This window comes from Babylonia areolata, chromosome 1 (assembly GCF_041734735.1).
Source record: "Babylonia areolata isolate BAREFJ2019XMU chromosome 1, ASM4173473v1, whole genome shotgun sequence".
In the NCBI taxonomy this organism is placed as follows: domain Eukaryota; kingdom Metazoa; phylum Mollusca; class Gastropoda; order Neogastropoda; family Buccinidae; genus Babylonia; species Babylonia areolata.
Genome location: NC_134876.1, coordinates 89965082 through 90067581, shown reverse-complemented (window position 1 = coordinate 90067581; position 102500 = coordinate 89965082). Strand labels below are relative to the sequence as shown.

The 102500-nt window shown below is 43.6% G+C and overlaps 2 protein-coding genes across 8 annotated transcripts; one reads left to right on the top strand and one right to left on the bottom strand.

Moving 5' to 3' along the window:
• The first annotated feature begins 39172 nt into the window (after positions 1-39172).
• LOC143289011 (axin-1-like) lies at positions 39173-75389 on the top strand. Of its 6 annotated transcripts, none has more exons than XM_076597795.1 (11): positions 39173-39358; positions 55919-56957; positions 58786-58932; positions 62746-62851; positions 63426-63572; positions 65157-65827; positions 66231-66368; positions 66777-66995; positions 67393-67521; positions 67823-67990; positions 68447-75389. In XM_076597795.1, exons 2-11 carry the CDS (start codon positions 55993-55995, stop codon positions 68571-68573), a joined length of 2817 nt encoding a protein of 938 aa, XP_076453910.1. In that variant the 5' UTR covers positions 39173-39358; positions 55919-55992; the 3' UTR covers positions 68574-75389. The 6 variants fall into 6 exon arrangements, with proteins under 6 accessions (XP_076453910.1, XP_076453919.1, XP_076453901.1 ...); XM_076597804.1 differs by lacking the exon at positions 39173-39358 and adding an exon at positions 44746-44966; XM_076597786.1 differs by lacking the exon at positions 39173-39358 and adding an exon at positions 46878-47013.
• Positions 75390-82601: 7212 nt separating this feature from the next.
• LOC143294078 (uncharacterized) lies at positions 82602-100288 on the bottom strand. Of its 2 annotated transcripts, none has more exons than XM_076605503.1 (6): positions 100112-100288; positions 91864-92094; positions 85924-86039; positions 85356-85492; positions 83358-83542; positions 82602-82907 (listed from the first exon to the last, which is right to left on the bottom strand). In XM_076605503.1, exons 2-6 carry the CDS (start codon positions 92026-92028, stop codon positions 82812-82814), a joined length of 699 nt encoding a protein of 232 aa, XP_076461618.1. In that variant the 5' UTR covers positions 92029-92094; positions 100112-100288; the 3' UTR covers positions 82602-82811. The 2 variants fall into 2 exon arrangements, with proteins under 2 accessions (XP_076461618.1, XP_076461626.1); XM_076605511.1 differs by having other exon boundaries at positions 91864-92045.
• Between the last annotated feature and the right edge of the window lie 2212 nt (positions 100289-102500).

Genomic DNA, 102500 nt, shown 5'->3' with positions numbered 1-102500 from the left:
ACACACACACACACACACACACACACACACACACACGGCACACACACACACACACACACACACACAAACTCATGACCCCTACAGCCTCCTGCTTTCTGTCCCCCCCACCCGGCACACCCACCCCCTTCCCTTGCCCGCAAATTCCTCCAATGCCCCCCCCCCCCCCCAAAAAAAAGATACCTTTCCCCCTTCCTGGCATCATCTATATTCACCCACCCTACCCAACTATCTAATAAGCTTGCTCGGTGCCGGTGAGCAGCTGTTACTTATTATCGAGCAACCATCACTTTCAAGAGAACATCACTTCTTCCTGGGGAGCACAAGTATGCGAGTATGAATTGTAGCGCGTGTGGCACTAAAGCGAGCCAGCGCTCTCGACTAAAAAAAAAAAAGATGTGAACTTTATTACAGTGAGTGAGTGACTGAAACATAACGAAACCGAAACGCGTTGGTTTTGTGTGGAGGAAGGAACACAGAAGCTCTCTCTCTCTCTCTCTCTCTCTCTCTCCTCTCTCTCTCTCTCCACGGTACTCCCTATCTCTACCCCTTTTGTCTCTCCCTCCACCCTTTTGTCTCTCTCCCATCTCTCGCCCAATCATTCCCGTACTATATCCCCCCCCCCTCTCTCTCTCTCTCTCTCTCACTTCGTCTCTCTGTCTGGCCCTCCTATCTTTCTCACTCACCCCCTCACTGTCTATTTTTTCTTCTTCTTTTTTTTTTTTTCTCTTCATATTCATTCTAGTTCTTTTTGTTATGTTGTCTGCTTTCAATGCTTTTTTTGTTTGTTTGTTTTTTTGAAAAAAAAAGCCTGTATGTGGCTTATTCTTTTACCCTGAATAAAGCATTCGAGTTCTCGTTCTCTCACGCCCCCCCCCCCCCCACACACACACCCCTTTTTCCCCCACCCTCCACCATTCTCGCTTCCCCCTCCCTGCTGTCTCCCTCTTCCGCTCAGTTTATTTATTTATTTATTTTTTTTTTACTTTCTCTCAATCCCCTTCCCCCCACCCCCACCCCTTCTCTTCAATCCCCCTCCTACTGTCTCTCTCTCTCACTCACTCCCTCTCTCAGTTTCACCCGCTCTGACCCTCTTCCTCCCACCAACCCCCTACCCCACCCCACCCTCTCACTCTCTCTCTCTCTTTGCCGAGTTTCTTTGATTCTCTCTTTTCCTCCTCCTCCCCCTCCTCTTCCTCCTTTTCCTCCGTGTAGCGGAGAAAAGCAAGGGCCCCCGTCTCTTGTGACGAAGTTTGCGTCACGTGCCGAGATGCAGAAGATCCGACTTCAAAAGCATCGCTACCTTTCAGCAAAAAAGGGACGGGACGATGGGGGTGGGGGTAGGGGGGGGGATGGGTGGGAGGAGGGGGGTAGGGAGGGGATGGGAAGGGGTGGGGGGGAGGTGAGAGGAAGGGGTGGGGGTGGGGGCAGCGGCTGGATGGAAGCGGGCGCTGCAAAAGGGGTGATAACTGGTGTTCATCTCTCACTCTCTCTGTGCATCTCTCACACCGCACCACTACACATCCCCCACTACACTCTCACCGTCCCCCTACGCCCATCACCACACACCACACCACCACCACCACCATCATCACTACCACCACCACCCATCACCACCACTGCAGCTCTGCTACTACCACCAGCAGCACCCCTATTCCTCCTGCCAGGCTCCTGACTAGTAGGCTCTTGGGCTGGCATCAAACGCTTCCTCTTCTCGCAGCCCTATCGTTTTCCCCGCGCCGCTTTGAAGTCGACTTGTTAAAGTCAGGAGCAAGGGAAGTGTGTGCCTGTGTGGAAAGGGAAAGCGCCTTGTTTCCAAATCGCCGCCAGCTTTTTTTTCTCTCTCTCTCTCTCTCTGTTCTTCTTCCATATCGCCCGCCTGCCTGCTGTCTGTCTTTTCTCTATTGCTTCTTCTTTGGTCAGCTGTGCAGGGCTTTTCTTTTGTGCTTGCCCGGCTAGTTGTTTAATTTTGAAGAGGAGATGGTCCGGGGGCGGAAGGGGGGGAGGGGGGGGGGGGGGGGGGGGGGGGGGGGGGGGCGGAGGGAGAGGGGGCGTGTGGGTGGGGAGAGGGTGGAGTGGTGGAGGAAGGAGGAGAGTAGAGAGGAGGAGGAGGAGTGAGAGAGAGAGAGAGAGTGGGGAGATGTGTATGCTGCGGAGAGTGAGGGGGCGTGAGATAGGAAGAGAGATATAGAACGAGAGAAAGACGGGACGGATGAGATTGATCTACACATGTAGCGATAGATATACCTAGAATGGCTAGATAGTAAAATGCGAAGACATGGCTGGGGGTGGTGGGGGTGAGGGTTACAGGGGGTATGGGTGTGGGAGAGAAGAGAGAGAATGAGGAGGTGGGGTGAGGGTGGGAGGAGAGAGGGGGCGTACAGGTTGTCTCTCCTGTGTGTGTGTGTGTGTGTGTGTGTGTGTGTGTGTGTGTGTGTGTGTGTGTGTGTGTGTGTGTGTGTGTCAGTGCGTGCGTGTGTGGAATCGAGAGAGACGCAGGCAGGTAGGCAGACTGACAGACAAGCAGACAGAGAGATCCAGAAACAAAGAGAGACACGGACTATGGATTGATCTGAACTGAGTTTTCATTTCAACAACCATTGAAGACAGAGTGAGAGAGAGAGAGACAGAGACAGAGAGACACAGAGGGTGGGTAGAAGGTTACACGGACACGGACACGGACGGACACAGATCATACGCTAGGGTTGGCCATTGCACCTCATGAACGGGTAGGGACCCTACAACAATCATCTCTCTGCACGCAAATAGTTCACAATCATTTCAAGTTATTATAATAATCACATTGAGAGACAGGTGGGGAGAGAGAGAGGAGGAGGGGGGGGGACGGTGGGGAGAGGAGGCGCTGAGAGAGAGTGGGGGTGGAGAGAGAGAGAGAGAGAGAGAGAGAAACTGAAATAGAGAGGAGGAGAAAGGAGGTGGGGTTGAGAGAGAGAGGGACGGGGTGCCGTGGGGTGGGGTGGGGAGATGGAGAGAAGGAGAGAAAAGGAGAAAGAGAGAGGTGGGGAGAGAGATAAAGAACGAGAGAGAGAGATATTGGGAGAGGGACAGAGAGGTGGGGAGAGAGAGAGAGAGAGAGAGAGAGAGAGAGTGGGGGAGAGAGAGAACCAAACGCAGCAAACAAACAAAGAGTTTGAGACATACAGATCATGAAGTGATGTTCCCTCATTCTGACAATTGCAAAGCCAATACCATTCAACCAGAGACAGACAGACAGACATTGACAGGAACGGAAACAGGGAGATAACAGACAGACAACAGACTGAGAGAGATAGTCACAGAGAGTGAGAGATAGACAGGCAGACATTGACAGGAACGGAAACAGGGAGATAACAGACAGACAACAGACTGAGAGAGATAGTCAGAGAGAGAGAGAGAGAGAGAGAGAGAGAGAGACAGAGACAGAGACAGACATTGACAGGGGCGGAAAAAGGGAGATAAAAGACAGACAACATACTGAGATAGATAGTCAGAGAGACAGACGGATATTGACAGGGGCGGAAACAGGGAGAGAACAGACAGACAACAGACTGAGATAGTCACACAGAGAGAGACAGACAGACAGACAGACAGACGGAGAGAAGACAGACAACACAGAGAGAGAGAGGAGGGGGAGAGAGAGAGAGACAAACAGACAGACAGAAAAGCAGGCAGACAGACTGAGGGACTGACAAACAGACACACACACACACACAGACAGACAGAGAGAGACAGGCAGCGACAACGCACACGTCAGGCACGGGCAAACCGAGAACAGAGGTGTCAAATAACAGGACGTTAATGATGAATAGAAAGCACTCCCCACCATCAATACCGGACCCACGTTCTCCCCTTCTCGTTTAAACATCACGTTTTAATGCTCAGCCGGTCGGGGGCTTCGCGCAATGGCAGGTGCAAATGAAAAGCGGATTTTAAAAATTCACACACGTAGATTAAAGCTGAATTTCAAACGAACGCTTCTAATATTACTCCACTTTAAACATCAATGGGTTTTTTGTTTTGGGTATTTTTGTGTTTTTTGTGTTGTTATTCTGTTGTTGTTTTTTTTTTCCCGCCTCTGCAATCTCGAATATACTGGCTGGGAGGGCTGTAAAGATAATGAAATGGAAAAGATGAAACGACGATAGCCGCTCTGTGATATGATCAGGCAGACAAAGGTAACAGGATAAATAAGGGAGAGACAAAAGGAATTCAGACAAAAAGACAAATCGAATTAATGTGTGTGCTTAATTTATCTCTTCCCCTACCCCCTTTCCCTGTCTATGTCTCTGTCTCTCTCAGTCTCTGTCTCTCCATCTGTCTGTATCTACGTCCATCTGTTTATCTATCAAGTTTTATCTGTAGACATGTGCATGCTTTATGTGCGTGCATGTGTGTTTGCGACCAGGGTACAAAGCACAGACTGTATACATCTCTTGGAAAACTGACCAAAGCCTTCGACACTGTCAGGAAGAGACCCGTGGGCAGTGATGAGAAAGATGAGTTGTCCAAACAAACTAGTCAGCATCATCAGAAATATCCATCCACGGACTGAGGTCGAGAGTCACCGACATTAGCTGTGTATCATATCCCTGCTCAGTCACCAGTGGAGTGAAGCAAGGATGTGTGCTAGCATACACACTTTTTCAGCCTGCATGGTGTCCGCGTTGATTCTGCGCGAAACTTCCTCGCAGACCAGTGCAGGTATCACCACCCACTACAAAACAGGTCACTGGTTTGATTTCTTGTGCCTAAAAGCCAAGACCAAAGTTCTGAAGGCACTCATTCGTGATTTTCTGTCAGCAGATGCCTGTGGATCGGCACCCTCCAACAGGATGAGCTGCAAGAAATCAGCGCAGATATATCCGAAGGCATTCAGCTTTGCAACAAGTCCTGGGGTGTTGCTCCAACCTGCACCCGATCTCCCACCCAGCACCATCCTTCTTCTCGCTTACACAATACATTATACAGCTTCACATAATCTCCAGCTGTATCTCCTTGAAAGGTAGCTTCAACGAAAAAGGATTTCTTACTCCCTGTTGCAAGCAACACACACACACACACACACACACACACACACACACACACACACACACACACACACACACACACACACACAGAGAGAGAGAGAGAGAGAGAGAGAGAGAGAGAATGATGATTTAACATTTGCCCGCGACAGTGATCGAATGAACAGTCTTCGCCGATGTAGGCTTTCAAAGAAGGAAAGTGCATAGGCCATTTACATCCGCTTTTCGTTGTCCACAACACTGCACATTACAGCGTCCACGTCCAAGCTCTGTTAACAGATGTAGGCTTTAAACAGAAGGCAATCGCCAGAGCGACAGAAGCTAGCAATAGAAAAGTTGCTTTTAGAGGAGGGAAGAAAGAAACTATTTGAAAATAGAGGAAAATGAGAGGATCGGCTCCGCTCCTGCCCCCAAAACAAACGATCCATTTCAGATCAGAGGGAAAGACGGATGTCTGTAAATTACAGCTGGAACTATGCAGACAAGAAAAATAACCAGTACCAAACATACGGGAAACACTCCCCTGGTTCTGCGTTCTTTGAAACGACATCTGATTAAAGCAAACAGCAATAACAGCATAATTATTTAATTTGTCATCTCCGGTTTTCAGGTGTGAGACTATCATTATATCCCAGGGGCTATGAACACTTCCTCAAAGCAATCACTGGCTGCTGTATCGCTGTGAAAATTTCATTGGATTTAATCCCTTAATGGAGCAATCGGCCCAGTCCAGATTTTTTCGGAAGTCCGAAGGACCTCGGAACTGGTCAGCGTGTAAAAATATAGGCTCGAAATGTGAGTGTGCATCATGGTCTATGACAAGTTGGCATGCAGACAGACAGACAGATCGACAGACAGACGACACACTGACCAACACAGAAACGTTCTTTAAAAAAAAAGGGGGGGGGGGATGAGTGAAACGACTCTTGCAAGCAGTGACATGAGAGCAAACATTGATAAAGTTCGGCCTTTGCGACTACTGGCTCTTTTCCTGTAACGCCCACTTCGTTTTATAACAAGGGATGTAATGGCTGGCTACACGGAGAGAGAGAGAGAGAGAGAGAGAGAGAGAGAGAGAGAGAGAGAAGAGTCGCGTGTGGAATTCATAACACATCCATACATCAAAGAGCCGATCCATTTCTCATTCTGTTTCAAGGCAATGATCACACACGACTCAGTACAAAGCGCGACAGTCGATCACTGTGATCACTCAGCCGAGCCCATCCACGCCTCAAATGAAGCATAGTTAATGAAGACGAGCCACTGCCAAAGCTGATAGGAGCCCACTGCGAAGAAAATAAGGCAGCAAAGAGAATTTCAAAAAGCCCCGATGAGCATCAGTATCGGGCAGACTGCCCGCTGGGCCAGGAGACACCAAAGACAACTACTGGCGTTTCCTCTCGGACCCCCCCAGGGGGTCGGGGGCTGGGGTGTGGGCGGTGGGGGTGGGGGCACGGAGGACAGGTATTAATTACTGCTACACGAGTGACGGTCACGCTGACGGCCTGGGCTACTGTCCAGCTCCCGTGTCCTCCCCTTCCTTCCCAACCACCCCCTCCCCACACACACACACCCATCTCCCCTTCAGCTGCTTAATCTATTAGTAATCTCTGATGGGGGACCGTACGGGAGCACCCGCGGCTGTAATTAAACAGACACTAAAAAGCAATCAAGCGATGGGGACGTCTCTCGCTCTCTCGTTACCACATCAAAAGGATTCTAAAAGCGCTTTGATCAGGCCAGCTGTTAAAAAAAAAGAAGAAAAAAAAAGAAGAAGCGGGGACCAGGAGATATCGACAGACAGAAAGAAAGAAACGACCCTCTAGTCTTTCATGGTCGCAGTAGTTAGCTGTAACAATTGACGCGGTAGCCAGACAAGTCAGTGTCCGAGGCAGACGTGGATGAAAGGGAATAATACATCAGAGGGCCAGTACTCATCAACCACAGGTGTCCTTATCGCCAGTTGCTGCTGCTGCTGCTGCAGAGACACCCACCCTAACCCCACCCCCACCCCCACCTTTCGACAGTCATATAGACAGATCAAGTGTATTATATCGGGAGAGTATCATAAGCTCCATCATGGATACGTGCGATGTAATAAAGCATTTTATTAATTTTATTTTTCGTCACAAAACAAAAAGAAAGAAAGAAAAGAAACAAAAAGGTGGGGGTGGGGAGTGCAGTGGGGGAGACGGGGGGGGGGGGGGGGGTTACCACTCCAACTCGTCGTTTCCATTCCTCTGAACAGCATGCGACCTAGAAACGCGATGATATCCAGGTGGAAAAATAATAAAGAGCTTATCATTTATTCACGCACTGTCGTTATTAATTGGCGCATCAGTTCAGCTTGTCAGATCAAAGACTTTCCTCACAAAAGGACTTTGCCTGCAATAAAGGTATGGCAGAGTTCTCCTCGTGTGGTGCGTGCCTGTGATGAGAAAGCGTTGCCTTCAAAACCTTTGAAAAATGCAAGGCTATTTACTTAGTCACCCATTCATACTTAAGAGGCAGTCTTGTTGTTGGTTTCAGATCTAGGGATGGCATATTTTGTTTAAACTTGAACTGCTCTGGGTTTCAAAAATCCATAAACCATCTCAGTGGTGTTACAAGTCTTCGGTGTCACATGTCGACGTTTTGCTAGCGAGGAGGATGCACGAAACGAGGTGATACAATTACATGGTCTACAATTTTGTTTTTCGTTGTTGTTGTTCTTGTTGTCATTGTTTTAATTCATGTTTTAAGGAAAGTATACAAAAAGGGTTAAATATAAGGGCTATATGATCATGATCGTTTGTTTATACAGTATGTGCCAAGGTTTGAATTCGAGGGGTTCAACGTCTGTGAACACAAATTCATGACACAAAGAATATAGTGCGCACAATGTACAAAGGACGCATCCAGTGTTTCCAGTTCTGTGAAATCTTTCCTTTCTTTACACGCCCCGTTCATGAAGAGACGTGTACAGGAATCGATTTGTATGTATGTCTGTTTGTAGTCCAGTGTGATGCACGTTCACAGTCAGTCTTAGCCAACCATAGGAAGGACTGACATAGAAAAAAAGTATTATGAAGTCTACCTCAGTGACCAAACATGATGTCTTCAACACATACTCCAGGCAAATGTTTAGTGGAGTAGTTGTTTATTTAAGACGTTACATAGCTAACTGAAGTTCAGGACACATGCACTGAACAACGTGATCGAAGGACCGGAAGCCAACAGGTCGTTCATCACAACTTCGGCAATCGGCATGAAGTGAACTCCGATGTATTCTACAAACCGTTGCTGTGTAATGCAGTGAGGAACGTTTTCGCCATCATAAGCTCCTGTCAGAACAGTCTTCATCCTTATTAAACGGAGAAAAACTCCGAAGATTTAGTGTGGCTGTCCACCTGAAGAAGTAATGATAAAACGGCCATGCACACAATCCTCTCACAAGGAAGGCAAGTGGTGACCTTGTGTTTTGATTGTTAGAGTGTATAAGTCAGGCGAACCCTAAAAATTTTCATATATACTACGATCTGCACAACGCGAACAACATCGAGAACTACGACAACAACAGCTGCCACTGAAAAAAAAAAAAAAAAAAAAAAAGTAGAAAAACAAAACAAAAAAACAAAAAACAAAACAAAACCAAACCCCCCACTGCCCCCCCCCCCCCCCCCCCCAAACACCCTTCAAAGACTTATAACAAAACTGCTGCCACGCACACATGGATTTCTGTCCATACCAGGGACACATCTCTCCCAGTGGGCAAACCAGTGACCCGTCCACAGCTGTCTGGGCCCGATCCGCCAGCAGCACTAACACGGTTATGTGAGCAGGACGGTTCAGCCCAGTTCAAGGCTCACAGACCTCCCCACCGGTGCAGGCCACTGGTGCAGGCGAATGGAACCATCATCGCTCCAAATATATAGACACCAGCGGTGCAAGGCACATTGAAACCATCCTCGCTTTGATTCTATTTCCAGGAGATTTTTTTTCTTCTCCTGATGGGTTTCTGGTTGATGGTGATTTAGTTTGCTACTGTCCCATTTAAAAGCAAAACATGTAACATATTTTGTTGTTGCGTGCCAGGTTTCGTAAAAATCGATTCAGAAAGAAGCTATATTGTGAGAGTGAATACTCTTCAGTAGAAGTGTAGAATTGTCCGTGTATCCATGTTAGTTATGTTTCACCGTGAGCTCTAATTTCTAGCCCGGATATCTCTGCATATAAGGCTTCTTCAATTGTCCCATGTTCCCTCTTTATGTCTTGCTTCGTCATGAACTCTTGAACTGTCTGTGTGTCCTTGTATTGCATCACGAACTCTAGAACTCTCCATTTGGTACCTTTGTTTTTATGTTTCACCACTAACTCTAGCATTGTCTATCTCTACGTCTGTATGTTATGCTTCTTCAAAACTGTCCATGCACCTTCAAATGTTTTTATATTTAATCACAAACTCTAGAACTGTCCATGAAAATATGTGTTTCGCTTCATCGCGAACTCCAGAATTGTTTACACACCTGTGTATGTTATGCCGACTCAGTCACAAACAACAGAGTTCTCCATGGAAATTTATGTTATGCCTCAGTCACAGAGCACAGAAATGTCCATCTTTTCCTCTGTAGATCATATTCCTTCACGAACTCTGGAATTTGTCATACATGTATCCCTTTATGCCATGTTTCATCATACTCTTTTGAACTGCCAATGTACCCTTGTCTTTGAATTACATATATCCGGTGTCCCCAAAAAAGTTAACCGTTTTTTGAGAAGTATTTTCTCTATGATAGAGAAACCGAATTCATTGAAAATTTTCACACAGTAACCTTAGGGTATCATCAACAAGTTTGCAAAATATCTAAAAGTTCGGACGCAAATTATGCGAGTATTGTCAAATTCAAAACAGCATGTCAAAAAATCCAATACCAGAGCTGTGCAATGGGACCTTCATCATGTTTATGCCAGGTGTTGGCATCTGTCAATCAGTGTCAGTCTAAAAATAGTCTGTCTAGGTGTCAAGTCTATTAATTTTTTTTTAATTGTCGTCTATATCCAAAATCAGTTCTGTCCAAAGTTTCAGTTTGGAAGGATCAACCATGCCTTTCAAAGAGAAAGGCTGGGGTGGAAGAAGGATCGTAAAGGAATTTCCAGGCAAGGGGTGGAGTCATGTCTGTAAATAGACTTACCGCTAAAATACGCACGACAGGGTCAGTAGCACGTAAAATTGGCAATGGGAGACCCAGGACAGCATGTCCGAACAAGGACCATGTTGAGGAACCGATTCAATCCCAGGAGGAGAACCCAGGGACCCACAAATCTCTTAGAGAAGCTGCAAGCAATTTACAAGTGAGCAAGTCTTCTGTGCAAAGAATGGCGAAAGAACTGGAGCTGAAGCCCTTCAAGAGGATACAGTTTTCAAGGAGGGACCAAACTGCTAGAGGGAAAAGAAAAACTCGCTGCTGTAACTTGAATGACTGCTACTCGGCCACTAACGTGAAAAGGATCATTTTCTCAGACGAGAAAGACTTTACATTGGAGATAGCTAAAAATCGCCAAAACGATCGCGTTTGTGGGAAACGGAAACGAGAAATTCAGCCATCTCGCCTCTTTCATGAGACTTCTAGATTTTCAAAAAAGATAATGGTTTCAGATGGAGTATCCTGGCAAGGAAAAACAATCATTCATTTTACTGACACTGAAAGAGCCAAGGTTAATAGTGAAAGCTACATTCAGTTATTGGATGACAATCTTCTCCCAGATTGTTGGCGTCTTTATCCTAGAAACAATTACGTATTTCATCAAGATGGGGCTCCTTCACACACAAGTTGGGTAACCCAGGCCCATCTGGAAGAGGCTACACCAGAATTCATCAAGAAGGATGAATGGCCTCCACGAAGTCCTGACTGTAACCCAATGGATTATGCCATATGGGACTCTTGAAGGAGAAAGTTTACCCAGGAGTGAGAGACAAATTGACCGAGCAGGCGTTAAAAGACAGGATAATTATGTCATGGGAGGAGATATCAGTGGAAGAAATACGTAAAAGCATTTCTGCTTGGAAGAAACGGCTTCGTTTAGTCGTAGAGAAAGATGGAGGCCACATTGAGCATAAACTGAAATAAGTGAGTTTTCCTCTGACATTGAATTTTTTGACATACTGTTTTGAATTAGACAATACTCGCACAATTTGATATTTTAGATATTTTGCAGACTTGTTGATGATATCCTGACGTTACTGTATGAAAATTTTCAATGAATTCGGTTTCCCTATCACTGAGAAAATACTTGTCAAAAAGTGGTTCACTTTTTTGGGGACACCCGATATATATAATAGTCGTGTACCCGAGTGGCATTATTATAGAAGGGGACGGTACAAAAGAATTACTGATTTACTGAATTAAAGGATAGGAAAGATCCACGCACTGGCCCCTGGACATATAGACGACCAGTCACAAAAAAGGTTTTCTATTGTTCTGTTTTACAATAGTTATAAGAAAAGAAGAGAATAAAGAGAAGACAATGCCTGAATAGACATAAACAAGAACATGTCAGGAATGCAAGTGGACAGAAAGCACATGTATACATATTACATGGAAAGACTACCACTCAGCTTTGCATAAGCAAAAACATAACATAAGATAATGCATATGTGTGAAGACCAAATACTGACATCAAATGTAATTTCTAATACATTTAAACAGTGTAGATAAAGTGGTTAAAGCTAAGCTGATTTAGTGAAAGTACACTGACAGAGTAGATTTAAGTAAAGATCATACTGTGTCAAAGTGACTCAAATGAATCAGTTATTATGTAGCACTATACTGCAGTAAACCGTACAGGAGACAGTATAATTGCTAAATTACAATTAACAGACTGTGATACATATCAGATGGTTTTAACCAATAACTGATACTAATTCAACACTATCTTGCAATGACCCCATCAGAATACTACACACAATAAAGAGTCCTGACTAAGCACACTGTAGCAGCAGAACTGATATCAGCATGTGAAATAATACATGAATAATAAACAATAGAATAAGTGGCTTTGATAAAATACTGGCAGACTGAAGGACCAGACAGTAATCAGTGCTCAATACAATGATTTGAAAACTATCATGGCTTAACCATTAAGTGCTGAATTAACTTACACAATTAATCCGTTGTATCAAAGCCAAATATCAACATAGCTAAGCTTGTGCTCAACATTTAAATCTCTTCCACTGAAGCTGGATAAGTAACCTAACCTTCATCAGTGACAGCAAATGAGAAAGAACATGTCATTCACTAGAACATTCTGGAACAGAGGAATAAACTGTCAGTGGACAAAGACGCCATCGATAGTGACGTTCAAAAAGAATCAAATCTACCTACAGCATATTAATTTAGGAACAGCAGATAGCACCTCAAGTCAAACAGAAATCCTTTAATGCACCAACATCATTCTGTGACTGAGGAAGCAACAGCCTAAATCAGAAACATACAGTCTAACACATCATGATAATACACATAAGTTTGAAGGCAATCATTGGTCAAATAGCACAATAAACATCCTAGCACAATGGATACTTAGTGATATGTAGTGAGACACTGTTCGTTGTGGCAACACACACTGTGTGTGACACACAGTCAGTGGTCAGCTGGCTGGCTATCACCGCAAAATGGCTCAGGTGAAAGTGACCAGTGATCACCCACCCCATCTAATTATGCAAGTTATGCGAACTGCAAAGACGCTCGCGTGTGCTGCGAAGCAAATCGGCTCAAATCGGGCCAAATTTGATAAAAATTGTGTTTGTTACGAGGTGTTCAGTGATAGATTTCTAAATGATTCCTGAACCGATTTACGTCGGATTGGTCGCAAAAGAAACAGTTCAACACCTACTTTGTAATGAGTATAAAATGAAGTGTTGATTATTTAAGATGAATTTATAATCTTAATTTAAGTCACCTGAAAAGGTAGTTTTTAACACGTTAGTCACTGAAAATTACAAACTGCGTTAAATCAATTTAACGTACGCAAACACAAATGGAATAGATTTAAACACGGAATTGCGACGATTCTGCCAGTATATAATACTTGTCGTTTACTGATCCGACAAAAGAGATATTTAATTAAGTAGGGATTTCACCTCAGTCAAAGTCGTCCAGTGATGCTAGTTGTGCAGTGAATGTCGTAAAGTGTCGACAATGAAAATCGGCTTTGTAATTTCTAAATACCTGAACTATTCTCATCCAAACACTATAATGGTGTGGTTTTGGTTTCCAACAACAGTCACATACAGAACTGTAAACTGTAGCATTATATGTGAAATCAAATACGCTTCTAACTGACTAAGGTGTATGTGTAAACACAACAAATATAATATTGCAGTGAACGATACAGAGACTTGATTTAATAGATGTTTAGGAGCAGTTGTTTAAAAGGGGCTTAGCAATTACAGTTCCAATGGCGCCACATTCTGCACGAACCGTTGAAGACCGGCAGGTTAGTTGCGAAAAAAGCGTATGCTATACAGCTCGTGTGTGAACAATTTTTCAAGCCAACTGAGCGCTTGGCCACATCTGTCTATCTATCTAACTATAATATATATATATATATATGTGTGTGTGTGTGTGTGTGTGTGTGTGTGTGTGTGTGTGTGTGTGTGTGTGTGTGTGTGTGTAGAGAGAGATAGATAGATAGATAGACACACAGATAGATAGATAGATAGATAGATAGATAGATAGATAGATAGATAGATAGATAGATAGATAGATAGATAGACAGTATGATAAAGAACAGGTATACACATTACATCAGTAGATAAACTTAGTTCAGTCTTTTAAAGGCATTTTAAACGAAACGATCGACAAGTTTCGTACTAAAGTGTCGACGCAGATTTAAAAGGGAACAGGTTCTCACATCAGATACAGTACAGAAAGTTCTGTAAATATTAAATCTCTCACTATGACGAGTGCACGAGAGAGAGAGAGAGAGAGAGAGAGAGAGAGGGGGGGGGAGGGAGGGGGAGGAGAGGGAGGGGGGAGCTTTTTTCCTGAGCTATCAACACACAGACAGACACACACACACACACACACGCGCGCGCGCGCGCGCGCGCGTACACTACACACACCACGAGATGAAACAACATCATTACCAATTTATACGCCGTCCAACCCACCCCTCGCCCCCACCCTCTCTCTCTCTCTCTTGTTTTCGTTATTCTCTTAACAAAGACGTGCGATGTTACGCTTGTCTGAACAAGCGTATGACATTTTCATACTCCCTCCATCTCACCCCTTATTCACCCTGTACTACCCCCCCCCCCCCGTCCCCCCCCTCCCGGCCCCACGCCTTCCCCCTCCTCCAACACCCCTTACGTCCTCCCCCTCCCTCTCTCTCTCTAAATGCTTGCCCCCTCACCCCCACTTCCCTCCTGCATGCATGTCACTCTGTTGGGGTTTTTTTTGTTTTGCTTCACTCCCACATAGGATGTGTCACAGAGAACTTAGCGAAAGATGAGACAGACAGACAGACAGACAGACAGGAAGAGACAGAGAAGGAGGGGGATGTGTCACAAAGAACATAGCGAAAGATGATACAGACATACAGACAGACAGACAGACAGGAAGAGACAGAGAAGGAGGGGGATGTGTCACAGAGAACTTAGCGAAAGATGAGACAGACAGACAGACAGACAGACAGACAGACAGACAGACAGGAAGAGACAGAGAGGGAGGGGGATGTGTCACAGAGAACATAGCGAAAGATGAGACAGATATACAGACAGACAGAGAGGAAGAGACAGAGAGGGAGGGGGGGGGGGGGGTGTCACAAAAAACTTAGCGAAAGATGAGACAGACATACAGACAGACAGAGAGGAAGAGACAGAGAGGGAGGAGGATGTGTCACAAAGAACTTAGCGAAAGATGATACAGACAGACATACAGACAGACAGACAGGAAGAGACAGAGAAGGAGGGGGATGTGTCACAAAGAACTTAGCGAAAGATGAGACAGACATACAGACAGACGGACAGACAGGAAGAGACAGAGAAGGAGGGGGATGTGTCACAGAGAACATAGCGAAAGATGAGACAGACATACAGACAGACAGACAGACAGACAGAGAGGGAGGGGGATGTGTCACAGAGAACATAGCGAAAGATGAGACAGACATACAGACAGACATACAGACAGACAGAGAGGGAGGGGGATGTGTCACAGAGAACATAGCGAAAGATGAGACAGACATACAGACAGACATACAGACAGACAGAGAGGGAGGGGGATGTGTCACAGAGAACATAGCGAAAGATGAGACAGACATACAGACAGACAGACAGGAAGAGACAGAGAGGGAGGGGGATGTGTCACAGAGAACATAGCGAAAGATGAGACAGACAGACAGACAGACAGACAGACAGGAAGAGACAGAGAGGGAGGGGGATGTGTCACAGAGAACATAGCGAAAGATGAGACAGACATACAGACAGACATACAGACAGACAGAGAGGGAGGGGGATGTGTCACAGAGAACATAGCGAAAGATGAGACAGACATACAGACAGATAGAGAGGAAGAGACAGAGAAGGAGGGGGATGTGTCATAGAGAACTTAGCGAAAGATGAGACAGACATACAGACAGACAGACAGACAGGAAGAGACAGAGAGGGAGGGGGGGGGGTGTCACAAAGAACATAGCGAAAGATGAGACAGACATACAGACAGATAGAGAGGAAGAGACAGAGAAGGAGGGGGATGTGTCACAAAGAACTTAGCGAAAGATGAGACAGACAGACAGACAGACAGACAGGAAGAGACAGAGAAGGAGGGGGATGTGTCACAGAGAACTTAGCGAAAGATGAGACAGACAGACAGACAGACAGACAGACAGGAAGAGACAGAGAGGGAGGGGGGGGGGGGTGTCACAAAGAACATAGCGAAAGATGAGACAGACATACAGACAGACAGACAGAGAGGAAGAGACAGAGAGGGAGGGGGATGTGTCATAGAGAACTTAGCGAAAGATGAGACAGACATACAGACAGACAGACAGGAAGAGACAGAGAAGGAGGGGGATGTGTCACAGAGAACTTAGCGAAAGATGAGACAGACATACAGACAGACAGACAGGAAGAGACAGAGAGGGAGGGGGATGTGTCACAGAGAACTTAGCGAAAGATGAGACAGACATACAGACAAACGGACAGGGAGAGACAGAGAGGATGAAGGGGAAGGCACTGGTCTATGGGTGCTCAGAGATGAAAGAAAGAAAGACGTTTCGATTAGTGAGCCCGCTTGATGCATCATGTAATTGATCAAAGGAGAGATGCTGAAAAACGAATCACTCACCGTGCCTCCTTTGTCTGTCTTTCTGTCTGTCTCTGTCTCTCTGTCTCTCTCTCCCCTTTCCCATTGACGCATTCAGCGAAGATCAAAAGACCAGGTTGCACGTGTCTCGCCAGTGCAGGTGAACCGACCTAGCCAAAGCGATCGGTTCACATCAGTGGACATAAATGTCGCCATATCCCAAACTAATGAGACGTTGCGATGACTGACATCTTAAATCATTAATTTTCTGAACCCGAATTCAGCTTTGAGAAAAAGCATGTAGGATGATATAACGTTACCGCTGACGTTTAAAGGTCACGTATTCCGAATGCAGGTTTACGTTGTGCAAGATGAATTATTAAAATAAAAAAAGAAAGAAAAAAATGGGGTGGTGGGAGGGGAACACGATTTTTTTCTCGCGGGTCTGTCTGTGCGGGTTGCAACGGGACTTGTTTTCCGACACAGATGCTAATTCGTGGTTCACAAAAGCGACTGATGTTTATATCTTGCCAGGTTGTACTGCCTTACTTGCTGCTACGGTTGTTGTACCTACTACTAAGCAATGTTATCATTACGACTACTTTTATGACTACTGCTACTTCTCTCTCTCTCTCTCTCTCTCTCTCTATATATATATATATATATATATATATATATATATATATATATATATATATATATATATATATATATATATATATATCAGTTGTTATTGTTGGGTTTTTGTTGTTGCTGTTTTTGTTTGTACTGATACTACTGTTCTTTTACTTCCACTATTACTACTGCTACAACAACAACAACAATCATAATATCATTATTGATGACGATGATGATGATAAGAGTAATAATAACAATAATGATGATAATATGATATATCACCCATCACCATAAAGGGACCGCAGCTGCCGTTATAAATACAATAGCACCTGTCCTGCAATTGCTATTACTCTCGCTCTCGCTCTCTCTCACGCACATACACGCACACACAGACACTCAGACACACACACACACACACACACACACACACACACGTATGCGCCTGCGCGTGTGCGCTTCTGTTATTACGATTGCCGAGCGTAATGGTCAGCGTTGGACGTTTAATCTGAGAATCCGGAGTTTTCTCCCAGTGATGAGTTCAGGGTCGGGGGGTAAGTCTTTTCCGGTCTCCCAGGTCAACAGGTGTGGAGACCTGCAAGTGCCTTTGCCCCATTCGTGTGTATATATACATATGCAGAAGGCCAAGTACGCACTTTAAAGATCCCGAAATCCATATCAGAGTTCAGTGGGTTATGGATATATTCACGAGTTGTGGGTTGAGTTGTGGAAGCAAACGTGAAAGCGACTGATGATGACAAAATGCCTGGAGGGGAAGCTACAACTGCTGTTAAACGTGCCGTTGTTGCTACTACTTCTAACACAGCCACAGCTGCCAGTATAGCAGCAGTTGTTTTAACAGCTGCTACAACTATTGTTACACGCTGCTGTTGCTGCTACTACTACTCCTGCTCAGACAGCAACGTCAACTTGGAAAAAAAGGCCTATTATGACCTTTCACTGCCGCTGGTATCCATGGTACTGGGGCTGCTTCCTTCTGCTGCTGTTGCCACTGGCGGCTACAATACCACCGCCGCTTTGGCCACTCAAAGTCAGAAGATTAATGACCAATTGACATTCGACCTTAAGGTCAAACTGGTCACAGGTTGAGCCCTGAGCCGAGCTGTATACCGCCACGGTGCGTGACCTCGGCCATGAACTCTTTAGTGCCACACACGATATGACGCGTATATATGAACTTACAGCAGAAGAAAAGAATAAACCACACACGATATGACGCGTATATATGAACTTACAGCAGAAGAATAGAAAAAACATGGATGACCGATGTACTCTTGTTAAACGCTATTTCTTTTTGGTCCTCTTGATTCCAGTATTATTGCTGCTGCTGCTGCTTCACCACCACTCTTCATTAACTCTCCTACAGTTCTACTGCTAAGGCCGTCACTGTTTTTACAGCGGTTCAACTTAGTTAACATCGGGAGATGGAATTTAAAAGAAAATAAAACTGTTGGACAAGTGCCGCCTGAACATAATGTGGAAAAGATTTCGACGTTAAAAAAAAGCATGCATTCTGCCTGGTAAAGAATGTCCTCTCTCTCTCTCCCTATCGCTTTATCTATCTGTCTGTCTATCTATCTATCTATCTATTCAGGTAAAATACTGTATAGATTCAATGGTAGAGGGTACGACTTCAGCTTCTCGATTTACTTCAGGTCGTCCAAGTAGTTCATACATGCACACAGAAACACAGACAGACACAGACAGACGGACACACACACACACACACACACACACACACACACACACATATATATATATATATATATGTGTGTGTGTGTGTGTGTGTGTGTGTGTACGTACATTCACAACATGTAGTCAGTGATGCTATTTATTCCATTTCTGCTCCAGCAGACAGCACTGAAGAGACTGTCACAGTCTCCATACTCCCGTTACTGTCCCTAAGTAGTACAATCGGCTACTGCATTCACTACTTTAGCTCAGTACTGCTATAATTATTGGGGAAACGGCAACGGACTCCACACTCTCCTTGCTGTCCCTGATGCTGCAATATTTGCAGGAGACTGTCACAGACTTGCGTACTCCCTTTACTGTTCTTCCGTGTGAACGCACTGGATTGAGCTGTTGTAATGTTTTTATGTTGTGTTTTATAACATTCTAGCTCGACCATGTAAGCCGCTTTGAGCAGCATTAGTACTGGATATCGCGCCATAGAAAAGTTATGAATTCTTCTTCTTATTATTATTATTATGTAGTAGTAGTACAACTACTGCTTGTTCTACTGCTGCCTATGCACGACAGGAGACTTAGCAGAATACATTTTTTTTTGGCTGCCCCATCATTTCAGTGGCATTACTCCCACGCCGCTCATTTTAGATTCCCCCATACACGGCCACACCCGGTTTCGTCCGTCACAGTTCCACCGTCGGCAGTCCGCAGGGAACCATCGATATTAGGTCGTCAGGAGGCCACACACCAGAGGAGACCCTGCACTGCTGCTGAGTCACTTCGGTGGTGTTCAGTGGTGCCTGCTCTGATTCAACGTACTTAGGACACCACCTACTAAGCCCCCTACTAACGACAATAATGGCTTAGTCGCGGAGCCAGACTGAGTGAGCGTCCCTCTACAGACTACATACTTCTGCTTCTGTATCCGTCATTCATGGCACAACAGCAACAGCAACTTCTACAATCATGTTCTTCTTCTCCTCCTGCACCTATTAGACAGCGGGACAGAGACAGTTACAGACTCCTTACACTACTGTCCCCGCGTTGTACAACTACTTTACTCTTTCTACTTCTGCTCCTTTACTAGGGGACTGCCTACAAGCCAAGAACTATCAGATCCCCCTCCGAAAGTCCATTCATTGTGGGGAAAGGGGGGGGGGGGGGGAGAAAAGAGCGAGGGGGTGGGAGGAGAACAATAAAGTGGGACAGCCAACAAGCGACCCGGCGTGTCCTCTTATCAAGTAGGCGTTGTCGGCCCGCACTTCAAAGGGCCCCCACGGTGGCCGTCGGGAGCTGCCGGCTTGCTTTGATTGTCAACTCACTCGTACTATCTACCTACTATACTTACTGCTGCTGGCCCACCAGTGACTATACTACCACACTACACCACCTACCTCTCCCCGTCTACCAACTCCCCAGCCCCCCCCCATCTTCCCCCCCTCCTCCCACCACTCCCGCTTCCCGCTTGGCGCTTGCTACCACCACCTCCGCCACCGCCACACACACATTCACCCCCCACCCCCTCCAGCTACTATCCTTTCTTTTCCACGTTAACCCTTTCCTTCTCAGCCACTCATTCTCACACACACACGGACACACACACGGTCACACACACACACACACACACACACACACACAACACACACACAAGAACACACACGCACGCACGCAGATGTTTACATTCACTCACACACACGCATCGCAAAATGGCCCCTTCTTTTTCTGGACAGTAAAACTTGCTTCATAAGATGTAACCCATAGTCACCCCCACCCCTCTTCTACATCAACCTACATACACCACCTGACCCCCTCCGGTCCTAAACCTCTTCCTTACTGAGCTCCCTCCACTCCACCCCCCATCTCCACACACAATGCACAAGAAAAAGCACCAAATAAGTGTTCCTCCTCCTCCTCCTTCTTATGATTATTGTGTTCATAAGTCCCACCCCCACCCCTACCCCTACACACCATTCTACCCTTTCCCTGACGCCTACACACGCATGTGCGCACGCATACACTCACAGACAGACACAGGCACAGACACACGCGCACACACACACACACACAGTCAGTGAAAACATGTTCCAGAATTTGCGCATGTATCCTCCGGGCTCCACCATTCTCCCCTTCCATCCCTTTTCCCTACACTGGCCACCACCATCCATCCATACCTCAATCGACACAGGCCTTGTAGTACCTGTATAGAAAAAAAAAAAACTGAAAAGGGAAAAAGTACCAGCAAGTTTTAACTCGCTAGGTTTCTTTGTCTCTTCTGTTTTTCATCACCTAAAGCTGTCCTGCCTTGCACCAGCACTACTTCTACTACTACAACTACTATTACTACTAATACAACTGGTTAGTAGGAGCAGAGAGGAGAGAGAAGGGTTTGAAACGTCAATATTGATAATGTCTCACCGTGGCCGAACACACCTTCAACAGTTTTATAGCCGCCTGATCCGACGGTTGGGGCAGCTCAACGGAGAACAAAGTGGTTGAAGGGAGTGTGTGTGTGTGTGTGTGTGTGTGTGTGTGTGTGTGTGTGCGCGCGCGCGTGTGTGTGTGCGTGTGTGTGTGTGAGGAGGGGGGGGGGGAGAGGAGTGGAGGAAGGGGAGGCCTGTGGAGTGGGGAATAGGAGAAGGAAGGTGGTTGTGGACAGGAGTAGTAGTAGTAGTAGTAGGAGGAGGTGGGAGAGGGGTCGGGGAGAGTGGTGTGGGGTGTCGGGTGGGGGTGGAGGAGGAGGAGGAGGAGTGGGGCGGTGGGGGGGGGGGGGAAGGGGGAGGAGACTTAAAGATAAAAGCGGCAGCCCTGGCTTTGATCTGCCAAGCGTGAAACACTGGCTGAAAGGAGTGCGCTGTAGCATCAAGGCAATCAGACGCAGGGTGGGCCAGGCTAGGCCGCGTGGCTTGTAGTTGTGCTGTTGTAGAAAAATACTGTTGGGCTGGCTGGTTGAGTTTAGTTTTAGGTGAAGTGGCTGGATTGAAGGCTAGGCCGGGAATAGAAGGGAAGGAAGGCTTGAGAACTGTTTTCCAATCACCCCAAACCACATACACACCTGCCATGCTCTCTTCCTGTCCTTTTCTTCTTAGTTGCTCAAGCCTGCTCAACTCTGAAAACCACAGCACGGTAGTTGTTGCAGTTGCAAAGAGCCTGGAAACACGTAGTGGTTAAAGACGTATGAATCTGGGTAGCAGTGAATGGAAGTTGTTGTTTTGTCGGTCGCGAAGATGGGAGAACGAAAGCAAAAGGAATCGCGCCAGCGAAACTGACATTTTCCAGCCCCCCCCCCCCCCTCCCCTCCACCGCACCCCCCCCCCTTCCCCACCTGCCGTGTTATGAAGTCGGGCTTTTCTTGCTCAAGCCTGCACAAAATAACAACAACAAAATAACAACAACAAAACACACACACACACAAAAAAAACAGCATTACAGCTGCTGAATGTATTATTTTTGTTGTGGTGAGTGGTAGCTGTAAGAAGGCGAGGAAAGGAACGGGAAGCTTTCGAACTGTTTTCCAATCACAATACCTGGCCACGTTCTCTCTCTCTCTCTGTCTGTCTCTCTCTCTCCCTCATTCTCTCTGTGCTCCTTTTCTTGCCGAGTCAAGCCTGCAATAAAAACCACAGCACTACGGCTGGTATAAGTAGTAGCAGTAGCAGTAGTAGTAGTGCGTGGTGGTTGTTTTAAAAACGAAGGTAAAAAAAAAAAAAAGCGAGTCTGTGTTATACTGAATGCTAAAAGAGTTACAGAAGGAAAGGAACGCCTGCGAACTGTTTTCCAATTACTATACAAGTGCCATGCTCTTCAGTTTACACTCCCTTTCCGTTTTCATGTCTGCTCTAAAACCACGTGCATCACTACAGCTAGTAGTAGTAGCAGTAGCAGCAGTAGTAGTAGGAGAAGTAGTAGTAGTAGCCGTAGTCAGTAGAAGTAGTAGTAGTAAGTGGTAGTTGAAGGGAAGGTGGGGAGAGAAAAGGAAAATTAGCGAGCTGTTTTCCAATCCGCATCACACCGGCCGTGTTCCAAGTCTGCTCTCCTTTCTTTTGTTCATGACTGCACTAAAACCACAGCACTACGTTGTCAGTAGTAGTAGTAGTAGTAGTAGTAGTAGTAGTAGTAGTAGTAGCAGCAGCAGTAGCAGTAGTAGTAGTAGTAGCAGCAGCAGCAGCAGTAGTAGTAAGCAGTAGTGGTGAGTGGTTGTAGTTGTCAGTGGAAACGGTGGCGAAGGTGAGAGAGCCAGTTAAATGCTCTTGCTTGCTTTTCTTTTTTTCATCTGTTGGTTTGTTATTATTATTATTTTTTTTTGTTGTTTTTGTGTGTTGCTGTTGTTTCAGTTGTCTATATGTACACACACACACACACACACACACACACACACACACACACACATATATATATATATATAACTGTTTGTCTATCGATCTCTCCAAGCGAGTTAGTGATAAATATACGCTGCATATCTATCTATCTGTCTGTCTGTCTGTCTCTCTAGGTCTTTCTTTCTTTCTTTTTGTCTCTCTCTTTCTCTCTCAGTCTCTCTCTCTGTCTCTCTCTGTCTCCCTCTGTCTCTCTCTCTCTCGATCGAGTTTCTCCAAGTGGGTTAGCACTATAAATACGCTCTTGTCTTCTCCTATTTCCTTCTAGTTTTCTAAGTGTTTTTTTTTTTTCTTCTTCTTCTGTAAGTCACTCTCTCAGTCTCTCCCTCTCTTCACTTTTATCACTGCTTTCGAACGAAACAGCTCGACGTCAGTTGTAAAATGTTCAACGTCTCCCTACTGACTTTTCCCCCTAGCTCCGACATTCACAAACCCACCGCTGTCACCCTCTTCTCCTCAGGCCCCTCACAGCATAAACTCATTGATGTTGGGTGAGAGTCATTTTTCAAAATTTCATTTGTTTTTATTATAATTTTGGGGGGTTCTTCTTCTTCTTCTGCGTTCGTGGGCTGCAACTCCCACGTTCACTCGTATGTGCACGAATGAGTTTTTACGTGTATGACCGTTTTCACTCCGCCATTTTGGCAGCCATACTCCGTTTTCGGGGGGGAGTATGCTGGGTATGTTCTTGTTCCCATAACCCACCGAACCCTAACATGGATTTACAGGATCTTTAACGTGCGTATTTGATCTTCTGCTTGCGTATACACACGAAGGGGGTTCAGGCACTGCTAGCAGGTCTGCACATAATATGTTGACCTGGGAGATCGGAAAAATCTCCACCCTTTACCCACCAGGCTCCGTTACCGAGATTCGAACCCGGGACCCTCAGGTTGAAAGTCCAACGCTTTAACTCACTCAGTACGGCCAGTCCTCTCTTCTCCTGTACACAGACCCCTGGATGTCCAGTGGGTGTCTGAATGACCGACCCAACCTTCAGCTTCCGTCGTCAGAATTGTGGTATTCTTTGTCAACATTCACGTCTTCAGTATAAGAGCCTTCCGCTTGCAATATTTTGATGATGGTAATTGGGGTGAAACGCTGTTAACGTCGTCTCTTTCGCCGTTCGTATGGAGAGAGTTAACCGTTCGGCTATTGTGCCCGTCTTTTTTTTTTTCCCCATGATGCGTCACAGTTTGTCTCTATGATGGAATCCTCGTATGTGCAAGCAGTGTGTGTTAAGTTTGTGTGTTTTGGGCGTTTTGTGGTATTTGTCTTCTTCGCCTGTTCCTTTGTGTCTCTTTATTTCATTTCGGTTTGGGGTTTGGTTTTTTTGTTTGTTTGTTTGTTTGTTCCTTTTTTGTTTTGTTTTGTTTTTTGTCTTGCTGTTATACTGAGGGCAGAACAGGGCTGGATGATTTGCAGCCGCAAAGCTGTGTTGGTGAGGTGATCTGCTTTTGTTCGCTTCGCGTGCTCTCTCTCTCTCTCTCTGTGTCTGTGTCTGTGTGTATCTCTGTGTATGTGTGTGCGGCGTTTGCGCACTCGCGCGCTCGCACGAGTGGTGTTTAATTGCACATACATAGATATATGTGTGTGTCTGTTGTTCGTGTGTGTGTGTGTGTGTGTGTGTGTGTGTGTGTGTGTGTGTGTGTGTGTACACAACTTTGACGTTGTTACTTAGCAGAACGTCGGAGTGTGTTGCTTTCACCCAACGATCAAACTCACATGTAATATGCTTTATATGTTGTAATTGCCGTGATGTCAGTACTGGTTATAGATGATAATTTGCTTTCTGATTCTCTCTCTGTCTCTGTCTCTCTCTCATCGGCTGAGTGCACGTGTGTGTCACGTTTCTGTGAGAGGGAGACAAACAGATCATGCCAAACACACGCGCGCGCGCGCGCGCGCGCACACACACACACACACACACGAGTAAATGCAAGGGGAGGGGGGAAGGGGGCGGGCAGAACAGAAAAGAGTGGTGTCCCTTCCATGATCAGTGCTTGTGGCTCAGATCATACAAACAGCAGCCATGCAGCCACCACCGCTCTATACACAACTTCTGACAGATGAGAATGTACTCAACAGCCGCTCCTCACATCAAAAGACTGGTTGGTTTCCCCCCTGCCCTCAAACGGGGGATTGGGAGTCAGGACCAGCTTGTCGACAGACCAACCAACTTCTTTCATCAATGGGCTGGAAACACAATCAACATCACTTGGGAGAGGGATTACAAGGGATTATTTGCCCCTTGCAGCATACGCTGAGCGACTGCTGACAACGGAAGTAGTTGCTGTGATGACACGTATTTTGTTTTTGCTGGAAACCGACTTTCGCAGCAAACTGTCATAGCACCCGAGAAGGAGTAGTTTGGGGAGGGAGGGGGGCGGGGGGTTGGGGGGGGGGGGGGGGGGGGGTGAGGAGGGGTGGAGTTGTGATCGAGTATAACAGATGTGAATTTAAGATGTCATTATTCTTTCGGTTGTTGGTTTAAATAATCTTTAATTATTCAACAATACACATGATTACAATGCAATGAATGACAAAAGAGCATCAACAAGCTTAAAGCTTATACTGTGCTCACAACGTTGCACTTCAATTTTATCATGACGGCTGATGAACCATATTATGACTTGTATCAAATAACATTCATAAACAGTAAGCAATGAAGTAAAACAAATAAACAAACAGTACATAATATAGTAAAATAATGCTAATATCAATATTAACATGAGATTAAATTTATTATCACCTAAGTAATTGGCCTAATAGAAGAAAAACACGAAGAAGAAGAAGAAAATTTAGAAGAATGGTGGGTAAGGTGGTGGGGGAGGGGGAACAGAGGGGAGAGGAGAAATTCTGACAGATCATTGGCCAATCCATTCAACTTTGAATATTTGGTCAGTCAAATAAATCCAACATATATTTTACGAATAGAATCATGTTGTACCCTTTCTTCACAATACTTTCTAAGCTAAAATCTATTTGAATCGAAGATAAAGTGGTTGTTTTATTTTGTCTTTCATTATAATTGTTTTCTTTTGTGTTCCGACTGTTTATCGCTGCCATATTGAATTTCAGAGACATTATTTCAAGGAGATGTGGGGTTTTGGTGTTTTTTTTCCATCTTTGAAACAGATATACTTAATGTCGACAGACGTTTTTCATTCTGATTGTATCAGTTTCACTGTAATGTACTGTACTGCATTGTAACTGTGTTATGTACTGTATTGAATAGTGTTGTACAGCCCTCTAGGCCTCCTTTTTTTTTCTTTTTTTTTCTGCTGCCCCATCATCTGCGCCGTTTCAGTGGCATTACTCCCACGCCGCTCATTTAGATTCCCCCATACACGGCCACACCCGGGTTCGTCCGTCGCAGTTCCAGCGTCGGCAGTCCACAGGGAATCATCGATGTTAGGTCGCCTGGAGGCCACACACCAGAGGAGACCCTGCACTGCTGCTGAGTCACTTCGGTGGTGTTCAGTGGTGCCTGTTCTGTTTTAACGTACTTAGGACACCACTCTAGGCCTCCATTTTGTTTTGTAACTTGTGTCCCTTATTACTTGTCGAGGAAATGAAGAGACTAAGTTGGTACAGAAAGACAGACAGGCAGACAGGCAAGAAGAGAGAGACTCAAGATGGACAGTTTGATTATTCACTGCAGACCAAGTCCTGATTATTCACTGCAGACCAAGTCCTGTTGGGTTTAAGCGAAGGTCAGACGTCTGCTCCTTAAAAAAAAAAAAAAAAAAATCCTCTCTCTGTCTCTGTCTGTCTGTCTGTCTCTCTCTCTCTCTCTCTCTCTCTGTCTTTCTCTCTTTCATTATTTTTAATTTTTAACAACAGATGTGGTATGGCGGCATATGTATAGGTCAGTCCGCTCGCTTCGATACCCCTTTGAAACTGAAACAAACTGCAGACATTGTCCCCTTGTGAAAGGGAATGATGATGATGATGATGATGATGATGATGATGATATGGATACTTGTATAGCACCTATCCTCGGTCGGAGATCAAGCTCTAAGCGCTTTACAAACTCGGGGTCATTTGCACAACAGGCTACCCACCTAGGTAGAGCCGACTGACGGCTGTCATTGGGCGCTCATCATTCGTTTCCATCAGTTCGGAATGAGAACAACACATGATGGATATCAGTTATGTTTAACTATGAACATGACGATTGAACGCAAAACAATCGTTGAGACGATAGCTACGCCATCGCTTAAGTAGAAAAAGAAGCAATTTCTTTGTCTTCAAAAGGCTACACATCTATCTCACAACACTGCCGCTGGATCATGATAATATATATATATATATGTGTGTGTGTGTGTGTGTGTGTGTGTGTGTGTGTGTGTGTGTGAGAGAGAGAGAGAGAGGCCTGGGGGGGACAGACCGACAGACAGACTGGTAAATAGACACAAACAACAGCGAAACGGGGAAAATGGGTTAAGAGGAGAAACACAAACACATAACGTGTGCCTTTTGTTCATTGAGACAAACACAAGACACATCGACGAAAGTTCAGAAAAACAGTTTTCTTTCGTTTTGTTTTTCCTTCTTCTTCTTTAAAAAAAAAATTACTTCAAGCAGAAATATATACTAGAGAGACAACACACACACACACACACACACACACACACACACACACAGTGAGATTCTGTAAAACGTCTGAACGTACGGTGTGCTTGTGTGTGTGTGTGTGAACAATACACGTGAGACACAGAATACGAACAGTAGTAGTTCCCCCCTCCCCACTCCAAATCCCCCCCCCTCCCCCCGACAACAAGCAGCTAGACGAGAAGAGCGCTTGCACGGACTTCAAAGACTCCCCACAGAGGGGGGGATCGGGTGACAAGCCTGTCGACAATTTCCTTTCATCAGTCTGCCGGAACTACAATAAACATCTCTTTGGGACTGGATTAAAGGGATTCCCCCCCCCCCCCCCCCCCCGGCGTATGCTGGAGACGTTTGAACTGCAGAAGATACGTATACATACATACATATATATATATATATATATATATATATATATGTGTGTGTGTGTGTGTGTGTGTGTGTGTGTGTGTGTGTGTGTGTGTGTGTGACATACAGACTTTAACTGAGACTATGGAAGTCAGCGCTTGAAATATTTCTTCTTTGCAGTGAACGATCCGTATTAGGTAATATGTGATTGTAAAACTTGTTCTGAAGGAGTAAAAGGCTATACAAAAACTTATACTTTCGCGACTGTGTTGGCAGAATTCCAGTAAAACACTTATTTTTCATTCATGAATTGTGTAATATCGAAATTTACTTTATCAAACTGATTATTTCATTTTCATACGCCTAACAGGACTTTTTTGTAATTCATGAATTCTGTAAAATCGAATTTTACTCTATCAAACGGACTTTTAGCTCGTGTCGTACTTTGACAGAAAAATCATGTTGTGGACGTAAACAGCTCACATGAACAAAATGAAATGTCTCAGCTTTTGTTGTTGTTTTTTTCAGTTATCGTTGAACCGTATGGAGAGAGAGAGAGAGAGAGAGAGAGAGAGAGTGTGCGTGCCGTGTTTGATGAGGGCGAAGAAAGGAAACTAGTATAGCAGAGGATGAGAATGGGAAGAAAAAAAAAGCAAAAGTGACTGTGAGTGTATGCGCGTGCTTGACTGCGTGTATGCGCCAATTCCTGCGACTTCGTGTGTGTGTGTGTGTGTGTGTGTGTGTGTGTGTGTGTGTGTGTGTGTATGCGCCAATTCCTGCGACTTCGTGTGTGTGTGTGTGTGTGTGTGTGTGTGTGTGTGTGTGTGTGTGTGTCTGCGTGTGTGCGCGTGCATATGTGTTTGTGCGTGCGCGTGTGTGTTTGTGCGTGCGCGCATGTGTCTGTGTGTGCGTACATACATGCGTGCGTGCATGTGTGTTTCTGTGTCTGTGTGTGCGCGCGCGTGCACGAATATCAGCACCACTGACGCGCACATTCGTAGACCTGTAGATCCTGCAAGCAGGGCGGCCCCGCCGGCGGCGCGTGCTTTGCGCGCCTTGTGATACGATCAGTGCATGTGACACAGATAACGCTATCACTGGTTAAGTCCTGATGAATGAGAACGGTGTGCACTCACTTCAAAGACTCCCCACCGAGGTGTGTGTGGCCGGCGTGTCGATACACTCCTTTCATCAGCGTGTTGGAAATACAATAAACACCAGGCGGGAACCGGATTAGCCCAGGCTTTGTACTTTTTATTCTCTATGCAAAGCGATGCAACAGCTGCATGCTAATGTCATAGATGGGGACGTTAGAAATGGGAGGAACGCGATAAACGATTTGACGTGTGCAAATTAGAAAGCCAGGTAGCTTGTTCTCCGTCAGTCGTGAAAAGAATAAAACAAAACAACAAAAAAACCAACAGCTAGTGCTAGCTCTGTTAGTCATATATATATATATATATATATATATATATATATATATATATTTATATATATATATATATATATATATATATATATATATATATTGATTTGCCCAGTTCACGAACTCTTGAAAAATTGCAGATCATTTGCATTTATTGAACTTTTGCTTTTTCTTCTTCTTTTTTTTTATAAGATTTTTTTTTTTATTGCACCACTGAATAATAAATCTCTGCTAAAACAAGATGACAAAATTGAAGAGAGAGAGACACAGAGAGAGAGGGAGATGTCTGTCACAGAGCCATAACATTCTTGTAAAGGAACTCTGCAATTAAACCCAGCATCAAAAGATTTTTTTTTCCTGCAGCAATAGAGGAAGAATAGAGACGTGAAAGAGATATACATGTATGCAAGAGCGTTCGTACGAGTTTGTGTTTTCGGTGGGGGGTGGCGGGGTGTGTGTGTGTGTGTGGGGGGGGGGGGGGGAGCGAGAGAGAGAGAGAGGGGGGGGGGGGCGTGATGGAAGAGAGAAGACAAAAAGACTGAACACATAAACACACGTGTGTATCTGTGCATCTGTTTGTGTGTATCTGTGTGTGTATCTGTCTCCGTCTGCGTCTGTGCTCTCGTGCGTCTGTCAGTGTGATCAGCCCTTGTGACACCGGCGGACAACACAAACAGTCGTCAGCTCTCATGACACATGATAATGTCACTGCTGCCCCCTTCAAAGACTCCCCGCTGTGACTGGCCCGTCCGCAACCCTCTTTCATCACACTGCCGCCAATACAATAAACATCGCCGGGGGACGGATTCAAGAGCTTGGAACAGTCAACCTATATGCCAGGCGACACAGGAGCTGACACTAGTTTACATGATCCAAACAAGAACTGAAGGAGTGCATGAGCAACGATAAGTCCGCGACTAAAACTTGTACTTGCCAGTGTTTATGCGAGCAGTTCTTCTCGCGACTAAAACTTGTACTTGCCAGTGTTTATGCGAGCAGTTCTTCTCGCGACTAAAACTTGTACTTGCCAGTGTTTATGCGAGCAGTTCTTCTTTGAGGCGCCAATATGACTCTGTATTGAGTTAAGGAAGAAGAAGAAGAATTGTGAAGTTAACTCTTAATCATTTAACTGAAGTTCGTATTTGACCATGAAGCTTTACAGCCGCTGTGGTGAAGTGATAAGCATTGCGGACTCACAACTGGGAGGACACAGGTCTGAGCACCATCAGAGTGAGATCCGTTGATCCGTTGATCCTCGGATGGTTCCTTTGCAGGTTGAAGTGTGCTATGGACTCAATTTAAAATGTAATGGGGTCAGTGGTACCACATTGTAGATGGTCATCTACTGCGTCAGTCTTTATCCTGACGAAAACTGCAGGTGTTTGCATCTCTTGGGCCTGGTTGACAATGTCGTGTATTATGGAAGGAAGCATAGCATACAGCCTTGTTACGTAGTCCTAAGCCTGAATAGAGGAAGGTGGCAGAATGGTAAAGACCAATACAGTGTCCGTGAGGGTCTTGGATCGATTCCCGCTCTCGCTCTTTTTCTCAAGTTTGACTAGAAAATAAAACTGAACGTCCAGTCATTGGGATGAGGCGATAAACCGAGGTCCCGTGTGCATCACGCGCTTGGAGCACTGAAAAAGAAACGATGGCAACAAAAGTTATGTCCTCTGGCAAAACTCTATAGTCAAGGCCTGACTAGCGTGTTGGGTTATATTGCTGTCAGACATCTGCCCGGCAGATGTGGTGTAGCATATATGGATTTGTCCGAATGTCGTGTGAAAAAAATGAGAAACTGAAACTAAATGGAGCTCCATAGCAGCAGCATAGTCATCGTTCATCATCAGATACAGAGAAAACAAAGGGTCAAATTATGTGGTCTTTCGTGCCCGGCTCTCATTATGACATCAGTTGTTTTTTTTTATCCAGTTAGATGCTTATGCTGGTGAATACCTGCCAAAGTCTTGATGGATACATAAGGACTGTCGTGGAGGGACGTAATGGCAGCTGGGGAGAGGGAGCTGGGGTCGCTCCTTGACTGAACAATCGTCAGTAGGGGGCATGGAAGGTGGTGTACTGTATATGCTGAATCAGAACAGGCACTACTGAACACCACCGAAGCGACGTAGAACAGTACATTAATTATCTCCTCTGGTGGTCTTGGTGGCCTCAAGACGATCCAACATTAACAGCAACCTGTGGACTGCTAGCACTGTGACCGTGGCAGACGAACCTGGGTTTGATCATAGACACCTATATCTAGTGTCTATGGTTTGATTGTGTATGAGGGACTCACGATGAGGGGCATGAGGATAAACTGAGCCAGAATAAAGAAGAAAGGTTTATCATGTTGTTGACGTTTTATTTGGCAATGAAGTTTGATTGTAATTCTGTGATTGAAGTTTGTATTTGGTTACGAATCCTGTTCCTAACTGAACAGGTTTTTGCTTCACTTAACTAGTTCGAAGAAATCCGATGAAACCTTATATATAGTTTCTTGAATGTGTATTGTTTGTTTAATCCCATTCAATTGTGTTTTTTTTGTGTGTTTTTTTGTGCTGCCCCATCATCTGCACCATTTCAGTGGCATTTCTCCCACGCCGCTCATTTAGATTCCCCCATACACGGCCACACCCGGGTTCGTCCGTCGCAGTTCCAGCGTCGGCAGTCCACAGGGAACCATCGATGTTAGGTCGCCCGGAGGCCACACACCAGAGGAGACCCTGCACTGCTGCTGAGTCACTTCGGTGGTGTTCAGTGGTGCCTGTTCTGATTTAACGTACTTAGGACACCACCTACTAAGCCCCCTACTAACGACAATAATGGCTTAGTCGCAGAGCCAGACTGAGTGAGCGTCTCTCCCAGAGTGGAGACCGCCACCACGTCCCTCAAACAACAGCCCCCCCATGATCCTGCCGACACTGACGACACTGACAGGACTCACCCCAAGCACGGAAGTGGAGGGGCATCGAAACTGAGGTCACCATGAGAGCAGGGCATGAAAGGCCACAGACTTTGAGACTATTTTGTTTATATTGATGACGATGAAGGAGAAGGAGGATGACGATGATGATGACGATGTTGCTATGGAGGTCCATTTTGGTTTGGGACTGCGTGACAAGGCTGTACTCTACGCTTCCTGTCATAATGATATCCCGGCGTTAACCAGGCCCGAGAAATACATACACTTGCAGTGTTGGTCAGGTAATTAGAGCAACACACCCAAAGACGCATCCTTGAAGTGGATGACACTCGACTGTGTGGTCCCAGTCTCCCCATTTAAGCCCACAGCACACTCAACTCTGGGTAGGAGCCGGCCACGGGCCGAAAAACCCACCTCCGCTGGGATTCGAACCCGCGTCCTCCCAGCCGTCAGTCCGCGACGCTAACCACTTCGCCACGGCGGCTGGTATATTGGTTTTTGTTTTGTATCTTTCGTCCATTCATTTACTAACAGTAAACATCTATTAAGGAAAAATACGAGAGATGAAGATAGACAGAGAGAGAGATGGGGGCGGGGTGAGGCAGTTCAGTATACTGCAAAATGGCAGTTGTATCTTTACTTATTTTGTGACAGTTTCACAGCAGAACATATTATTTTGACACAATAACAGATATACATTTTGTCTTGAGGATATAGATGGGATGGGGGTGGGTGGTGGGAGGGGTGGCAGAGAATGATTTTGAGATCATGTGATTGTGAATAGTTTATGTGAATAGTTTATTCCACGGAAGGGCATTGCTACATGTGAAGGGTTGTCTACATGTATCAGCAGTCTTTGAAACATTGCGATTTCTCATATTTCATATTTCAAAACGCTTATCACAAATAAAATCACAAGTTTCTGACAGTTTCGACATTTATGGCAGACACTAGTTGGTGATCTAAAGCTAAGGGCATTTGAGCATCGCAGAACTTACGAGACAGACAGAGAGAGAGACAGACAGACAGACAGACAGACAGACAGACAGACAAAGAGAGAGACAGAGACAGAGAGACAAAGCATAGCTGTATTCATTATGAGCATCATTTCAAAACGCTACACAACAAAACACAACAACCAACACAATGACAAACATTCATCATCATTCTCTCTTGTGTGCAAACACACACACAGACACACAGACACACACACACACACACACACAGACACACACACACACACACACACACACACACACACAGAGTAATACTCACATCAACACTAGCTCACACACACACACACACACACACACACACACAGAGAAAGAGTCGTGTGTGTGTGTGTGTGTGTGTGTGTGGGTGGATACGTGTGGACAGGAGCCAGGGGAGGAGTAGAGGGGTGAGGGAGAAAGACGGGGGACCAGACCTCACGCGCACGTCACTGTGCACATGATCATTCCATGTGACACAGATCATACAAACATCAGTCGGCTCTCGCGACAGATGAGGACAGCGCCTGCGCTGACTTCAAAGACTCCCCACTGGGCGATCATGTTGCCGGCATGTCGACAAACTTCTTTCATCAGCGGTGCTGGAAATACAATAAACATCACTTTGGGAGTGGATTAAAGGCCTTTGAACAACCAGCCTATCACAACTTGTAGCCGCCGATATGAGGATGTTGAAACGGGAGGTGCATGAGAAACGATATGCGTGCGGCAAACTTATTAACTTCTGGCTGTGAGAGCGAGAGTGTTTATTTCAGATCTGAAGATTAGCAAACAGGAAACACAAACAAAGATGAAGAGAGGGGCTAAAGAGGGAAGGGCCACAGAGAGACAGGCAGATAGAGAGAGACATAGACAGAGAGAGCACTCAGCCATTATGGTGCAACTACATGGGGCTGACGAAGACGTATTTTCGGGTGTGTGGAAAATATACCATGCATCATATTAACATATGCATCGAGTATTATTAGTGCACTTTTTTCTTTCTTTCTTCCTTTCTTTTTTTTTCCTTTTAAATTGTTGGCTTACTTTCAAACTGCTTGGACCAAAAGACACATAATCATTGAAACTGCCGGTTAGATGATCGATCATGACTTAACGTCACAGGTTATATCTGTCATATTTTCCCGTCGTCCAACGGTTGGTGTTGGACTTCTGATCTAGTGTTTGCCCGTGGACTTATGAACGGAACTATTAATAATTCATACCTGTAATACATTATGTTCAAAGTCCGTGGCGTTCACCAGTCAGCGATCACGGTCCGTGGTATCTTCTTCTTCTTTGTTCGTGGGCTGCAACTCCCACGTTCACTCGTATATACACGAGTTTGCTTTTACGTGTATGACCGTTTTTACCCCGCCATGTAGGCAGCCATACTCCGTTTTCGGGGGTGTGCATGCTGGGTATGTTCTTGTTTCCATAACCCACCGAACGCTGACATGGATTGCAGGATCTTTAACGTGCGTATTTGATCTTCTGCTTGCGTATACACACGAAGGGGGTTCAGGCACTAGCGGGTCTGCACATATGTTGACCTGGGAGATCGGAAAAATCTCCACCCTTTACCCACTAGGCGTCGTTACCGAAATTCAAACCTGGGACCCTCAGATTGAAAGTCCAACGCTTTAACCACTCGGCGATTGCGCCCGTCGTCCGTGGTATCTGACTTCAGTCGGAGAATAGGTTATTAAAAGTGGCGTGGGAAGAATATACAAGAAGATTGGGTCTCGCTTTCCTTTCCCGAGCAAAGAGAGTAACACAACGATTATGGATTCACTGTCCTTAAAGCCTTAGAAGGCTAAGATACAGCTAACTTTAAAAACAACAACAACAAACTATCGTTACTATCATAATATATCAACCTTTACGGTGCGAAATGAATTAATGTTAACCATTATCTTTCGTCGAATCATTTCCGAGAAAGTCTTAAACCAGTGCTGCATATGATTACGAGACAATTTTACCAACACCTTTGTTCATTTTGCCAGGTATTGGGCGGTTTTTTTTTGTTTTGTTTTGTTTTGTTGTTGTTGGGGGGGGGGGGGGGGGTTATTTTTTTACATACACTGTTTTTTTCTCTCGTTTGTGTAAAATACTCTGCTGAAATAAACTGCCATCAACAAAATAGCTGACACGGACGGGTTGAGAGAGAAACAGACACACTGAGACAGACAGACAGACAGACAGACAGACAGACAGACAGACAGTGGGGGAGAGAGATGGAAGGAGACAGGCAGTGAGGGAGAGAATGAGAGCAGGAGAAAGACAGACAGACAAAGGGGAAGGGGGGGGGGGGGTGACAGACAGACACTGACAAACAGATTAACAGAGACAGAAAGACACACAGCACATTTGCACACACACACACACACACACAGACACACACACACACACACACACACAGGCAGACAGACACAGACACATACATACATACATACAGACAGACAGACACACACACACACACACACACACACACACACACACACACAGAGTCTAAGGCGTTGTAGTATGGAAGGGTGTGTGTGTAGGGTGGGGTGGGGGAGGAGGGCGTTTGTAGTGGGAGGGTCGTAATGGACATTATCTCCGCGGTAATTCCCATCTGAGTAACAACACTGACTCAGTCATGACCCCCACCATTAAGACCCCACACTACAGCTCCCTCTCTCTCTCTCTCTCTCTCTCTCCGGCTTCTATTCACGTCAAAGCCAGATTTATCTTCCCACAGGCTGAGCCGGGAGGACGATAGTCGAAAAGCTCACCCGTTTTAAAAGCTGGGCTGATACTGGAGGTGCAGATGATGATAACGCCTTCTGACTGAAAAGTGTGGTGTTTTGAAGTCTTGGGGGTACGTTATATGTCACCGCGTTTGTCCGCCCGGGCAGGTTTTGGCAGGGGTAGTGGGAAAGTAAAGGACAAAATGACTCCAGTCTCCCCATGTGCTGAGTCAAAACGTTCGCCGGTTCCTCAGCGAGTGCGCCTGCACGCGCACGCAGTCACGTGTACTAGAATACCGTCAGTGTAGCGCAGCAATTACTTACATTCACGCACGCATGTGTGGTGCGGGTGGTCGTACGTCCACGCATATTCGTACATGCACGCACACACACACACACACACACACACACACACACACACACACCACTACTATTCCTGTCCACAACCACCTTCCTTCTCATTCCCCACTCCACAGGCCTCCCCTCCCTCCACCCCCCATCCTCTCACTCTCTCACACACACACACACACACACACACACACACACACACACACACACACACACACCTGAGGAGTACATCAGCCAATGCTGAGTTCCGGAATCCGAAGCTAATGCAATTGCTTTCTTTGTCCTCCTGCGGCAGGACATCCATTTCCTCTCTTCATTCATTTGTGTCTGTCTGTTGTCAGTGTTTCACTCTCTCTTTCTTTCCTTTATCTCTGATCTAGGGTGCACAAAAGGCATCTCCCTTTGGCGAATATCCAGGCAGACATCCTTAGAGGGTGAGAGAAGGGATTCTGGAGAATAGTGGAAGGAAGTCTGGAGAGTTGGAGAAGGAAACTAGGAAAGCGGGAGAATACATTTTGAAGAGACAGGAGACGGAACTTTGCAATCCATCGCATCCGTTGGCCGCAACACCCACGTTCACTCTTTTATGCCGTGTGCAGTCATTTTAGTCACCCCACACTCCATTTTCGGGAGTGACAGTATTCTGGGTGTGTGCGTCACTTTAGTACCGGAGTTATGCAGGCTGACGGTCATGGATGCCTACTCTGTGTCCGGACGCCTTTCCCCAACATGATTACCGTATGTCTTAGTGTCTCCCATGCCGGTTAACTACCAATTAACGAATTAATTTCCTTTAACGAAAGTACAAAAATGATTGATTGTTGTGTTAAAAATCTACTGTTCTGTGTTTTTGTTGTTTTCTTGTAGTATGGGGCACCAGTTAGTGAGAGCACTGGACATAATTCATTATTATCACTATTCTTTTTGTTTGCAAAATCTATATTTATCTTTTTGCGGAATTATGGATACTGGTACTTCAAGAAGACTGTGGGGAAACAACAAAAAAAAAAAAAACAAAAAAACAAACAAAAAAAAACAAAAACAGCAACAACAACAAAAGCCAGTCCGCAATAATTCCCAACGATGTGACAAAATCTCGAACGGTTGAAAAACTCACCCTGCGACAAAATAGGCTAATAACTGTAGTATTTTCTGCCTCCCACCCAACCCCAAACGGAAAAAGAAAGTCTACAGCCGAGTGTTAAACAAAGTACCATGAACAGCAAGGGAACAGAATAGAAGGTTCAAAGGTTCTGGAACAAAACGCGTAGGGCAGAAAATGGGTCCCAGGATCCGCCCTATTTGTGTAACACTCTCTTCACGCCGTTATTGTCGGGCGCGTTACGAAACACATAGGGAGGGTCAGGTTCAGATCTTTAAAGTCACCTTTGGTCGGTTTAGGTTGAGATTCCTATTGCCGACAATAGAAGAAAGATACTTCTGTGAGTTCTCACAGAGCTCGAGGAACATGTTTTGTGACAGGAGGAACATGCGTTGTACAGTAATATCATAATTAACAGTACAAACTTTTTCAGATAGGTCGTGTGTTTTTTTTGTTTGTTTTTTGTTTGTTTGTTTAGTTCTTTTTGCTTTTTTTATTATTTTTTTTTATTGTAACATAAGGGGCAGGGTACATATGGACCGTACCTGCCGAAACTACTGTTTTGTTGAATGGAGTGCGTGGACACGAAACGTGTGTGTGTGTGTTGGGGAGGGGGGGGGGAGGGAGAGCGCTTCCTGCACCAGGCACATCGTTCCAAAAAACGCAAGTTTCGACGCCGGCAGCCTCTGGGATAGACTAAAGAATAAGAAAGGTATTTATTGTGAGATGTGTAGATACGCCGGCAGCATCAGCGACAGGCTTAGAAGACGAAAGATATTCACTGTAAAACGTACAGATCATTGAAGAGATTTATCATCCGGCCAGTATTTGGAATAACTGTTTGCACAGTATGCCCGGGGCTTTGGGGGTGTTGATGGAAGGGTTTGGTAAGAATGTAGCCAACGCATAGGCAGGGACAAGAAGCAAGATGGATAATTTGTGGGATTTCCCGGCTTCCCTGGCTCTGCCTGGAGCGATCGAATTGCCAGTTCAAAGGACTGATGGATGACGTTGTTTTCATCTTCAAACGGTCGCGTTCAAACGCGGACTTTCAGTCGACTCATCCTCAAAACATACATGGCGAGCATCACGTTTACAGAAGACTTGTTCACCCTTTTTATCTCCAGCGTTTTATCAGGAAGGAGGCTGAAGAGGCGATAGGGAGGACCGGGCGCTCAACCAGGCGCAAAGGAAAAAGTCGGTTCATGTTCATGTCCTCAGCCCATTGACCATGTAGCTGATAAGGCCGAAATCACCGCCACAGGTGGACAAGAGCACCCCACGGCGTTCGCGGAGTCATTGAAGACCAGTTTTGATCGATAGCTCATTGAGGGGCGGCCCCTGATACAAGCTTGAAGTAGGCCTATCTCCACGTTGGAACGTCAACAAGTCATTATCAGACGCAAACTTCCCTTTGATTTCCCCAACACATTCTTTGCGGCTATTGATGGAGGTGTGGAGAGCCGTGCTGGGGTCTATCCCGAGAAGCTTGCCCTGTGGCCTGGCTGCTCTCTAACGAGGCCCACAGCCGACCCGGCCCACCGTCTGCGCATTGTTTGCTCGTGAGCGATAGTCTAGCCGTCGGGGAATCCGCCGCAGATTGGCTGAAAGTAGCGGATGATGAAGGAAACGGCTCTGCAGGCAAGCTCATCAGTCGGCCAAATTGAGCCCAGAGAGGTGACAGTTAAAACGTGTATTGCATCCCTGTCTTTCTTCGCCAGTGGAGCGAGGTTCCCGCGGAGGAAGGCCACTTATCCCCCCGTTGCTGGTGGTGAGGAGACTGTTGGAGAGAACGTGGACTTGCCGAAGATTAGGCTTAGGGCTCGCGCTGAAGAGACTGGCAAGCTGAGATTTCTTTCGTCTCAGTGTGTTTACGTAAGTCTCGCCCACTCGTTTCCCCTCCTTTCCACGGCTTCTCCTTGCGGTCTGTTTCTCTTCTTCCTGCTTGGTGCTGTTGTTTGTTTTGGATGGATTGATAGATTTAGATCTTCTCTTTCTCTTTTTTCTTCCTTTCTTTTCTTCTCTTCTTCTTCTGAAGCGAACACATAGTACGTGTTTCAGTCACAGACCATTTTTGTTTTGTTTTGTTTTGTTTTTGTTTTAATCTTTTCCAATGTCGTTCCAGTTTGTCTGTGGCCTTCCCCGTTTCGTCAGTGAACGTGACTGGTCGCTCCCAACACTTTCACCCAACCCCCCCTTGAAATAATGAAAGTTTTTGTCTCGGTTGACACATGTTCATCCCACCCCCGAGTCTCCCAACCAGCTTCCGCTCTCACTCCCTCTCCTGTTACTGTGTGCGTCCTCATCCTCATCTGTGTGTCCTCACCCTTTGAAGTCACTTATCTCCAACCTCAACTAAGATGAGCCCGGAGTCTTGGCAACACTATTGATGTTCAAAAGCAAATGATAGAAAAATAACGTAATTAATATATACCATCTTGAAAGCCTGTGTACCGAACTGGATGTCAAATCAGGAAGTATTTTACTGGTTGTCGATGCACCCTACTGATCGCCAGTATTACCAAATAAAATGGATGTTATGTCCTTACGGGATGACAATATACCCTGTTGAATGTCAGTGTTCTATATTGGGTATCAGTGTCCCTTACTGTATGCCCTTAGACCCTAACGAATGGTACCAGTGTCCTCTGTCGGATGTTCAGGCCCTTACTGGATGTTGACATCCCCTGAATGATACATGTTACCTATTTGATGTCACGTTAAGTCGCTTTCTGATGCCAGTATGCCCCATTAAATGCCAGTGGCCCCTACAGAATATCTCGTATTGAAGACACATGTCCCCTCTTGTGTGGTCACTGTATGAAATGTCTCTGTCCCTTACTGGGTACTTGACATGACTTTCAGTAAGGTCACCAACATGCTCCGTTGGATGTCAAAGTCCAATGCAAAACAACAAAAACAAAAACAGTACATCCCTGGGCTGTATTGGATGTCAGTATGGTAACCAATATCCCCTGTTGGGCGTCAGAGTCAAATTAACATTAAACGCTTTTGTCCTTATCCTCTGTGCTGGGTGTCAGCATGGTCACCAGTATCCCCTACTGCTGGATGTCAGAGTCCAACGTTAGAGGCCAGTATCCCTAGCTGTCACTTTTACTGACTGATTCCAAAGCATAAAACATTCCATTTTGAATGTCAGTGTCAGAGTCCAACGTTAAAAGCCAGTATCCCTAGCTGTCACTTTTACTGACTGATTCCAAAGCATAAAATATCCCATTTTGAATGTCAGTGATCTCTGCAGGGTGGAATTTATTACACATGGGGGATATTAAACAGAATGTCTTTTTTCCGAATCACAGTGTGCCTATGGGATGGAAGGTGTAGAAGATGTTAAACATATTGTTCTCAAACACAACTCCCTTGGCGAAATTAGGGATTTGTTTTTAATTGAGGCAGCTTTCGGAACGTAAAGCAATCCTGGCTGAATCACATCGCAACGCCAAACAGACTGATCTAAACATTTATGTGTTTGCAGACGCGCGCACTAACATAATCAACACTCGACCAACCTGCAGCATTGCTTTCTTTCTCTTAAAATAAAATTAAATGTGTGTGTGTGTGTGTGTGTGTGTGTGTGTGTGAGAGAGAGAGAGAGAGAGAGAGAGAGAGAGAGAGAGAGTGACAGTGACAGTGATAGAGGTGACAAAAACTACAAACGATATATGTGCTACACAGTCCGTTAAGTTTCCCACGGTCATCGCTTGATAGGGTTCGGGAAAAAATCGGGGACGCCGAGAACCATGATTGAAAATTAGCGAGGGACATAAAATTGTCTCCAATGTTTCTCGCCCTCGGCTATAGTGTAATCGGCGTGCATGACAATCACATCACATCAAACAAAGGCTTGAGGCTAGGAGAAGAAAAGAAAAAAAAGTAAAAAGAAAAAAAAGATTCATGTTCGGCATCTCATTGTTTAATCTTCTGTATGGTAATGCCGTTTGATTTTTAACAAAGCTTAGTGTCATTGTCAGCTAGAATGGGTTTAACAGGCTTATCTCTTGACACTCCCCCTCCCCCATCCCCACCCCTCAACCTCTGTTAGGACACAGCTTAGTTACAGCTTTTTGTCTTTTTTCCTTTTTAAAAATTCATCCGATCATAGGATTGAAGTGGGAATAAGCTCAAAAGTGTAGCATGTGATTTGAAACATCGGTAATGTCGGTGTCCGAAGCATTGATTTTGCTGAGTGACGGTAGGAACATACGTGGGGTAAAGAGTTAAAACAACAGTTTCCTTACCCACCCACCCCCTACCCACCCCCAGTCCCCCGGCTTCTAGACCCCTGCCCAACTTTAAAAAACAAAACAACCCCTCCCCCAAAAACAACAACAACAACAACAAAAAAACAACAAAACAACCAACAACAAAAAAACAAAACACCAAAAAACACAAGAAAAAACAACATAAAAAAATCAACAACAAAAAACAACAAACTATTATTCAAATTTTAAAACTTCTGGCATGGTTAAATTATTCAGTTAGAAGAGTAATATCTACAATAGAACATTTCGTAAAACAGTGATTCTGTGTGTGTGTGTGTGTGTGTGTGTTGGTTTGTATTGGCATTGCTGCAATTGTCACCATACATTACCCTCTTTCTGTCTCTGTCTCTCTCTGTCTCTCAATCTCTGTCCGCCTGTCTGTCCATGTCTCTTGTCTCCTTTCCATCCGTCTCTGAAGGTCAGCTGGTTGATTAATTGGTTGGATCGGATGATTGCCGCTTGTGATAGCGGCGGCCGTGCTGAGTGAAAGTGATGTTTAGGACGATCGTGGTCATGACGATGTGTTTGTGCGTGTGTGAATAATGAATGTGCTTGGATGTGTGTGTGTGTGTGTGTGTGTGTGTGAGGGGTGGTGGTGGGTGCGTGTACATTGTGTGTGTGTGTGTGTGTGTGTGTGTGTGTGTGTAACTCGGGCTGGCTGTCTCTCCAGGGAACCCCTGAACCTTTTCAGTTTTTTTTTTCAATTGCATTAAAGCTGTTTTTAACGATTGATGTAACCACCGACACAAGCTATCATTATTTGATCGTGAGATTGGGCTGAAGTTGTTTCCACAGGCTATGTTTATAATTTACATTAAACATGGTTTAATCTTCTCAAATTTCACTCGATTTAAAAAAAAGTAAATTATTCATTAAATTTTTCTTGTTAGGATCTTGCTTAAAAAGAAAAAAAAGACAATCGTCTGACATTCCTGAAAATGATCAAACTTAAGCTGTTAATCGTGAAAAATATACATTAAAATTCTCTGAAAGCTTTTAGTGGGCTAGTTCCATTCAATTAATTCTAAATTTATTTTTTTTATTTTGATTTTCTTTTTCTATTATTTTCCACTTTCATATTTGACGTACTTGCAAGAAAAATCGAGTTTATCTCTTCTGACGCTACACGTTGACCATAGAACTGTCCACTTGTGTGTGTCTCTCTTCTGCTGTGGTCCATAGGTCGAGTGGGGTCCAGATCCAAAGTGCCGCGCGGCGGACATCATCCACGGGATGAGGAGAGGGTGGGAGAGGGAGACTAACAGCTGCCTGGAGGGCTGTCCAGTTGCCATGGCTAGTCTCAGACCTCAGTGGAAACTTCAAAGGCAGCTCGACCATTTCTGAGTCCCTTGTCACCCAGCCCTTGCAGCTGTGGTGCTCGCACCTTTGCCCACATCAAAGGCACTGATAGCAACACCCTTCCTCGGGCGAGTTTTGCCCTGTCCAGGACAAATTATGACCCCGGGCAATTTTGCCGCGGGAGCACGGTGCTCTGCTTTCTCAGTTGCGTTTCTACTATTTGTGTGTGCAGTACTTTACGCCTTTACCCCATTCACATTCCGTTTATCTTGCCCCCTCCACGCCCCCCTCCCCCTTTTCGGATACTTACATCAGATACGCCGTGAAAAATCACATATGAGCGCTGAAGTATTTATGTTTGTATTTGTTTCTTTTTCTTACGAACTTGCTCATAACCATCCAGGCTAAACATAGCATATCTATAACCCCCGAAAACTGAGTATGGCTGCCTACATAGCGGGTAAAAACGGTCATGCATGTAAAAACCCACTCGTGTTCATACTGCGAGTGAACGTGGGAGTTGCAGCGCGCCCACGAACAAAGAAGAAGAAGAAGCATGATCTATGGTTACTTGATATCGTGAGTGAGGAAAATACTTTGACAAACACTTTTCGACATGACGTCGTGGGTAAGACATGACAACAATTTCGATCTGAGGTCGTGATTAAACAAAACGCTTTGAAAAGCGTTTCACTTGATGTAATGAGTAAGGAAAGCGCTTTGACAATCATTCAAACCTGATGTCATGATCAAGTAAGAAAGTGACCAAAACAACAACAACAAAAAACAAAAACCAAAAAAAGTAAGAGAGTGACAAAAAATTAGAGTATCATGATCCATGGGAACATATGGAAATCAAATTCTAGTAGGATATATATGCGTTTTCATTATCAAATTTAATGACGAGAGAAAGAGAGAGAGAGAGAGAGAGAGAGAGGTGAGGGGGTGGGGGGTTGAGGAAGGGAGCTTAGCGCGTGAGCACTGAGTGAGCAGTTATATATCTTTTAAAGGCAAACGATTCACCTTCGCACCATCAGAAACATAAATGTATTTCTCCTCTCACTTCAGTTGTTAACCCTAACTAAACCCTCTCTTTCAATGAGTTCCAATTTGAAGAGTGGACATGATGAGTTGATGCAATCATTATTGTCTGTTGAGTCAAACAATCAGGTATATCACTCCTATCCATAACATATATATTACTAACCCACTGATCACTTTCAACTATATACAGCTTTTCTACGAAACAGTTTGAGCTACAGCAACAACGGCAATGGAACCAGAAACCTACCTAACTAAAAGACAACAAACAAACAAACAAAAACAACAAAACAACAAACAAAAACAAACAAAACAACAACAACAACAAAGAACCCCCCACGCCCCCCCCCCCCCCCCCCCCCCCCAAAAAAAAAACAAAAAAAAACTCCGTGGGTATGATCTTGTTTGAGGAGGACACAATTGCCACGACATCGCCACCACCGGCAGGCAGGCAGGCAGGCAAGGGACCCCGCGGTGCGAGCGCTTGCTGAGGGTCTCAGCACAATGGGCGGTGCTAGCTCTTTGAAGTCAGCGTTCAGAGCCTGACCCGCTGATTACGCCGCCTGGTCTTGGTGGGCGGTGCGTCAAAGTGCCAACAGCTGAACGACTAATAGAGAAGACAGAGAGAGAGAGAGAGAGAGAGAGAGAGAGAAAAGGGGAACTATTTCCTTGTTTGTGTCGCTGGAGCGCTGCAGGAAGAAAACAAATTTCCTGAGTTTTTCTTACCTGTATCGAAGTCTGCGTTGTTTCATTTGTTTTTCAGTTGTTGTTTATTTGTTTATCCCCCCCCCCCTCCCCACATCCCCCGGGCACCCCCACCCCCTTCTCAGTGACGGGGAATCCGGACGATCGATCTGAAGGTAAGACATTTGCAGTCTGTGACAATCTCTCAGTTACTACCTTCTCACTTTGTTTTTAGTCTGTCTGCAGTTATTGAGATGATTTTCTCTACGTGCTGGTTGTGTAATATTGCAGTGAGATTATCTTGTGATATGGTTGTATGTACTGACAATACATAAAACGATGGAACAGAAATGAACTTCAGGAAAAAATCAGTTTAGGTATACTACTTTCTCAAGTTCAGTTTAGCCCTGGACTGACTAAATATTTTCCCCCTTCTAGTTCTGCCTGTGGTCCTTTTTCTTCTTCCTCTTCTTATTATTGCTAACAACAGCAAGTAGCAGTAGCAGTAGTAGTGTACACTTTCATGGGTCTAGTAAAAGGCAACCGAGAAGTAGACTACTGAGTTGTGTATGCACGTGCACGATGATCAGTGTGGTGTTCCGAAAACGACTCGAACTTCACTTGAATGCTTCAGTCAGTACATGTCTGTTAGTTTTCCTCAGGCACAGCCAGGCTCACTGCTCCTCAGTGAAACAATTAGTGAAATCATGAGTTCAGGCTTCAGTATCTAAACCCGGACATTTGTAGTGGTAAGAATTGTAGCAGCCTGTTAACAGAAACTGAAAACAACAACAAACACAGCTAACCATAAGTAATATATATGTGTAAAAATATTTTGAAATGTGTAAATGGCATGCCGGCTATGTTCCATCAGTCGTGATCCAGTGTGTGTGTGTGTGTGTGTGTGTGTGTGTGCCGGTGTGTGTGTGTGTGTGTGTGTGTGTGTGTGTGTGTGTCAGTGTGTGTGCAGTGGTATGCGTGCGTGTGTGTGTTCCCGGTGTGTGTGTGTGTGTGTGTGTGTGTGTGTGTGTGTGTGTGTGTAATGTCAGTTTTATGTCAGTTTGTGATGATAACTTTTATTTGCATATCACAGTCATCGTCATATATATTTCATTTTACGAGCAAAACGGCCGACTGTAAGACAACGAACACCAGTGGCTTTTAAGTGTGGTGAGGCTTGTAATGAAAACGTGAAACGAAATTCACACAACACCCCTGACACTAGTGGTGAAAACGACAAAGAGTCTGAACTACACCCACACCTTGTCTTGAACATGTGCCAGCCGAACAGCACATGTTTTCATGGGGCACATTTGGGACGCCTCTGTGGGACTGAAGCGTTGCCTTCAAGATGGTTGGCAAGGCAATGAACACCGAAAACTCGTAAGAAAGCACGAAGAGGGTTGGGCCAAGTGCTTTTTGAAGCAGCGGAGCTCCACTTGTGAAGTGAGGCAAAGAAAAGCTTTAGCGGCGTCCCTGATTTACAACGCACCGTCCCAACGCTGGCCACACTTCAAAGCGAACCTCCTGCAAACATGTGTAAGTTATAAGGGCAAGCTTATTATCAGCTATACCGCTTGATCGCCTTCCAGATCTTCGCGTTTCTCGATTTTAAGCGAATTATACCTTCTTCCAGCACCAGACTGTGGGCAGAACACCAATGTTTCTTTGACAACTTCCCGAACTGTTAGCGTTTACTAACTTAACTTTGGAAAAGTAAACAGCCACACATCTGAAAGTTTTCATTCTCTCCCAACCCCACCCTGTCGTTGGAAGTGGAACGTCCACGGCAAGTCAGAGGGGGTGTGGTGTATAGGGTCTAGGGTCATAGGTTGCTTAAAATGACTGTCGGCTGTAGTTTACCTTTGCTTTTAAAATTTTCTTTGTTTAGAAAATTTCATTAGTACACATTAGAATAACAAATCAGTTTTTCCTATGATTGGGTTCGTTTTTAGCACAAGAGGCAACCTAACCACCCTCTGCAAGATGGACTTGTCCCACACAGTTTTCTGGTTGTTGATTTTATCTTCGCGTTGATTGGTGCGGTGCTTCTAAAGAGTGTGACGTCACTGGGTCAGGCTTGTCGGCGGCGGGCATGTTTCTTTGATCTTTTGGATTCAAACTTTTCATTGCTGTTACATGGACATACCTTGTTGACGGCAGCCTGCACTGGGATATTCATCGCAAGTTCTGTTTTCTTCCCTTCTCGTGTTCTCAAAAGAGGTAAGCGTGTGCCGTCTTGTCTTCGCTGACTTGAGCTTTGAAACGAAACGTTGGGGAGGCTACTGTGCGGAGTTGAGAAGTGAAGAAAAGAGTGCGTGCGTTTTTGTCCCGACCTATTCCACTGCGCTTGGCCAAAGGGACAGTCAGCATCACACAACACAGGACAGAATAGCTTGCGCCAAGTGAGACAACATTGTTTGGACTCTGTGCGTGTGTGTCATTGTGAAAATTCTACGTTTCCTGTGGATGATCGTGGGTACGGACTTGTGTGTAGATTATTTATTGAAACATTCTGATATGGACATTTTATACAAGCCAGTAGTGCATTTTAGTTTAGTGTAGTGTAATACAGAGATTTATCTCTGCGTCATGTAATTATTTCCTAATTATGAGTAATACTTGTACATGTAGATGAAACACTGTGCTTTTCTTCCACAAACACATAACCCATCCCCGCCCACCCCCAACCCACTGCTTACACATACACACTCAAGTCTGGGACACACACACACACACACACACACACACACACACACACACACACACACACACACAACTTGCATACTGTTGTTTGCTCTTGCACTCAATGACCAGTGTAGGATATTGGTTTATTATGATTTTATTTTTTAAGTTGCTTTTTTTAATTTTCATACAAAGACGCATAAGTAACACTGACACATGTGTATACACATACACCACACACGCACACACACTTACACACACACACACAGAGACTGGCACACACACACACACACACACACACACACACACACACACACACACACACACACACACAGAGTCTGGCAGACACACACAAACACAGACAGGCATACACACACACACATACATCAAAACAATAAAAAGTAACTGCCATTGAAAGTCTTCATATTTATGATAAATACAAATACATACACACATGCACACACACGTGCGCGCACACACACAGATCAAAGCAATGAAAAAGTAACTGCCGTTGAAAGTCTTCATGTTTAAAATAAACACACACACACACACACACACACACACACACATCAAAACAAAAAAAAACAAACAACAAAACTGTCATTGAAAGTCTTCATGGTGCTTAGACACACACACACTCACTCACACACACACACACACATGCACATGCACATCAAAACAACAAGCAAACAAAAAACTGTCGCTGAAAGTGTTAATTGATTTTTTTTAAGATTTTTAGATAAAATATTTATATAGATATATTCATGTATAGTGATAACATTTACAAGTGTGTGTGTTTCTTGATGAACATGTACATAATTTGAGCTTGTTTGCATGTGTTCTGTAAAATACAAAATGAAACCTAAATGGGTCCCAAAAGAACCAACACTTGAGCCATGTGGCTGATGTGCCCCTTGTTGATAACAAAGAGTTACTGAACATTTCATTGCTTAATATTGTATACAATTCAGTGTACATGGTGCACGGAATGAACAGGTATTCCAAGATGTTTAGGTCCATTTCTGACAGATGAAAGACAGTAATGTGTGTAGCTCAATACAGAGGTGGATAGAATGTTTCAGTTGACATATTTATATATCCATTAGTAATGAGATATTGTTTGTGTAACTCTACATTATGCCAGGATTTGGTGTTATAAGACTTTCTCATTCTCCTGTTAAATTCATTGTGACACTTTCAAATAAAATTGTTTAAACTTTGAGAATTAGAAAATTCAAATTCAGTATAGCGAGAAGTTTAACTCTACATCAGACAACAGGATTCAGAAAGAAAACAAATGCGACAGTTGACATTGACTTGCAACAGGAACAATAGCTGGTGACAGAATACTGTAATAAACCACACTGCTTTTGGGGACAACAGATAAATTTGTTTAAGTTTGTCACCTGACATAAAAGTTTTGTGTCATAGAATAATTCATATCCAGTACTTAGGGTCAAGGGGTAGCACATATCAAGATGCATATATAGATTAAATATTATTGGTTGCCATGGTCATGGAGAAGCACTTAACAAGGTGCATATATAGCTTAGATATTATTGGTTACCTTATTATTCAAAAGTTTGAGCATGGAAAAAAAATCGCTTTCCGTTTTGAGAATGTGAGTGTGGCCTCTGACAAAACAGGTATGGGGTAGCAACCAATACAAGAATGTAAGCAGATCCAGTTCTGTGAATGTGAATGAAGTTTAACATTCCTTAAAGTATTCAGTTCACAGTGATTTGAACTTGAAGAACTGGGGAGGTAGGGTGAAATCGGCAGAATGGCATCGTGGATATATGTACCGGTATATATCTATTCATAATTGACTGTTCATTTCTGTTTTTTAATTTTTTTAAATTTTTATAATAACTCTAATCTAAACAGGAAATTGATAAAAGTGGTTGTGCTCTTTTGTAGTGTCTGATATGGTGGTAACTTTGTATTTTGATTTCTCATTGCTCTCAGTGAGTCACACAGTCACAGTGTTTTCTCAATACAAATTATTATTTATAATCATACTCAACTACCTCTTGCATGGGGAGCAAACACATCTTGAGCCATGTGAAACAAAGGATACCCATGCTTAAGTTTATGTGCTAATTTTTTAACACTAAGTTAAGTATTACAATAATTAAATGTATTATTTAATTTATAAAAAGTGTGATAACATTGTCACACATAAACATATGTCTTTCATTGTTCTGTGTGACACTGCCATTTTCACTTTTGTCTGTTCTTCAGTTCTTGTTTTTAATGTTCTATCTGTGTACAGCCTGAGCAGGAAAAAAGAAAAAGAACATTTGAAAATGTGCTAAAATATGAAAGGTGACGTTCACTGGAGTGACTCTTTCACTGTCCATATCTTTTTATTTTTCAATAGATGATTTAGATCCCATTTTTTGTCTTTCCTTTGACCAATTTGGCAAATCTCTCTCTCACTCTCTCTCTATCCCCCTCACCTATCTCTATATCTTTCTACTGTTACATTTTGCTTCTCACTCTTCCCCCAGTATCTTTCTTTCTTTCACTGTGTCACCCACCAAACCATGTCAGTTGTGCACATGGTGCACACACACACACTCACACACACACACAAACACACACACACACACACACACAACTCACACACTCTCTCTCTCTGTCTCTCTCTGTGTCTGTGTCTGTCTCTCTCTCCTCTCTCTCTCTCTCTCTCTCTCTCTCTCTCTCTCTCCTCACTCACACGAGTCACATCAAAGACAAACTAACAAAGAGACAGCTGTTGGAATAGAAAAAAAAAAGAAAAAGAAAAAGAGCCAGATATTCTTGATCACAGTGTATGTTCAGTCAACCTTTCAGTGTTGTGCTCTTGATTGTTATACATACTTGCTTGTGACAGCAGGGAAGCGCTATAAAGAGCACACAAAATAATAGAGGCTGACTACGTTTTGATCGCAAGCTTCAAGCATAGCTCTCAAATTAGCTTCCAAGAGCCTAAACTGGAGCAGACAACAAAAAGTCAAAGCTTTTACATTTGGTTGTTACAGAAACAAACAGCAGTAGCAGGAGCAGCCAGAACAATTGTACTTAAGTAGATTATTACTATTAGTGAAAGTTGTATCTTTTGATCATGATAGTTGTGAAACTAAACCTGAAAGATTTATCTGTCGTTAATAATGTACCTGTCAAATTCCCCTTTCTGATCTTTCTCCCATTTGTATTCTCTGTGGGTCAGTTCTAAGTACACTGTGCCAGTGGCACATAGTGCAGTTGTAACTATTGAACACAATGCACATATTAATTTGTATTATTATTATTATTTTTTTTTTTATTGAAGTGGAAATAAGATACACAACAACTTGAACCTCCATTACCACTCTTGTTTTCTCTTTCACCCACGAAGGTCTAGAGAAGATACTGTTACAACATTTCTTACCATGCATACATATGCAAAGTCAGCTTGAAGGCAAGACTGATTGTATCAGACTATTAGTCAAGTGTGTGTGGTAGAACTGGTAAATACCATTCAGATCTTTTTATTAGTGTCAAAATAATGAAATGGTGCATGATTATATACAAGTAAGTATAGTTATGTTTTTTTTTCCACAGTAATATCTACCTTCAATATTGGATTAAAACGGGTTTTTTTCAGTATCACTAGTAATAGGTACTCATAATACCACTTAGTATTATAAATCTTGGCCTACTCATGACCCTTATACATCATGATTCATATCCACTTTACACAGAAATGAGTTTTTTCACAAACCACCCCCCTCAGTTGCATGCAAGTACACAGAGTTTCTTTTTGTTTCTTTTTTTCTGTCTGTCTCTCTCCAAGAGCTGAACAGAAGGCTTTCTTCACTGGCTGAATTAAAAGCACAAAAACAAAAATTAAACGAAACACAGTCTCACATATGCACACACACACACACACACACACACACACACACACAAGCGCGTGAGTGCACGCGCGCGCACACACACACACACACTTCTTTGAATATTTTTGTTTTGATGGATTATTTATACTTAATTTTCACACACCCCTCCCGACACCCAAAAAGAAAAGAAAAAAAAAGGTAAAAGAAAAAGAGTTTTACGTCTTTGTCTATAACACTTAGGAAAGTCTTACAGTTATTTCAGCTTGAAAGGAAGTGAGTTCCAGATGGGTGTAACTCATTTTTTACTTCCAATACCATCTTAAATTAATTTGATTGCTTTAAACATATTATTTTATCAATATTTCTTGTTTTTGCATGGATAGATAAGATACATTATTTTATCATCCAAGTCATTGAACATTCAAAAAAATGTTTTTGTCTCATTACCCTTGATGGATTCATTTTTCTTTTGAGTGTTGGATTCAAGTTCATGCAGTTTGATGGGTAATTCATTCACTATTCTCTGTATACATGTGCCTGTCTGCAGCAACAGATTGCCTCTTTATGGGATAAATCATTCATTAGCCTCTGTTTTTACCCATTTCTCTGATATGTGTTTGTGAGTTTTAATTCTTTCTTGCAAATTGTTCAGTTACCAAAGATTGTTAAAAAAAAAAAAAAAGTACTGGGTATTATTTAATTCTTTACTGTTTCTCTGTGTTGTTGTCTCTGCTGTGGTGGGGAGTGGGTGGAATTAGTTGGTGGGTATGTATTAATAATATATATATTTTTTAAACAAACCTATACATGTAACATTTTCCTCTTTTTTTCGTCTTGGGGGATGGGAGGGGGCTTTTTATTTTAATAAATCTAGTAAAAAGAAGCAAATAAAAACGATAACAAACCAAAGTTTAGTAGTGACTAACTGAATATAAGAAGTATAATTCTGCAACTATTACACATCACACACGCACACAGAGATATTTTTATTTGAGGACACCAGGTTGATGAGGCCAACTAAAATCAGAACTCTTTCGGTAAGAAAATTGGTTAAAAAAAAAACTAACCATACAGTTTTATTGTGTGCCGTAGGTAATAAGTCGGGTCTGATTACATTTTAACGTGGTGTTTTTATTGTAGTTTAACGCTTTTTTCTGTCACTTAATTAAATCACTCTCCGTCCCTCCACTCCTCCATTTCACCACAGAGGGGGGGATCTGTGGAACGCACGAAGTGTTTTGGTGTGTAGGCCCAGTGTGTTGGAAGCGAGCGCCACCTACGACCAAGTGTCTGTAATGGCGGCAGCTCTGCCTTGAGCATTGCTTTCACCCGGAGTACTTTCCATCAGCGTTAAGAAGAAAATGGTGCACCTTTTCGTCTCAGGTATGCAAAATGCGTGTAGAAAGCGGAGTCAGTGACTTCGAGCTTCTTTATGATTGAGCATTTTTTGTGGCTGAACATGAAAAATTCTATCAGAATACCTTCATGCATGGTTGATCGTAAACTCGCCTCTCGGTCGCGATGCGAGGCCTATGTTGGGAGTTCTTAAAAAAAGAAAGAAAAAAGAGAGGGGGGAATGTTCTTCAGCGTGCGTTAAAACACAATGTTTTGAAACAACAGCCTACGCTTTCAGAAGGGAAATCGTGTTTAGTTTAATCTGAATGTTATAACAAAGCATTGCTGTATTAACCACGATTATTGCAAGTGCGTGATTTTTAATTTTACCCGACTTCGCCAAAAGCGCTCGATAATTTAGAGGTCAGAGGCCATCTTGGATACCGAACCGAGCTGATTTTGAGTATTTCCCACAAGGTTTCCATGATGGAAATGATGCTCTACTAACTTTTCACGGAGTTTAGATAGAAGTTGGTTATCTCAGCATTTGGGCTGCAGGCATTTGGCAAAAATGAATAAAAAGGGTCCGCGATGACCGCTTTGCGGAATGGAGAGAAGGAATTCGGGAAACACAGAAACAGGGCAGGTGCCTAGAAAAAAAAAAGAGAAAAAAGAAAAAAGAAATTGGTCAGCGAGGAGAATTATAGTATGAATACCAGGTGATGGTGTATGCTTTATGGAACATACAAAGGTGAATTGAATTCTAGATAAAAGTGTCACATGATGATAGATGAGCATAAATATATTAATTCCATCATTTTGTATTTAAAAAAACAAAACAAAAAACAAACAACAAAACAAACAACAACCATTAAACAAACTCAATTTCTTACTTTTGTGATTCCACTTACTTCTCGAACAGAGGATTCATACCTGAAATTCAGGTGTTCAGTTCAGACTTAACTTTTACTAAGACAAGAAATATACTGGAAAATTTTTGAGATGGCACAAATTTATCAGACAACAGAAACTTCTACAATTTTTATTACCATATTTTATATCAATTTCGAAAAAGAAAATAGAAAAAGGAATATTCAGGTGGTCTGATTTTTAAAATCCAAACTGAAAAATAATCATTAGCTGGTGGGTGTATGCATACAGGTGGATGTTGTTCATCAACTTTTTGCAGCAAAGAGGATGGAAGAAGTAATTTAGGAAGAACAGTTATCATCTAATATCATGGGAATATTTTTGCAACCTGTATCCCATAGTAACCATTTCCCCCTCAGTTATGGACTTAATGGACATCAGTCATGCTTGTGTGGCATATGTATGTCACTATGTGTACAGATATGTATGTGCTTGTAATGTATGCATACAGTTTTATGTTGGTCAAGTGTAATCGTAAGCTTTGGGTTGCATACTTAAATACACCTTAATGTCATACTCAGGAAATTAACAGGCCATTATACATATACACACATGTATAAATTGAAAGTAGTTAAAGTAACTTTCAAAAATACATGGTTTGATTGGAGACTTGAATCATTTTCAGTCACAGGATGGTAATTGATTACAGTAAAGTAACTTTTGAAAAGTCATGGTTTGATTGGAGACTTTAATCATTTTCAGTCATGGGATGATATTTGATTACACTTCTAGTCAGTCAATAATCAGTGGATAGATCTATGATTTTAAATGTCCACAATTTCCAAACTACATCAGAATCACATACGTGGTTGAGGATGCAGTTCATTGACTCTTATCTGCAGATGGACACATACACACACAAGCACATGCTCACACAGTTTCTTTGTCTCAAACTTTTTTTTTCCAGTATTTTTTGGTGGTTAAACTTTTTTTTTCCAGTATTTTTGGTGGCTCTGTTTAACATTGCAGAACATGTCATATGAATTTTTTTTTGTGGGAGTCAGAAAATTCAACTTTCCAATTAGTAAGTTGTCAATGGAGAGGGAAGGGGAGAGAGAGAAACTAGAGAGATTGCCAGAAACATGTATGGAATTGGGAATAAGCACAGCAAATCTGGCCTAGTAACATGACGGTTTGAACTGGTTTGCTGAGAATGAAGAGAGCTACAGCCTGTGTCACTTTCACTGATCCTTCTGTCTTCATCTCCACAACCCTTTTCTCCCCAGTGACTCCCTGTAGCTAGTTTCAAAATCATCTTCCCTTTGCAGCTGGGTCAGTGAGTTCACGTTCTTTAAGTGGGCTGCCTTTGTGCAGGTAGGAAGGTGGATAGTGCTAAAAGCATGTGTTTGTTGCTTGGATTTTCATGGCTTGAGTTGAAGATTCAGCTCAGCTTTGATGTTTCAAATACGTATAAGCCATTTGCGTTTACTTTGGGGCTGTTACAGAAGATCAAAGCATTGCATGGCCAGTTACTCCTGAAATTTGAAATATAACACATGTGCCTTTTTGTGTGTGCTTTAATTTGAACAAATATGTGGGACTGAGTTTACCCTGTGCCTTAAAAAAATATAGCTATTTTTTAGATTGAAATAATACTTTTTTTCTGCAGAAATAGAGAGTGAAAATAAATGGGGTAAGAGATTTCTCTGAAGACTGCAATTATGTGAAGATAGCCAGTTCATTTTTTTTAAGCACACACACTGTGACACAGGCACTTGCACACACACACACACACACACACACACACACACACACACACACAGTGGCACGCAGGCACACATCACTGCATAAGAACATACTGATATTTGTCATTTTGTGTACTATGCAGTCTGTTTTATGTAAACAGTGTTTAATAGTATTACTATTAGAACAGATAGTATTGGTGCATGTATAACTATAAGCTATGTTAATGATAAACATGAAGTGATGAATGATCAAACTTGTCTTGATAGACTCATCCAGTTATGCTATCAATATATCCCTCCTGTCATCCCACCCTGTAAGTGGGCATCTAACTCTTAAGACCAGACCAGGATTATTCTCTGCATCATTCATCAAATATTGATAATGATGCTTTGTAGTTTATTATTATAACTGCCCCATCATCTGTTCTTTCATTCAGTTGGTATTATTTTGAGAAAGTGATAGTACATGTTCAAGGTTTCCAGGATACATTGCCTTTGCAGTTTACCAAATTGCTGTTTGGATAATCTGTGCAGTTTACCACAGTGCTGTACAAGACAAAATTGCTATTCAGATCAAATAAATCATGAAGAGAAAAAAGTACTTAGATGGTTTCATCTTTGATGTTACAGGTCAGGATGCATCCCCGATGACAGCAATGACTCAGTAGCGATGAGGAGACAATGGCAGAGTTGCAGCCCAGACAATGACATCCAAGGTTTTCGAGTTTCTCAATGATTCGGGAGGAAACAACTTTACAGAAACTTCAACCCGTCCACCTGTGATAGGGGAGGAAAATGAGCTCCAGTCCAATGGGGGTATGTCCACCCGCAGTAGTGGATCACACCGAAGCAATAAATCTCATTCTTCATCGAAAAGTGCGACGTCCAACAAAGAAGTGACTCACTCCCCTGCTGCCACACCTCGCAAATCCAACCTGGAGAAAGGGGACGTTGCTAACATCCTTCAGACCCCAGGTTTTGATGGTGAGGATGTGGAGGCACCTCTCGGATTTGAGCCCGAGGGGAGTGCCGCCAACTCGCCTCCCTATTCAGAAAACAGCACACCTCCACATCTGAAGTGGGCTGAAAACTTAACTCATCTTTTAACTGATAGTGAAGGTGTTGCATTATTCAAGGAATTTCTGGAGTTAGAACAAGGTGGGTCTGATGAACTGCAGTTCTGGTTTGCCTGCCAAGGTCTCAAAAGGAAGGCAGATAGTGATTCTGGGGATGTGTCAAATATTGTTAAAGTGATTTTTAAAACCTACATTCGTTTTGATAAAGTGAAGTGCATCTCCAAGGATACAAAGAAGGAGATAGTTGACCGACTCAATCAGAAATCAAAAGTTGACCCATGTGTCTTCGATGAAGCTCAGACGGAGGTGGAAACGCATCTTCGAGATGTATCTTACCCAGCGTTCCTCAACTCTGACCTGTATGTGCAATATGTTAACAATTACGCAGATTCTCCAAAATCAAGTCATTCTAGTGGGTCAAACTCTGCCAGACCTATTTCTCAGACTGGATTACTACCTGTGCTTCATGAAGACAAAGAACTTGGTGCTGAGGAGTTTATGTCTGGTGTTGGAGTACCTCTTTCTTCCAACAAAACTCCAAGTGGACGGCGTAGTGACTTACACTCTTCAAAACGCACAGAAACTGTTACAGGGTAAGTACTTGTTGCTCGATCTGTTTGGTTGGTTGTTTTTGATTGAGCAATTTTAAGGTGCAAAAGACATGCAGATTTAAAGATCTCATGTATGAAGTTTTCAGGATGAAAAAAAAAAGAAAGAAAAAAAAAAGAGAAAATAGTTGTTACTTCTCTTTCACATTGATTGAAACACATGAATCAGATTCAGAATGCATTCAGTTCTACTACATTAGCATTAGGAGTGCATACCCTCCCCCACCTCTCCAACATGCACACACACACGCACGCACACACACACGCACGCACGCACGCACAGACACACACACACGCACGCACGCACGCACAGACACACACACACACACGCACACATGGACACACACACACACACACACACACACACACACACACACACACACACACACACCCCGCACACACAGGGTCATGCAGGTGCAGTACATACCCACAGACAATATGGAAACTGTATACTTGGTAGATACACAGTTGCATGCACTCGCATACAGTATAAATGTATAACATTACATTTTCTCAAATAAGATGTGTACTGTATTCTACTACAGTACTACTGCTAGAGATATTGTTTAGGTCTCCACTTCATTATGTTCATGGGGGAAAACTAAGGCTTGTTCTCTGATTAAGCGGTACAGTGAGTACTATAGATATGGTAGTAGTAGTGTTTTATACTCAAAATGGTTGTGTCTTAGAAGGTTAGATATTTTGAATCAGAGCAGGCATTCATCTTTAATGATATGACTTGTGCAGTGTCTCCCATGAATGGTGGCCTTATGCTAGGCTGAGCGTGGTGGTAGGGTGGGTAGGGGTAGGGTCAGGGGATTTGAGAATGCAAGCAACAGTGGGTTTATTAGCAGCTGTTTCAGAACAAAAGCAAGTATTTTATTGTTGATACAGATATAGTATAATATTGATAAAAAGGAGTCTGATTACAGGTAGATTTATGATGGTACTTTGTCAAAAAGAAAAAAAAAGTTGTCCATTAAGTTAATAGTGTGACTGTCAGTAATATTGACACTGGTAGTGGTAGCGACATATTCTGGTTCTTCCTCAATTTTTAACAGTTCATATACTTTTTTTGTATTGTCAGATATCAGATACTTTGTTCTCTTTTGCTGACCCTATTGTGTGCCTCCAGTCTGTCTGTGTGCTAGGTTTATTTTGTATTGCAAACAGAAAATACGAAAATATAGACTGATTTTAGATCAGTGAAAAACTTAGACTATAAGAAGAAAGAAATTGTGTTTTTCTGTAGAGCTTAGTTAAATTGTATTTAAAAACAGAATACCTTGTGTTGGCATGGGTAGCAATGCATGGTTCACTTACAGTTTTTTGTGCCTTTGTAGTTTGTTTATAAATGTGGTGTCAGCCTCGAGTATCACAGAAGTAACAATGATTCTGAATGCAAAAACATTTTCAGCATATGAAACTTGAAAAGAAAAAAGACAAAAAAACAAACAAACAAACAAAAAAACCAACAACAAAAAAAACACAAAAAACCCCAAACTAACAAACAACAAAACAAAAATCTCACTGGCCAAAATTTTGCATTACTTATCACTGTGTAGCACTTAGACTGTTGGATAATTATTAGTGAGCTCTCAATAACATTGAAATGGATCTTAAAATTAAAAGCAAGTGAATAAAAAACATGTTTTATGGTATCAGAATAAAAATAAAGAACCAGTTTAAAACAGGAGATACCAGGCTTTTTGTTTTATTAAACATTTATCAAACCTACATCAAACAGCTGGAAACCAGTGGTATTAACCCAATTATTATGTCATGTTAATAATTATGTGTTCATTGTTTGCAGATTCTACCCCTTTAACTCCAGAGGCCCATCCTCCTATCCGGCCCATGTTTCCTATGCACCAGTGTCTGCTCAGGACAGTGAGCTGCAAAGTTTATCCAGTGATGCACTCACTGATGACACTGTGTCCCTCACTGACACAAGTAGTGTGTAAGTATTCTTTACAAGTTTGTTAATCAAGTGTCTGGATTAGAGCTGGGTATTACTATTAGACTTAGTGCTTTTTTATTTTCTTGATTTTTTAAACTTGGTGTGTGAAAGCATGATGAGACTGCGTTATTAGCGTTATTGCCACCATACAGATGAGTGTGGCAGGTGGTGTGTGTGTAGAATGTTTTTTATTCAGCTCTGTTAGTATGTTTTTTAGTTATAGTTAAAACTTTTTTTTCATGTTTTAAAAACAAGAACATGCTTTTGTTTATGTCGGCTTAACCATGATGAAAAAGTGTCTGCTGTTTTATAAGACAGAACAATATGTTCAAATAAAACATCCTGTTGACAGATTGACATGATACTTAGTCAAAAAAAGAAGAAGAAAAAAAAAGTACAGTCTGGTAATGGTGTCAAATGTCTACTGTTTCATAGGATAAGATACGCCCAGAGAAAATTCCCTCTTGAGATAGTATCAGTTTCTATCACTGTCAGGGTTTCCATTGCTGTGAGTTGAAATTTCTGAGTGACAGTGAGAGAAGAAAGGAAAACTTTTCTCTGAGAGCAGATCTTATTCTTTCCGTATCTTTCCTGAGAGAGAGCATGTAGAAGATGAGGGAGAGGAGTCGGAAAAAAAATCTGGAGGCAGAGGGAAGAACAGTAAAAATCGATGACATTTTTAAGAATGTTTTTGTAGTTGTCCTTATTTCCATCTTTTTTTCTTTTTCATCTTTGTGTACCTTTACCTTTTATGTTTCTTTTTGGATTAGAAGTTCCTCTAGAAGACCCTTTAGATGTTCTACATTTGAACTGGTGAGTTCAAAGGGAAGAAAGGAAAACTTTTCAACAAGAGCAGATCTTACTCTTTTCTGTTCTGCTCTTTTTTGTGAAATAGCTTTGGAGTAAAAGATTGGTGGTGGGGTGCGTGCAGGGAAACCTTGAGTTTTAAACTTTTTTGGGGGGGAAGAAAAGTTTTGTTGTGGAGAAGACAAAAGTCATAAATAAGTTCAGCCATAACAGGAATACAAAACAGAAGAGGGGAAAACATCTGCCTTTTGCCACACACGCTTTAGAAGGGTTGGGGGTAAAAGGTGTACATAAGTATATGTATATATATATATGTGTGTGTGTGTGTGTGTGTGTATGCGCGCACACGTTTGTGCGTGTACTTACATGCATACATATTACCACAAGAATCAGAGCACGTGTTAATTCTTGTTACGGTTTTGCAAGAACTTCTCTATTGGAGGCAGTAGCAGTGGTGGTGGTTTGGTGTAGCGTATGTGTGTGCGCGCGCGCGTGTTTGTGTGTGTGCATCCTCCGTCGTTGCAAAGGTTTAGTCGTGGAGCTAGCTGTCATTGTGGCAGCTGTAAAAAGGGCCAAGCGTGTAGTGGAAGGCCATTATGAGGCGGCCGTCTCTCTGATCGGGCCGCCTTTGAAGCGCGCAGGGGCTGATCAGAGCTCGGCACATCAAAGGGCCCCCACTACCGCCATGAAGCAGTTTGTGCAGCCTTCATAGAAAACGTCAAGCACTTACAGTTGGTGCCGCTTTTTATCTAATGACTGACGGTCGCCTTTGATCTGCCGGGCTCGAGCGTTTGCTTGCTTTCCCCCCACGGCCCGCTCTCGGTGCCTGGTGTGTGTGTGTGTATGTGTGTGTGTGTGTGTGTGCGTGCCAGAGACTAGGACGGCAGAGGGAGAGAGAGGGAGAGAGAGAGAGAGAGAGAGTCTGGAGAATGAATGGGTGGGTTGGTAGGGGTGGTGGTGAGAAAGAGCTCTCTCCCTGTCTGTGGCCGGTGTGTGCTGCTGCCAGGCCTGGTGGCAGAGCTTGGGTAGGCCCAGCAGTTGGGAAGGCTTCCAACCCAGAATCTCTCTTTGATGGCAGAGTTCGTGCCATTTGAAGCTTTCACATGCTTCGTGGGGAACAGGTCTCTGTCGGACTCTTTTGTATCTGAGTGACTGAGGAATGGTGTGTGTGGGTGGGGGAAGAAGGGGATAGGAGAGGGAGGAAGGCTTTGCTTTTCTGTACTATTAAGTTATCTGGAAATCTCGGCTGTGTATACGGGTTCTGACTCCACCAGTTTTATGGTGTGTAGCAGATTTTATTTGAGGAAAACACTTCCCTTTTCCCACTCTTATAGTTGCCCCAGGACATGGTGTGTTGTCCTGGGGTGAATTTTTTTTTTCAATGTTAGCATTGTGGACTACACCTGACATTGTGTCAGTGTCTTATCAACTTGAACTTGGCTCAAAAGTGTGAGCAAGGAAATTCCATTCAAAGGAACTTTACTCGCATGACAGTAAATGAGCAATACAATAGTTCGTGTCATATGAGAGTTCCACCTCCCCTGCACCCTGTCTCACATTTCCGACTCCCATTCAGAATCGGGATGGTGCTAGCATTGGTACATGTATGTATGTATGTTTATGCATGTGTGTGCTCAGCTTATAGAGTGATCTTTGTAATACATATGCAACCACCCTGATCCAGGTTGTGTGTGTATGTGTGTTTTGTTGTGTGTGCACATACACCCATGGCTGAATTGTTTTTTGTCGTTGATATCCACCATAATTCGTTATTACAAAAACCTGCAGTGCAATGATGTATGCCATTTGTTTTTTGTCATGGAAACAATTGTGCATGCATACATGTAACCACACACACACACACACACACACACACACACACACACACACACACACACACACACACCACATCTGGTGAGAGAATGATCCCTAGAGAAATGCACTCGTATGTGCCATATCATGATATTGAGAACAGCTTGAAAACTTGTTGAAGGTGCAGTGAAAAATAGCTCGGGTCTTACATCCACTCCAGTCTTCATTTTACTTAAGTCACACTCAAGTGATAGGTTATTATATGAACAAAATACAAGAATGTTTTGAAAAGTCCTGGTCAGTGATCCAGGTAAAGGCCACAAGATTAACCAACAATGGAGAGAGGAAAAATGCTTGGATTTCGAAGCATAAGGTGTTTTGCATGCATCCAGCCTACGATAAATTTGTGGTTAGAACACTGGTGTTCAGAGATTTCTACCTTAGTTTGTGGGCTTTAATTCCCAAGTTTATGTCTGTCTTATTGTCTGTCAAGTTCACTTGTTTCAAACTTTGAATGGAGTTTAACAGAAAATTACAAGTGACTTTCTAAATTCTACTCCTACTTTTAGGCAATCACATGTCAGTACATGCTGGGTATATAATATATATCCCCATGTACTCCATGGAAAACGCATCAAATGTCACAGATTATATGATCCCACCATTGTTTATATATTTGATCTTTTGCACAGACATATAATATATATATCTATCCATATAGATAAGTTACTACTTTGGATATGAAGGGGTTAAGACACAAGCATGTCTGCACATGTTGATCTGAGAGATTTGAAAAATTTCAATCCTTAATTAAGCCACCAGGATTCCTCAGATTTGACCTGTGGAACTAATAGATCTGGAGTACAGAAGCACAACATTCTAACCAATCAGCTGAGCTCCTGTCAAGGTCAGGATCACTTTCAAGGCCACAGCATGGTGTTATTCAAAATATTTTTCATTCAAAGGGGAATCCCCAGTTTGCAGTGCCCTTTCCTTCCTACCCCCCCCCCCCCCCATCCCCCACTCCCTTTCCTCCCCGCCCCCTACCCCCCTTCTTAGATCTGTTTTGTAAGTGTAAAAAATTACTGTTGGATTTGTTGAAAAACATGTATTTCATGTCATGAACTACTTGGAAGCAATGCCTCACTTTTTAGAATTAAAATTTTGTTTTTGAAAGTATGGCATTTGTTTCAGGGATGGCAACATGACACACAACCGGAAGCGGATTAGAAAGGCAATGAAAACCAATGCCCTCCAGAACAGGGAATACCGAACGGGTCTTAACACGCAAATCATTCCTGTATGTTGATTGCCAGTTGTTCATTACTGTTTTTTTGTTGAGAGTAATTTTGGAAGGCTCCATTACCTGTGTACGTGTATGGCTGTTGTAAGTGTGCATGACATGCATACATGTACATGTGCCTATCACAGTGTGTGTGTTTGAATGTGTGAATATGATAATTTTTAATTATATATTTAAGCCTCTTTAGGTTTATGATTTTTGTATGAACTGTTGAACAGAACTATTTAGATTTTAATGTCGGAATTAAACCCTGCAGTGCTGTCACTAGTATTGATATAACATTCTGTTAAGATGAAGCATGGATGACCCTACAGTTCACATAATTTTAGCTCGATTCATAAACTTACAACAGCCTTTGGGAAATAAACCTCTGTGTGTGTCTGTGTCTGTGTCTGTGTCTCTTTTTGGGTGTGAAAAGAGGAAGGTGAATGTGACAGTGCTACGTAACTTCAGTCTTTGGGAAAGGAAAGTGTGTATTTTGTGTATTTTGCTGTTAATTTGATTGTTTTAAATTAATCAGTCATTGTGAAATTTTTAAAACGGCGTGCTCCTCCCTCTATTTCTACCACAGCGAACTGAGCGTGCCCCCAAGGACCGCAATGTTGCAGAGACGGACCCTGCGAGGTTTGCTCAGTTGCTAATGGAGAAGCTGAACAAAGAGGTAGAAGAGAGAGAGGCAGTGGCTAAAGTCCAGGAGAAGCTGAGGATCCTGAATCAGGTCATCATCTTAACTTTTGTTGTTCACTGTTAAGTTTGGAACTAAGTGTAAAGGTTGTGCTGTGTGATATTCTGGTATGTTTTGCATTGAGTTGTATTGCTCTGGTGTACTATGTTGTGTGGCAGAAATGAAGTGCAGTGTGTATAAAATTGAGGGTTGTTGGGGTGGTGGGGATGGGGGTGGGGGAAGGATCCACTGTTGTCTGTACTAAATACAACAGTGCACCATTTCGTTTTGTAGTGCACCATTTCATTTTCTTGTTAATGGCATTACCTGTGTGTGTGTGTGTGTGTGTGTGTGTGTGTGTGTGTGTGTGTGTGTGTGAGAGAGAGAGGTGGAGGAGGGGAGGGTGGCTTTCGGGGAGTAACATGAGTGGGGGGGATTGAAAAAGCTCTTTTTTCAAAAACAAAGAAAGCAATACAGTGTTAAACTGTTTGTTTTGGGTTTGTGTTATTTTAGTTGGTTCTGGTTAAGTTAACTTGTAAAGCCAAACGGATCTTTTCAAAGAGGGTATTCTATCATATTTGCAGCTTTAGGATATTTGTGTGTTGTTTGTTGTTGGCTTGTGTTTGTGTGCTTTGTTATTTGTTGCTTCTGATCTTTAAATGTTTTCCATTCCATCCCATATGTGTTTCTCCTTTTCATCTTTCTTTGTCTGGTTGGCTCTTTTGTGTGTGTGTGCATAGGCAAATGATTCTATTTTGTTTCCTTTAAACCTCGTTTTTATTGTCTCTGACTCACAGATGTAGCATACAACATATCTTTTGAGAGTTTTTTTTCTTTCTTTTTCTCATCTCTGTGTTGATCAGACATAGAACAATGATGCTCTATCAGAGAATGACACTTTGCCTTGAAATCTGACATAAATTGTAATTTAACAAGGCGCTTTGATGATGAGATCTTTTGATGTACTGGAAAGTTGATATTTGTTTGAAGTGGGGTTCCATGGCTCAGATCAAAGGGAAATAATCTCATTGCCAGCAGCACAAAACTTGTGTTTCTTGCTGTTCATTGAAAATGAAATAATGATGCTTTATTCATTTGGCTTGTTTTCTGATGTTTCTTTTTTTCATTTGTTTGAGTTTTTTGTTTTTGTTTTTGAACAAGCACTTGAAGCAGTAATTGCTTGAAATACTTTATGATTCATTAGCTGATGAAGGTACACTCACATGCAATGTAAGCGTGCGCGCGCACACACACACACACACACAGACGCACACACGTGCTCTCTCTCTCTCTCTCTCGCTCTCTCTGTGCTTCATGACAGTTACGGTTTTATTTTGAACCATAGTCTTTTTCTGTTTCTCTCACACTCATACTGTTTGATCTTGAAAAGATAGTTGTCCTTTGTTGAAACATTCAAGCTATGAATTTCATTATGGTTTTAGAATTAATTCATTTATTTAGTGATATAATTAACAATTGTTTGTGTTGCAAACAACTAATGTATAATTAACAAATTCTGTTTCATGTTTGTGTTGCATTTAACTTAGAGTGAGAGCTAAAGAAGGTGATACTTAAAAAAGAAAAGAAACAGAGATATGCTCAGTGTGTTGACATTGAGTTGTTTGCTTTTGTGGTCAGGGTGAAATGGCAGAGGAAGAAGTGGCCAACAAGTCTTTCGCCAAGAACACCACAGCTGCCTTCATTCCCCTCATGTCCCAGTCGGGCCTGGAAGAGGAGAACGCTGAGAGCATCCTGGACCACCACTGCTCCCGCATCTGGTCCAGCTCTCAGCACACGCCCAGTCGTTCCCCAGGGCGCCAGTCCCCACTCACCAAGTCCCCCGACCGGATTGCCACGCCGCGGCCTAAGACCAAGCAGGTTCAGCTGTCAGCCAGTGTGGCAGCGGAGGCTGCAGCCGCGTCCACCATGGCCAACATCAGCTTCCCTCGCTCGCACCATCGTAGCAAGAAGGACCCGTCCCTGTCCAAGTCCTACGACAGCGGTATGGGTGAGGACAAGGGGATGGTGATGAGAGGGGAGACCCATCGGCATATCCACCACCACCACCACCATCACCATTCGCGTGACATCGGCAACAAGCAGCGGCTGGAGATCGAGGCGCAGCAAGGGACTGTGTTCTGGCGTGAACCATCTGGGTTTGAGCACAGCCGTGGAAGGACTAGTACCAAAAAGTGTGTGGTGCGCAAAAGCTCAGACGCGAGCAGTAACATTGACAGTGGGATCAGCATGGTGTATGAAACGGATTCATCGCATGTTGTGCCTAACTGGAACAATCCTTCCAGTGAAAAGTACGTGATCTGTTTATTTTGGTGAGGTTAAGGGTGGTTGAAATTAGAAAAAGGGGTATGTGGCTGTGTTGTTTCAAGCTAAATTTGTATAGTATGTCGAGTTATAAAAAAGCAAAGAAAATAAAGCAAAGAGATTGTGTGTGTGTGTGTGTGTAATAGTGATCGAATACATCTTTACAGCTTTATATTTGAAGTTGATTAATTAGATTCGTATATCCAGTAGGCCTTTAGAGCTCCATATTTGAGGATCCAGAATTAGGTTGGTATACTCTTATGTCTTTGGTTTCAGTCTATATTATACTGAGTGTTGAAAGTTGCTGCAGAGATGTAGACACACTATGTAACCCTGCCAACTGTTGCTGAAGTGCTAGAGTGATGGAACAAGTTGTTGCCATGGTTTCAGGGTCATGAAGTGGATGATGCAGAGTGAGACCATCACGGGCGACACAGGGTCAGGCTCTGTGGACACCGACCGAAGCTCCTCTACCAAGCGCTCCCACCGTCATGCCTCTGCTTCTACCTCACAAACACACAAACAGAGGTGGGTGGTCTTTTATTCTGTGTGAGAGCAGATGACCTGTTGCATCATCTCAAGTTATGAGTTTTTGAAGATTTTTAATAAGATTTGTGTTCTGAATTGTTTTGAGGCAGATTATTTGGATGATAGGTTGTGACTCATGTCAAGGAATCAGTTCACTTACCTTGGAGTAATACAAATTACTTTTGCTCAAAACTTCTTTTTCTTTTTTAATTTCTTATTTTATTATTATTTTTTAAGATTGGTTATTGCCTCTATTGCCTGTCTAAACATGAATGCAACTACTTATTGTCAAGCAAAAGGGTGAAGTATTTAACAGTGAGAGTTGAAATCCCAAGGGCTAAAAAACACAGTTTCTGTGCTGAAATCATAACATTGTTTTTCATTTTCCTTTTTCATTTGTTTTTTCAGCTCCAAGAGCAAAACGGGTAACCATATGTCTAGTCGGTCAGCTTCCATGGAGCGCAGTGGCCTGCTGTCATGGGGCATGACCGGTGGCACCTTGCCGAGCCAGCCCTTTGCCCAGGACTCCAACATGCCCCTGCCCACCCCGCCCAACCCTACCACTCAGCTGGAGGAAGCCAAACGGCGCCTGGAGGAGTCGCGCGCTTCAGGACCGGTCAAATCCAAGTACGTGGTGGTTTTGTTGTGTGAGGAGTGTGTCAGTGTTTGTGTGATGGTGAGGTCGCGTTGAAGGGTGGTTTGGCACTTCTGCAAAGATCATTATTGGTGAAATCTGGTATTCACTGGAAAAAAGTAGTTCATGCTTTCAGACTGTGATGGAGACAATATTCAAACATTGTCTGTGTCTGTATTTGACTTGTCTGCTGGTGGATGGTTTCTTTGTTGGGGCATAAAAACAGGAATATATCTAGATACATATGAGTCTCTCTCTCTCTTTCTCTCTTTTAGACACACACACACACACACACACACACACACACATTTGGTCCTTGTCATGTCATCTGAACTGTTACTGAAAGAAATCCAGACAGCTGTCACCACTGACCAAATGCTCCTGTTTCAGGTCTTTCGCTGGAGTGCCTTCAAAAGAAAAAGTTCGTATTGTGCCTGGTGCGGGCATGCTTCCTCCATCGCATATGCCTTCTGTGCGCACGGTGCCTAGTGATCTGGACTCTTCTGCTGTTGCACCTGAGTAAGTTCAGCTTTTATGTTTCACAGAGCTCTGCTTTTCTTGTTTTTTTTCCCCCTTCACACTTGGGTTAAAGCTCATGTGTTTGCGTATGTTTTGAGAAGATGGTGGTCAAAGAAAAGGAGTAGATGAGCAGAGAGAAAGTGGGAGTTGGGGAGGAGGGGAGTTCTCTGCTGTCCCCTGTCTTTTGTGAAGTAGGTGTAAATACAAACACACACGCACATACATGCATTCCTTGATGATTTCTCACGCATACACGGGCATATGTATATATACATGTATGAGGATATTTCTATTTTTGCAGTAACCCCCAAAGACCTTCACGACCATCGGGTGGCAGTTCGCAGGGTGACAGCGTGGTGGTGGGGATGTACTATGAGCAGGAGCCCATTCCTTACCGCTTCACTCTGCCTGGCCGCAGCATCACGCTGGAACAGATCAGGCATCTCAACACCAAGAGGGGGAATTTCAAGTCAGTCTACAGCAGCACCTCTGTGTTTCTGTTGCTTTCTCTTCTTTTTATTTTTGTTGTTGTTATTGCTTGTAATGATCCCTGTGTGAGTGTGTGTGTGCTTGTGTATGTGTGTGTGTGTGTGTTCTCTGACACCCAAATTATCCTAGCACTCATGTTCAGAGGTTACAATGTATTTTCTTGTCTCCTCTTTTACCACACTCCAAATGACAATTGCAAGTGAAAACAAGTGTGGTTTGGGGTGTGATTGGGGAATAAAGTCTGTTGAAATAATGCTTAAACATTCGAGATTAGTGCAGGATATTGATATTTTGTAAGAAGAGCTGTTCACTGTCCAGAACGCTTGAAGGAAAGTACTGAAAGAAGCGTCAGTTTGTTGAATTTGTGATAAGAATTTAACATGTGCATCCGATCATGCAAATTTTTATTGATATATTTTGTTGCGTTGTGTTGCAGGTATTTCTTCAAGCGGGACAGTGATGAGTTTGGCGAGGGTGCTGTGTTCGAAGAGATCAAGGATGACAATGTAGTGGTGCCAATGTGGGATGGAAAGATTGTTGCTCGCCTGCAGAAAGTGGATTGAACGTAACATGCATTTAGAATTGTGAAAATAATTGAGTTTTAGCAGCGTGCTGTAGAACCCCCCACCCCCCCACGCCCACAAACCCTCCCCCCACCCCTCCTGTGTTGCTCGGGTGGCTGTGGGGGTATGAAAGAACACACAAAATAAGTCAAGGTCAACACAGTGCCTGGGATGCTTCGATTAGGAGCCAAGTCTGTTCCTATCAGGAGCTGCAGTACCATCTGGTGCATGCCATCATTCATCAGCAGAAGGCGCTGGCCGGAGACAGCCCGCAGGCATCACAGCACTTCCTTGTGCAAGGAAGAGTTCCTCCATGCGCCGTGGAGACATCACAGCTCCTCTACAGGGAAAGAGGATTTTCTTTCCATGCTGCTATAGCTAAGTGGAAGCTGGTTTTCGATCCTCAAACTTCCTCCAGGCCGTGGGAGATCTTCCTGGAAGCCAGGGTCAGGCCCTTTGAGTACCGCCAGGGCTATTTGTTCAGAGGCAGCCAGCAATGTGGCTGCTTGGAAGTGGATGCTGGCATCTGAAGGGGAGGTTTCAACATCTTGTGCTGTATTCAGTCCTGAATCAAAACCAATCACTGCCGTCATCTTTTTTTCCCTTTTTTTTCTTCCTTAACCACTTGAAAATGCTGTACTAAAGACAAAGGTGGTTTGTGAATTGATATGAAAAGGAGTGCATGTGTCAAGAAGAATGTGTGGTGTGTGTGAGTGAGTGTGCGCGCGTGCTTGCCTTATGTGTTTCCACATGGAACTATATGAGTACGAGAGTGTTTATACTCTCTGGTACATGACGGACAAGACATCTATTGAATAGGGCATACCTAAGCTCTGAAGTCTGTAGAGACAACAGACTTCTGCCTTGTATGCTGCTATTGTTGCTGATTGTGGCCCATTGTTCATGCATTAGCCACTGACAGTGCTAATAACCATGGTTGTTGCCCTTTGAGAATTTATGCGTTGTGTCATCACACTCTTCCCTCCTCTCTGAAAACAAGAAAGCAAACCGACTTTTTTTTTTTTTTTTTGTTCTATCGGTCTGTGTTTGTTAACTTGAAACTCCCTATAGTGGAATTGCTGATATATGTTCATAATACAATGTACTTTATGTAGAGAGAAGATCGATATTTCATCTACTTGCACGTTGCGGTGATAAGCTTTAAAACTTAAAAATTGGTCAATTGCAGCTGATCATCTGAACAGTACTAAATGTAAAATGCTTGTTAATGAATATTCATCTATGAAAATGTTTGTCCAGTGTTATTTTATTATTCTTTTAATTTATTTATACAATGTTTTATTGTTCTCGCTCTTTGATAAATTTTCTTGTAAAAACAGTGTGAGTGCATGTTGTGGTTAGCATATCAGTGTGCAGGAATTTGTTAGAATAAATGTTTATTTTTTAACATTTGTTTGGTTGTGGGGAAGGGAGCTGATATATAAATGAAAGTAATTTGTAGAGAAAATATGCAGTTGCATGCCTTTGTGCAATTGTATGCATGTAATCATATTTACACAGGCATATGCATGGCAGTTTTGATGGCAAAAGTGATGAATAGGTGTTTCCCAACTGTCAGTTAGGTTGAGTAACCTAAATTATCATTTTCCTATGATTTGTTTTCCAGTAGTATGAAGGTCACTGACCATGTATTTGAATCTTCAGTATCAGTTACAAAAAGTTAATACTCAATGTATGGAGAAAATAAAATTCACAATCTGTGGATTGACCAGTCAACAGTTAGAAGTGAATTGTGTGATTAATTAGGAAAAAAAAAAGCTCCCCTAGTTCTAAACAATTTATCCATTGTGGAATCAGATGTGTCATGTCTACTTGTACATTTTTAATGTGTGCCTGTCTACCTGAGCATTTAGAATGGGTCTAAATTAATGTGCGTGTGCATGTGTGACTATTGAATGCAGTGCTGGTAAATTCTACCAAATAAATGGGAAAAAATCAGAATTTAAAACAAGATTGGTCTGGAAAAGGCTTATTTTTGAAGGTAGCTAAAGGATGGTTGTATTTTGACTTATTGTAAAATGTTTGGTTATTAAGAAAACTGAAAAGTGGAACAGGGTTCACAAAGAATGAATTCTCTGCAAAGTTAGTTTCATATACTCTTAAATCAGGTGGGGTAGATTGGTATGAGGTTTCAAGTAGACTGAGATTTGATTTTCAGGAACCATTTTTAATATCGTTTCAGAGGGAAGCTAAATCTCATCAGACATGAAATTCTTTTTTAAGTTTTTATATCATGGAAAAGACTTTGAAGCTTACTTTAATGGCTAGAAGTGTTGTTGGGAGAATCAGTTTTAATGTCTCTGTTGTTCCTTCGCAGAGGAAATTTGTTGTCATTTTGATTTGGTTCTTGTACATTGATCTGTAGAAACACCGTCTAAAATTTTTTTACCACAGTCTTTGCTTCATCAGACAAATAGAAGCTCCCACTTTCTCTGACAACAAGCTTTAAAATGGCATGGCAGCTGCAGGCTCCCCTTGCTACATTGGAAACCGTTTGATTATTGTCAATTAAACTTGGGATTCATTTAAAGGACAAGTTAATCTTTTATCAATTTATGACAAACTTAACCTGATAACGATTAAGCGTTTAAGTCTTTTGGCAAAGTTAAGTGGTTAGGGAAAAAAACTTGTTTTCAGGTGAGCAGTGTTTTTATTTTGTTTTCTTTTTTCATTATTAAAAAAAAAGTTTTTATTGAATTGTTTGGTATATTATATCTTATTAAAAGAGATGAAAGAGAAGAAGAAACATAGGATTTAGGGGAAGTGAATTTTAATCTGCTGCTAATCTGTTTACCTTGTTTTTTGTTGTTGCTTTTTAAATTAGAATTTATATTAATATTATGATTTCTTTTTAGTTTGCCTGCAGTGACAAGACCTAAATTTTGCTTTCCGAGGAATCTTTCAGACAATTGGCTGTACATATTGTTCAAACATCTCTGGATTGACTCAGGGCAAGCTGAATGACAAGTCTATTATATAATAGACTTTTTTTTTTACCCCCTCTGTTTTGGTCATTTACTAAGTAAAAGCCCAGAATATAACAGTATAGTCCACAGGGTTTCCATATTTTTGTGAACTAATCATGGCTGGTTTGAGAAAGCACTCTTTCTCACCACCAAAGTGAGGTGAATGGTAAATGATTTATTAATATAAATATATATAAATAATATATATTATAGTCCATAGGTTTTTAATGTTGATTATTTGAGTGTAATTTTTGTTTGAGAACTGTCCAAACGAGAGATCCTCCCACATTGATTAATAAAACATGCATGTCTCTGTCTACCTCATTGCAAGGGCTAAGAACACAGGTTTTAAATTTCTTGAATGAATGGTCTGTTGGTATCGTACTGAACATGTTGGAAGTCTCAGAAATCATGGAAAATGCCATTGGAATTAAAGAAACAGTTGATTGTCATTGGTGCTGGGCATATTGACTGAGCAGGTTTCAATTTCTTGAACAGGTTCTGTTTGTGTGTTCTTTTTGTTGAGTTGGGTAGTATTATATGAGATTTCATGGAAGTAGTTTTATGCTCACTGGCATTTGATGTGTTGTGTCTTTCTGGTAATGTGTTTGCTGTATGGATTGCTTATGAGAAATTACACAGGTATGTTAATTGGTGACTGCAGTAATGCTTACCACACTTGCGGGACTGGAAAACTATCTCAGACTGGGAAAGCTCTTTGAAGTTTACTGCAGTCGATGCTTTGAGTGTCAACATTGTGGAGAAGGGTCCATTTACTGACTGGAAGAGCTTAATGGCTTGTCACACTTGCTTTCATTTTTTTCACATTTAGTGCGTGAATTCATGCTGCGAGATCTGCTCATATAATTTTCATGAAAAAACATGTTCTGAACAAAGAAGGGCTTGGTAAGACCTGAGCAGTCTGAAATGTATGTGTTAAAACATGCTTGCATTTGTATGCAGTCTTCCACATAACTCATCAGGACACTGCCACACAACTCACAAGGATATATGACTGCACACTGTCCCACAGAGAGGAAAGAATAAAAAAAAAAAAAAAGAACCTGCTCTACTCTAACAATTGGGTGAAATAGACATACTCGTAATACCTGCTATCATCTTTGTTGTAGAAACTGGAAAGAGTGTTTCTGAATTTTTTTTTTTTTTTTTTTTAATAATTTTTTTTTTTTATTATTTGCCAGTGTTGGGATTTATTATGAAAAAGAAAATTGAATTTATTATTATTATTATTTTATTTATTTTATTATTTTATTTTATTATTGAGCTTGAAGATAGTGAGACCAAAAAAGTAGTAGCAGTTAATGTTTAGAACTGTTGAAAATGAGTACAGATCACAATGGTTTAGATGTGTTTTTTTTCTACAATTAAGTAGATATGAGTGAAAGACATGAAGGAAGGTAATGCATGGGAGAAAATGTACAGCAGAAATGAGAACCATCATTCAAGGAGAAGGTAGAAATCTGGAAGTGTATGATTGGCTGGCAAATGTGAAGACATGCTTGTTGCTGTTGTCCTGATTTTTATTGACGTTATTCCTAAAAATATACTTTCAGGGTAGGAATACATGCATATGGTACTCACAGGTCATGCACATGGCCAAAACCCTCTTGTGAAAATTACATTGACATGTTTTCATTTAGTGAATGAAGTAATTATCTACTGGCCAGCTGGCTACAGTTTCAATAATAGCAATGACACTGTGAGATTAGCATACTCTACCATGCTATGGTTTTGATGTTACAGTATTTTATTACTCTCACTTTGTCAGCTTGGGAAGCTCACTCAGGCTGTGCAGGAACAGTTGGGGTCACATGCTGAGTTGTGAGTGAAATCAGCATCCTAGGGGTATGTGTTGCTTCCATTTGTTTTGATTGAGAGTAAAGAAATTTGTCAAAAAGGTGTTGGGAGGGAGGAGCGCAAAATTTAATTAGTTGACTATCATGAAAAACAAACAGAAACAAGATGTGATCGTTGATAGCTTGCTTTCACATCCCGTCCCCTCATTTAGAATATTCTTGCCTTTCTTTCCTGCCAAGGGATGAACTATCATTGTGCAGGCCCTCCCCAGCCCCCCTTATTTTTTCTAACCATGAGGGGATTTTAAAAATATAACTTTTAACCTTTTTTCTTATAACATTTCCTTTCCCCTTTATTTTTAAGAAATAAGCATAGTTTGATCGACATCTATTGAGAAAGTGATGACACAAAAGTTTTGGCTGCGTATTTCAGTAATCTAGTTTTTGATTCTGCAGATTTACCCCCCCATCTTTTAAGTTCCAGTTTGTATTAAGTGTGGAAGGTCCACAAACTAACGAAAATACTAAAGGTCAGTAATGGGGAAAAGATGATGGTTGGTGACTGAAATCGGATGGTGGTTGTGCTGATATTACATAACTTCTGAAAATGAGTGCACATCTGTTGGTTCTCATTCAGTTCAAACTGTTCTAAATTTTGTAAAATACCTATTACATTTATTTACTTTTATTTTCTACACATTACACATATATTTGTTACGCCATGTGTGATATGGAGAGTACTTTTTTGCAGATGTTGTGAAAGCGAAGCTGCCGTTTTGGTCTGAGCTGTTGTGAAAGAAAAAGTTCAAGGTTCATGAGAAGTACAATTGTGAGAGGAATATGTGCAGGTTTGTGTGTTCCATGAAAGAAAACCAGTCTGTGTTTGACTTTGTGTGCTTGCATATGTTGTGAAGCTGTTCACATCAGTACTTTAATGCCCATCAAATGAAAACATGGGGAAAGATGGATGCATCCATACCCTCTGTCGTGTACCTCAGAGGTTCATTTGTGGGTCCTCTTTTTTTTGTTTTGCCTGCGTAGTGATACATGACAGATGCAATACCTACCCAGTGACACTAATGAGGAAACTACTGAAAGACAAAACAAGATTGTCCCAAACAGGGATCCCTATGTTCATAAAAGATTTTTAACTTCTAAGTCACTGTAGCATTTGTCATTTAGTGGTTTCATCCTCTTTGCTGCTGTCTGGTTTTGACAAAGAAAGGCAAAATTTTGATAGAAATGAAAAATAAGGAAATCATGCCAGAAGAATGAAATAATATCCAAAACCAAAAATGTAATGAATTTGGAAAGGATCCATTTATTTCTGCTCATTTCCAAATTTTTGTTTAAAGTATTTCATATGAGATAATGGTTGCTTGTTGTCTGTGAATATTAGATGAAACGGGCTTTGTAGTGAAGAGAAAACCTTTTTTTCTCCTCGCACAAGCATGAGTGATGATTTTGACTGTAAAGTCTCATTTAAAAGCTGCTGTTATATTTATAACAGGAGCTTTTAGCAAAGGACTCTGTTCTGATATTAACGCCCAGTTCTTGTCAGTTTGCCATATTTTGTGCAACCATACACCAAATTTCCTAGACTGGGTAGCTGCTTGGAGAAGCAGAGGGTACCAGGGGCAAGGTAGGCTGTTTGATGTGTAAAGTGAATGGTGCTATGATGTTTTTTTGTGCAGTTCTGTTCAGTGAGTTAGAAAATGATGAAATACATTTTGATGCTGTATTTGTAGACACTACACAGTTCTGTGCTTCAGATCATGCTGGTATGGTTGTGAGGGCATGGCTGGTCTTGTTCCTTGTTGGAAACAGAGATGCAGTCTGCCCTTCTGCTCTAGCTGTTTATATATAAATTAAGTGACGTCCAGCTGATTTGGGAGGGTCAAGAAAGAGAGTGAGTGAGTGAGGGAGAGAGAGATGAAAAACAAAAAAGAAGAAAAAAAAAAGAAAATACAAATAATTTGAAAATAAAACTCACTAGTCAGTTATGATGAAGAGAGTATGTGTGATGTTGATTCTCTGTGTGTGTGTGTGTCTGTGCACTTGCTTGTGTGTGTTTGGTGGAGATGCATTTTTGGTGTATGGGTGTGTCAGCACATGGGAATGACGACTGGAAATGATGGTTCAGCTGTCAAATGATTGGCGCATCAGACTTGAGTTTCATGTACTGGGGTTAATGAGAACCATTTGGTTAAACAGTCAGCTAGTGTTTTTACTTTCACAGACACACATGCTTATCTTGTAGTTGTGCAAGTGCAGGCAATCAAATGTAATCTGGCAATCAAAAGTAAGTGTATTCAAGATCCAACAGTATGTTACTATATATTTTTGGCATTCAGCAGATCAAGAAAACACAAAAACACAACATCTAGTACCTACCATTCTTTAAAGCAAACCCACAAACCAGGTCTTCATCTGGAGCCTACAGATCAGAGAAGGTGACAGGATGTCCCCAAAAATTCAGACATTGTTAGTGGTAGACTAATTATGGAGAGATCCAGGCAGGTAACTAAAGACTCTTGTGAAACACTGATCGAATCCACTGGAGTAGATGGGCACAATAACTGAGTGGTTAAAGCGTTGGACTGTCAATCTGAAGGTCCCAGGTTTGAATATCGGTGACAGCACCTGGTGGGCGAAGGGTGGAGATTTTTCTGATCTCCCAGGTCAACTTATGTCCAGGCCTGCTAGTGCCAGAACCCCCTTCATGTGTACATGCAAGCAGAAGATAAAAACACATGTTAAATATCCTGTAATCCATGTCAGCGTTCAGTGGGTTATGGAAACCAAGAACATACCCAGCATGCACACCCCCAAAAACAGTATGGCTGCCTATGTGGTGGAGTAAAAAAGGTTGTGCATGTAAAAGCCCACTTGTGTACATACGAGTGAATGTGGGAGTTGCAACCCATGTACGAAGAAGAAGAAGCAGAAGAATCCACTGGAGTGCTTTGACTGGTTCATCAGTCATGTGGTTCAGCACAAGAGGACCTAAATTATTGATTTGTAGCTGGCCCTTAGTCATTGCCAGGATATCTGACATAAGCTAACATTCAGCTGCAATACAGATGTCTTGCAGTGATTCCATCAAACAATTGTAGGATTTAAAATTCTTAATTGTTCTTTTATTTTTCCATTTTTACAGCAGTTGTCTCTGTTCCTTTACCTTGTTGATAATTCTTACAGTTCCTATTGGTCAAGCACAGCTAGGACTTTTTAGATTGGTAAGGATAGATCTGTTAAGAACAGGAATTGGTAGTCACTGGCAATCCTGTTACAACTACAACAGGAATTGTTTCAGCGGAAATATATCATTTGCACCAGGTATGTTATTTTTGTTCACATATTTCCACAACCAGGCCCCAAGCTTCCTCACACCGGCCACCTCCCTGTTATTGTAGAAAATGCACAGACAGACCCGTGTTCAGTTACTGTCTTCAGGGCTGCAACTCTAATGTTAGCTTTTATGTATTTGACAACTTTTACCCTGCCTTGTAGGCAACCAAACTCCATTTTTTGGTGGTGTGCATGCTGGGTATGTTGTGTTTCCAAACGCCATGCTGACATGGATTACAGCATATCTTGCAAACACATTTGACGCACACACACACACACACAGATATATTCCTTTATGGTAGTTGTGTCTGACTGAGACCATCAGGATAGCAGAGGAGGCAACTGCTATCCCAATTTGCTGTGCTTGAATTTGATGAAAGTGAAGAATGTATTGCCCAAGTTGCATCCCCACTCTCTTGGCATTGTGGGTTTTATGACAGTTTGCTTTGAGATGGTTCCAAAAGCCGAAACAGCCCCCAAGGCTGCAGCACTGAGAGCCAGTGCAATCTTGCCTCCAGGTTTGAGAGTCATAACCCTTCACAAAAGATAAACCTGTAAATGTTTTCCCTTTTAACTCTTTCCATACGAACGGCGAAAGAGACGACGTTAACAGCGTTTCACCCCAATTACCATCATCAAAATATTGCAAGCGGAAGGCTCTTATACTGAAGAGGTGAATGTTGACAAAGAATACCACAATTCTGACGATGGAAGCTAAAGGTTGGGTCATTCAGACACCCACTGGACATCCGAGGGGTCTGTGTAGAGGAGAAGAGAGGACAGGCCGTACTGAGTTAACTGGAGAAACCATGGATCATACAGCTCTCACTTTGCTGTTGGCCCAGTTGAAACTTCTGTCACTCAGCAATGAGCTACACACACACACACACACACACACACATACCACACACTGTGACGACAGCTTCCAGACAGAGGTATAAAGAGGGGGAACAAACAATATATTCATACATACATACATACATACACTCGTCTGATCTCCACCATTAACCCACAAGGCCCGCCATGATCGGGATTCAAATCCAGGACTCTCAGACTGAGTACAACGCTTTGAAGTCATTTTAAGTAGAAAGAGGAAGATGTTTGCTGATTCTCTTGTTCAACAAACCAGATTAGTTTCTTTTTTCCGATGATAAGCCATCAACAGTATCCAGTAGTTTTTTGTGTGTGTTTTTTTTAAATCTATTTTTATTTTATTTTTAAATTCTTATTTTTTACAGCTTAAGATTCTCAAGGAAGTGTCACTGCTATGGGACGAATCCATACACGCAACACCACATCAAGACCCGTGACCACGTGTGGATACAAATGGTCGAAGGGAGGTTACTCCTGTCTCGATGCATTTTACAAGTAATCTCCCTTGGTGAATCGACGGATGCATGCAGTGAATTGGGTGTCTGCACGTACCGATGTCTTCACCTACACATAAATTTTCATCTGAAACCAGCTAAAAGAAAAGGAGAAATGTAACCGTTTTAAGGCTAAATTATTTGATACTGCAACTCTTAACATGACAATGACTTCATTCCTATAAACTCATCTGGTGTTTGAGTCAGGGGGAAACACTGGAACATGACAGTTATTAGCCACGGTGTGTCACTGACACAGGAAAAGCGAAAATATTAAAAAAACAAAACAAAACAAAAACAGACAAACAAAAAAACAAAAAACAAAACAACAACAACAACAACAAAAAACAACAACAACAAACAAATAAAAACCAGAAGCAATTTTAGGTCCGATATGCAGAACTGCAATGAAATCAGCACTACAAATTTAGAATTAGATTTGGTATGGAAAATAACAACAACAACAACCTAATGATAATAACGATGATGATCAAAATGATGACAATAATATGAAAGCATGATACTGATAAATCAGACCTTAACAAGTATGAGTCGAAAAAGTGAACAAGTGAGTGAAACTACGTGAGAGCGGCAACAGTGATCAGAAACAGTTGCAAATAGTTGGACAATAAGCTGGTAACGATGATTTGGCTATCTGCGTCAAACTAGTTTTGCTTTTACAAGTCTTTGATATACAGGACATTGAATCCGGTCAAGAAACTGAAGCAGAATAAAAGAAGAAGAAGAAGAAGAAGAAACACCCTGAAGGGAGTGGTTGTGAGATTCAGCGTGGCTCAATGCCTTCGGTGTTAACCAAAGACCCTATATAGGCCACATAATATATAGGTCTATGTATGTATAAAAGGGTAGGCCAATGTGTGTTGACATCTATGAGCAAAACAGGAACTGGATTGGGTTGAATGAAGAGAGTCGGAACTGACAGAACACACACACACACACACACACACACACACATATATATATATATATATCTTGGTCAGACCCAAGATTTTAAAAACTTTTAATATTTCTTCGCATAACATTGTGTTTGTTTTTCTTGTCGTGTTATGCTCAAGTTGTTTATTGAGAGACATTTTCCTTTTTGCAAAAAAAAAAAAAAAAAAAGTCCCTGTCAAGCAATTGGTAATTTCTCCTTGCTTGAGTAGTGGTTTCTCTCTGATTCGCGGTCAAGAGCGGGTAGCAGGCTCGATGAGCACTCCCAAGTGCGAAGTGACAGTTGTCGCTTGCTGTGCAAATCAACCTGTTTTTTGGAGGTACTTAGGACCAACATGCCTAATGAGAACTTTTTAACCACCACCCACCCCAAACACAAAAACAGTTTTAAAGGTTAAAAAATTAATCAAGACTGCGTTTGGGTGTGTTCGCCATTCCATTATGAAAAATACAAACACATCTGGGACTGGATTTAATATTCCTTATATATTGGTGTTATCCATGGCCAGAAACACAAATCAAAAACTTGATTGAACGCGGATCTGAGGAGAGACGTGAGGCTGGAGTTGGCTTTGCAGTGAAGACAACCCTCGTTGGCAAGCTGGCTGGCCCCCCGAAAGGAGTGAACGATCGCCTGATGACGATGAAACTCTCTTTATGCAACGGGAAGAAGTTTACCACCATTGTCAGTGCCTACGCGCCCACCCGGATGAGATCAAGGACAAGTTCTATGAGGACCTGAACGCTGTCATCACCACTGTTCCCAACGCAGACAAGCTCATCATTCTTGGTGACTTTAACGCGAGAGTTGGCTGTGACAGCACCTCCTGGGAAGGCGTGATTGGGAAGCATGGGGTTGGTAACTGTAACAGCAATGGTCAACTACTTCTCCAGACATGTGCCGAGCACCACCTTCTTATCACAAACACTGTCTTCTGCCTCCCTACCCGTAACAGGACGTCATGGATGCATCCTCGCTCTGGGCATTGGCATCTCATCGACTTTGTCATCGTCAGGAAGAGGGACAGGTCGGACGTACGAGTCACGAGGGCCATGTGCGGCGCTGAGTGCTGGACAGACCACCACCTTATTGTCTCCAAACTCAACCTCCGCATCCAGCCCAAGAGACGGCCTCAGGGCATGAAAGCACCCAAACGCCTGAATGTCAACAAGCTGGAGCTAGGCAACATCAAGCAGAGCTTTGCTGACACCCTGGAGGAACACCTCGAGTACACCGTGCTGGACAACCAGAATGTGGAGGCAGCATGGGGCGCACTGCATGAGACGGTGTACAACACTGCCATGGAGTGCCTGGGGCCTTCTGCCAGGAAGCACAAAGACTGGTTTGATGAGAACTGCACTGAGATCAAGCAGCTGCTGGAAGACAAACGCCAAGCCTACAAAGCCCATATTGAAGATCTCAAGTCACAGTCAAAGAAAGACATACTGAAGAGCGTACGCAGCACCATCCAGCTGAAGCTGCGGCAGATGCAGGATTCCATTCCTGGTTGAGCAACAAGGCTGATGAGATCCAGGGCTTTGCAGACAGGAACGACATGAAGAACTTCTGTAACGGCCTGAAAGAAGTCTACGGTCCCACCACCTCCGGATCTGCTCCACTCCTCAGTGCTGATGGTTCTACCCTAATCACTGACAAGGACGGGATCCTTGAGAGATGGGCTGAACACTTTGACAGCGTACTGAGCCGCCCTTTCACCATCAACGACTTCCTGTTTGCTGATGACTGCGCTCTCAACGCTGCCTCCTTAGCTGACATGCAACACAGCGCCGACAAGTTCTCTGCTGCCTGTGACAACTTTGGCTTCATGATCAGCACAAAGAAGACCGAGGTGATGCACCAGCCAGCTCCAGGAATGCCTTACGTTGAACCAAACATCTTCATCAACGGGCAGCGACTGAACGCGGTGGACAAGTTCATATACCTGAGCAGTACACTCTCTCGCACAGTTGTCATCAACGACGAGGTGAATGCCAGACTCGCCAAAGCCAGCGCTGCCTCCAGCAGACTCCATAAGAACGTTTGGAACAGGAGAGGCATCACCCTGGAGACGAAGCTCAAAGTATACAAGGTCATAGTTCTCACCACACTGCATTATGGATGTGAATCATGGACGGTCTACAAACGCCACGCCAAAAAGCTGAACCACTTCCACACCAACAGACTCAGAAGACTTCTCGGCATAAAGTGGCAAGAGAAGATCCCTGACACAGAGGTACTCACTCGTGCAAACTTGCCCAGCATCTACACCATCTTGATGCAGGCCCAGCAGCGCTGGGCAGGCCATGTAGATCGCATGCCAGACCACTGGCTCCCCAAGAAACTGCTGTACGGCGAACTCCAACGTGGCAAGCGCTCCCATGGAGGCCAAAAGAAGCGCTTCAAAGACACTCTAAAAGCTTCTCTGAAGGTCTTCAACATCAGCTACGACACATGGGAATCTGAATGCAATGGACAGACCAAAGTGGCGTTCAGCTGTCCACAAAGGCGCCAAATCCTGTGAGGCCAGCAGAATCGCTGCAGCAGAGCAACGCAGATAGGCCAGGAAAAGCAGTGCAATCAAATCCCCGACAGCCGCCACCATCCCCTGTTCACACTGCGTCAGAACCTTCCGGGCGCGGACTGGCCTGACCAGTCATCTGTGCACCCACAGAGCCCAACCCATCTACGCCCAGGATGACTAGATGGTCCTCGTCGATCCCGACGGACGAACCACATCCATGGCCAGAAGCACAAATCAAAAACTTGATTGATTCTTTGCTCTGTGTCGTAGTAGTGACAAAGTGAATCTGGTTGGGTAGAGGGGGTGGTGGAAGTGTTGGAAAACACGGCTCAAATAGTCCAAGAGAAGCAACTCCCCATATGCCATCTCCCTTAGTTCGAGGGAAGCGCGGCTAGCTAAGAAAACACATTTGTTTGTTTTATGATTTGATATACTTTAATGGTGTTATGTACAAGTGATGCACATATTCTCACACACAGATAGACGCTGCACACAGACCTCACACACACACACACACACACATGCTTACCCACATATCTTGCACCCACATACGCATAAACAAACGAGGATAATTAAACAAACAAACAAAAAAACCCGTTTATTGCTTGATTCAGAATGGCAAATCATGTTTAATCTCTTTCAAAACTCACAATTTTAAGATATGGATAAACAAAGAATGTTCAAAGAAAGAATGCTCAAGCATATATATATCTTCAGCTTGGAATGAGTGCTAGTTTGCCGTCAAGCTGATGGCTGTTTGTATATAGACTACTCAGTGAAAGGTAATATATTCATGCAGACTAAGCTTGACAAAACTCAGACTTCAAAATGCAAAGGTTTATAATATATTAACAACTATTACGCTATAAAAACTGTTCACAAAAACTAAAAAAAAGAAACCTATCATGAGGCCTACACGTTAAAAACAAAAAGAAAAAGCAACGAAACAACGACAACAACACACACACATACATATCTATCTCTCTATATATAAATTCATATACATATACATACATATATATATATATATATATATATATATATATATATATATTCATGTATGGTTGCAAAAAGCAGCACATTTTTTCATATCACCTGACAATAGAATTAGACCAAATTACTAATAAACAAGAAACTGCCATGCATGGGTGGATGTTGAACCACTGATGCTGTGTGCGTTGAACAAACGGTTTTCACACATCTGTCTGTAATGTGTGAGGCTCGCTTTTTCCAGCGCCTCCTAGGATTTCTTTTTTGCTGCATCCATCTCGACAATGTTTTCAGCCAATGGGGTGGCAGATGCAGGATTCTGCCCCGTGATGATTCGTCCACTGACCTGAGATCGAAACACACACACACACACACGCGCGCGCGCGCACACACACACACAAACAAACGCACGCACGCAGTCACACACACGCACACACACACACACACACACACACACACACACACACATACACCCAAACGATATGATACAGTTTTTGCCTGATAAATTAGGAAAGGACAGACTTGTACGATAAACGAAATTTCAGGTAGCTTGTTGTAGGCATACAATGCAATAACACACACACACACACACACACACACACACACACACACACACAACACAACACAACACAACACAACACAACACAACACACACACACACACACACACACACACACACAAACACACACACACATTACGTCTAATATCACTGATAGTAAAAAGACGCTAAACAAAAGAACGAACACACACACACACACATACACACACACACCGCACCGCTGATAATTTCACTCACGCAAACGTTAGTCTGGAAGTTGGCCACGGCTTCATAGATGGCTCCCAGCTCCTTGAGGCGTGTCTCCAGCATGAAAGGCATGGCTGATGACAGCTGCACCGCGTCCTCCTCACTGTTGCTGAAGGAAGTCACCTTCTGGCCCTTCACGATCGGATCACCGTTGGACAGCTTCACCGGAATCAGACCTGTCACCACCACCACCACCATCACCACCATCATCAGTATCACCACCACCCCGACCCCCACCATCACTACCACCATCACCACCACTGGCACCAGCACCAGCACCAGCACCACCATTACCACTACCACAACAACCACCACCACCACTCACCGCCACCACCACCACCACCACCATTACCATTACCACAACAACCACCACTAGCACCATCACCACCGCAGCCGCCAGGATTCCGCCATCAGGGTTAGAGGGAAGAAAATTCAGACTAATCATTATAGACCTAGGCCCCTCACGAAAGGAGAATGTAAACATGTTAACAATAACAGTGATATCAGTTATGAACATGGAGACTAAAGGCAATGGAATTGTGGGGAAATATCAGATCAATCGCGAGCTTTAACTCACTCAGTACGGCCTGTCCTCTCTTCTCCTCTACACAGACCCCTCGGATGTCCAGTGGGTGTCTGAATGACCCAACCTTTAGCTTCCGTCGTCAGAATTGTGGTATTCTTTGTCAACATTCACGTCTTCAGTATAAGAGCCTTCCACTTGCAATATTTTGATGATGGTAATTGGGGTGAAACGCTGATAACGTCGTCTCTTTCGCCGTTCGTATGGAAAGAGTTAAGAAATTACATTTTACCTTTATTTAAAAAACAGAGACTTTGTTGAAACACAGATACAGAATTTCGCCGGCACAACATAAGGGTCAGTACTACAAGACAATAAAGCAAATTGAAGAGACATGGTTGACGATGTTATCTGGGTCGAGAGAGAGAGAGAAAGAGAGAGAGAGAGAGAGAGAGAGAGAGAGAGAGAGAGAGACATGGTTGACGATGTTATCTGGGTCGAGAGAGAGAGAGAGAGAAAGAGAGAGAGAGAGAGAGAGAGATGGTGGTGGTGGTGGTGGTGGTGGTGATGCGTGGGATAGGGGTGGGTGTGAGCAGGATGGGAGAGAGGTAGAGGAAAGTCTTCTATGAGCTGTCACAATATTGTTCTCCACATAAGGATAACCACGACAGTTACGGCAATAAAACGCACGTCACTAAACCGACCATGTCGTGTCGCACTGGTCTTTCAGGCCAAACATCCTAAAATAAGATAAGATAAGAATAACTTTATTATCTCCAACTGGAGAAATTTGGTCAGGTGCATTATCACAACATAGACAAGTAAACAACATGGGGACCATAACTGTAAAAGTCAACAACAGCTTTTACGAATATTACGAAGATACAAATGTAAAAAATATCACATACACCGTTTCATTTTCCAAACCAAAATGGACCTCCATAGCAACATTGTCATCATCATCGTCATCCTCCTCCTTCATCGTCATCAATATAAAACATACATCCACACACTGCAGGTAATAACTGGTATTCTTAATGTAAAAACAGAAAGAATTAAGAAACATTATTTGAATATAATTAAATAAAATGCTGTTTCCCCGTTAAGGACAGGACTTCTTTTTTCTGTTTTCTCCCTTAACTGTGTGTGAAGAGTCACTGGGGCACCGCACAGAAGAACTGTTCACCAGATTCCTCCGCCGGGGTCTGTCGGTCGTGTGACAAAGCCTGGGAACTCTGCAAATTGTTTCCCTCCCGTCCATCCTGTAATGTTTTCAGACCATCGTTTTTGTGTGTGTGTGTGTGTGTGTGTTTTTCTTCTTCTCTGATCTTAGATAATGGAGTACCGTATAATGGATTAGTCTGCACGCTTCGATACCGCCTTCAAAACTGAAACACTACTTTCCCTCCCGTCTGCTTCCCTCCCTTGGTAGGCAGGTAGTCCACGAAAAAGCACAAGCAGCTCACCTACAGTGCCGTGACAGACAGCACTGACGATCCCCCCATTCTCATACACCTGCGCGGCCAGGTTGGCGATGGGTGTGTTGTCTGGCAGGTCGTACATTGGCCCGTGACCCCCAGCGTAAAATATCACGTTGTACTCACTGAAGCGAAACGACACAAAGGCAGAAAACGTGGTAAGGTAAAAGCGTCGTCTGAGACGAAGCCATGTGCGCACGCTTGCCCACTTGTATGTACATGTATACAAACGCACACACGCAACCACACATGCACACACAAAACCACGAATGCACAACCACACAGAAACATACACAAAACCACGCACGCAAAAACATACACACACGCGCACGCACGCACGCACATACACACACACACGGATACACCCCCGCAGACACCCACAAGCATGCATATAAACACACACACACACACACACACACACACCGTTTAATATCACTCACATGGAAAGACACCAACTGAAACAACAAAAACAATAACAACAACTACTACTACTACAACTACTAATGCTACAACTACTACTACGACACACACCCAAACACAAAGAAGTGGACCTCACCTGGCTGACACCTGGTCGGGAGTCTTGGTATTCTTCACCTGGGCCATGACGGCCTCGTCGGCCAGAAACCGCTTGCACACCGCGTCATCTTTGAACGCTTCGAGACTGCCGGGGTCCTGAAACAGTGGCAGAGTCGGTGATTCGGCGATGGACTTCTGATCCAGTCTACCCCCGAAAACGGAGTATGGCTGCCTGCATGGCGGGGTAAAACAACAACAACAACAACAACAAAAACAACAAACACACACACACACATAAACAACCCCCCCAAAAAAAACACACACACAAAAAACAACAACAACAACAACAACAACAAAAACCCCAAAAAACAACAAAAACAAACAACAACAGCAACAACAAGAAAACGGTCATACATGTAAAAGCCCACTCGTGTACATACGAGTGAACGTGGGAGTTGCAGTCCCCCGAACGAAGAAGATGAATGATCCAGTGTTCACCAGCCATCAGGGTTCGAAGCCCCTGTTTATCATGTATGGCACGGTGGGTTTTTTTTTTTTTTTTTTTTTTTTTCAAGGCCTGACAAAGCGCGTTGGGTTACGCTGCTGGTCAGGCATCTGCTTGGCAGATGTGGTGTAGCGTATATGGATTTGTCCGAAGGCATTGACGCCTCCTTGAGCTGCTGATACTAATACTGATACTGTGTGCTCGTGGAGTGAGCACTTCATTTACTCTGATTTTCCTGACGACTCCACCACACCCAGGTCTGAATGGGAACCTGACTTCAGGAATGAGGCAGATTAAACTAAACTAAACTAAACTCTTCAATGGTAGCACGGGTAACTGGTTTAGAACCACGGTCGGAGTCAGACAGGGCTGTCTACTCTCTCCCACTCTCTTCAACCTCTTTCTTGAAAGGATCATGACTGACGCCCTGGAAGATCATGTGGGAACTGTCAGCATTGGAGGCAGAGTCATCACCAACCTGCGCTTTGCCGATGACATTGATGGCCTGGCAGGAGAAGAGAAAGAACTCGAAGAACTCGTGCACAAACTTGACAAGACATCATCAGCCTATGGCATGGAGATCAGTGCCGAGAAGACCAAGGTTATGACCAACAACAGCCAAGGCGTAACGTCCAACTTGCACGTAAACGGTGAAAAACTGGAAGAAGTCTCCTCCTTCAAATACTTGGGTGCCATTGTGTCAGACGAGGGTTCGAAACCAGAGGTCCTGTCCAGAATCGCGCAGACTACTGCCGCACTGAGTCGATTGAAGACTATATGGAAGGACAAAAAGATCTCCCTCTCGTCCAAAATCAGACTAATGCGCTCCCTCATCTTCTCAATATTTCTATACGCTTGCGAATCCTGGACCCTCACTGCAGAACTCCAGAGAAGAATCCAGGCCCTGGAAATGAGATGCTTCCGCAAGATCCTGAACATTACATACAAAGACCACATCACAAATGAGGAAGTGAAAAGAAGAGTCCAAAACGCCATTGGCCCATTCAAAGACCTGCTAACCACAGTGAAGGAACGCAAGCTCCGCTGGTATGGACACGTCACACGATCAGACGGCCTAGCCAAGACCATCCTGCAGGGTACCGTACAAGGAAGGAGGAAGAGAGGCAGACAGAGAAAGCGGTGGGAGGACAACATCAAAGAGTGGACGGGCCTGCCATTTGCCACAACTCAAAGGGCCGCTGAGGACCGAGGCAGGTGGCGCGAGCTGACCAGGCAGTCATCCATGGTGCCCCAACGACCCACCCACGGGTCAAGGGATAGATGATGATGATGATGATGAAACTAAACTAACCGGCGGAAGGAGAGGACTGGGCCCCGCCTTTCCTATGCCGAGCCACTCAGACAAAGAAGGAAACATTCCCGCCAGCTCAACCAGATCCGGTGTAAAACCCAATACAAGCAATATTCCTTCTTCCCCAGAACGATACGTGACTGGAACAACCTGCCTGAAACAGCTATAGCAGCAGACACCTTGGACACCTTTAAGTCTAGGGTACCCCCCAGTCAGTAGTTAATTAGATAATAGGTCCCCCACCCCATCTCTTACCCCAATACTTTTGTTTGTTTGTTTTTAAATTTATTTTTGGGGCCCTGCTGTCTTAGATCAGCAAGGGATCGGCTAGCTCGGAAGGGCGAAAAGTGAAGTGATAGTAGCCTGCCGGAGAACCCACTTAGAGTAGGACTAGGTTTTCATCCTCACTAATAGGTCTGTCGCTTTCTGTAGTTTGTTTTTCTTTCATCGCAACCCAACAAAAACGGCGTAAAAAATCAAATTGATGATTGTGGCCGTCAACGCAGTGAAAGTGAAAGTGAAAGATGCAGTGGGCGTGACTAAACTGATCCGATGGCCGTAAAAGGCTGTGGAACCTTTAACCTTTAACATTTAACCAGGTTAGGGCTTCTGTCTGTCTACCGTTCTGTTTGGTCATCCAGAAATCAACTTCTTTTATTTGGCTTTAAGTCATTTTTGACCCCCCCCCTCCCCTCGCAATACCCTGCCCCCCTCTGTGTGTGTGTGTGTGTGTGTGTGTGTGTTGTGTTGTGTTGTGTTGTGTTGTGTTGTGTTGTGCTGTGTTTGTGGTTGTGTTGTGTTGTGTTGTGTTGTGTTGTGTTGTGTTGTGTTGTGTTGTGTTGTGTTGTGTGTGTGTGTGTGTGTGTGTGTGTGTGTGTGTGTGTGTGTGTGTGTGTGTGTGTATGTGTGTGTGTGTGTGTGTGTGTTGTGTTCTGGAGTGTGTGTATGTGTGTGTGTGTGTGTGTGTGTGTGTGTGTGTGTGTGTGTGTGTGTGTGTGTGTGTGTGTGTGTGTGTTGTGTTGTGGAGTGTATTTGTTGTGTTGTGTTGTGTTGTGTTGTGGTGTGTGTGTGTGTGTGTGTGTGTGTGTGTGTGTGTGTGTGTGTGTGTGTGTTGTGGTGTGCGTGCGTGCGTGCGTGCGTGCGTGCGTGCGTGTGTGTGTGTGTGTGTGTGTGTGTGTGTGTTGTGGAGGGAGTATGTGTGTTATGTGTGGGTTTTTTTTGTGTGCGTGTTGTGTTGTGTTGTGTTGTATTGTGGTGTGGTGTGGTGTAGAGTGGTGTGGAGTGTGTGTGTGTGTGTGTGTGTGTGTGTGTGTGTGTGTGTGTGTGTGTGTGTGTGTTGTGTTGTGAAGTGTGTGTGTTGTGTTGTGTGTTGTGTTGTGTTGTGTTGTGTTGTGTTGTGTTGTGTTGTGTGTGTGTGTGTGGGTGTGGGTGTGGGTGTGGGTGTGGGTGTGTGTGTGTATGTTGGTGTGTGTGTTGTGTTGTGTTGTGTTGTGGTGTGTGTGTGTGTGTGTGTGTGTGTGTGTGTGTGTGTGTGTGTGTGTGTGCGTGGGTGTGTGTGTGTGTCAGAGTTGGCTCTGACTACATCTCCTGGGATCCTGGGATGGAGTGATTTGAAAGCACGGCGTGAGACAAAGCTGATGAGATCCAGGGATATGCTGACAGGCACGATATGAAGAGGTTCTATGATGCCTTAAAAGAAATCTACGGCCCCACATCCTCAGGATCATCCCCCCTCCTCAATGCAGATGGGAATACCTTGATCACCGAGAAGGAGAAAATTCTCGAACGCTGGGGTGAGCACTTCAACAGTGTCCTAAATCGCCCTCCCTCCATAAATGATGAAGCCGTAGACCGTCTCCCACAAGTCCCCATCAACGAAGCACTGGACGATCCGCCAACACTTCTTGAGACCCAGAAAGCAATCCGTCTGCTATCCAGTGGCAAAGCACCTGGCTCAGACTCCATACCAGCAGAGGTCTACAAGGATGGAGGCACTCACTCATGTGGAAAGAAGAGACGATCCCCCAGGATTTCAAAGATGCATCTATCATTTAGTTGTACAAGCGAAAGGGGAACCGGAAAGCCTGTGATAACCATCGGGACATTTCCTTGCTCTCCATCGCAGGCAAAATACTTGCCAGGATCCTACTAAACCGCCTCACAGCACATCTTGACCAAGGCCATTTGCCTGAGAGCCAATGTGGATTCCGGAAAGAGCGCGGAACCACCGACATGGTGTTTGCTGCAAGGCAGCTGCAAGAGAAATGTCAGGAGCAAAATGCTGATCTGTTCTCCACCTATGTCGACCTCACTAAGGCCTTCGACACCGTGAGTAGAGAGGGACTGTGGAAAATCATGGCCAAGTACCGATGCCCTCGGAAATTTATTTCCTTGGTCAGCCAATTCCATGAAGGCATGCAGGCTCGAGTTCACGACAATGGCGAAACATCTGCTCCTTTTCCTGTCACAAATGGTGTAAGCAAGGCTGTGTCCTGGCGCCAACACTGTTCAGCCTCATGTTCTCTGCAATGCTTACTGATGCCTTCAGAGATGGCGATGTTGGAATCGGCCTAAAGTACCGAACAAATGGCAAGCTGTTTAACCTCAGAAGGCTTCAAGCAAAAACGAAGGTCATGACAGACATCATCAGAGACTTTTTGTTTGCTGATGATGGTGCCCTCAACGCTGGATCTGAAGCTGACATGCAACTCAGCGTTGACAAGTTTGCCACTGCCAGCAGGAACTTCGGCCTTACCATCAGCACGAGGAAAACTGAAGTTCTCCATCAGCCAGCCCCAGGGAAACCCCACGTTGAGCCCAACATCACAGTCAATGGTCAGAGACTCAGTGCGGTGGAGCGGTTCACATACCTTGGCAGCACACTGTCAGGAAATGCGACCATCGACGATGAAGTGAACGTCAGGATTGCAAGAGCAAGCGCAACCTTTGGCAGACTCTATGCAAATGTCTGGAACAGAAGAGGCATTGGTCTTGATACCAAGCTAAAGGTCTACAGAGCAGTAGTTCTCCCCACACTACTGTACGCCTGCGAAACTTGGACAGTGTACCAACGACACGCCAAGAAGCTGAACCACTTCCACACAACATGTCTCAGGAAGCTACTGAACATCAAGTGGCAAGACAGGACCCCAGACACGGAGGTGCTTGCAAAAGCCACCCTTCCCAGCATCTTCACCATCCTGATGCAGTCCCAGTTTCGCTGGGCTGGACACGTGGCGCGCATGCCAGACCATCGGCTTCCCAAAAGGCTCTTCTATGGCGAGCTGCAACAAGGGAAGAGATCACACGGAGGGCAGAAGAAGCGCTTCAGAGATACTCTGAAAGTCTCTCTTAAAGCGTTTGATATCAACCCTGACTCCTGGGAGGAACCTGCAGTGGACCGTGACAAAGGCGCCAAGTTGAGCGAGGCCAACAGGACTGCTGCAGCTGTTCAGAAGAGGCAGGCCAGAAAGTCACGGGCAAACAAGCTCCCTCACAATGATATGCCTGTCTTCGCCCCAACTGTCAGTGAACATTTCGTGCACAGATTGGACTATTCAGCCATCTGCGCATTCACAGATAGATTCATGAGCATCCCCCCCACCACCACCTTCCCCCCATCCCCCAGCTGGATGACAACGATGGTCATCATCGATCTCAATGGACACACACCACCACCATGTGTGTGTGTGTGTGTGTGTGTGTGTGTGTGTGTGTGTGTGTGTGTGTGTGTTTGTGGTGTGTGTGTGTGTGTGTGTGTGTGTGTGTGTGTGTGTTGTGTTGGGTTGGGTTGTGTTGTTGTGTTGTGTTGTGTTGTGTGTGTGTGTGTGTGTGTGTGTGTGTGTGTGTGTGTGTGTGTGTGTGTGTGTGTGTGTGTGTGTGTGTGTGTGTGTGTCTTGTGGAACGAGTGTGTGTGTTGGGTTGTGTTGGGTTGTGTTGGGTTGTGTTGTATTGTGTGTGTGTGTGTGTGTGTGTGTGTGTGTGTGTGTGTGTGTGTGTGTGTGTGTGTGTGTGTGTGTGTGTGTGTGTGTGCGTGTTTGCTCCTGATTATTCAGAAGCCCCTGAACAACTAAACAGCAGCTTCAATCACCGTCTTGTTGGGCGGAAAAAAAAGAACAACAATAATAAAAAAAGAACCAAAAAACAAACAAACAAAAGCTGACCATGGGCGCCTCCCCCCCTTTTGGGCTGATGAAGTCGCACGTGTACCCGTTCTTCTGGAACACCTCGTACGGGTGGGCCACCTCGGGTAGGTACCACCCGGTCTTCTTGCCTGTGTTGCCCAGGGCATCGTGGCTGGTCAGCACGATGAGAACCTTGCCTCCCATCAGTCTCTTGCACGTGCCTGGGTTAAAGGGTAAGGTCAAACGGTGGTGGTGTTGTGTCCTCAAGATCTGAAATAAAGATGTTGCTTGTTGCTGAGCGTGAACTAAACTGTGTCCAATGATGGAGTGATGGCCTAGAGGAAACGCGTCCGCATAGGAAGCGAGAGAATCTGAGCGCGCTGGTTAGAATCAAGGCTCAGCCGCCGGTATTTTCTCCCCCTCCACTAGACCTTGAGTGGTGGTCTGGACTCTAGTCATTCGGATGAGACGATAAACCGAGGTCCCGTGTGCAGCATGCACTTAGCGCACGTAAAAGAACCCACGGCAACAAAAGGGTTGTTCCTGGCAAAATTCTGTAGAAAAATCCACTTCGATAGGAAAAACAAATAAAACTGCACGCAGGAAAAAATACAAAAAGAAAGAAAGAAAAAAAAAAAGGGTGGCGCTGTAGTATAGCCACGCGCTCTCCCTGGGGAGAGCAGCCCGAATTTCACACAGAGAAATCTGTTGTGATAAAAAGAAATACAAAATACAAATACAATTTAAAGTGTATCAACCCTCTTGTGCTCGACAGGGGCAGGGAGGGGGGGGGGGGGGGGTGGGCGGGGGAGGGGGGAGGGTTGAGGGCGGGGGAGAGGTATGGGGGTCGGCAAAGGGGAGAGAGAGAAAGAGAGAACCGGGGGGAGGTGGATGGGAGGGGTGCGGATTGTGTGTGTGTGTGTGTGTGTGTGTGTGTGTGCGGGGGGAGGGGGTAGGGGGGGGGGGAGGAGTAGGAGAGTGGGTGAGATGGGAATCCTAGACCTGGAAAGCGTATGCGTCTTAACTTGACACACACACGCACGCACGAACTCGTGCGCGGGGTTGTTTTGACACGTTCCGTTTTCGGGAGAACTCTTTTGTACTGACCCTAACGTTTTGCGAATTTTGTCTCTGCATTTTAAATATGCAAAGCCTTTATAGACAGGGAAATTGTTATTTCTTAATGTTCCTGATAATCGGAGATTTCTGCGGTTGCATTGTTTTTAAGTCTCTGTGTTCATTAGATATCATAATTGTTTATTTGTGCACATCCCCCTTCATAAGGGACCTAGACCTAAAATGAAGAAATTATGTGAATTTCAATTGGAGTCTAGTCTGCCTGTCTATAAAATTATGGTTCTGTTTCTGCCTCTGTCTATCTGTCTGTCTATCTTGTGTGTTTGTCTCTCTTTCTCTCTCTATATATATCTAGGTTTTCGTGCAGCTTATTCTACTGTTGATCACATTTATGTTTTGTATGCAGTTGTCCAGAAATATTTGTTGAAAAGGTGAGGAAAAGTCTATGTTTGTTTTGTAGATTTTAAGAAAGCTTTTGACCGTGTAAACAGAGCAACAGTGTGGAAGACTCTACAAGTATGTGCGTTCTTGTGTGCGATGCCCAGACAGTATCACCGGGTGAATTTTTCGATGGGGTGAGACAGGGATGTGTGCTTTCACCCATTTTCTTTTCTTTTTTAATTAATGAATTGTCCCTTGAAATTGCAAGAAACGGTAAGCATGATGTCCAGCTTTCACCAGATATTGTGGAGATTTAATTAATTTTGTTTGCAGATGGCGTAGCCCTGACCTCTTACTAAACTGCTGGAATACAAAAGCAGATACATATTTTGAAAATGGTGGGGGAGACGAGAGAGAGTTGACCAGACAGACATCCAACAAAAAAAGGTGTATATTACTAAATATGACAATCGCGCACGCACACACACACACACACCGACACACACACACACACACACACACACACACACTCACACACACGCACACACACACACACACACGCACACACGTTAAGACCATAAGGTATTGTACTACAATACATTAATAAAAAACATCCAGGGAACAAATCGTATATGTAAGTAAAATGCACTCTCTCTCTCTCTCTCTCTCTCTCTCTCTCTCTCTCTCTCTCTCTCTCTCTCTCTCATACACATGGACACACATGTAATCATTGTGAAGCACCATCATGCTCGTCTCGGTGTTCGTTTATTATCACAAATTGGCCCATTTTGTGACCCCCACCCTCTTCAGTAGCATGGGCAGATGGCCTGGCTTCCTAAAAACATCTTGGCTTGTCCCTCCCTCTCTCTCAGCCAGTCTCGCCCACCCACCCACCCCCAATCCCCCAACCCCACCCTCTCTCTCTCTTTCTCTCTCTCTCTCTCACGCTCTCCCCTCTCAGTCTCAGTCTCTTTTTTATTTCGGGTGAGTTGGTCTCCCTCTCGCAGAGACGTAGTGGACTTTTACCAACAGCACGCCAGTGATGCACGCGGCACCAGCCGCGCTCGCGCGCACGCACACACACACACACACACACACACACACACACACACACACACACACACACACACACACTGACACACATACGCTAACACACAAACACACACAGAGACACACAGACATTGAATGGCTGCCCACTGATGCGTGTGAACTGAAAAAAGGCCATGCACAAAAAAAAAAAAAAAAAAAAAATGCAGCCTTACATAGCGCAGTACACCCATTTCAGATGGGGCTCACCGCGCTTTACAATAAAATACACAAATTGAAGACTGAGAGTCGTACGATATGTAGGAAGGAAGGAATTTTTTGTTTAATGTCCCGTCACACATATCGGTGATTGAAGACATTTTGTAAAAGTATTTATGAATACATCTGAGTATTATCGGTTAGAAGGGGTGGGAGATGTGGATGAATGGAGGGTTTGGGGAAACTGGGCAAATGAGGGTAAAAATGTGGGTGAAATTTGAAAGAAAAACAAAACAAACAAACAAACAAATAAACAAAAAAAAACCCCTCTAAATACAGTTACAGGAAATTACTTAAAGGACTTCGTAAAAGAGAAGTCGTTAAACTGACAAGCGAAACAACTGATAATGAATGCAAAAAGTAAAAAACATCAACGTTCTCAGTCACTTGTGAAGACACACTTTCGTGTACAAAAGGCTTCATCAAGCTACAGTGAAAAATTATATGCTCAATTGTCAGGTTATTAAAGCATATACACTTGACATTAGAACAATACTTGGTCCGTAATGAATTTGATAATAGTCTGAGAGCTAAGCTCAGAATTGGTCTGCGAATCGGACCAAAGTCTGAGAGAGTCAACTGACGAGGTTTTAGACTTGAATTCAAGCACCTATAAAAGTCTCTTTCTAGTATATTGCTTAGTTCCTTGTATGACAATGGGCAATATACTTTTATACTATCTATATGATTTTTTGCTCCCCTTTTTGCTGCCCTATCTGCTTGGTCGTTATAACGGAATCCAGTGTGGGATGGTATCCAACAAAAATCAACATTTGTACCCTTCACAAATAGGGAGTGCAATAAATAACTAATTTCAAAAAATAAATCTTCTCTTTGATTATTCTCAAAAAGGAGCAAACCTTTTAAGACAGATTGAGAATCAACACAAAATAGGATATTACTTATTATGATTGGTATATCAACAAGATGATTTAAAGCCATAAGGATGGCCACCAATTGAGCTGTAAAAATTGAATGTCCCTTACCTAAATAATATGATTTTTCTGTTTTTAGGTCAGGAATGACAAAAGCAGATCCTGCACTGCTATCATCCAGGACCGAGCCATCAGTGTAAACTTTTAAATGATAATCACATTACATTGGCATACATATATAGAGATGGAGAGGGTGGCACATTGAGGAACATAGAGACGGGGACACAGGGATGGGGACATCATTATATAGACGGGGACACAGAGCTGGGGACATCATTATATAGACGGGGACACAGAGCTTGGGACATTATTATATAGACGGGGACACAGAGATGGGGACATCATTATATAGACGGGGACACAGGGTTGGGGGCATCATTATATAGACGGGGACACAGAGATGGGGACATTGTTATATAGACGGGGACACAGAGCTTGGGGCATCATTATATAGACGGGGACACAGAGCTGGGGACATCATTATATAGACGGGGACACAGAGCTGGGGACATCATTATATAGACGGGGACACAGGGATGGGGACATCATTATATAGACAGGGACACAGAGCTGGGGACATCATTATATAGACGGGGACACAGGGATGGGGACATCATTATATAGACGGGGACACAGGGATGGGGACATCATTATATAGACGGGGACACAGGGATGGGGACATCATTATATAGACGGGGACACAGGGATGGGGACATCAGTATACATACGGGGACACAGAGCTTGGGACATTATTATATAGACGGGGACACAGAGATGGGGACATCATTATATAGACGGGGACACAGAGATGGGGACATCATTATATAGACGGGGACACAGGGTTGGGGGCATCATTATATAGACGGGGACACAGAGCTGGGGACATCATTATATAGACGGGGACACAGGGATGGGGACATCATTATATAGACGGGGACACAGGGATGGGGACATCATTATATAGACGGGGACACAGGGTTGGGGACATAATTATATAGACGGGGACACAGAGATGGGGACATCATTATATAGACGGGGACACAGAGCAGGGGACATCATTATATAGACGGGGACACAAAGATGGGGACATCATTATATAGACGGGGACACAGGGATGGGGACATCATTATACAGACGGGGACACAGAGCTGGGGACATCATTATATAGACGGGGACACAGAGATGGGGACATTGTTATATAGACGGGGACACAGAGCTTGGGGCATCATTATATAGACGGGGACACAGAGATGGGGACATTGTTATATAGACGGAGACTGGGAGATGGGGACACAATTATATAGACGGGGACACAGAGCTGGGGACATCATTATATAGACGGTGACACAGAGATGGGGACATTGTTATATAGACGGGGACACAGAGCTTGGGGCATCATTATATAGACGGGGACACAGAGATGGGGACATTGTTATATAGACGGGGACACAGAGCTGGGGACATCATTATATAGACGGGGACACAGGGATGGGGACATCATTATATAGACAGGGACACAGAGCTGGGGACATCATTATATAGACGGGGACACAGGGATGGGGACATCATTATATAGACAGGGACACAGAGCTGGGGACATCATTATATAGACGGGGACACAGAGATGGGGACATCATTATATAGACGGGGACACAGGGATGAGGACATCATTATATAGACGGGGACACAGGGTTGGGGACATCATTATATAGACGGGGACACAGAGCTGGGGACATCATTATATAGACGGGGACACAGGGATGGGGACATCATTATATAGACAGGGACACAGAGCTGGGGACATCATTATATAGACGGGGACACAGAGATGGGGACATCATTATATAGACGGGGACACAGGGATGAGGACATCATTATATAGACGGGGACACAGGGTTGGGGACATCATTATATAGACGGGGACACAGGGATGGGGACATCATTATATAGACGGGGACACAGGGATGGGGACATCATTATATAGACGGGGACACAGGGTTGGGGACATCATTATATAGACGGGGACATGGAGCTGGGGACATTATATAGACGGGGACACAGAGCTGGGGACATCATTATATAGACGGGGACACAGAGTTGGGGACATCATTATATAGACGGGGACACAGAGATGGGGACATCATTCTATAGACGGGGACACAGAGATGGGGACATCATTATATAGACGGGGACACAGGGTTGGGGACATCATTATATAGACGGGGACACAGAGTTGGGGACATCATTATATAGACGGGGACACAGAGCTTGGGACATCGTTATATAGACGGGGACACAGAGATGGGGACATTATTATATAGACGGGGACACAGAGATGGGGACATCATTATATAGACGGGGACACAGAGATGGGGACATTATTATATAGACGGGGACACAGAGATGGGGACATCATTATATAGACGGGGACACAGAGATGGGGACATCATTATATAGACGGGGACACAGAGATGGGGACATCATTATATAGACGGGGACACCGGGATGTGGACATAATTGTATAGACGGGGACACACAGACACAAATCACAGGGAAACTGTGATGGACCACTCTGAGAAACACCAGAAACGGAAGGCTGGGTTTATTCCTGTGGGGGTGTGACAGACCTTCCCACCAACATTGTTACACTGACACCTGTCGTCCGTGTAGGCCTTGGTACGACAGTTCCCCTGATATATTCACGAAGGACACGATGCCTGCGTCATCATAAACCAAATTCGCGTACAGAACTGTCACCAACACTTGGGCCATGTACCGCCAGCTTCTCATGGAAGTTTGGCGGTGGGCAGAACTGATTATGAACGGTGTTCAGCTAGGCTCATGGGACGGTCCGTCAGTGTTGCTTACGGACAGTTTAAGAGATCTGGATATTCAGATATTCAGCACAATACTAACACATCTTTGTTACCAAACCGACTGGTAATTATTTGTGCATTCAAAGGCTCGTCACTCACGCCACACACAGTATCATGGAAATAGAATACCGAAGTCAGGCGCCTGTTTCAACGTGACCTTCGGCTCTCTCTGGGTCGGGGTATCAGAGTGTGACTGGTTCTTGTTTGGTCAAGTTAGGGGCCAATAGGTCGTTAAACTCCAGTAGGACTTCTTGTTTGGTGCGTTCAGCAAAGGACAAGCTGGCATCTACAAAGTAGTTGCTTTAGCGGTACAGATTGTCTGTCACCTCGGAAAAGAACATCACTGTTCGGTGACATTCTGTTCCGGCGTCTACGGCACAGAATGTCACCCAGTGAAAATTTGTCACCGTTTGTGAATGTACATAGGTATACTTGGATCAGGTCTGACAGGTTACTTGTATTGTGTGATCCAGACGTAAAAGGTGGAGTAGAGACGATAAGTCTACCTAAATGATGATCACTGGTGGATTCGGATTCACTACCTAAAAAAAAAACCTGCCGTCGAAATTAATAACAAGGGAGCAATTTCTATGGCAAAGTCAGCACACTGAGGATCATTATTACAGACGTGTCTCTCTGACCACTCATTCAAGAACATGGCAGGCTTCCTTTGGTTTGTGCTGTGGGGTTACAGCTGCCATTTCTTCTGAGGTACACTGACTGATGGTTTGGAGCGATTTCATCATTGGCCCACCGTTGTTGGTCCATTCCATAGTTCTTTTCCTGTCGGCCTTGAAGTTTTCTGTGTGACATTCTGTGCCGTAACGTCGGTTAAAGGAGTCGCACACTGATTAAAAACAATAGCAACAACAACGACAACAACAACAAAATTTAAAAAGTTTATTCAAAATACAGTATGACTGAATGTGGCGGCTAAAACAACAACAAAAATAGTCGGGGGTCTGGGAATAGTTGTTTCAAAATGGATTCGATTTAGGCCGAGGGATAGATCAAGGAGTCAAATATATAAACGTCTTCGAGTACAGCTGTGGTAGTAATTTCGTCAGTTCCCGAAGGAAGGGTCGATCTTTGTCTTGTCAACGTGAACTGAACAGCCGCTCGTCCACTGACCCAAGCTTTGAGACGGCCGCCCTTCCAGTCAGATTGGCTGTGAACAGCATGAATAGAACCGAATCTATCCATTCACCTGTACTGTACGGTTATTGTTAACCCATGAAGTTTGTGTGCAGGTGATGAAGAGACGGGTGCAAGGTATGAGAAGCATGGATTTGGGGTATTCTTCTTCTGTCTCCCACTCTGTCCTTTTAGCAGTTCTTATGCACTGAGGAACATGGGTCCACACTTGCTGTGTCTTTCTCTCTCGTGCGGCACGAGCAACCAACCATGCATCGCTTCGGAAACACGCTGTGACTTGAGCACACTGCACACCCCTACCCACCTAGTTACCATGACCCCACCCATCCACTGCATTACACAGAACACACATACTATCTCACACTGGCACACAGCGGATTGCATTGCACGAAACACAGACACAATCAAACACATATTTTGCATTACACAGAACACACATACACTGAATAATAAACACACACACACACACACACACACACACACACACACACACACACACAATCAGAACGCTTGATAGTTTGAAACACTCATATAAAATATACTTAAATAAACACTCACCAGTCAGGGGTGGGAATCCAAACGACCAGGCAGGTATTTCACTAGCAGTTCGCGCAGCAGTCAAGTGACCGAGGTTCACCAAGGCGCTAAGACAGTAGGTCCCTGTTTTCGTGCGGAGCGTTTCGTAACACAGCCAGTAAAGGTCGGCAAGCGGCGCCTCTGAGCGGGCCCTTCCCACAGGCGTCTGACGAAGAGTGTTATGTTATCAAGTTAAAAGTTGTTTTCAGTTCTCACTTATTGCCCAGCCGACCGCAAGGTACCATTTTGGAAAAGACTAAGTCTTTTTTTTATCAAGTGTACCGGGGTCACAAGGAATATGGAATACTGGGGGTGGGGGGATAGTACAAAACATGATACGAACATAAATCGAAAATCATACACAAACACAGATACAGTAGAAATTAGGATACATACAAGTGCCATATCAATATAAAAAACTTGTGCATACTCACACGTGCACGCGGCACTGCACACCCACACACACTGTGACTCACATGCATGCACGCATGCGCGCGCGCGCGCGCACACACACACACACACACACACTCTCTCTCACACACACGTTTGAACACTGAGAAGTCACATATCACATGTGGATGGGGCTGATGACAAGATCTTCAGGTAGATGGTTGTTGATTTGCACAATTCTATCTATCATACTGGATTTGTTCGAGAGACAGGGCATTGACTGCGTTGGGGAAAAGGCTATTGGCGAAGCGATTGGTTTTCGTCCTTATACTTCTGTATCGTCGACCAGAGGGGAGCATCTCGAAAACCCCAAAAGCTAGATGTGATTCGTCCTGGCTGATTGGTTTTGCTTTTTTGAGTAGCCGCTTATAATATATGTCGTCCAGAGAAGGTAGACCAGCCCCGGTAATCTTGGTGGCAGGGGCTGAAAACCCGATAGAAATCAGTCAACTGAACCAAGTCAGAGAGCAGCCAAATACTGCTGTGAGTTCTACTGATTAAAAAGCGTCCAAAAGACTAGTTCATAAGTGATATCTTGCTCTTTTGCCGCGTCAGATCAATGAAATATGATCATGAATGTCAAATGGCCAAGTGATGATGATGATGCAAGTTTTGTGCGGCGTTGACTCCGCTTGGATTGGCCTCACGTTAAGCTTACGTACTCTTCAGTCAGCGGGTTTTTGTAGAACGGTTTTCAGGACATGTTTTGACTGTCAGTTTTGAAGTAATGTGTCACAGTGATCGGCTGATTTATCAACGCAAAACACTCTCTAAATTAGACATTTGCGTTGACTGATTATCAATCCGGCAGCGGATGACCCACTACGTCACTGCCGCGGCAGATCTATAAAACTCAGTTGGGTGTTCCGGCGACCAGAGCATTTTGAATACTGAATAACAATATGCCAGCAATTAAGACTGATGAAGAACACACACACACATGCGCGCGAGCGTACACACACACACACACACACACACACACACACACACACACACACACATCAGTGTGGTTTCATATACACTTTAATTAATGAATCTTACAAACGAAGCCTTGTAACACTTTTGTTTGCGGCACTGAGTTCAAGGCAACTAATTTTCTGTTTCTAACAAACTTTCGAAAGAATTAAAACCACAGTGACACCCGATCGAAGAGCAGTGACAATACAAAAGCCATGTTCAATACTTTGCATACACTTGTTGGCCATGTGGTGACCTAAATCATGCTGACAAAAAAGTATGTCATGCGTTTCAAGTGTTTGTACATTCCTTAGAGCCTGAGAGGGACAACCAAGTCAGTGTCAGCTAGAACGATAACATACACGGTTAAGTTTTGCCTGTCTCCCCACAAACCAGTCTATTTGAAGAGAGTGTGTGTTTGTGTGTAAGTGTCTATGTGTATACGTGTCATGTGTGTGCGTGCGTGTGTGTGTGTGTGTGTGTGTGTGTGTGTGTGTGTGTGTGTGTGTGTGTGTGTGTGTGTGTGATATTGTTATTCTGCCAACAATTAAACCCTTCAGATAAGGGAGGTAATGATTTTGTTCAGAGTCAACGTGTCAGTGAACGTACTCTCAGTTGAATATTACACATGATTATCGGCGCGCACTCTCATCAGTCGCTTCCGCACCATACCCCCACTATACCCCGTAGACACTTACATGTGCGTACGCGCGCGTGTGATCTCTCTCTCTCTCTCTCTCTCTCTCTCTCCGCTTGACTGGTCCCAGCAAACTTTTGAATAGTTCGCCTGCACTAACTTCGTACTGAGTTCATGTACTTTAAGAGTACAGCTTGACTTGATATTGACTGAAAAGCTTCTGCGTTGTCCGCAACAGCTCAGTTTGCACCGGCCCGAGCACTTGTGCATTTAACCTTAGTACTTTAATAGTGCAGACGGGCACTGAATGAATTGTTACTGCAAAAG

Bases quoted from the DNA above. Each gene is read 5' to 3' on its own strand.
- LOC143289011 (XM_076597795.1), top strand. From the start codon at position 55,993: ATGACATCCAAGGTTTTCGAGTTTCTCAATGATTCGGGAGGAAACAAC. The intron at 58,933-62,745 runs GTAAGTATTCTT...CATTTGTTTCAG, and splicing joins CTCACTGACACAAGTAGTGT to GGATGGCAACATGACACACA. The intron at 63,573-65,156 runs GTCATCATCTTA...TTTTGTGGTCAG, and splicing joins AGCTGAGGATCCTGAATCAG to GGTGAAATGGCAGAGGAAGA.
- LOC143294078 (XM_076605503.1), bottom strand. From the start codon at position 92,028: ATGGGAGGCAAGGTTCTCATCGTGCTGACCAGCCACGATGCCCTGGGC. The intron at 86,040-91,863 runs GTCAGCTTTTGT...CCACTGTTTCAG, and splicing joins AAGGGGGGGAGGCGCCCATG to GACCCCGGCAGTCTCGAAGC. The intron at 85,493-85,923 runs GTGAGGTCCACT...GTTTCGCTTCAG, and splicing joins CCCGACCAGGTGTCAGCCAG to TGAGTACAACGTGATATTTT.